The 144,179-nt window shown below is 36.0% G+C and overlaps 2 protein-coding genes and 1 pseudogene across 4 annotated transcripts; 1 reads left to right on the top strand and 2 right to left on the bottom strand.

Moving 5' to 3' along the window:
• Positions 1-7,039: 7,039 nt before the first annotated feature.
• On the bottom strand, positions 7,040-75,730 carry LOC137242804 (phospholipase A1 member A). Of its 3 annotated transcripts, none has more exons than XM_067770057.1 (5): positions 75,628-75,730; positions 67,388-67,652; positions 9,985-10,695; positions 9,762-9,930; positions 7,040-7,957 (listed from the first exon to the last, which is right to left on the bottom strand). In XM_067770057.1, exons 2-5 carry the CDS (start codon positions 67,482-67,484, stop codon positions 7,840-7,842), a joined length of 1,095 nt encoding a protein of 364 aa, XP_067626158.1. In that variant the 5' UTR covers positions 67,485-67,652; positions 75,628-75,730; the 3' UTR covers positions 7,040-7,839. The 3 variants fall into 3 exon arrangements, with proteins under 3 accessions (XP_067626158.1, XP_067626160.1, XP_067626161.1); XM_067770059.1 differs by lacking the exon at positions 75,628-75,730 and adding an exon at positions 75,438-75,617; XM_067770060.1 differs by lacking the exons at positions 67,388-67,652; positions 75,628-75,730 and adding an exon at positions 13,932-13,978.
• LOC137240164 (ubiquitin carboxyl-terminal hydrolase nonstop-like) lies at positions 61,372-62,172 on the top strand. Its single transcript, XM_067766099.1, has one exon. It carries the CDS (start codon positions 61,372-61,374, stop codon positions 62,053-62,055), a length of 684 nt encoding a protein of 227 aa, XP_067622200.1. The 3' UTR covers positions 62,056-62,172.
• A 28,742-nt stretch (positions 75,731-104,472) lies between the features above and the next one.
• LOC137241865 (inactive pancreatic lipase-related protein 1-like) lies at positions 104,473-117,486 on the bottom strand (annotated as a pseudogene).
• Positions 117,487-144,179: the final 26,693 nt, after the last annotated feature.

The following is a 144,179-nucleotide window of genomic DNA, read 5'->3' on the forward strand; positions in this document are numbered from 1 at the left end:
CGGCTCGTGTCTGTAGTGTTTGGATATTAACAAAATGTAACTTTAGAAATTTAAATCTGAGTGAGTTAACGCCACAGGCGTTAAAAGATCAGCAATTTTTTTTTAAGTACGTCTATCTCAAAAACTAGCACCAATCTGAAGAATTGATAGATAAGGGTCGAACTTAGTGTCATAAAACTTCGAAACCTTTGTCCAAAAGTTAAAAACTGACTAAATGCAAATTTTTATGAAGAGATCAAATCGTTTTTGAGTATCATGCAAAATATGGCCTTTACATTTTTTTTAAATTGTTTCCTTATTATTAAGAATTCATGAGCTCAACACCGGCTTAAAATAATTGAATGTTCAATTATTATATTTTTCAAAGAGAAACTGAAAATAATGAAAGAAACATTTACAGGCATATTGCGATGGTACCATTTCGAAAACCGCCAAGTAATCATCATCAGGCAATTAAGTAGTGTTACCAAAGGTTTCACCGAAATTGGAACCACGAATCACACGGTGAAACTGCAGTTGCCTTAACCATTAGGCTATTCTGCTTGTATTCGTTTCCTTGCTTAATTCAGTTTATCTCATTTCTACACTAACAACAGAATTGAGACATTCTGTCTCTATTAATTCGCCTGCTATGTAGATTTGTTTAATATTTTAAGAAATATTTTTCGTTATATTGGGGTATCCAACATAAATAATAAACTTTTTTTTCGTTAAAAATAAGTAGTATTTTGAGCTATTAATTTCCGATTTAACGGAATAACCAACAATATATAGTAGAACATATAATTTTTCGGTGTAAGTGCACACTTTTTCCATACTAGCTATTAGCAAAAATCTAATTTTGTTTAGTTATGATGTGCCTTTTCAAAGTTCACTCCTACTCTGTAACCCCTTATTTTGCGAAACCTCTATTTCTCCTTGTATATCTATATCACATCCCCCTGCTTCCCTCTTGACCCTCCCTCTTAGTTTTCCCCTCCTCTGCCTCTGCCTTCCCTATGCCTAAAGATCTTCCGCCCCTTTCGATTTACTTCTTATTTTGTCTGCCCGCTTCTTAACATTTCCTCTCCCTCTCACACGATAAATACTTTTCATCGAATAAAGCGGCTTCTAACCAATTTCCTTGGAAGAAGGACTTACTTGGATATTTTGAAATATTTTCAGGAAGCTCAATTCTCCACTGCTATTCTCTTCAACTCTTCCCCACCCCTCTATTATCCACTCCTACTCTTCGAGAGAAAAGTTATTCGAAAGATTTACTGACCTCTACGCATTGGCGATGACGAGTACCAAAGAAGATTTAATGACGAGCTTTACGAGCTTGACGCAGACATACCCATAGTCCATGGCTAGGCCATGTTATGCGAATGAAAGAAAGAAAAGAAAGGCTAAGAAATTACTATAATCGGAACCCGCCTATGGTAGTAGAGGAGGGCGGTGGCCCCACACCGCTAGAAGGGCCAGGTTGAAAACTATTTAAAGTCCCTTGGTGTGACCAATTGGCGCATACGGTCAAGCGGCAATTAAGTGAGTTAGTACTATCTTCAAATTTCTCCTCCTTCTCTGCCAAATTTTCTCATACCTAACTTTCCCTCCTTTTCTCCCGATTTCTCCGTTCTTTTGTAAACTCTGTCTACCTCCTTTGCTCTACATCTCTCTATACCTACTCTCTCCCTATCCATTCACCTCCATTTCACCTTCCCAGTAACCTTTTAATTCTCCCCTACCCATACAGGAGAAATGGCCCTCTGTCCCCGTCCATACTTTGCCTCTTCCTCTTCCGCACTCTCTTTCGCTTTCGAAGTTGGACAAGTGTATCAAAAAATGTTCTCTATAATTTATCTAGAAAGATTTGGTGCTCCTCTGGTCTATTTCCAAGAGAAAAAAGTATCACATCTATTAATATAGTCAATAGGATATCCGAGTACCGAAATTCCATTCAAAAATGATATACGGATGTAACTATGATCCTAAAAAGTTTCGGGGACAATTCCTGAAATAGTCAAAACTAGTCACACAGACATGACTTTGCATGAAAATCCAAATGCTTCTGATAAGTACTTAGATGACTCGCGAGTCAAACAAACCGTGTTTAGGCAACATAATAATTACTCGCGAACCATCTGTGTGTTTTAAACAAAATTGCTTAAACAAAAATGTAATGTTTGCAAGAAGAAACAGTCTGTCTGCGTGTTCGCTGTGAATCAAACGTACGAACACTTGTTCCTTTTCCTTGATTATAGCCACTTCTCTTTTTGTTATCTAGAAGCCCTTTTATCCTACTAAACTTAATTTTTCTTTTATTTATATCTTTTTTCTTTCGTTTCCCGTCTTTTTAAATTGTTTTCACTTCTTTTTCTTTCTGTTTCGATAACGTAAACCATAATTACAGTCACGATCAACCACATCGTTGTTTCCATAGTTGCTTTCACCTTCTTTGCATGGGCTTTACAAATAGCGGTCTTTTCTCTCTTCATAGAAATTTATGGAAATTTATTAAAATATTTATTTGTTGAGGAAACAACGAAAAATAAAAAAAGACTATAATTTAATAAAAAAAAAATATAAATCTAATTCAGAAAATATCAAGTTAATTAATCTGTAACTAATACTCGACTGAATTCAATAGATAGTTATAAGATAATGCTAACTAAAATTAATTAGTAAAATATGTATAATTAGGCAAATTAAAAAAAAAAAAAAAATGGTTGAGTAACTGTAACTAGAAAGCAAATATTAAAAAAAATACTTATAGAACAAAAGTCCGTTGAAGTTTCACAAAATAGTTTGCGACATTTAAAAATGTTGTGGTCGATATAAAAGCCCAAAAGTTCAATATACAAAATAAAAACCAATATTCATAAAATATGGCGAAATATAAGTACTTCGCCAAAAAAAAAAAATTATTATAAAAAAATAAACAAAAAAGGCAAAAATATAAAAATAATTTACAAAAATATAATTCAATGTGTTTTATATGTGTTTTCTAATCTCATCCCACGCAAAATTGTTGTATTCATTTTTAGTCCCAAAATATTTTCATTATATAGCTTGTATATTTCTTTATACATAAATATAAATAAAATAAATTATTTACACAACATAAATAAAATAAAAACCATAATGTATTTGCCTAGCACATGAAAGCACAAATCATATAAATAAATAAAATTTTAAATAAAAGTATTTGAAAAAACAAAAGAAAACATTAAACCAAATTCATAGAATTAAATAAATCATTATAATATGTATGTAATTGAAAACTATAACAAATATAGACCAACATTGTAAATGCGTATATTAAATTCAACAACAAAAAGAATATGTATTTGCTAATATGTATATGAATGCATTAATTATTTAAATAAATATAATAACAGCATAAACAATGTTTGAAGAGAAGAGAAAAAATTTGTTTTATTTTTCTTACTTCAAACGGTGTAGGTTATATTTAATTAAAAGTTTTCATCCGAAACTTTTAATGGTTAGTAGACTGGGTCGAAAAAAAAGTTGCCAATGTCCGCCCCTAAATTTGAAGATTATGTTGAGAGGGTTTCGGAAAAATTTTTCAATTTTTTTTTATCCTTCGAAATACAGCCGAAAATGTTTTTTCGTTGTAACTTGGTTATTTGACGTCCGATTTTTAAAATTGATATGTCATTATTTTGGCCTTGAGAAGCTTCACATTTCCATTTAATGTCCTTTTAAGCTATGAAGTCGTTTTCACATGATTAAGTCAGCTAACAAAATTTTACCCCCCCCCCCCCCCCCATGTATGTTTTTTTCTTTACCAAACGAAAGTGCTTAAAAATTCAAGAAAATTTTGCTTTGAAACCATATTACTAAAATAATAAACAAAGAAGTTATAGCACTTTCAATATTTATTGCAACTGTTATTTTACCTGATTCTTATTATACTTAGACCTGAAACTCATGATATTTTTGGAGGAAAAATTCCAGGGTTTGCACTGAAAAGTTAATAAAGATATGCCAAATATTATGAATAGGAGAAGTCAAAGTAAATAAGTGAGTCAAAGCTGTTGTTTCGTATTTATAATAATAACGCCATACGACAAAATCAACTTTTTTTCTGGGTATTGGACAAAACCCACTTTTTTGTAGAGATTGAGGCTTAAGTAAACTAAGTACTATTTCCTTTTCTCGAAATTAGCCTCCAAAAAATAGATATCGGCTTACGAAGTTCGAAATTCTACATTTCGAAATTTTATTTTTTGTTAACGCGTTCAGCAAACATACATTAGGGGGGGGGGGGGGGTAAAATTTTGTTAGCTGACTTAATCATGTGAAAACGACTTCATAGCTTAAAAGGACATTAATCGAAATGTGAAGCTTCTCAAGGGAAAAATAATGACATATCAATTTTAAAAATCGGACGTCAAATAACCAAGTTACAACGAAAAAACATTTTCCGGCTGTATTTCGAAGGATAAAAAAAATGAAAAAAATTTTTTCCAAAACCCTCAACATAATCTTCAAATTTAGGGGCCGACATTAGCAACTGTTTTTTTTTTTTTTTTTGTATGGGCACCAACCCAGTCTAATGGTTAGCCTAGAAGCTATATCAGTAAAAATTATCTAAGTTAAGTTGGGTTGAATTGACCGGTGCGTAAGTAGCCCACATTAATTAATTACACGCTATTGACAGATTCAGTCCATGGGAGTTCTTTATTGACCGGCCGATTCAACCCCGATTTACCTCCAGGGAGATTTAGGCGAAACTTCGTCGTGCACCTTTTTTAATATTTCTTATAAAAATATTTATTCGTTGACGGGATGGGGCCTACATGTTTTATACCGACTCCGAGCGGTAGCTGCAAGCCTGATGAATTTACGCGTGCGTTTGGCAGATGAGTTAAATACATACATAAACGCATGAAAATTCGAATTTAAGTCCGAAAACACGTTCGAACACATAAAAGTGGCATTTTAACAGCAGCTAAGGTATTGTTATTGACTGCTTTTAAATATACATAATTAAATTGCGGTACATTTTTGCGACTTTGTAAGTATTGTGGAGAATATTAGCAGGGCTACACATCACCAACCATACATATGTACACATACAAATCAAAGCAAGCAGTCACAGATACGAGAGTATAAAAACAGCGCAAGCTGAGGAATAATGGATCAGTTTGATTTTAACACGCTATTAGTAAAGTATGCGAGTATTGTAATTGTGAAGTATTACTCCCAAAGTAGTCTAAATAAAGACCATTTTGCCATACTGAATATTAGTGCTATTTATTCGACAATTCAGCGATTCGAACGTTAACAGAAGGTGCATAGTAATCAGGATTTTCCCCAAATTCATTACAGTATTTTTGTGAATATTTTATTTGTTATGAAGATATGCTTATATCAGTTTTTACATGTATTTCATTTTTATTAAAAATCTACCAAATGCAACCCCGCACAGTGTTGAATTTTCAAACGTATGTAAACGCGTACTATGGATGTGATTGGTTTTTTCCAGAGGGCTGAAACTGTTATTCCTTTTATAATATAAATCCTTGCAAAACTATTAATTTTGGACTTTAAATATATTTGGATCAATATAAAAATTATTTTCGGATTTTTATTTTTTGAGTCCGATCGAACTAGTTAAACTCGGACTTTTAAAAATAAAAGTCCCGAAATAAAAGTTAAATCAAGACTTTTATTTTTTAAGGCTGGACATTTTTTTAATTCGGATAAGCCTTTTCTTTGTTATCAAGCGGGACTTTTATTTCGGCCTTAAAAAATAATAGTCTTGATTTAACTTTTATTTCCGAACTTTTATTTTCTATCGGATTCAAAAAATAAAAATACAGATTTTACTTTTATATGTGGACTTTTATGGAAAAAGTTCGAAAAATAAAAAGGATGCAAGATTCGATATGTTATTGCTATAGGGATACCTGGAAACTCAAACATTTTCACCTACGACAATTTTTTGAACAGGACTTTTTCGACTCCGAAAAAAAATTATTATTTTCCGTTCCTGGTTTTTTCGCATGTTTACTACTTCCGTTCGGTTGCGATTAAGTATTCTATGGTAGCCACTGAACATCTCTTTGGTAGTAAGCCAATGTGAGAAGGCGGCGACACTCTGTTTAGGTTTTCGATACCAACTGTTACGTTACCAAAGTTAATATACTCTGTGTGCAAAGTACATCAGCATTATTCTATAAACATTAAAACAAGCAAGCATTATCTTTATTTTCGAAAAAAATGTTTTTATTCATTTGAAAACGCATCATTTTTTTATATGCAGGTTTGCTATGCTAATCTTTGTACAAACATTTGCTATACTAAAATTACAATGAAAATAAAAAATGAATAGAAGAGTTGAGAATTATGTGCAAATAGTATAGCATTCTTGCATTTGCAAAGTGGTGTAGTATTCTTTCACAAACACTAACAAATTATAAGTATCTATGTATATGTATACATTTGTATGTTGGGTATTTGCAACGACGTACTTATCTGTCAATTTCGTTAGTGTTCTGCAAATATACTACACCAGTTTGCAAATGCAAAGATGCTACACCAATTGCACAAAATCCTTAACTCCCCTAATATTTCTTACAAAGTTCAATTGATATTTATATTAAGTACTTTTATACTACTATAAGTGCGGGTGGGCAAATAGCTTTTTAAACAAAATAATTAACTTTAAAACCGGATTATAATAATATATTATTGTACAAAAGCATATTTACACAAAACCACGCAACAGATCCAAGTTATAAAGTTGTGCTCACATATAATACAATTTTAAAGCGGGAAAACATTTTTAGTACTTTTATTATTTATTTTGTATTTTTGAATTCCTGTTCTTCTTGTCACCTCGAGTTCAGAATTTTGTGTATTTGATGTAAGAAATGTTGCTACAGCAAATAAAAGTTACGCATAGTGAGCACCCTTATACTATGTCTACACGGTACACGATTTCGGTAGTATGATTTCGTAAATTACATTCCTGTCCATACGATTATGCTTCATCTTTTGCTTAATTTCAAATGACATTTGTTTTCGCTTCCCACAGCCGAATAAAAACGTTCAAGATAAAGATATGTTTTTGAAATTTGACAGCTAGTGCGGGCAGGCCATCGATTATTTTGTGCAAATTGTAATCGACCACAGGGTCGCTCAGTAAACTGCACATAATTTCGGTCCAATTTCGATGAAACTAAGAAGAATTTCTAATTTCGTTTGACAGTTTTCACATAACGAAGTTAGCTAATTTCGAGCTAATTTCGGCTGAAATTAAGAATCTTCCGAAATCAACTTAATTTTGGTGCCGTGGAGACATACTATTAATCGTTTTAAATTTTTTCTTTACATGTTTTATTTTGAAAGTTTTAATTTGCTATTCAATATTGAAAAAATAAAGTACGCTTTTTGATGTTGCGTATTTGCAAATGCATAGTCGTGTATTTTCTTAGTGTATTGTAAAAAATTTGCCACACTTCTTTGTAATGCCATGAAGCTACACCATTTGCACAAAATCCTGGACTCCCTTATTATAGTATATACATGTATATATATTTACTTATTGTTTCTTTATTCTCCCTTATATATATAATTTGTATATACATAATTTTAACAGATTTTGTATAAATATTTAAGAAAACTTACAAATATACTTAAAAACATAACTAGTACATAACCAGAATTTTTCCAAAAATTTAAAACTAAAATCACATATATGCACAAACTTTCCACAAAATAATTTTAGTTAGAGAATTTTAAATTATTTTTGAACTACTATATACATTTAAGCTATACATATATATAACATATTTACATATGCGTGCATTGTTTTTTTTTTTTGGATTATCTGCGCACGCCGTGATACTCGCCATTATTGTTTGTTGCCGATCGCCCTTTGCCTGGAAATCCTCGCGCATATGGTGGTTTAGCATTTGTGGTCACATAATAATTTCCACGGGCTCTGTATAAAAATTTTGTAGGAAAATTTAATTTTTAAATTTTCTACAAATGTGATTTAAACTTAGAATATTTCAATGCAAATTTATTGTTATTGATATAAGAGAAAATTACAAAGCAACACACGGCTAGAGCTGCGAGGATGCAAACTTTTGTGCCATAGCCATACTGGTGATGAAGCCCAAATTTGTATCATTCAACCACAGGGCGGTTCTGTTGTTAGTAGAGATATACGCTGCCGATAAACGCCGCCGCCGATATTTATCGCTTTTCGCACGCTGCCGCCGAATGTCATATATATCGGCGGCCGCATTGGGCGCGTTTCTATATTTTCTACTGTCTAGGCCGCTTTCCGATACAGTTTTGGCATATGGATGTACAGCGCCCACTTGTAAAACTGAAATTATGTAGAGTCGCCGCGGAGAGATATACGATTTTCACCCATGATATCCACTTAGATAGCTTATGACTTCGGGGGCGGCATCCTTGGCCGAATAGTTCAAGGTGTTTCTCTGGTGATTTGCATAGTTTCTTGTGGGCTATGTGGCTCGGCGGCACTGTGCGACAAAAACATGCGCCAGAAAGACACCTGGAGCTCCTTGGAAAGTGACGTCGACGGAGCATGAATTCTATGCGGTGTAATGCCCAAGAGTTGCGGTAGCAACTGGAGGTCGGAATTGCTACTGTTCGAGCTTCGAAAATTGTAGCTCTTAACAACTGACGAAAAACAATAGACTAGCATTAATGCTAATAGTTAAAACTGTGCAACGAGAATTATGCCGTGGTCTGATGGTAGCATATTCCGCCATCCACACCGAACATCCTGCGTTCACGCCCCGGCTAAAGCAACATCAAAATTTTAGAAACAAGTTTTTCAATTAGAAAAAAAATTTTCTAAGCGGTGTCGCCCCTTGGCAGTGTTTGACAAGCACTCCTAGCGTATTTCTGACATGAAAAGGTCTCAGTAAAAACTCATCTGCCTAGCAGATGCCGTTTGGAGTCGGCATAAAACAAGTAGGTCCCGTCCCGCCAATTTGTAGGAAAAATCAAGAGGGGGTTATGGCGCACTACATTTATTTTTTTTAATAGCGGCCATAAGTCGCCTTTGAGCGTGAACAGCAAAGAGACACAAGTGATTTAAAGCAATCGCGTCGCCGACGAGTGTTAGGAGTTAGCCCAGAAAAACTCCTTCGGTGGAATTACGCTTTGCACGAGACATACAGACAAAAGTGTGGCCATTTTAAATATTTGTATTTTTTTCGCAGACGCTGCCGTACCAGTCTCTAGGGACGGAGTTGGGTCCGAAAACTCAGTGAGTATACGCTGAAAATGTATGAACGATCCGCGAGAAACTTCGCCGCGATTCATTGAAATATCAGTCATGATCCTTTCATAGAATGTAGAATCGGTTCTCCAACCGGAGGGGTAGCTCGAAGGCATACTATTTTGAAGCAGTTTTCAACAAAGTCCTACAGCCGGCCAACCATCACTAGAAGTCGAATCAACTCTGGTAGTTTTCATCAGTAGACTGCATTGTAAGCTAAATATTTATGCACAACAGTGGGTGGTCTCTAATTTGTAGCAAACGATGCAACTCAAAGCCGGACTGTTTCCGGTAAAAGGACGCCTAATTGAATGACGTTTGAGTGAAGAGGTTTTTCCTTAACTACGTGGCATATAAAAACTGAATGTACATAACTAGTTGCAATAGTTACTTTCTATTTATTTATCTGATAATTTTATTATCGTGGATGATAAGAGCCCAATACCGATACCCCGTACCAATGCATATGAAGTTATTTACTTACTCATGAGTAACATGTTCGCCCATTAGAACAAATTCCGAATCCTTTGGCTCACACCAACCTATCAGATAGCTAAAGAGGTTCGGACAAGGCCCCGCATAGAAACCGCGTGTCGTCGTAATTGATTCAATGAAGTAGGGCGTTACCTTAGTGTGATCACAGGCCAGTGTTTCTATAAAGGAAAAAAATCAAGGAGGAACAAGCTTTTAATTAAAGTATTACTTACGAAACAACGTCGCCGATCCCACACACGCTGGCTGCCGCGTACCACCATTCACATAAAAGTCCGCATGGCCACTCGAATGCCATTGTCCCAATATACCAGCGCCGGTATGAAGTACATCAACAAAATTTGCATCGCTCGAATCCAAATCACGTGAATTATTTGTGCCAGCATAAAAGAATATCGTCGGATCCAAGGCAGTAATGCGACCCAATTTACCTTCATGCGGCTTCAGATAGTTTGCAACAAGACCGGCAATATGCGCACCCACACTATAACCAATGAAATGTAAATCATCGGGACGTACACCACGCGGATGACGCGCCAAATACTTCACCAGCTGTGAGATGCATAAACTACCAAAACGTGGCGCCCATTCCATTTGGCTGAGACAAGGCTCCTTTACCGCTTCAGCATAATCAACGATGATTATATTATAATCGCCAATAGTGAAATAAGCTTCACGCAAATCTGGGCTGGGACTATTGTTGCGTCCACCACCGAAGCCATGTATAATGATTTTAGTGGGATGTCGCGGATTAAAGTGCGTATAATAAAGCGCATTGTCGTCCAGTACATCGATGAATTCGGGATTTTGCTGAGTGCGACGCGTATAGAGGTAGAATTGTATTTTAGGATGCGGGCAACGATATGGCTTCTCCAAGCAAGACTCTGTGACGTAGACTTGATTGGTGTCGTTCTTGCGCTGCGCAGCTGCAAAGATGAAGATAACATGGGCGAGATTGGTTAATTAAAATGGAAAGCTGATGTTCATTGAAATAAAATAAAATCTAACCAGGGATCGAAACAGTTATTTTATTATAAAAATTGCTTATTAGTAAATATTTTTGGATTTTTTACCGACGGAAACTAAGAGTTATTCTTTGATATTTTTATTTCGCTCAGAAAATAACAGCTAGGTTTGGTTAGGTTAAGGGGGCGTGCGAGGGTATTACCCACACTTCCACTCGTATAAATTTTTGTCCATTGTGAGTGCCCTCAGTAGGTGCAGGGTGGCGGCACAGTCGTTTAACCCCATTACCTCCTAGTGGTCCTCAACGAACCACTTGCTTTCCCTGATGGACCCAAGAAGAAGTGAGACGTCCACCTTCCCAACCTCTGTCAGGCTGTCGAAGAACCGTGGGACCAGAAATCTGAGCCTTCTTCTTTGAAGCGCCGGACATAGGCATAGAATGTGGTAAATCGACCCCTCTTCCTCCTCCTCCTGACAGCTTCTGCAGAGGGAACTTGTTGGTATTCGTTACCGTCGGAGCATTGGTGCGATAGCACAATGACCTGTGATGACACCCGTAAGTGCCCCCAACTCAGATTTGTTGAGTTTGAGAAGGAAGCTGGTGTCTTTCCTATCCAAGCTAGAAGGACCTTGAGACTTCGCAGTTAACCCTTTTGGTTCATAGAAAGTCCGTTGCTCTGTTCTCATATTTCACGATTCTCCCCAGGAGATAACTCAGCGGATGTCGGACGGGTCTGTCCACCTCACTCATGCCCAAATCGAAACCTTTCCTAGGCATCTCATCAATAAGAGTTATTAATTAAGGTTTTTATTCCGCTCAGCAAATACAAATTTTTGAGTTTTCTACTTCGCTTTGAAATTAACAGCTACTATACTTTCTCTTTCGCTCCAAAGGTAAAGCACTTTTTTATGCTCAGAAGTTCATATTATACTCAGCGTGCTTTGCACACAGTTGATTGTACAGGTACAAAGCAATCGAGATAGATATAGAGTTCCATATATCAAAATCATCAGTATCGAAAAAAAATTTGATTGAGCCGTGTCCGTCGGTCCGTCTGTTCGTCTGTCCGTTAACACGATAACTTGAGTAATTATTGAGATATCTTCACCAAATTTGGTACACCAACTTATCTAGACCCAGATTAGATTGGTATTGAAAATGAGCGAAATCGGATGATAACCACGCCCACTTTTTATATATATAACATTTTTGAAAACATAAAAAACCTAATTATTTAGTAGAATGCCGAATTTTGACATGTGGACTGATATTAAGACTCTTGATAAACATTTAAAAAAAATTTTTTAAATGGGTGTGGCCCCGCCCGCTTGTGGTAAAATGAATTTTAGAAATATTATTAAACACAAATCAAAAATCGTTAAACCTATCGTAACAAAATTCGGCAGAGAGGTTGCCTTTATTCTAAGGAACGCTCTGAAGAAAAATTAACGAATTCGGTTAAGGACCACTCCTACTTTTATATAAAAGATTTTTAAAAGGGTCGGGGAGGATAAAATAAGCTATATCTTTGTAAAAAAGAGCTTTATAACAATGGTATTTTATTTCCCAAGTGGATTTATAATAATAAATAGGAAAAACTTCAAATTTAAAAAAATGGGTATGGCACCGCCCCTTTTATGACTAGGCAATTTTCTATGTCTCGGGAGCCATAAATCGAAGAAAAAATTACGGATCTTAATAAAATTGGGTACACAAATTTTCCCTATAGCAGGAAATATTTCTAGGGAAAATGGACGAGATCGGTTAAAGACTACGCCCACTTTTATATAAAAGATTTTTAGAAGGGTCGTAGACGAAAATAATAACCTATATCGTAGCGAAAAAGATCTTTGTATCAATAAAATTTTACTTTCTAAATTGAATTATAACATTAAATTGGAAAACACTTAAATTTGAAAAAATGGGTGTGGCACCGCCCCTTTTTTGTCTAAACAATTTTCAATGTTTCGGGAGCCATAACTCGAAGAAAAATTAACATATCGTAATGGAATTGTGTACACATATTTTCCTTACAGCAGAAAATATTTCTAGTAAAAATGGACGGGATCGGTTAAAGACCACGGGAACTTAGATATAAAACAAGTTTAAAAGGGTCGTAGACCAGAATAATAAGCTATAACTTAGCAAAAAATAGTTTTGAATCAATGGTATTTCACTTATCAAGTTTTACTGTAAGAGGAAATGGGGAGACAATTGTAGTATGTGTACTGGAGTTTTTGTACTTTGTACGTATTTTGTTTTTGTATTTGATCCTGGGAGTTATATTTCTTATAGTCAATAATGACGTCAATATTTGTTTGTATGTGTAAGTATTTATGTACTTGCATTTGTAAATGTTTTATTCAGGTTTATATAAAAATGTGGAAATATGTGTGGAAGTTTGTATTTTCATTTTGTTATATACTTGTATGTATGTATGTATATATGTATGAATACGTTCACGTACACTTGTTGGTTTGGTTGAGTGTTTCACTGAAAAATATGTAATTTGTTTTTGACTTTGAAAAATTGTATTTTTGAGTTCAGAATAAAATTTACTATTGAATTAAACGGTCGTAGTTTAAATCAGGGCTATTCAAAACTGAAAGTGCACCTGTATTAGTGAGAGCGCAATCGTCGCGATGATAGTGCGGGTGAATTGATTTTTCATTTAGTCTCTTAAGCGCAAAATACACGACACGAACATTTCCGCGAACATTCCGCAATCTTGTTCGCAGCTTTGGCAATACACCATACGAACTTTTGGCCGAACATTAGTTTTCTTTCAGAGAGCGATGAATACGGGCAACCATTGTGCTGCAGCAATATTGCTCGCTGTGGCAATTAAGCGTAAAAAAAAGAGAGAAGATCGCAAAAAAAGAATTTGGTGCAAAGAATGGTTTAAAAAACGAGCAGTTCTTGGACAAAGTGAGCTTATTAAAGAACTGGAATTCACGCCACAAAATGATTTTAAAAATTACGTTCGTATTTATTATTCGTTCGTATTACGTTCGGTATTGCGCCCGCAAACTACTTATTTTTTTTATAACTGTATCCTTTGTGGCATCAGGATCTACTTCTTTTAATTTTTCGATTATAGTCGCATAATCATTATTCTTTTTAATTCTATTACAATAATCTTTGTTTTTACTTGCCACAATGATGACAAAGATTTATACATTTCAAAAAATTCACTCAGAAATTTTTTATTGTCCATTTTACTTTTCCGCGCACGTCTGTTCCGTTCAGAAATTACTACGATTATGAGCTATTTCGCCATACACGCACGAACAGTTCGCGCAAATGTTCGCCAAAAATTAAAATATTTTGATTTTTGGCGAACATTTGCGTGAACTGGCAAACACCACCATACACGGCAGAAAAGGTCGCAGAAACATGACATAACGGGAATGTTCGCGGAAATGTTCGTGTCGTGTATTTGGCGCTTTACTAGCAAGCAACGAGCTAACAACCATAGTACAGGTCTACAAGTGGGATATGTAGCAGCGCGCACATACACAGCCACGCTCACCTGATAAAACGCTTGTTCTTGTTCGTTCCTTTTGTGGATTCTATTTGGCACTGTTGTACTTCTTAGGTCCAAGAAAAGTGTAGTAGCTGCTAACGAAAACTGCGTAAAATTTTTTTTGTAAAATTACAAAGAAATATTTTTATTTGCTTTCAAACGAGCACTTAATTACATCTCTCTTTAAAATCCATACGTTTTGGACAATTTTAATTAATAAATTGTTATACTTTATTACCGTGGACGATTGCTAAGACAAGACCAAAACCGTCGGGGGAGGTATTAATAGACACATTTTTGCCTCGCTTCCAATAATTCGAATACTTTTTCGCCTTTGGACTATTGATAACATGACAAAACGCGTCTTTTCATATCTCCTTCCACATTTTTGGACGGGTTATTGCAGTCGACCTCGGTTTCAAACGGTTTTTCGCGGAGAACGGGTAGAAAAACTTAGCACCCATGTTGGTATTCTTAATGCTGGAATAACTACGCGTCCTCAGATACCCCAATTCAATACTTTTGTATAATTTTCTGTAGGACCCATATAGGGCACATTTTCATACTAAATTCGTTCAAAAAAATTTACCATCACAGCAACCCATATCTGATATTCCGCTCCTTTTTTGTTTCCCTGCGTCGCTTTTACGGCAGCAACCCCGGTAATTTTGACACTTCGTTCAGTGTCAAACTCATGTTCCACGCAGGTTCCACTGGGTTCCACGCTAATTTGACACTGACCGAAGTGTCAAACTGCAGTGTGTTAGAAAGAGAAAGGAATTATTTCCTTCTCATACATATCATACTTGTAAACCTGTACTATGCTAACAACAAGCGTATGTATCGCGCATAATTTTTCATACATATTTTGATACCGATCAGCCAATACCCATCACCGATGTTGCTACGCCAAGTGCCAAGCACTGATGACCTGACATGAAACTTCTCGCTCTCTGAGAGCGCGTGAAAATGTGCATTTTTTATAACGTTGGCCATAGATGCCATCATGCTCAAAATCAAATTTGGGCATTTCAGAAAAACTTTGGAGTATTTTAGATGGTAAAGGTTTGATTTATGATTTTCACCGAAAATTTACTCAAGATTGTCAAATGGAATATCAAAAAACTCGAATTTTTGTCAGTATTACAAATCCGAAAAAAAAATAACTCTTTTTCACCCGTGGAAAATTTATCAGTGACAACACCTTTAAGCGAAGGGCTGCACACGAAACGGGTTTTGGTAGCAACTTTCGATTGGTGAAAAAGTCAGCTTCTTAGTCTTCGCATTGATGTAAATGGATACATAAAGGCCCTGTTTTTGAGGAGCCTTGCGACATTCCATTTTTGACAGCTGAGATAAATTGCAGAAATACGTATAGGTTAACGCAACATGTTTAATTAACAGCCTTTTGCGGACGACAACGCAGATACTTCACCAAGTGATATAATTTCGTAATTTCTTATAAATTTTTTGCGTTTTTTATTGTATGTGGATATAAATACGTATGTACATAAACTTTTTGTTCGCATCAAAGTGAAAAAAGGGACTAGCCACTTATTGTTATCTTATGGCCAGAGCAATAAAGCAAAGCAACGCAATTGAAATATATTATTTCATATTTTTTCACTTATCTACCACAAAATATTTCTACAGAACTTTACCTTTTTTATAAATTTTAATAAGTTTTTATCAGCTTACTTGCTGATTTATTTGAAAATAATGAAACCGAACGGATTTCTTGGAGAATTTTTTTTGGCGTATTTTAGGCAACTCTATAGCCATCTGACTTCAGACCTCATTCTTGGAAACGAATGAACTTTTGTTTACAATTTAATGAACAGACAGCTGATTTCAAGCCCCTTTCCTGGAAACAAATTGAGAGAGAATGAAAGTTTCGTATCAGGTCATCAGTGGTGCCAAGCGACGACTAACTCAATTAACGACGACAGAGCGAATCATATGCGTGTGAATTGAGAGGCACAATTGTGGTATGAAATGAATAGCGCTGGTTTAAATTATGTCGGCATCCTACAAATTTTATGTAGAAAAGTAATTTATCTGAAATGAAATATGCATTTGAAGCTGACGCTGGGTATATAATATTCGGTTACACCCGAACTTAGACACCTTTACTTGTTTTCATATGCAAATGTCTGCTTTGGTGACTTGAAAATTATTATCATTTTCAATTTTTCTAGTGCAACTGAAAAATTAGAAACTAATTATTTTGAGTCCCTGGCTAACATAAGTCGCAACCAAAATTTATTCAAATTAAAACACAAAATTTTAGTATTATACAATTTTTCTTTACACAATCACTTTCACACATTTAGTGAGTAAAAAATTTTTATATTTAAATTTGTGTGAATAAAAAAATTATTTTATTTGATTTTTTCCTTACAAATGCATTGAATTACATTTGTATGTAGCTTGCAGCCTCCGAACAATTTAGTTCAAGTTTTCGCAATCATCATCAACTGGTTCAAGTAGTGTGGCGCCAAATCCCCCAGACAGTAGTTTGGGCGCGCCAATCTTATTGTTGTTATCAAAAATTTAGCGGAAGTACCGCGGATGCACACTTGCCAAACAACATTACATCGAGCTGCTAATACATGCAACATGCCACACGCTACATGTGGCATGCCACTTTTTTTAAAAATAATATTTATATACCTACGGCTACTCTTTGGCGCATTTTATATTTATTTTATTTGACCACTTGTTTGTTAGTGTTGTATGAAAGTGTGTACAAAAAACTAGAGACCAAAATATAGATATAAAGTTTAGTTTTGTTTAAAAGCGGAAGTTTAAATGTTAAGCTCATAGTAAACTCATTTTCGGTGCGCTATGAGATGATTCCAAAGATAATGGTGAAGTAAGGAACTATCCCACTTAATATAAGAAGAACGCGAAAGGTTGGCTGAAAGCGTTCAGACAGAAGTAGCGCTAGCAAGTGTGAGCAGATTGCCATAGAGCTTCGGCATGTACCGAATGCTTAAAATGATGACTGTATAACGGACTAAAGTTCATCCATGTTCCCTGCCTCTGCAGCATAAAGTATATTCAGGGCAGCACTCGTTGTCACAAGGACTGAACTTCCATGCTGTGATGATTTCTTCATGCAAGGTAACTTAAATGGGAGCAGATATCCTAACAAGCTAATACATTAGTTTGTTCTCGACCTTACAGAGCTAGAAGTCAATGGCAAGTGGGCATACCCGGTATTTTCGCAATCGGTATTGCAAATGCTAACACAATCGTTGTGGATAGTGTTCTCCGTATAACTGCAGTTCATACTAACAAAGCCTGCTGCTGCTTGTCTCCTACGGATTTTATTCAAATATTTATGGACAAGCTAGAAGGGCCGAACTCACAACCTGAAAAATGTTGTAAGCTCACAGCCGCTGAAGGTTGGCTCGTAAGATATCAGTCAGGTTCAGCTTGCTTAACCCAAAACCGATTAATGATGGCGGATGGCCGACGGATAACAAACATTAAAAATGCGGTGGCTGTGATCCTTCCTGCAATCTGGCCGAGACCTGAGGATCTGGAAAAGTCATACAAGAAAACTCTCGGCGTTGCTCAAAAGGTAAAGCAAACTCACGCGCTATAGACGATCTTCGCTAAAAGTTAATCTCTATCCTTTGGGATAAGATATAGACTAGAAATGGTGAGTCCGCATCCATCGAACCACGTGCTTGACCTAGTCAATATAAGAAATATTAAAGTTGTTTTTTCCCATCTATCAAACCCAAAGGGGATGATTATATTGACCGAGAAGACTCGCAACGTTGAGCCATTCCAGGAATAAAAGCTTAAAACAGCACGAAACTAAGGAAAGCCAAATGGTCAAAAAGAATATTTGCTGGGAAGATATTATGGTTAATTCTCATGAATAATGATGAAGAGTCTCATGAAACGTCGCTTCATGGAAGCAATAGAGAATAAAGGATGACTGCCTTACCGAAATGATGGTTTTCGCAAATGCCAAAGTAGGTTTGCTGGAACGCTCTTTCAAGTTACAACAATATCTGCTAAACACCTTGAAATACTACCTGATAACGGATACTTAATGCACTGAACGACTCATGTTCAACTTCTTCTCATAACAGCCAGGATGGATATACTTTCCTCACGTAGATGCAGATCAGCACTATTATTAATATGAAATAGCTGTTCGCGTTTAAACGGTTAAGCGCCAATTAAGTAAGTTCGCGTCAGCTTCGGATTTAAAGGCCCCATTACTGATACTTAGCATAGACTTGACTTGGCTTGAGAACTGTCACTTACAGTTCTGTTAAATGAACATTGCATGTTACTGATTACTCAAAACTTAGCAACACTTAACTTGACTTAGAAGTCTATTGAATTTTGATCTTCTATGTAAGTTCTAAGTGACGTTTACATTTTGAGATGCCATTTGTTTGTTTCCATTTCATTTTGACATTTTGTCATACAAATTGACATTTATTGATTATGATGCCAAATTGTATGCGCTAAGTGGAGTATAGTCAAAGCTAAGTTGCCAAGTTTACGCCAAGTCAAGTCAAGTCTATGCTAAGTATCAGTAATGGGGCCTTAATACTCACATACGTTGCAGAAATTTTTGTAGATGTAACGAAATATCGGAAACAGCAAGTAGCTATCATTTCCTTTAACATAAATATATTTTCGACATCTGCACAAAAGTGAGTGATGATCTTGCTGCAATAAAGGCATGAAAGGAATCGATCTGACATTGTGGTCAACTACGCTAAGAGTAATCACAGAAAGCAGCCTTTCAAAATAAGAAGGGAGTTCGGCGTGCATTTTACGAATCTATAACCCTCATAGTATGGCATCACCATCAAACATAATTTTATTTTCTTTGTGCATTTTTTTCTTTACCGCCAACAACTTGAATTTTCTAGAGCTATTATCTAATCACATTGAAATGCAATGCTTCCCACAAAACGAAAAAGCAAGAATGACATAAACGATATTGGAATTAACGTAATAACGTGAATGTAAATTCAACTCACAACCGATCATGCCAACACGTTCGCCGATCTTGCAGTTGTTAGTCGGATGGGTGAGCTGTGTTGTTAGAGATTAGGAGCATACAAAATCAGAAAATAATAGTTTATTTACCAAAAATGAAATGCTACAATAACAAGTAAGGAAGGTTAAGTTCGGGTGTAACCGAACATTACATACTCAGTTGAGAGCTATGGTGACAACATAAGGGAAAATAACCATGTAGGAAAATGAACCGAGGGAAACCCTGGAATGTGTTTGTATGACATGTGTGTCAAATGAAAGGCATTAAAGAGTATTTTATGAGGGAGTGGGCCATAGTTCTATAGGTGGACGCCATTTAGGGATATAGCCATAAAGGTGGATCAGGTTGACCCTAGAATGCGTTTGTACGATATGGGTATCAAATGAAAGGTGTTAATGAGTATTTTAAAAGGGAGTAACCCTTAGTTCCATAGGTGGACGCCGTTTCGAGATATCGCCATAAAGGTGGACCAGGGGTGACCCTAAAATTTGTTTGTACAATATGGCTATCAAAAGAAAGGTGTTAATGAGTTTTTTAAAAGGGAGTGATGCTTAGTTCCACAGGTGGACGCCGTTTCGAGATATCGCCATAAAGGTTGACCAGGTGTGACCCTAGAATTTGTTTGTACGATATGGGTATCAAATTAAAGGTATTAATGAGGGTTTTAAAAGAGAGTGGTGGTAGTTGTATAAGTGGTCGCCTTTTTGAGATATAGCCATAAAGGTGGATCAGGTTGACTCTAGAATGTGTTTGTACGATATGGGTATCAAATGAAAGGTGTTAATGAGTATTTTAAAAGGGACTAATCCTTAGTTCCATAGATGGACGCCGTTTCGAGATACCGCCATAAAGGTGGACCAGGGGTGACCCTAGAATTTGTTTGTACAATATGGGTATCAAAAGAAAGGTGTTAACGAGAATTTTAAAAGGGAGTAATCCTTAGTTCCATAGGTGGACGCCGTTTCAAGATATCGCCATAAAGGTGGACCAGGGGTGACCCTAGAATTTGTTTGTACAATATGGGTAACAAAAGGAAGGTGTTAATGAGTATTTTAAAAGGGAGTGATGCTTAGTTCCAGAGGTGGACACCGTTTCGAGATATCGCCATAAAGGTGGACCAGGTGTGACCCTAGAATTTGTTTGTACGATATGGGTATCAAATTAAAGATATTAATGAGGGTTTTAAAAGGGAGAGGTGGTAGTTGTATAGGTGGCCGCCTTTTCGAGATATCGCCATAAAGGTGGACCAGGGGTGACTCTAGAATGCGTTTGTACGATATGGGTATCAAATGAGAGGTGTTAATGAGTATTTTAAAAGGGAGTTATCCTTAGTTCCTTAGGTGGACGCAGTTTCGAGATATCGCCATAAAGGTGGACCAGGGGTGACCCTAGAATTTGTTTGTACAATATAGGTATCAAAAGAAAGGTGTTAATGAGTATTTTAAAAGGGAGTAATCCTTAGTTCCATAGGTGGACGCCGTTTCGAGATATCGCCACAAAGGTAGACCAGGGGTGACCCTAGAATTTGCTTGTACAATATGGGCATCAAACGAATGGTGTTAATGAGTATTTTAAAAGGGAGTGGGCCTTAGTTCTATAGGTGGACGCCGTTTCGAAATATCGCCATAAAGGTGGACCAGGGGTGACTCTAGAATGTGTTTGTACGATATGGGTATCAAATTAAAGGTATTAATGAGGGTTTTAAAAGGGAGTGGTGGTTGTTGTATAGGTGGTCGCCTTTTCGAGATATCGCCATAAAGGTGGACCAGGGGTGACTCTAGAATGCGTTTGTACGATATGGGTATCAAATGAAAGGTGTTAAAGTTAGTCATAGTTCTATAGGTGGACACCATTTAGGGATATAGCCATAAAGGTGGATCAGGGTTGATTCTAGAATGCGTTTGTACGATATGGGTATCAAATGAAAGGTGTTAATGAGTATTTTAAAATGGAGTAATCCTTAGTTCCATAGGTGGACGCCGTTTCGAGATACCGCCATAAAGGTGGACCAGGGGTGAACCTAGAATTTGTTTGTACAATATGGGTATCAAAAGAAAGGCGTTAATGAGCATTTTAGAAGGGAGTAATCCTTAGTTCCATAGGTGGACGCCGTTTCGACATATCGCCATTAAGGTGGACCAGGGGTAACCCTAGAATTTGTTTGTACAATATGGGTATCAAAAGAAAGGTGTTAATAAGTATTTTAAAAGGGAGTGAGCCTTAGTTCTATAGGTGGACGCCGTTTCGAAATATCGCCATAAAGGTGGACCAGGGTGACTCTAGAATGTGTTTGTACGATATGGGTATCAAATTGAAGGTATTAATGAGGGTTTTAAAAGGGAGTGGTGGTAGTTGTATATGTGAAGGCGTTTTCCAGATCGCGACCAAAATGTGGACCAGGGTGACATAGAACATCATCTGTTGGATACCGCTAATTTATTTATATATGTAATACCTGCCAAGATTTTAAGGGTTTTTTATTTCGCCTGCGGAACTTTTTCATTTTCTTCTACTTAATATGGTAGGTGTCACAACCATTTTATAAAGTTTTTTCTAAAGTTATATTTCGTGTCAATAAACCAATCCAATTACCTCACCATGTTTCATCCCTTTTTTCGTATTTGGTATAGAATTATGGCATTTTTTTCATTTTTCGTCATTTTCGATATCGAAAAAGTGGGCGTGGTCATTGTCGGATTTCGTTCATTTTTCATACCAAAATAAAGTGAGTTCAAGTAAGTTCGTGAACTAAGTTCATTAAAGATATGTCGATTTTTGCTCAAGTTATCGTGTTAATGGCCATGCGGAAGGACAGACGAATGACTGTGTATAAAAACTGGACGTGGCATAAACCGATTTCGCCCGTTTTCACAGAAAACAGTTAACATCATAAAATCTATGCCCCTACCAAATTTCAAAAGGATTGGTTAATTTTTGTTCGACTTATGGCGTTAAAAGTATACTAGACACATTAAATGAAAAAGGGCGGAGCCACGCCCATTTTGAAATTTTCTTTTATTTTTGTATTTTGTTGCACCATGTCATTACTGGAGTTGAATGTTGACATAATTTACTTATATACTGTAAAGATATTAAATTTTTTGTTAAAATTTTACTTTAAAAAATTTTTTTTTTAAAGTGGGCGTGGTCCTTCTCCGATTTTGCTAATTTTTATTAGGCGTACATATAGTAATTTCATCATGATATCTTCAACGACTGACAAATTACAGCTTGCAAAATTTTAAATTACCTTCTTTTAAAAGTGGGCGGTGCCACGCCCATTGTCCAAAATTTTACTAATTTTCTATTCTGCGTCATAAATTCAACTCATCTACCAAGTTTCGTCGCTTTATCTGTCTTTGGTAATGAATTATCGCACTTTTTCGGTTTAACGAAATTTTCGATATGGAATAAGTGGGCGTGGTTATAGTCCGATATCGTTCATTTTAAATAGCGATCTGAGATGGGTGCTCAGGAACCTACATACCAAATTTCATCAAGTTACCTCAAAATTTACTCAAGTTATCGAGTTAACGGCCATGCGGAAGGACAGACGGACGACTGTGTATAAAAACTGGGCGTGGCATCAACCGATTTCGCCCGTTTTCACAGAAAACAGTTATCATCATAAAATCTATGCCCCTACCAAATTTCAAAAGGATTGGTTAATTTTTGTTCGACTTATGGCGTTAAAAGTATACTAGACACATTAAATGAAAAAGGGCGGAGCCACGCCCATTTTGAAATTTTCTTTTATTTTTGTATTTTGTTGCACCATGTCATTACTGAGGTTGAATGTTGACATAATTTACTTATATACTGTAAAGATATTAAATTTTTTGTTAAAATTTTACTTAAAAAAAATTTTTTTTTAAAAGTGGGCGTGGTCCTTCTCCGATTTTGCTAATTTTTATTAGGCGTACATATAGTAATAGTAGTAACGTCCCTGCCAAATTTCATCATGATATCTTCAACGACTGACAAATTACAGCTTGCAAAAATTATAAATTACCTTCTTTTAAAAGTGGGCGGTGCCACGCCCATTGTCCAAAATTTTACTAATTTTCTATTCTGCGTCATAAATTCAACTCATCTACCAAGTTTCGTCGCTTTATCTGTCTTTGGTAATGAATTATCGCACTTTTTCGGTTTTACGAAATTTTCGATATCGAAAAAGTGGGCGTGGTTATAGTCCGATATCGTTCATTTTAAATAGCGATCTGAGATGAGTGCTCATGAACCTACGTACCAAATTTCATCAAGTTACCTCAAAATTTACTCAAGTTATCGTGTTAAAGGACGGACGGACGGACGGACGGACGGACGGACGGACGGACGGACATGGCTCAATCAAATTTTTTTTCGATCCTGATTATTTTGATATATGGAAGTCTATATCTATCTCGATTCCTTTATATATGTACAACCAACCGTTATCCAATCAAACTTAATATACTCTGTGAGCTCTGCTCAACTGAGTATAAAAACGATGACATCTTAAGTGGAAAAGTAATGAACGTGATGAGCGTGTTTATTGGGTAATTGAGACAAATGTACATGGGCGCATGTACACAGATATGCATCTATTTGCATGTTTAAATATATTCTCGTGTGTCAGGAAGAAAATGCTTGCAGATTTGAACATCATTAATTCAAAAGATGTGGGTGCTCAACTTTAAATGGTACTGTACCTCCCACAGCTGCTAACAGTAGCAAACTCATAATTACCAAGTTCAGCACAGTGGGCAAGTTCTTAGATGAAACTGTGAGTTTCACGCTGTTACTATATAAAATCCCAGTCGACCAAAGGGAAGAACCGCAATAAGGTAATACGGCTTATGTTATAGATTAACTCCGTCCACTTGTCAAATACACCACCTACACTTACTGTTACTGACGAGACATAACTTATAAGCATATGAAGCCAGAAGCCAGTGTCCAGTTAGTGTGCACATCGTGAGTCTTAAGTTTTCTCTCTTCAGAAATATGAGCAATTTTTTATTTATTTATTTATTTAAGAGCCTACAGAATTTAATTCTTACAGACTAGATATAGTACGCAGTTCATGGCGTAATTAAAAGAGTGGGATGTGTCTACCAATAAGCGATTGTTTCTAAAGTTTCGAGGAATTAGATAAGTCATCACAGTGTATGTTATTATTAATGACATTACAAATAAAAAGTATTGAGAAGTATATTCTTCTATCATATAGGGACTGTAAGTCAATTAGTTTCCATTTACCAATGTAAGAAGAAAGATTACCTTGCCACGGTAACTTTCTTAGAGCAAATTTCGTGCAAACTTTTTGAACTCTTTCGATTTTGTTTGAGTGGGTTTCATAGTATGGGCGCGATATTAGAGAACAATACTCTAGTCTGCTTCGAACAAGAGATATATAAAGAGCTGCAAGGATTTCTGAAATCCATTGAATTTCTTCTTATGACGCCTATCATAGAAACAGATTTTGATACTATGAAGTCAATGTGTTGAGCAAATGTCAGCATTGAGTCGAAAACAACACCCAAATCCTTCATTTCGGTATTTCTAGTTAGAGCACAATTGTCTATATTGTAACTAAATATTATGCTGTTAGAATTCCTAGAGAAAGCGACAACACATCATTTATTGATGTTTAGTTTGAGACAATTCAAAGTGGTGCACTGAGTCGAATATTGTAGGCTTTGCACATGATCTTAGACATTTTGCAGCCCCGCGCTTTTGTCCACGCCTTACCTGCCTGATGAATCATATGCAGCTCCTGTCTATCGTCGTTTCGGCTAGTGTTGCACCCTCCTTGGCCAACTCATCGTCCTTTTCGGAGCCCTGTAAAAATGTATGGTCCGGCCTGAGCGAAGTTTTTCCAATGCCTCTTTGCATTCCAGAACACTTCTTGATAAAGTACTGTGTGATATTTTTGCCTTAATCGCCGCTTGACTATCAATATTTATATTGACGCGACTGCAGCTTAAGCATGCTTACTCCAGAATTTCTGCTGCTTTCTTCACCACTATAATTTCCGCCTGAAACACCCTGCAATAATCTGGCAGCCTGTATGATCTACTTATTTATGGATCCGTATACACATGTACAAGTATGGTCTAACATAAAATTTAAAATAATTTGATCTTGAAAGCTGCACGGCAAAGTAATAGTATTCTGAACCTGTATTACGTATTACGATACGTGATCGAAACTCCCTTTTTAAATCGAAATAGCTCTGAAACGTAGATCAGTTTGGTGACATATGTAAACTAGCTGCAATTAGGACTCGTTAGACCTATAACTTATTGTAATTTTTAAAAATAGGTCGACAATTGCAAATTTATCGCTTGAGTGAAAATGTTTTCAGTCACTTCAGACCGTAAAACGAAATGCGGTGCAAACTAACCCAAAAATAGCGAAAAATGTTGCTCCTACCTTTAATACCTACCATATATTCAACATCACTTAGACGGCCCATACATGACACAAAAACCATGCGCAAATATAAAACGACGAAATATGTGCAAATGAAAATTTTGACATACACGGCTCAAAAACACTGCGCAATATTCATTTTTAAAGTAGCGCACCAAATGAAACATGTGTTCTAATTTTATAAAAAATTATTTTGTATTATGAAATTTGTGTGAATTCCTGTTACAAGCTAGAGATGATCCTTACGCCTTCGATATTAAGATTTTTAAGCAATAATTACTGATGTTATATTATCAGGAACCACAGGTAAACTGTGTAAGATCCACCATACACGAAGAAAAAAGCATGTGCAATATTTGCAGACATGCATAAATATCAAAATCGTTTTGATTTTAGCGCAGTTCTCTGCGCAAATAGCGCAACCAGTGCACACACCGGTCAAATCCTTGTGCAAATTGGTAATTGGCACAAGGATACTTGAGCCGTGTAATTGGCATATTAGGCAAGGTGCACACGAGGCTACGCGTCATAGACGCGTATTAGATGCTGCAGGCGAAATCTGTACGGTTTGATGTCGAACACATGTACTTGAATGGAGAGCTGCACACGAGGCGTAAGCTGCATGAAAGCGACAATGCATGAAAGCTTCATGTAGCGTACAGCAATGTTGATCGCTGAGCGTACGTACGCTTGAAAAACACGAAGAACAAGATGTTTAAATTTTTTGTATGCAAATTTGTTAGAAAATGTTATTTTAGTTAATAAAAATGCGTGAAAGGTATATTACCGAAGCGAAACAGAGTATTCGACACCATAAAAGATTGGTTAGACATTGTTGAAACGATTAAAAGGCTAAAAAGTGTTGGAAACTAGAAATCACTTTTTTCTCTAGTCCAAGGTAATGTAAAGTTGCCTTTCATAATTTATAAAGGCACGGGGATGCAAACAACTTTGAATACCTATTTTCCTTTGGTTTCGGGGACGGATATACCTGAAGAAATTTAATTTCTTATTTTTTTCAATACTTGTTTGCTTTTTGTAGCGACGCTCGTAAGTAGCTTCGTGTGCAGATCTTGAGGCGTAGAGAAATCGTAGCTACATGTCATATCTTGTACGCGTCTATGAAGCTACGCCTCGTATGCATCTTGCCTTATTCTCCAACCTTTCAAAAATTTATATGGCAATTCACAATTGTCGTATTTATGTAAAATTTTAGTATTTCAGTTCTTTCCATTTCCAATTCACAATTGTCGTATTTATGTAAAATTTTAGTATTTCAGTTCTTTCCATAGTTTCCAATATAAAATTTTGTTTGAAGCATAACACCTACGGCGAATAGGAGACTTGTGATTTGCCTTATAGTTTTTAGTTGATCTCCAATGCCATTTTCCAACATATAATTCTGTAATTGATCTCAAGCATCATCCAAACAAAAAAACACAAAGGAAAGTTGGGCAAAATAATTTTTAAAAGAAACAATAAGGCGTTTTTTTCCACAATTTCAAAATTTTTTCTGCTAGCTTAGAAAAAAATGTATATAGGAAAACTAAAACAAACTAAGCGAGTTGCGTCTGCTTGGGATGATACACTGAAAGAAATGATGCTATTAAAATCAACAAATCGGTTCTGTTGTTTTTGACTTAACGGAGATTCGGTGAAATTGATCGAATTATGTTTAATTCGACGAAGTTCTTTGCCAAGCAAACAAATTAGTTTAGTCATTTCAACAGAAGAGAAATTGTCGCTCTCAAGTTAACAAAATTTTGTGAAAATGACAGATTCCTAATCAATCTAACTGATTTTTCTGTTAACACAACTGATCTTACAGGTAATTTCACCGGCGATCAACTGTCAATAGATGAGCAAATTTCAAAGAGAATTTTACGCTCACTGCGCTCTCTACTTTGTACTTATGACGATGGTGCCATTTGTTAAAAAAAACACCAAAGTAATAAAACCATCAAATCGAAAAAACACACAAAATGGGAAAACAACAAAAAACTAGTTTTTCAGTTATCAATACAAAACGAAAAAAACCTTTTTTGAATTTACTGTGCAAAAAATTATGAGATACCGGGACACGTATTTATCGGGTACAATTTTGCAACTTCTCGTCCAAGCGAAATGCAAAATTGCGCCCTCTTGTTGCAAAAGTTTTGTTTAAACGAAGAGGACTTTTCCAAAATTAGTAACATTTTGTTCAAGATTTTACGAATTTTCAATCACGTGAACGAATACAATAAGATAATAAAAAACATCCTTTTTTAATATTGATGTTTCCGACAGCATAAAAGTTTGAGTTGTTTTGGAATCGTTTCAACTTATAGTGTTACCAAAATTAAACTTGCCGAAAGTTACTCCAGTGGTGAATTACCTTCCTGTGATTTGATTCTTTACTTTTCTATAACTTACAAGTTCTCTTTTTAAAATGTTACGTAAAACATTTATACTACAAGTTTTGTTAGAAACAATCAAGTGTGGCAACTACATGCGAGAGAAGAAGTTTTATAAGCGGGGTCGCCCCCGTGTCCTGCAAGCACTCCGAGTGCATTTCTGCCATGAAATGCTCTCAGTGAAAACTCATATGCCTTGCAGATGCTGTTCGGAGTCGGCATAAAACAAGTAGGCCCCGTCCCGCCAATTTGTAAGAAAAATTAAAAAGGAGCGCGACGCAAATTGGAGAGAAGTTCGGCCTAAAATCTCTTCGGAGGTTATCGCGCATTACATTTATTTAATTATATGGCAACATAGGTACTTTCATACAAAGCTGTCGCAACAACTTTTTTTTGTTCATTTGACAACTAAAACGTTCAATTACAAATCAACGATTTGTGCGCATTTGATTCAACATCTTGTTGCGATGGATAAAATTTGACAGAAATTTCGGTTGAATTGACCCGCATTTCGGTTGATTTTACCAGTATTTTTCCTTCAGTGTACAGAATATGACAGTAGTAAGAATTCAGTAAAAGGGGGACTCATTTAACCTTATAAATGCCTTATAAAGTGTTAACATATAAATTTATCTAGTGCGTAAACGAGCTGTCAAATTTTGTATGTAAATGGATATAATACCTTATAATTGTATATGCTTTAATGAGTCCCCCTTCTATTTTTAGTACATTATGGTAAAATAACAGAAAAAACAATGTAAATATAATAGCTCGCTCATATATATAGTTTTTATTAAAATTATTTTGGAACTGTTCCACTGTACTTCGGCCAATATAAATCGACTAAATTCCACGTGAGTGAGCAAAGAAAAAGAAACAAAAAACAACAACAAAAAACTACTCAAACATACCTTCACGTAGTTTTACAAAGCACTTATAAAAACTTTCGGTGCTCTCTGCGCTTTACCGTTGCTAAATCTACCATACCCAACAAACATTGAAAAAGTATTTCTGAAGTCTTCAAATATAGTTCTCAGGTTTTATATTCAATTCATTCTCTAATTAAGTATTAAAAAAATAAAATAAATATAAGGCGCGGTAATCTCCGAAGAGATTTTAGGCCGAGCTTCTCTTCGAATTTGCGTCTCTCCCCTTTTAATTTTTCCTACAAATTGGCGGGACGGGACCTACTTGTTTTATGCTGACTCCGAACCGCATCTGCAAGGCAGATGAGTTTTCACTGTGCTTAAGCCGCCTCCAACAATATTCAGACGGCGGCAAAATTCTTCGTACACGCGTACACTACCATCGTCCCCGACAAGAGCGCAGTCAACTCAGTTTAGCACCATTAGCCGGCAACCGCGGACGCGCTCCTATTATACTGAGAGCTTTTCATGGCAGAAATACACTCGGAGTGCTTGTCAAACACTGCCGAGTGGTGACCCCGCTAAGAAACATTTTCTTATTGAAAAAACTTGTTTCTAAAATTTCGGTGCTGCTTTGACCGGGGCGTTAACCCAGGATCTTCGGTATGGTAGGGGGAGCATGCTACCATCACACCACGGCGCACAGTGTTTCGTGTAGAACAAGCTAGCTGGACAAAAACAAAGTTCTTATTCCAAGAAAAGTGTAATGATAAATGAAAGAAAACAAACAAAATAACGAGATTTTTGCTTTTTTTTGATATTTTTTCTCATATATATTGAGTAATTGAAGTAAGAAGGCAGGAGCGGCCGTAAAATGCATTGATTAATTTGCAAAATTCTTGTTGAATATTAAGCTTCATATTTCTTTTAAGTGAACACTTTTATATAATTTTTTTGATGGATTCTAAGCTCGAAGGTAAGTAAAATTCTTTAATAGTAATTCTTTCGCAATTAGAGTATTTCAATATATTTAACATTCCGTTATTAAGAAGAAAATGTATTTTTTCTCTATATTTTTAACTTTAGGGACAAAAAAGTTACATACATCCGCCGACATCCTGGCTAAATTTTACATATGTTATAGTCGCAAGTATTCTCTAGTAGTCCAAAGAAAAAACCATTGCGAATTCTTTGCACATCTATTTAAAATTTTTTTTTGTAAATTTAGTTATCTCTACATATAAAATAGGATGTATGTACGTACCAGCTCCGACGAGATATTTGAACCTTTAAAGCTGATCTACAAACGGCAAAACCAATCCCCAGGTACAGGGAATAAACACGTAGCCATAAAACACACAAAAATAAACGCGCAAGGTCAACAAGAGCACACCAAAAGCAAAAAGGCGAAGATCACTGACTTCAACCTGCCACAACCTACCGCACCAGTCACCAAGGCATAAAAACAGGTACATAAAAAGCAATCCTAATGCAGGTATAACCACACAGGAACGCTACACAAAACAACCCCATTTGGTAGCATCTACCTCAATACCTGAATGTAATATAAATACTGCGCAACTGATAACAAATCAGAACGATCAACGACACTTAAGATGGTAGCACAGCAATCATCAACTATTCACCCTGTCGGAAAATCAAAAACGCAAAGCAGTTTAGTTATAACCGTACCAAGAACGGAGTTTTTTGATATTTGGGTTCAACATTCGAATGAAACCAGATATAAAGAATTATTGAGTTTTGTTGTACTTAAGTACGATTTAAGCGAAGCAGCCGAGTATTCGATAAAATTTTAAGCTTACAAATATCGGCATATTCGTCGAAGCTGGATCTAAAGTGGAACACTTCTGGAAGACATAAGGAGCCATTTTTGAATAAAAACTCGGAGTGGCTTTCGGGTCCAGACTTCACATTTACAATAACGGTGGATTCAAAGTTGCCATCAGACCAACCAACCACTTCTTCAGGTAACCCCTGCCCCGGAAGACGAATGAAGGACTTTGTTAGCTGCAGTGAAAAACCAAACGGCTTCGAGTGGATGACCTCTTGCAATCTAAAAGTCCTGGTGAGTTACTTTATGCGGCAGAAGTATCAACGCGTATGTCCGGCAACAGAAATGTTGCTAACATTATAAAAAAATCACAGGAATCCACTCAAATATCCGGCAAAAAGTTGACATGTGAGCCAGATGCAAGATGCTTGAGCAATGTAGAAGTTTTAGCATACTACGTATATAGCAAGTCGACGATTCATGGGTACAAAACGACTCGGAAGTGGAGCATCACGGCAGGCCATAAGGTTTATCCATCATTTTATAGTCTAGGAAAAGCTAAGGAAGAATGCTATCCAAATGAAACTGATGTGGGTGAAACACGTGCCGAAATTAAAGTCCAGTCCGTATTAGATAAAAATGTTGAGCGTTTAGTTTAAACAAATCAAGAAGTTTTTGTTAGTTTATTACCCACAAACTTGGCGTATACTTTAATCAGCAAGTGGGGTTGCGATGGAAGCTCTGGCCATAGCACGTATAAGCAAAAGTTTACATGCAGTTCTGGCACTGATGAATTTTTGTTTATATTTTCCTTCGTTCCTCTTCAATTACAGGATGAAAAAGGTAACATTGTTTGGCAGAATCTTCGACCTTCTTCTACCATGTATTGTCGTGCAATTAAATTTAATTTTTCTAAAGAAACAAAAGATTTTATTGTTTTTGAAACGAACAAAGTTTTAGAGGAGATAAATGCGTTGTTGCCAACAAAAAGCATGTAGCTGGAAGAATACGAAGTTTCCGTAAATCACAATATGCTTCTAACAATGATTGACGGAAAAGTTTGCAATGCTTTGACTGAAACTTCTTCCACACAAAAGTGTTATATTTGTGGTGCCACTCCAAAAGATATGAATAATGAGTTACGGGACTTTACGCCTAACCGAGATAATCTTGATTTTGGTGTGTCTACTCTCCATGTGTGGATAAGATGTTTTGAATGCTTGCTTCATATAAGTTATCGCCTCGAAGTAAAAAAGCGGCAGCTTAGTAATGAGGCAGATAAAGAGAGTATAAAGCTACGTTCCAACGAAATCCAGAATAAATTTAAAAGTGTACTTGGATTGATAGTAGATAAACCAAAACCAGGTTTCGGCAATACCAATGACGGCAACACTGCTCGTAGGTTTTTCGAAAATTCGGCTAGTGCTGAGATTACGGGATTGGATGTAACGCTCATCAAAAGATTCGACACTCTTCTTCGCGCATTAGCATCTGGGTACAATATAAATATCCAAAGATTTGAAAAATTTGCGGTCGAGACTAAAAAACTATACATAGATCTCTATCCATGGTTTAATATGCCTGTTACAGTTCATGAAATCTTAGTGCATAGTACTGATATTATAAATTCAGCAATTTTACCTATTGGTCAACTTTTTGAGGAAGCACAGGAAGCCCGTAACAAAGATTCGAGACGATTCAGGGATGATAACACACAAAAGCAGTCGCGTGAAGCCACGAATAGAGATCTTATGAATATGTTGCTTATAACATCGGATCCTTTAGTTAACAGTTTTAGGGAGATACCTAAGAAAAAATTTAAAAGTCTGACTTCAGAAGTCTTAAATTTACTGTCCCCGATAATGTTGAGGAGTCAATAAATACCCCAGTTGTTTCAAGCTTTCACAGTAGTGTTGCTGATGCTCATGACTATTCCACAAGTGACTCATCGAATGAAAGTGATGATAGCGAATAATAACATAATTATAAAAGATAACCTACCCTATAACTTTTTGTTGGATCAGGTTTTATTTAATTTAAATCTATTGTCTTTTCTACTTTGTATTATACTTTATTTTTAAGTTTTTGTAATAAGTTATTTTCACATAATTAATTTAATTATTTATATTGTTGTTATTATTATTGTAATTCAATTTTACATTCCTGACTGGTATTATAAAATAATTTTGTAAAAATTGTAGTGCCAGGATAAATACTCAAATAAATACAAAATATGTATGTACATATGTACAGTCACTCACTTTTTGGACAATTATTACAATCTTCGCTTTCGCAAATTTATTTTAACTAATTTCCCATAAGAAAATTTGTCACGATCTATAACAAAAACTAAATTATATTTAAAAAATGTTTGAAAAATTCGACGAATTTTCATAAAAAATTTTAATTTTTTTTTCGGAATTTTTTAGAGTATTGAGATTTGTAGTCTATTCAATTTAAGTACAATAATAAAAGTAATATTCTTAAGTCCTTTAAATTTTTTTGGATCTATGTCACTTATTCACATGAGTTACTGTATATGAAATAAGCAAATGTATGCATATGAAGTAAAATTTTGGAAAAAAATAAGAAAAAAGAACATATGCCTGAAAAAAATGACGTAGTTGTAATAAATGACTGCATATGAAACGGAAAATCTCATAAAATAATTTTGTCCAGCTAGCTTGTTCTACACGAAACACTGTGCGGCGGCCGCCAACTATTACTAAGTATTATCCAGCCTAAAACTTTTCAACTTTATCTCCAACATCAACTACAGTATATTTTCGAAACTTAGAGAAATTTTGAGAAATTAATACTTTTCAAATCTATATCCACATTAGATATCGTGTTGAAATGAAGTTGGAAAATAGTGTTCTCCAAGGCGGAATGACCAGAGCCCAGATATGCTTACTGTAAATATAAAAATAGAACTTTACTTACTAACTTTATAGTTTACTTTACTAACTTTATAGTTTTGTTAACAAAGACACATCTCATACATTCTGGTAATAAGGTCGTATCTGAGCGAAGTCGTTAATCAACTCGAATCTCAAGAGGCCGGGTCGACAGTGCGTAACTGAAAAACTATTTAGTCGTCAAAAAAACTTTGAATTCTTAAGTTATTTGCCCTTTACAATTCGCATAAGACATAAATTGGTAAACCAGAATATTGACTCATGTGTATTCTATAGTGTGGTTTAACATTTTAAGTAGCTAACGAATTATGAAACTAAATTAAGTTCATATCCCTTCTATCAAAAACTTGTTTATTTCAATTACAACCTTTTTTAACCTGCCACCAGAAATACGACTTCGCTGAGCTACGACTTTTTTAACAGCATGTCTGATATACGTCCTTTTTAACAAAATTTTTAAGAATCGCCATTTCTATTTTATTTTATTTTCATTAAAAGGCTGCAGTATTAGAATATTACTTTTGCGTTCACTTAGATATTCACTCTTGAGTAGAAGTGGAGAACTATATTTTTCTCAACTCGCGAAGCAGCTGTTTTGCCATATAATAACATAAATATAGTTTAAAAAACATAACAACACACCGTAGCACGGAGGTTCGTGTCTCCGCTATTAAGCACAACTCGAGTTATTTAACCACTGAATTTTTCAATAATGGCCGCTAGATGAGTCTCTTTGCGCGCCTAGCCTAGAGTGTTACAAACATACAAGTGAAGCTAATATAAGCGTGTTAAAAAATAATGCCATTTTTGGAAAAACGCTTGAGATTTGAAAAGTATGCTAGTTATTAACTTGAACTCTAATATGACACAAACCCAAATGTTTATTGGGATGATACTGTAAGTCGCATATATAACTCGCTTTTGTGTTCGTTTAACAGTGTTGCAAGAAGCCGGTTACTCTGAGGCAGTGAGCAACAATGAATATGAACGACTACATGTTAGTTAGTATTTTTTTTTTGGTTTTATTTTGATGATATTTTCGCTAACTAACCGTTAACCGGTAATGATTGCCTTTTATAGTTTACTCCTTGTACTGCCTGGCTCCAAAGAGCAATTAGCATAGGTAATATATGTAAATAAGTTTTTAAACTGTCATCAGACCTATTGTAAAGATTGAATTTTGAGAACCCGCAAATTTAAACTGGCTAAAAAAAACAGGGTAAAAGCTATTCATAAAAACACCCTCGGCTGCATCATTTTCTTTATTTGTTATTTTTATACTCAGTTGAGCAGAGCTCACAGAGTATAATAACTTTGATTGGATAACGGTTGGTTGTACAGGTATAAAGGAAGCGAGATAGATACAGACTTCCATATATTAAAATCATCAGTATCGAAAAAAAATTTAATTGAGCCATGTCCATCCGTCCGTCCGTCCGTTAACACGATAACTTGGGTAAATTTTGATGTATCTTGATGCAATTTGTTATGTAGGTTCCTGGGCACTCATCTCAGATCGGTATTTAAAATGAACGAAATCGGACTATAACCACGCCCACTTTTTCGATATCGAAAATTTCGAAAAACACAAAAAGTGTGATAATTCATTACCAAAATAAAGCGATGAAACTTGGTAGGTGAGTTGAACTTATTTCGCAGAATAGAAAATTAGTAAAACGTTGGACAATGGGCGTGGCACCGGTAATTTAAAAGTTTTGCAAGCTGTAATTTGGCAGTCGTTGAAGATATCATGATGTAATATGGTAGGAACGTTACTCCTATTACTATATGTAAGCTTAATAAAAATTAGTAAAATCGGAGAACGACCACGCCCACTTAAAAAAAAATTTTGCTTAAAGTCAAATTTTAACAAAAAATTTAATATCTTTACAGTATATAAGTAAATTATATTAACATTCAACTCCAGGAATGATATGGTGCAACAAAATACAAAAATAAAAGAAAATTTCAAAATGGGCGTGGCTCCGCCCTTTTTCATTTAATTTGTCTAGGATACTTTTAATGCCATAAGTCGAACAAAAATTTACCAATCCTTGTGAAATATGGTAGGGGCTTAGATTCTAGGACGATAACTGTTTTCTGTGAAAAAGGGCGGAATCGGTTGAAGCCACGCCCAGTTTTTATACACAGTCGACCGTCTCTCCTAGCGCTCGGCCGTTAACACGGTAACTTGAGCAAAAATCGATATATCTTTACTAAACTCAGTTCACGTACTTATCTGAACTCACTTTGTATTGGTGTACAAAACGGCCGAAATCCGACTATGACCACGCCCACTTTTTCGATTTCGAAAATTACGAAAAATTAAAAAAATGCCATAATTCTATACCAAATACGAAAAAAGGGATGAAACATGGTAATTGGATTGGTTTATAGACGCAAAATATAACTTTAGAAAAAAAACTTTGTAAAATGGGTGTGACACTTACCATATTAAGTAGAAGAAAAAAAGTTTAGCAGGGCGAAATGAAAAGCCCTTGGAATCATAGCAAGAATACTGTTTGTGGTATTACATATATAAATAAATTATCGGTACCCGACAAATAATGTTCTGGGTCACCCTGGTCGACATTTTGGTCGATATCTCGAAAACGCCTTCACATATACAACTACGACCACTCCCTTTTAAAACCCTCATTAATACCTTTAATTTGATACCCATATCCTACAAAGACATTGTAGAGTCACCCTGGTCCACCTTATTGGCGATATCTGGAAAAGGCGTCCACATATAGAACTATGGCCCACTCCCTCTTAAAATACTCTTTAATACCTTCCATTTGATACACATGTCATACAAACACATTCTAGGGTTACCCTAGGTTCATTTTCCTACATGGTGATTTTCCCTTATTTTGTCTCCATAGCTCTCAGCTGAGTATGTAATGTTCGGTTACACCCGAACTTAGCCTTCCTTAGTTGTTTTATATTCAAACCCTCGGCGCAAACACCCTTCATACGGGCCTGGTAAATATTTAACAGTTAAACTCACATAGGTATTTGCGGGTTAAAACTAAAAGTCATTGCTGCCGCCAATAAGGTTTTTCCTCTCATTTATATTCGTACTAGCCCCTAATGTTTGAACAGTTTTTTTGTTGTTTATTATTTGCTCACTTTATTTGGGCTTGCGATTTTCATTATCATTTCTTATTCGCTTATTCGCGTTTATGTTTTTATTATATTTTCTTATTATTTTACATATTTTTTACAATGCAGTCACAGTCCAATTAAATTTGTAAGCATTTTCGCTGTTATTGAAAATAAAAGAAACTGTTACATAACAATAACAGTGACCCACAGATGAAGTTGAATGCTGATTTTGGTAACAAGGAATTTGGTATGTTATGAAATAGTTGGCATTTCCTGGTATGCAAGCGACTATCAAATTAACGGTGTATATATGGTGATATAGCGATTATTGTTGGCAATATATCGATAGCCCCATCGATAATATCGAAAGTCTGCCACTATCGCCGCCATCGATAGTTTTTTTTTTCTAATAGAATTATCTTTGATAGATTTTATTTGTTTTTATCATGCTTTGTTGCTTTTTTTTCGTTTTGTACCTCGCATGCAGAACAATGAATTCCCAAGGTTTTTCTGATTGGCTGGCAGCCATACTAGTTTATGGTTCGGGGAAAAAATTATTATAACCTAACAACCATTGCCAGTGACGTCATATATATCAGATTTTATAATAACGAGATTGTTTCAGAGTCTTTTGAATCGTTCTTTATGTGTGATAGGAGATAAATACTTCAAATTCACGCCGGAAATGTTCATAAACCCTCCGATGAGACTATATATATTATATGATCTCATAGTTCTGCCTGGGAATGTTTACTAATATACGTGGACGACGCCAAGGTTTAAAAAAAAAATGAATAATTGAATAAGCACCTGAAGGGTCGCTGGCTCGAAGTCCACTGTTAACCTGAAGAAAACTATCGAAAAATATCGACAGCATATCGATCGTCACTTCAACACTATCGCAAACTATCGATAGCATCGACTATCAATAATTTTCCAGCAATAGTATCGCACAGAATTTGGCAAAAATTAATAATAATAACAAAACTATAGGATATTTGTAAAAATTTTCAAATTAATCGCTTCAATCAAGTGAAAAACGTTTGAAACTCCTCTTTTCCAAGCAATGAGCACTCCAAGTGATATAGAGGAAATAAATAATTTCGGGCGTTTTGACTAGAGCTTCGTCGGCTTTTTATCGGTAACAGCCGATACTGACAAGTAATTTTTTTTTTATCGGCTTATTATATTGTCACGGATATTAGCATCACTAACAATGCCAAGCAGTATTTACGTCAATAATCAAATTAAGTATACACATATATAAGGCAGCCAGAGAGATGTCACACACAGATGCATTTACTTATACGCCTAAGTGTACTCGAGAGACTGTAAACTACAAACATTCACATCAATAATTCAATCATTATGTATCTACATAAACGAATAAATAATTGCGTCTACACATATGTACGTATACGAGCAGTGGAGCGGCAATGCACAAACACATGCATATATCTTATCTGAGTTGTCACAAGAGAGAGCAATAATTTGTGCACGTAGTTGTGGCTGGCGATTTTGTAGCCGAAACTAACCAGTAAGTTCTGGAATCGAAGAGCCTAGAAGTATGCAGCGTAAACTATAAAAGCGGGGCAGGCGAGTAAGAAGTAATTCAGTCTGAGTTGAGCTATCAATCAGTTTGGTTAAGCACGCGATCTGGCGGCCAATAGTAGAGTTTCATTTGAGTTATCAATCAGTTTGGTTATTAAGCCAGCAAGTAGCAAAGTATAAGTGTTATTGTGAAGTACTTTAATAAAGGCCATTTTTCCATTATTCAATATTGGAGTTATTTATTCAACAGTTTAGTGATTCGAACTTAGCAGAGGATTGCAAATAAGAGGATTTGCAAGTAAATTCGTTACAAAATATAATAAAACGAAAGAGTCACCGGTTTCTTATTGGCATTTATAGTAAAATTTTATCGTATCTGTTTCATAAAAGACCACTGAGCCAGCGATAACAAATTGGTAAAAGGTCGATCAAAGTCGATAGCTTTTCAATAAAAACTTGATAGTAGTAAATTTTTGGTAACAAAATAACTTTTCGATTAATAATTGAAAAATTTTCGACATGCAAATCGACAAATTTTTAGTAACAAGGCATTAAAACGTCGATAGAAAATCAGTATCTCATTTTTAACTTTGTAATCGATAGCACACTTATTACACTTGGATATCAAATCGATAATTGATATACAACTCGTTCATAACACAATTATAACAAACCGATATTTCATCGATTACAAAGGTATATGTATCCAAATTTTTTAGAAAAAGTTATTTGTTAAGTTATTGGCAAAGAAGTGGCGATTTCTATACATTGTGAAATACCAGGGCTTCAAATTTGCAACATGCAAAGTCGATTTGAGAAATGAGGACCAGAGCCCTTTTGTGGACTCACAAAAGCACATACCAGGGAAACCATAAGTAACTGGGAAATAAAACAATTCTGACGTCACTAGATTGACAGCTCAGGGCAAAGACAGGCGAAACGGTTTATACTTCCGGCAACGAAAGTACCAGCCCAACTCATTAATCTAAGCAGGGAGGACTTACGAACTCTCACTGGGTACTATACGGGACACTGTGGTCTACGATATCACCTAAGTAAGTTAAATCTATGCGATGCTCAAATTTGTCGTTTCTGTGAGCTGGAGGATGAAACGCCGGCTCACATTCTCTGCAGATGAGTCGCTCTGACGAGGCAGAGACTATCCCATGTAGGTGGTCTGACTCTTAATCCCTATGAGATATGGAACAAAAAGCCTGAATAGCTAGTTAGATACATTAAAAGCTTCCACACACAAAATTAGGCTGAAACAATAGATCTACACAAAGGTCGCAGTGCTTCCAGGCCTAATAATAATAATAATAATAATAATAATAATAAATTTATTTAAGATATGGGGAAGTGAAACTGTGAAAAGGGCAAGTGTATCATTTATCATTTCTCAAATATATTTGTCCTTTTCTCAATTTCATTTGCCCATTCTTAAATACATTTGGCCTTTTCTCAAATACAGTTGGAGAATGTGTTGAGAGCAATTTAAAACAAGTAAGGACGGGATTGTGTGGCGAAGGCTTCATACCTTTCATGAATGGGACTGAACAATAATCTTATCCCATTCGTAATCTCCAAATAATGCGCTGTATAAGACAAGAAATATATAGTGAACGAAGTACATACCTAAATGATTTTAAGATAAATAAAAAAAAAAAAAAAATGGCAAAAAACCCTCTTATCTGAAAGATTGGTTGTATGGGATATATATTATATATAGCTCCGATCGAAATGATTTTTACAGGAAATCTTCTATGATATATTAGAATATATATCACCAAGTATCACGTTTTTTATTGGAAACTAAGGGAGAAATGGCCAAAAATCTTCCTATCTGAACAATCGGTTGTATGGGATATATACTATATATAGCTCCGATAAAAGTGATTTTTAGAAAATCTACTATGATATATTAAAATATATATCACCGAGTTTCACGTTTATACTTTCTAACTTAAGGGAGAAATGGCCAAAAACCTTTCTATCTGAGCGATCGGTTGTATGGGATATAACTATATATAGCTCCGATCAAAGTGATTTTTTTAGGATATCTTCTATGATATATTGGAATATATATCACCGAGTTTCACGTTTATACTTTCTTTATCCTACCGGATCCGACAAATGTCTAATATAATACAAAAATTACATCCTTGTGCCAAATTTCATGAGATATCTCAAAATTTAGTCTCAAGTTTGCATTCAAAGAGACAGACGGACGGACATACGGACATGGCTATATCAACTCAGTTCGTCGCCCTGATCAATTCGGTATACTTAATGGTGAGTCTATTTTCTATATTTCTCAACGTTACAAACATCGGACCAAAGTTAATATACTGTAACGAATTTACCGCAAATCCTCTTATTTGAAACCTTCTGTTAAGTTCGAATCACTAAACTGTTGAATAAATAACTCCAATATTTAATAATGTAAAATGGCCTTTATTAAAGTACTTCACAATATATAATTCTACTATTGCCCTACAGACAGCGTGCTTAATCGAAACTGATTGATAGCTCAAATGAAACTAAACTCTCGCGCCTCTACTGTCGCCTTTTATACTGTCTGAATTCCTCGTTGCATACTTCTAGGCTTTTCCATTCAATAACTTACTAGTTAGTTATCAGCTACAAAATCGCCAGCCACAACTATGTGTTTATTGCTTCTCATATGCGGGTGAGTAAAGGCCGCATTACTGATACTTAGCATAGACTTGACTTGGCTCTGGGTCTGTTGAATTTTGATTTTCTATGTAAGTTCTAAGTGACGTTTACATTTTGAGATGCCATTTGTTTGTTTCCATTTCATTTTGACATTTTGTCATACAAATTGACATTTATTGATTATAATGCCAGATTGTATGCGCTAAGTGGAGTATAATCAAGGCCAAGTTGCCAAGTTTGCGCCAAGTCTATGCTAAGTAGCAGTAATGGGGCCTTAATACTTGCACAAATGATTGCCCTCTCTTGTGAGCACCTGAGATAAGATATATGCATATATGTGTGCGTTGCTTCTCCCTGCGTGTACGTATATATGTGTAAACATAATTATTGATGCGTTTATGTAGATACATAATGATTGACAGTACCCATTAGTGTTGTTAATATTCGTAACAATACCATTTCATGTTTATGAAAGGTATAAATATAACAGCATGACGTTAGATGTGAAATAATTTTTTTAACCTTTTGTAGACCATAGTCAAGATAAAAGTGAACATATCGGACCAAAGTGAATGGATTCTCAAATTTGTTCACTAATACTTGTTATTAACAAAAAAACAAAAAAAAAAGAAAATTTCACACAAACAAAATTATGATCTTCTGAGTAGATAATACTTCAAATGACTAAACCTGTACATGCCAAAAAAAGTTCATTACCACTATGTGTTGGCGGATATGTTAAAAGTGTGAAAATGCCGGCTTTATTACTAAAGCATTACAGCTAAAATTACAATAACAAAATAGAAATTGAATTTGCAATATCGTAAAGCCACAACACTCTGGAGTATACAATTTGTCTGCCTAACACAAAGATTTGTGAACGTTTTGAACCTTTTTCAGTTTTATGTGTTAGCCATAAAACCAAAAGTCGCTTAAACACTGGCCAAATTAAAGCCCAATAAATGCTTGTCTGAGTATTGTTTTGATTTATTGAACTAAATTTCTAAAACATGAAAATCTAATTTTACATACATACAAACATACTCAACAATATTTAGTAGATTTTATTGGTTTTTAAAAAGTTAAGGTCTGAAGTCAGTTTTTATGACGAGAAATCTTACATACAAATATATCTATGAGTATTTGTTAATAATGTTTAATCTTTTATTTTCAATATGCAGGTCTTGCCTACAAAAATGTTGCAAAAATTTTATGCATCGTTGATTTTTTACAATATTAATGAATTCGACTTAGTAATTTTATATGAAGTACATATCAAGCGCAGTTTTAATGGGCGTTACAGTAAATGAAACATATGAAATAAGAAGATTTAAGTTCACGTGAAACCAAGCATACTATACCCAGTTGTGGGTTTATAATTAAAATTCTCAAAACTCAAATTAGCTCATTTACCAAATTTAATTAGATCACATTAAAAACTCACAAAATAAAACTAGGACGACATCAATACGACTCTCCTTCATTAGCTAGGTTTCTACCCTGCAGAAAAAAATAGGAGGCAAAGTGACAGTTTCCCACTATAGGTTAATGTGAGAGCGTAGCCTCATATGTACCAACAGCGCTTAAGTCTGAGCTATTTAAGTGATATGAAAATATATGAGACTATTTCAGAACCAAATTAATTAGTCAAAAGGTCTGCAATGTGAGAAAATAGCCATTAAAAATACAGCCAGAAGACTGCACTGAAGCTAGTTTAGTTTATTAATGGGGTAGATCTGCATAAGTTTTGAACTAGTAGTATTCGCTGCAAGGAGTAGCCATTTAACGGATTTACATCAAGATCTCCCAATGATGCCCCAATAAAACTACCAAATTTGGAATGGTAGGACCACAGCGGCGGTCGCCTTGTTGTGTTGGTAGCTTGCTCTACCTGGTTCTGGGTTCAAGGCACATTCTAAGCAATATCGGAAGTTTGTAAAAAAATTTATCAAAAGTTTATGCGGGTTCGTCACTCGGCAGTGTTTTAGCAAGCACTCAGAGCGATTTTATGCCATGAAAAGCTTGTCAAGGAATATTCATCTGCCTTGCAGGTGCCGTTCGGAATGGACATGTAGTTTCCGTCCCGCTAATTTGTAGCTGAAATTTAAAGACAACAAAAATTGGAGTAGAACCTCGGTCTGATTCTTCTCGGAGGCAAATCTTCTGAAAATAATGAATTTCTTATTTAGGCCACAATAAGGTCTGATGTTAGAAGAGTTTGCTCAGTTTAACTGTTGTATAAATTGACACCAACCATTTCAAACAGAAATATTTGTCTTTTATACATGAACGTTTATAATCACAATTTTGAGATTTAGTACAGCTGGGTATAGATCAATAGCATATTAAGAAATTGGTAGAAAAGCAAAATAAACTCATGCTAAATATAATGTCCGTTTTAATTATGAAGGTATGACAGGAAATTATTGCAATAGTTCCTCGATTTAATTTGTTTATTAATGGGAAAACTATTAATAAAGCATTGCTTTAAAAATATTGTTGTAACAATTTAAAAGATATAAAATAGAGCGAAGTATTGCCACAACAAAAAAAAATGCATAATTTATCACATCAGGCTAGCATTGAAAAGACCACACCAGGGCACACATGTCTTTGTTTAATGTTGGTGCTGGCGTGGAGTTAAAAAGAATCCCACCGAATCACTCTATCGCGGCATATGTGTGGTTGTACCCATTCGGGCTGATATTGAAGTGGTGAGCCTAAGGATAGAGGCCCAGATGCCCAATGATTTCAGCCCAGTTGATTTTTTAGGATATCTATTTATTATACGCTACAACAGTGGTTGGGAAGGCGAAAAAAGATATATGTCTCAGACCCGGTGAAAATTGTTTAAAGATGCTAACTAATAGTTTACTATTTTAAATGAAGCAAACTCACTTCTAGCTAACTTAAAAAAATAAGGTATTTACTGGCAACCCCTGTAACGAACCGAAATAATACCTATACGTATTTGACATTACTTTATTTTTTTGTAATTTTCTTGTATTTTATCTTTTTTAAAATTTTATTTCAAAAAACTAACGAAATACAAGAAAAATACAATCTAGTTCATTAAAAACAAACAAGCCAGTTTGTATTTCGATATGTTTTTTTGACATTCGGCGGTTTTTTCTTTATTTTTTCTGACAAATGAAAATTTTGTTTTTAGCTTATAAATTTTGTGCATAAAAACACAACTAAAATCAACTTTTTTGCAAAAAGTAAACCATCAGGGACCGAAATCATTTTCCCATGTTATTTGCATTGTTTTATACTCAGTTGAGCAGAGCTCACAGAGTATATTAACTTTGATTGGATAACGGTTGGTTGTACAGGTATAAAGGAATCGAGATAGGTATAGACTTCCATATATCAAAATCATCAGCATCGAAAAAAAATTTGATTGAGCCATGTCGGTCCGTCCGTCTGTCCGTTAACACGATAACTTGAGTAAATTTTGAGGTATCTTGATGAAATTTTGTATGTAGATTCCTGGGCACGATATCGGACTATAACCACGCCCACTTTTTCGATAACGAAAATTTCGAAAAACCGAAAAGTGCGATAATTCATTATCAAAGATGGCTAAAGTGATGGAACTTGGTAGATGAAATTAAATTATGACGCAGAATAGAAAATTAGTAATATTTTGGACAATGGGCGTGGCACCGCCCACTTTTAAAAGAAGGTAATTTAAAAGTTTTGTAAGCTGTAACTTGGCAGTCGCTGAAGATATCATGATGTAATATGGTAGGAACGCTACTCCTATTCCTATATGTATGCTTAATAAAAATTAGTAAAATCGGAGAACGACCACGCTCACTTAAAAAAAAAATTCTTTTTTAAGTCAAATTTTAACAAAAAATTTAATATCTTTACAGTATATAAGTAAATTATGTCAACATTCAACTCCAGTAATGATATGGTGCAACAAAATTCAAAAATAAAAGAAAATTTGAAAATGGGCGTGGCTCCGCCCTTTGTAATTTAATTTGTCTAGGATACCTTTAATGCCATAAGTCGAACAAAAACTTTCCAATCCTTGTGAAATTTGGTAGGGGATTAGATTCTAGGACGATAGCTATTTTTTGTGAAAAAGGGCGAAATCGGTTGAAGCGACGCCCAGTATTTATACACAGTCGGCCGTCTGTCCATCCGCTTGGCCGTTAACACGATAACTTGAGCAAAAATCGATATATCTTTACTAAGCCTAGTTCACGTACTTATCTGAACTCATTTGGTATCGGTATAAAAAATGGCCAAAGTCCGACTATGACCACGCCCACTTTTTCGATATCGAAAATTACGAAAAATGAAAAAAATTCCAAAATTCCATACCAAATACGAAAAAAGGTATGAAACAGGGTAATTGCATTGGCTTATTGACGCAAAAAAGTTCTGCAGGGTGAAATCAAAAGCCCTTGGAATCTTGGCAGGAATACTGTTCGTGATATTACATATATAAATAAATTACCGGTACCCGACAGATGATGTTCTGGATCACCCTGGTCCACATTTTCGTCGATATCTCGAAAACGCCTATACATATACAACTACAACCACTCCCTTTTAAAGCCCTCATTGATACCTTGAATTTGATACCCATATCTTACAAAGACATTATAGAGTCACCCCTGGTCCACCTTATTGGCGATATCTGGAAAAGGCGTCCACCTACAGAACTAAGGCCCACTCCCTTTTAAAATACCGATTATCACTTTTCGTTTGATACCCGTATTGTAAAAACACATTATAGAGTCACCCCTGGTCCACCTTTATAGCGATATCTCGAAAAGGCGTCCACCTATAGAACTAAGGCACACTCCCTTTAAAAATACTCATCAACATCTTTCATTTGATAATCATATCGTACAACCAAATTCTATAGGCACCCCTGGCCCACCTTTATGGCGATATCTCGAAAAGGCGTCCACCCATAGAACTAAGGCCGACTCCCTTTTAAAATACTTATTAACACCTTTCGTTTGATACCCATATTGTACCAACGCATTCTAGAGTCACCCTTGGTCTACCTTTATGGCGATATCTCGAAAAGCCGTCTACCTATAGAACTAAATAAAATTTAGAACATAAACACAAACATTTCAAACCCACTAGTTTTGGGGGATTAGTGGTCTCGTTTTCTCATGGTAGCAATTGTTTTTGTATTTTGAATTCCGATGATTTTCCAGCTTTGAATCCAACATGGCTCAGTAAATGGTTGGCTCATCTCATCAGCTGATTTTATTTTTGTCATTGCATGGTTGATGGGATTGTCAAAAGGAGATGGCAAACTCAAAAGGAAACCAACACATTGGCAACATTTTCTTACAACATACAAAAACTTCTAAGTTTTATGTTTTCATTCAATTCCATTCGCATAACACCAACACGCAGAATTTGACAATCTGAACTAACATATTTTGTTTTTGTACAGATGAGCCAACCATATAGTTGAACCATGAAATCCAAGATAAAATAAAGTAGTGTCATATAGGTATTAGGCAAAAAACTTTATGTTCCAAAAAATTCGGAAAAGTTTTGTCTTTTCACATCGTTTGGCATGCTTCATTTTATATTTTAATTTTTATACTCAGTTGAGCAGAGCTCACAGAGTATATTAAGTTTGATTGGATAACGGTTGGTTGTACATATATAAAGGAATCGAGATAGATATAGACTTCCATATATCAAAATAATCAGGATCGAAAAAAATTTAATTGAGCCATGTCCGTCCGTCCGTCCGTTAACACGATAACTTGAGTAAATTTTGAGGTATCTTGATGAAATTTGGTACGTAGATTCCTGAGCACTCATCTCAGATCGCTATTTAAAATGAACGATATCGGACTATAACCACGCCCACTTTTTCGATATCGAAAATTTCGAAAAACCGAAAAAGTGCGATAATGCATTACAAAAGAGAGATAAAGCGACGAAACTTGGTAGATGAGTTGAACTTATGACGCAGAATAGAAAACTAGTAAAATTTTGGACAACAGGCGTGGCACCGCCCACTTTTAAAAGAAGGTAATTTAGAAGTTTTGCAAGCTGTAATTTGGCAGTCGTTGAAGATATCATGATGAACTTTGGCAGGAACGTTACTGCTATTACTATATGTGCGCTCAATAAAAATTAGCAAAATCGGAGAAGGACCACGCCTACTTTAAAAAAAAAATTTTTTTAAAGTAAAATTTTAACAAAAAATTTAATATCTTTACAGTATATAAGTAAATTATGTCAACATTCAACTCCAGTAATGATATGGTGCAACAAAATACAACAAAAGAAATAAAATTTCAAAATGGGCGTGGCTCCGCCCTTTTTCATTTAATTTGTCTAGGATACTTTTAACGCCATAATTCGAACAAAAACTAACCAATCCTTTTGAAATTTGGTATGGGCATAGATTTTATAACGTTAACTGTTTTCTGTGAAAATGGGCGAAATCGGTTGATGCCACGCCCAATTTTTATACACAGTCGTCCGTCTGTCCTTCCGCATGGCCGTTAACACGGCAACTTGAGCAAAAATCGGCATATCTTTAATGAACTTAGTTCACGTGCTTACTTGAACTCACTTTATCTTGGTATGAAAAATGAACGAAATCCGACTATGACCACGCCCACTTTTTCGATATCGAAAATTACGAAAAATGAAAAAAATGCCATAATTTTATACCAAATACGAAAAAAGGGATGAAACATGGTAAGGTAATTGGATTGTTTTATTGACGCGAAATATAACTTTAGAAAAAACTTTATAAAATGGTTGTGACACCTACCATATTAAGTAGAAGAAAATTAAAAAAGTTCTGCAGGGCGAAATAAAAAACCCTTAAAATCTTGGCAGGTACTACATATATAAATAAATTAGCGGTATCCAACAGATGATGTTCTGGGTCACCCTGGTCCACATTTTGGTCGATATCTGGAAAATGCCTTCACATATACAACTACCACCACTCACTTTTAAAACTCTCAATAATACCTTTAATTTGATACCCATATCGTACAAACTTATTCTAGAGTCACCCCTGGTCCACCTTTGTGGCGATATCTCGAAAAGGCGTCCACCTATAGAACTAAGTCCCACGCCCTTTTAAAATACTCATTAAAACCTTTCATTTGATACCCATATCGTACAAACATATTCTAAAGTCACCCCTGGTCCACCTTTATGGCGATATCTCGAAAAGGCGAACACCTATAGAACGAAGGCCACTCCCTTTTAAAAATACTCATTAACACCCTTCATTTGATACCCATATCGTACAAACAAAGTCTAGAGTTACCCCTGGTCCACCTTTATTGCGATACCTAGAAAAGGCGTACACCTATAGAACTAAGGCCCACTCCCTTTTAAAATACTCATTAACACCTTTCTTTTGATACCCATATTGTACAAACAAAAACTAGGGTCACCTCTGGTCCACCTTTATGGCGATATCTCGAAACGGCGTCCACCTATGGAACTAAGGATTACTCCCTTTTAAAATACTCATAAACACCTTTCATTTGATACCCATATCGTACAAACGCATTCTAGAGTCACCCCTGGTTCACCTTTATGGCGATATCTCGAAAAGGCGACCACCTATACAACAACCACCACTCCCTTTTAAAACCCTCATTAATACCTTTAATTTGATACCCATATCGCACAAACACATTCTAGAGTCACCCTTGGTCCACCTTTTTGGCGATATTTCGAAACGGCATCCACCTATAGAACTAAGGCCCACTCCCTTTTAAAATACTCATTAACACCTTTCTTTTGATACCCATATTGTACAAACAAAAACTAGGGTCACCTCTGGTCCACCTTTATGGCGATATCTCGAAACGGCGTCCACCTATGGAACTAAGGATTACTCCCTTTTAAAATACTCATTAACACCTTTCATTTGATACCCATATAGTACAAACGCATTCTAGAGTCACCCCTGGTCCACCTTTATGGCGATATCTCGAAAAGGCGACCACCTATATAACAACCACCACTCCCTTTTAAAGCCCTCATTAATACCTATAATTTGATACCCATATCGTACAAACACATTCTAGAGTCACCCCTGGTCCACCTTTGTGGCGATATCACGAAACGGCGTCCACCTATGGAACTAAGGATTACTCCCTTTTAAAATATTCATTAACACCTTTAATTTGATACCCATATCGTACAAACGCATTCTAGAGTCAACCCTGATCCACCTTTATGGCTATATCCCTAAATGGCGTCCACCTATAGAACTATGGCCCACTCCCTCATAAAATACTCTTTAATGCCTTTCATTTGATACACATGTCATACAAACATATTCCAGGTTTTCCCTCGGTTCATTTTCCTACATGGTTATTTTCCCTTATGTTGTCACCATAGCTCTCAACTGAGTATGTAATGTTCGGTTACACCCGAACTTAACCTTCCTTACTTGTTTTGAATTAAGTTCAGATATTAAGCATATGTCTCCTCACCTCGAAGTGATTTAAACTATGAACATTTTTCTTTCGTTTGTTTCATTAGCCATTAAGTACGCTTGTAATTCTCAACTGGTTAGTGAAAGACCTAGTTTAATATTTTTTATCACAAAGCGGGTGTTTTCATAGCAAAATAAGGTGGCTTAAAATGCAGCCAATACCTCAGAGCCGAAATCCTCCTCCCCTCCCACAGCGAAATGACGAAAGTTTTCACTCAGGGCCCAAGAGCTCGCCCCCAATTAAATACATATAAAGTTGTAATACATATAATATAAAATAACATACAGTTCAATAAAATTATATAAATAATATAATTATAAAAAAACTATTCACTCTCCGAATCAACAAAGCTTATATAGGACCATTGTATACTTTTACAAATAAAATATGTTTGTTTCCTTCTCTTTCTAACACACTGCCGTTTGACACTGAACGAAGTGTCAAAACTACTAGGGTTGCTGGCATCAGGGTCGATGCAAGGAAGTATTTATTAGCGGAAAAAGGAGAGAAATTTCAGATATTGATTGCTGTGATTGTAAATTTTTTGGGCAGATTTAGTATGAAATACATATGTGGTGCATTATATTTGACCTATTGAAAATTTTACAAAAGTCGAGGAATGGGATATCCACAGATGCGTAGTTATATCAACATTAAGAATACAAACATGGAAGTCAAGTGTTTCCATCCGTTCAAAAGTCATCCGCGAAAAACAGCAAAACAGCTACTCCACACACTACTACATAGCAGGTACTATACTATTTTGTACCAAAGTGGTACAACGCTGCCGAATGACCTCCACAAAAAAAGGAGATAGAACAAGAATTATGGTCAGATGAGCCAAGCTGTGAACGTACAGCTGATGCATATCTTACTTGTAAACCTTTGGAATGGATCGGACGTGTTTATAGGTAAGCAATTTATAATAGCCTAACTTATATTTCGCATATTATAGTGGACTAGTAGTTAGTTGACAAGTACTGCAGAGGTAACTACGTCAGACTATTTTTTAGCCATTGTCATTCAAAAGTAGTTAGCTTTTTTGCCAAAGATAATAAGCGGAAGTAAGTGCATTTTCATACTCGGCAAAGTAAACTTGATAAGTATTTTCTAATTACTTTCTCCTAAATTAGCCATTATGCAATTTCTTCAAGCACATACTTCAATTAAAAAAAAAAAATTGTCATATCCAAAAAATGTAGTGAAAAAACAGCTGACTCTGATGGCTTCGCAAAGAGCAAGTGTTACCAGACGTCTGATTAGTTATGGTTTTCATGGCTGATTTGGTGCCATTGTTCGTGATTTTGAGTTATTTATTTTTTAGGAAAACTACACTTGTTTGAAAATTCTGTAACTTGGATTTTAACCCAAATCAAGGTACTCGGAAGGCCCCCACAAGCCCATATACTCGCCGATTGGAATATTTAGCTTACATAATATTGTAACGAATTTAGTGAAATTCCGCTTATTTGCAACCTTCTACTAACGCTCGTATCACTAAACTGCTCAATAAATAACTCCAATATTCAATCATTCAAAATGGTCTTTATTTAATTACTTCACAATAACACTGATACTTCACAACCAGTAGCTTGCTTAAATCAAACTGATTACGGACTAATCAGCTTCTGCTGCTTTTATACTCTCTGCCATGTCGTTCGCATATTTCTAAGCGTTTCTTCTTCTAGAATTTAATACTTGTTTACCAGCTATAACTACAAATGCACGTTTATAGCTTCTCATATGCGCGTGTATATGTGAGTGATTGCTGATGATTGCACACTTTTGTGAGTATCTCTCCGCTGCTTATGAACATATGTGTAGACATAATGATTGATTTGTTTATGTAGATACAAGTGACTGCTTAGTATCGGCTTAGAAATGATAGTATCTCTTAGTGTTGCTAATATTTGTCACAATATAATAAGATGATCTTTGTTACTGAAGATATTTTAAGCTGGCGGTGCAACCAAGCATTAAATTTCCAAAGTGCCTACCGTGACTACAAAGTTTAGTACAAAGTGAGTCATGTAAAAAAACTATTGTCCCTAAAAAAATTTCCATATGCATTTGGCATCCGTCCACCAGCAAATCATACACATACATACATATACATGTACTCATTGTAAATGATAACATAATGCTTCATTCATAACAGATTATGAAAAATATCTCAAGCGTGCATAATTTTGTATGTCAGCGATCAATGAAGTGAAAAACTTAAAAAAAAAGAAAAAAGTAAAGTTTATACTTTGCAATAAACAGGAAAAGCTAAAATGAAATATCGCAATGACTGCATTATAACAATGTGTTACAACATTGTGACATAAAGAAAAAAACGGTTTTATAATTAATTATTGCTAAGAGTAAAAAAAAATCAGTAATCATTATATAGCGAGTTAAGGTTTTACTAGTGTAACAATGACTTTTATTTTAACTTTAAAAAATATTCAAGTTGTAAGCGATGGGAGCCTAGGTAAGAAAACACTTGAAAGATATTAACTTTTAGGAACTTACTTAGACGCCTTAAGCAATATCCTGTTATATGGTGGCAGTTATCTTTTCACCTCTAAAATAAAAATTAAAAGGTGAAAGTGGCACACAGTATAAGCATTCAAGTTGGAAAAAATAGGTCCTTATATTGCAGTCAATATTTAACATCATCCTTATTAAATTCTGTGTGCCTGAGGGTTTCCCTTTGAAAATTCAACCAACACTGTAATCAAGCGATTAATGCTATTTTTTTTTTTTTTTGTTAATTGGGAGGAATATTTTCTGAAATCCCCTGTAAGTTATTAGAAATAATCACGTTGTTTAATCAAATACCAACCAAATGCAGGCAAACATATCCGCACCACCTGAAAAGACGGGTACCGGTGCGTAAACGTAACATTTGTTGTTTATTTTAATCATCCCAGCAGAAAAAGAAGCTAACGGCAAGCAACAAAGTATAAGTTGACTTCCAGTAAATTTACATGCACTATTTTTTGTTTATCCTAAATCTAGTTAGAGGTAAATCGGCTTTTCGACTAACCAACTAGCCTAAGTCGAAATATTACTTAGCATATTACCAACTGTTATACGTTACTGCTATAATTAAAATATTCCCTACACTACATCAAATCTAACAAAAAGCCAACGACAAATGACTTTAGTTCTGGAGGCATGAAATCTGCTTTGGCCACAGAAGAAAAAACTTTTATTTTTATATGTTTTCGAAATTTCTAAGAAATTTTCAATGTTCAAAATTTTGGTGTGGACCCCTTCACCAGAAAGTCGAGTGCCGTAGATAACTCAATGAGATGACCCAGATCCTCACTTTCAGCTTCATATATGTAAATATTTGGACATAGAAATATTAAAGGCAACTGTAGAGCTGATGAGCTAGCCGGTATGGGTTTGACCGCACACATCCTTCACCAAAATGATTATGAAGATGTTTCTGTGGCTTGTTTTAAATTCAGTGAAAGCGTAAACACTATACACTCAGAGAAAAAAATCGTTCTAAAACGAACGAAACAAGTTCAAAATTAAGAACATTCGTTGACAAAAGTCTGTTAAGTACGTTTTTTCTTAACTCGTGACCGATGGGCTTGTTTTAAGAACAGTTTTTCCAAGCACACCGTTAGTATTTTATGACCAGTTTGGTATTGATGTGTGATTTCATAACAAGTTTGAGAATTATCTATGCATAAGTGAATGAAAAAATAATTGAACGAAAAATAAAAGTTAAAAAATTGCTTTAAAAAATTTTATAGTTTGACGATGATCGAACTCGCGTCACGCGATCGCAACAACAACATCATAACCGCTGAGCCACTACGACTGCTTAATAGCTTGCGCCAAATGTTGTATTTAACATTGTAGTGCACACGAATTTTACCGTTTCTTTTTATTTGAACTTAATTTAAGAACATTGATCTTAATTGAAGAACATTGTTCTCATTAATAGAACATTTGTTCATATTTTAAGACCAGCCGTTCTCTTTTCAAGAAAATGGTTGTCAGTTCAAGAACAAGGTTGTTGTTTTGAAAACAGGTCGGTAGTGTTTCAAGAACATAAAAGTAAGAACATGAAAATCTTGAATTGACTCCGGTGGTGCTGGATTTTAGAACGGCGTTTTTCTCTGAGTGTAGACAGGGCAAATATGCTCTGGTTAGCGCTTCATAGATGCGATTAATTTACGCTGGTTTGACCTTCCTATGATAAGGGACGCACTACCACTCTTTTGACTCTGAATAATGTATGATGGGTACTCACCCTGCTACGAGGATCATCGAACCTTACGATCACTGCCGCAGCTGCAAATGTATTAACGAAGAGGAAAGCGGGCAGCATATGCTGTGCCACTGCAGGTCACTTTAAAGCACGAGGTTGGCTGCTCTCGGGCAACGAGTTTTCAATGAGTTTGGTGAGGCTCGAAATAAAGACGATAGTTGAGGTTATTGACCCCACGATTCGCTGTTTCTGGTTCAGTAAGGGTTACTTACAGTTAAGGGCATCACAATAATGTTATTGGTGTCCTAATTGTTGGGCTGGAAATGCAAGTTATTGGGCCAGTGTGAACCTTGAGTCCAAAACATAATATGCAATGCGGTGTGAAAATAAAACAAAAGGGGTATTCTAGAATTCATAGAAAATATAGGAAGTTTTGAATTTTACTGTAAACAGTTTTTTGTACACGCAGCAACAAAACACATTTGTGAAATACTTTCCACGGTTTCAAAGTATTCTATATTGAAAGCCATATATAAGATTTTTCAATCTAACACAAAATTTTTAACCCATTTTTTTAACCAATAATTTTCTGTGCGTGGTAGTTTTGAAAACTTGTTGAATGTATAAAATATAAATTTTATATTTGATGTAATAATTTCGGATAAATTTAAACAACGTGACATCAGGAAAGACAAGGCGACAGGATATTTCCTGTGTAAGTGGGTCGCTCACTGGGTGTTGTATATTTGGTCTAGAAAACGGTGAATATTTTCTAGGTTTACTACGCTTCCTAGGCTGGGAGAATTGCCTTAATTTGTTTTAAAATTTTTTTTTGACAAATATTTTTTGACTTAAAATTATTTCGGTTTTTTAGTTTCAATTTCTTAGTTTCAGTGGTTGCAATGACAATGCCATGACTGTGTAGCCGGTAAATTGCTAATTTTTAGTAGTTAATTAAATGCAGTTACTGTCCAAATCTCGTTAGTCAGTCTTTTTTACGACTATAGACGTTTACGCTTAAATTTTATATGGACTGCTAACCGTCAAACTTTAAATACACCTCTGAAATTGCTGCGCATAAAATTTGCCCTACTAAATTCCAATACGCATTATACTCAGATGTAACTCAAATATGTGTCTATGTTTCACCCTCTACACTAATTCTATGTATTTATGTGTGTCCACAATTCATCGGAACTGATTCAGCTATATGATATACCCTATGGCCATCAGAGGGTTGTGTCTCCGCTTTGGCCAGATGGGTATCCTAAGCATTATCTAAGCGAGGATAAGCGTTTTTTTACGCGCATAAGTAAACGTATACGCGTGTGAAAAAAACACGGCTATTATTTCACAAAGCTGTGTGCGCAAATTTGTGAGCCACCTTGAACCTCCAAAAACTAACTGTCCAAAATAGACAACAAAGTCAAAAAAATTGTAAACGCAAACCTTAAACAAATTCTTGAGTTCGACATTCTACCTGACAACAACAAATGCAATGCAATGTGCAAAAGTTCAACGACAATAAAAAGTGAATGCTTAGTAGATATAAATAAAACTTTTAAATAAACTCAAAAGATCAAGAAAATTATTAGCTTTGATTGCAATATAAGAAAACCCATTAAATTGCGTACACATGCACACACACACATAAGTATGCAAGTTGTTATCATTTTTTATACTCAGCGTGCTTTGCACACAGAGTATATTAACTTTGATTGGATAAAGTTTGGTTGTACAGGTATATAGGAAACGAGAGAGATATAGACTTCCATATATCAAAATCATCAGTATCGAAAAAAAATTTGATTGAGGCATGTCCGTCCGTCAGTCCGTCTGTCTGTTAACACGATAACTTCAGTAAATATTGAGATATCTTCACCAAATTTGGTACACGAGCTTATCTGGACCCAGAATAGATTGGTATTGAAAATAAGCGAAGTCGGTTGATTACCACGCCCACTTTTTAAATATATAACATTTTGGAAAACAAAAAAAAACCTGGTTATTTAGTAAATAATACACCTAGAATGTTGAAATTTGACGTGTGGACTGATGACTCTTGATAAAAATTTGAAAAAAAAAATGTTTAAAATGGGCGTGGCACCACCCACTTATGATAAAATCAATTTTACAAATATAATTAATCATAAATCAAAAATGGTTAAACCTATAGTAACAAAATTCGGCAGAGGTTGCCATTACTATAAGGAATTCCTTGAAGAAAACTTAACGAAATCCGTTAAGGACCACGCCCACTTTTATATAAAAGATTTTTAAAAGAGTCTTTTATATAAAAGATTTTTAAAAGAGTCATGGACGAATAAAATAAGCTATATCTTTGCAAAAAAGAGCTTTATATCAAGGGTATTTCATTACCCAAGTGGATTTATAACAATATATAGGAAAAATTTAAATTTAACAAGTAAGGAAGGCTAAGTTCGGGTGTAACCGAACATTACATACTCAGCTGAGAGCTTTGGAGACAAAATAAGGGAAAATCGCCATTTAGAAAAATAAACCTAGGGTAACCCTAGAATGTGTTTGTATGACATGGGTTTCAAATGGAAGGTATTAAAGAGTATTTTAAAAGGGAGTGGGCCATAGTTTTATAGGTGGACGCCTTTTCGGGATATCGCCATAAAGGTGGACCAGGGGTGCCTCTAGAATGTGTTTGTACTTTATGGGGTCAAATTAAAGGTATTAATGAGGGTTTTAAAAGGGAGTGGCCCTTAGTTGTATATGTGAAGGTGTTTTCGAGATATCGACCAAAATGTGGACCAGGGTAACCCAGACCATCATCTGTCGGGTACCGCTAAATTATTTAGATATATAATACCGCGGGCATTATTCCTGCCAAGATTTCAAGGGCTTTTGATTTCGCCCTGCAGAACTTTTTCATTTTCTTCTACTTAATATGGTAGGTGTCACACCCATTTTAAAAAGTTTTTTTTAAAGTTATATTTTGCGTCAATAAATCAATCCAATTACCATGTTTCATCTCTTTTTTGATATTTGGTACAGAATTATGTCATTTTTTTTTCATTTTTCGTAATTTTCGATCCGGAAAAGTGGGCGGGGTCATCGTCGGATTTCGGCGATATTTTATACCAAGATAAAGTGACTTCAGATAAGTACGTGAGCTAAGTTTAGTTAAGATATAACGGCCGAGCGGAAGGATAGACGGTGGACTGTGTATAAAAACTGGGCGTAGCTTCAATCGATTTCGCCCATTTTCTCAGAAAATAGTTATCGTCATAGAATCTATGTCTCTACCATATTTCACCAGCATTGGTAAATTTTTGTTCGAATTATGGCATTAAAAGTATTCTAGACGAATTAAATGAAAAAGGACGGATTTACGCCCATTTTGAAATTTTCTTTTATCTTTGTATTTTGTTGCACCATATCATTACTGGAGTCGAATGTTGACATTTTATTTACTTATTACTGTAAAGATATTAAATTTTTTGTTAAAATTTGACTAAAAAAAAATTTTTTTTTTAAAAGTGGGCGTGTTCATCATCCAATTTCGCCAATTTTTATTTAGCATACATATAGTAAAAGGAGTAACGTGCCTACCAATTTCATCATGATATCTTCAACGACTGCCAAATTACAGCTTGCAAAACTTTTAAATTACCTTCTTTTAAAAGTGGGCGGTGCCACGCCCATTGTCCAAAATTTTTCTATTTTACGTCATATGGTCAACGCACCTACCAAGTTTCATCGCTTTGTCCATCTTTGGTAATAAATTATCGCACTTTTTCGGTTTTTCGAAATTTTCGATATCGAAAAAGTGGGCGTGGTTATAGTCCGATTTCGTTCATTTTAAATAGCGATCTGAGATGAGCGCCCAGGAATATACATACCCAATTTCATCAAGATACCTCAAAATTTACTCAAGTTATCGTGTTTACAGACGGACGGACGGACATGGCTAAATGAATTTCTTTATTCAACAAAGTTGATATACTCTGTGAGCTCTGCTCAGCTGAGTATAAAAAATGGGTGTGTCACCGCCCCTTTTATGACTAAGCAATTTTTAATGTTGGCGGCCACCGTGGTGTGATAGTAGCGTGCTCCGCCTACCACACCGTATGCCCTGGGTTCGCACCCCGGGCAAAGCAACATCAAAATTTTAGAAATAAGGTTTTTAAATTAGAAGAAAATTTTTCTAAGCGGGGTCGCCCCTCGGCAGTGTTTGGCAAGCGCTCCGGGTGTGTTTCTGCCATGAAAAGCTCTCAGTGAAAACTCATCTGCCTTGCAGATGCCGTTCGGAGTCGGCATAAAACATGTAGGTCCCGTCCGGCAAATTTGTAGGGAAAATCAAGAAGAGCACGACGCAAATTGGAAGAGAAGCTCGGCCTTAGATCTCTTCGGAGGTTATCGCGCCTTACATATATATATATAATTTTTAATGTTTGGAGAGCCATAACTTCAAGAAAAATTAACGGATCGTAATAAAATTGGGTACACAGATTTTCTCTATAGAACGAAGTATTTCTAGAAAAAATGAACGAGATCAGTTAGAGACAACGCCTACTTTTGTACAAAAGATTTTTAAAAGGGTCGTAGACGAAAATAATAAGCTATATCTTAGCGAAAAAGAGCTATGTGTCAATTGAATTATAATATTAAATTGGAAAACACTAAAATTTTGAAAATGGGTGTGGCACTGCCTCTTTTATAACTAAGCAATTTTCTATGTGCCGAGAGCCATAACTCGAAGAAAAATTAACATATCGTAATGAAATTGGGTACACAAATTTTCCCTATAGTAGAAAATATTTCTAGAAAAAATGGACGGGATCGTTTAAAGACCACGGCAACTTAGATATAAAACAAGTTTAAAACGGTCGTAGACTAGAACAATAACTTAACAAAAAATTGTTTTGAATTAAAATTTCACTTATCAAGTTTTATTGTAAAAGGAAATGGGGAGAATTTTTTTTTAAACGGGCGGTGCCACGTGTTATGTAGAAAAGTAATTTATCTGAAATGAAATGTTCAATTGAAGCTCGCGCTGAGTATATAATGTTCGGTTATACCCGTACTTAGACACCTTTACTTGTTTTAATTTATGTTTTGAATGTATTTTAATTAATATTTGTTAGTAAACTTGCAGTACAACCAAAAAGCTATGATAAATCTACCTTGACACTCATTTACACCGAGCAAACTTGGTGAAATAGAAAAATTAAATACAACGACTGGAGTAGCATACAAATTTATTTATTTAAAGCAAATGCATACATCGTTGAACAAAACTAACAAAGAAGTTACATGTTACAGATATCCAAAATAAATTTGAAAAGTGTTATGAAGAAGAGACAAGGAAATGTGCAAATTCATTGTCGTCAGCGCTGACTCATGCATAGTTGGTGCGCATGGGTAAATGCGAGTTTAATGATGTACTGAATTGGGCGAAAAAACGTGTTTTTCCGTTTTGTACCTTTAGATAATTTATAACTTTGAACGTGCAAATCTGATATGTTTACCTATCCAGGTGTTGCGAATAAGGACGTTTTGTTAAGGTTGTCACCTATTTAAAAAAGGGGTTCAGATATGCCGATATCGGTAGTTTAAAGTGGAAGGCTATTTCACGCTGAGTTTAAGTAGATATTTATTTAAGTCGGGTTGTCACCTAATAATCTTAAGAGCCGTGACTGCTAAATCTTCCTAATTTTATAAAAGCCGAAATTCGTCGGCACATACTTCTAACTGGAGTATAAAAGTTGGTATACTATGAAGATGGACTGGAAGTGGCATTAACAGATATCGTAACGATATTTTACTTGCATAGCAGCAATTACTGGCGTATGCTGATGACATTGATATCATCGGCCTGAACACCCACACCGTAAGTTCTGCTTACTCAAACTGGCCATAAAGATGGGTTTGATGGTGAATGAGGACAAAACGAATTAGTTGCTATCGTCGAGCGAAGAGTCAGCGCATATGCGCCTTGGCAACCCTGCTACTGTTATCAGTCTTAATTTCGAAAGAGTAAAAGAGTGCGTTTATTTTGGAACCAGCATTAACACAAACAACAACAACATCAGTTTTGAAATCCAGCGAAGAATCAATAAATGCTACTTTGGACTAGGTAGGCAATTGAAAAGTAAATTCCTTTTGGGTGGTCAAATTTTTTATGCTCAGCTGAGCAGAGCTCACAGAGTATATTAATTTTATTCGCATAACGGTACCCTCTAACGTCATAAACTAATAGAGATAGATATAGACTTCTATATATCCAAAATGATATGGGCGAAAAAAGAAATTCATTTAGCCATGTCCGTCCGTCCGTCCGTAAACACGATAACTTGAGTAAATTTTGATGAAATTTGGTATGTAATTTCCTGGGCACTCATCTCAGTTCGCTATTTAAAATGAACGAAATCGGACTATAACCACGCCCACTTTTTCGATATCGAAAATTTCGAAAAACGGATAAAGCGATAAAACTTGCTAGGTGGGTTGACCCTATTACACAGAATAGAAAATTAGAAAAATTTTGAACAACGGGCGTGGCACCGCCCACTTTTAAAAGAAGGTAATTTAAAAGTTTTGCAAGCTGTAATTTGGCAGTCGTTGAAGATATCATGATGAAATTTGGTAGGCGCGTTACTCCTAGTACTATATGTGTGCTAAATAAGAATTAGCAAAATCGGATGACGAAGACGTCCACTCTTTACAAAAAAATTTTTTAAGTCAAAATGTTTTTATACATTTAAAGCAATAAGTGTAAACCCCGCTTAAAACTCATATAAATAGACAACATTGGTTAATTCGTTGTAGTTCTATAAATAGAACAAAAAAGCAACAAACACAAGTTTCTTTGAAAACCGCCATACGAAGAATGGACTGTGAATAAAGAAAATATGCAAAGAAGGCAATTGTTATAAGGTTTACAGCAACTAAGGCATGACGTAGCTGAATGCGTTTGTAACACTTCAACCATCGTAGGAGTGTGGGTTCAAATCCCACTCCCTGGAAAAAAGGCTTTGATGTCACTCTGTTTAAACTTTTCCCAAATTATTAACTAAATTAAAAATTAAAAAAATTGCTTCAAATAAATGTTTTTATACATTTAAAGCAATAAGGGTAATCCCCGCTGAAAACTCATATAAACAAAATTTTATATCTTTACAGTATATAAGTAAATTATGCCAACATTCAACGCTAGTAATAATATAGTGCAACAAAATACAAAAATAACAGAAAATTTCAAAATGGGCGTGGCTCCGACCTTTTTCATTTAATTTGGCTAGAATACATTTAATGCCATAATTCGAACAAAAATTTACAAATCCTTTTGAAATTTGTAAGGGCATAGCTTGTATGACGAAACCTGTTTTCTGTAAAATGGGCGAAATTGGTTGAAACCACGCCCAGTTTTTATAGACAGTCGACCGTCTGTCCTTCCGTTCGGCCGTTAACACGATAACTTGAGCAAAAATCGATATATCTTTACTAAACTTAGTTCACGAACTTGTCTGAAGTCACTTTATATTGGTATTAAAAATGAGCGAAATCCGACTATGACCACGCCCACTTTTTCGATATCGAAAATTTCGAAAAATGAAAAAATGCCCAAATTCTATACCAAATACGAAAAAAGGGATGAAAAAAACATTTTAGAATGAGTGTGACACCTACCAGCAGTAGCCAACATGCGAATAATAATGCAAATTTGTATAATAACTGCCCAACGCAGTGTAACTGCATAATAGATCAAATCTTTACTGGTATGCTGCAGAGTGATGTAGTGTGTCAAGCGTGTAAAGGTGTTTCAACGACCATCGATCCATTTTGGGATATCTCATTGGATTTAGGTGAGACAGCACATGGTGGAGCAACGCCTAAAACACTAATCGATTGTTTGGAACGTTATACACGCGCTGAACATTTGGGTGAATCGGGGAAAATTAAATGTTCCACATGCAAATCATACCAGGAGTCGACGAAACAATTTAGCTTACGCACACTGCCTAGCGTGGCAAGTTTCCATTTGAAGCGTTTCGAACATTCCACATTGATTGATAAGAAAATCTCTACGTTCATCTCATTCCCCGTTGAATTCGATATGACACCGTTTATGTCGGAGAAAAATAATGCATATGGCGATTTTCGCTACTCTCTATATGCGGTGGTTAATCATGTGGGCACCATTGATACGGGTCATTATATAGCGTATGTGCGTCATCATAAGGATACTTGGGTGAAGTGTGATGATCATATTATAACGACCGCGACTTTGAAACAGGTGCTGGACAGTGAAGGCTATTTACTATTTTACCACAAAAACATTTTGGAATATGAATAGACTGGTTAAAAATAATAATAATAATATGTAATAATACCAATTAATTAATTAATTAAAAAAATAAAACAAATTACTACGCTTAGTACTACATACATATATGACAAACAAAAAACAAGTACCGCGAAAAACTACCATATTAAGTAGAAGAAAATGAAAAAGTTCTGCAGGGCGAAATCAAAAGCCCTTGGAATCATGGCAGGAATACTGTTCGTAGTATTACATATATAAATAAATTAGCGATACCCGACAGATGATGTTCTGGGTCATCCTGGTCCACATTTTGGTCGATATCTCGAAAACACCTTCACATATGCAACTGGGGGTCACTCCCTTTTAAAACCCTCATTAATACCTTTAATTTGATACCCATATCGTACAAACACATTCTTGAGTCACCCCTGGTCCACCTTTATGGCGATGTACCTAAATGGCGTCCACCTATAGACCTATGGCCCACTCCCTATTAAAATACTCTTTAATACCTTCCATTTGAAACCCATGTCATATAAACACATTCCAGTGTTGCCCTAGGTTCATTTTCTTAATGGTGATTTTCCCTTATTTTGTTTCCAAAGCTCTCATCTGAGTATGTAATATTTGGTTACACCCGAACTTAGCTTTCTTTACTTGTTTTACATAATTTTAATTGTCCGCTAGCATTTGATGAATCATTTTTTTTATGCATATGTTCGACGAAACAATATAATCGGCTGTCACAACAAATCACACCTTAAACATGTAAAAATATCGACTGATGAATGGAATATCATCCTATCTCGACTGCCGCTTCGTTATATGTCCTGTCTCAGATTCTGATTAAAGATCCCCTATTTAAGAACTTTTTCTTGAGCGCCCTACCTAATATCAAAGTATGTATATTGAATTTATGGTCACATAGGACTTTCTTCAAACGAATTCCGAGACAGGACGTTGTAAAAAAAATTTAAAAAGAGATAGGGTGATATTCCTAGCTAGGGTGATACATAAAAAGTCCTCTAGTTCCCCTGATTCGACCGCCTTTGGAAAATGTATACGCTTCTTGCAGCTCTCATAATAAGAGTGAAGATTTCTTCGGCCCTTGAGCTTAAGTTTTTTTATTCGAAATGGGAGTTGTTACCTCAGGGCTACATCCTCAGCATCTTATGTTCAGTCTGGTTAAGCGACATTTTAGCGGGTTTATAGCCCCAAAGAAATCAATATGAATCATAATTGATCTTATAAAAATAGACATGCATGGTCGTAATGTAAAATGCGAAATTTCGAAAGAGCTCGGCTGCTGAGCCCTTGTGCTTGTTTATACCTCGAAAGGCTTTTCAGATATCGGAACTTGTATACGTTACAAACGAAATATGTGCGCGTGTTGAAATGAGAGGTAGTTTATATGTGTTTCGGCATCCATAAAACTTGTCTGCGCAAAATGTAAAAAGACAAGCTCAACATTATTTATGTATAAGTCCCAGGGCATATAGGGATAGATAGGAATGAAAAAGCGGATGAACTAAATGTCAAAGATGTCGTTCTTGTAGCGAAAAAGACACTGCCCGAACGTTTTGAGGAGTTTTATCGATATTGATGGTCCTTTGCTGGATATAGATCTGATACGTTCCCGTAACAAGCACCATTAAAGTACAAACTCAACCATCTCGGGAACGATTAATATGACCACATTGAATCTACTAGGCCATTCCGACCACCACTTTCTAGATCCATGCGGAACTTGGGATAGACAGAGTCTCGGTTGCTAAAGAAACCGGAATCGTCACGGGTAGGTGAGGTTGATAATTGGGTTGAAGAAGCGATACATTGCGTTGGCAACTCTTTAAAAGGGTTGGGCTATAAAACTCCTTGAATCATTTACCCGTTGGGGGTAAGTGTCGAAGATCATGTGAAGATCTTACAACCTATACTAACAATATTACTCCTCTCTTTAAAAGGAGAGGACTGTAGAATCAAGACGGGTATTCTGACTGGACACTGCCTTCTGGTGTCACATGCCTTCATATTAGGCTTGCTTGTGCCCTGCGTTTGCGATGCTAAAACTTCAGCTATTAGGATGGATACAGCTGTTAGATCTAGAAAAAGCAAGTGGTATAGGTCCTAGAAATATCCTTGTATTTGACAAGAGGATTGAGTTATTTTATTACATGGGTCCTGGTTCTTGATAGGGGTTTTCACTTTGGTTGTTAAACAAACTTCTGGTAGCACTACGGACTCATTCAGCCTATGTGATAACCTCATGAAACCTTTCTATACATATCAGACGTAACTTTGGGACGTAAATTTGTTTTGGCCTTCCAATTTCCGAAGTAATTTTAGATAGTTTTGCCTGGTAATCGAGCTATTTCCCATTATACTATTACCGATTTGAGACGGTGGGTACAGGAGTAAAAGCTAAGAACCCTCTATGGGGATTAAAAAATTTTAATTATGTTTTACCTAATACCCAAAATGATAATGGTACTGTTGAAGATATCGATTAAACATTTTTTAGTCAGTATTTGTTACTACCATACAAAGACATATCCTAACCGTCTCTAACCGAGACCAAAGTTTAAAAGTGATGCGTTTTACTTTATTAGATTTTATTGATTTTTTTAAGATCAAACAACTATTGTAATATGAGCTTTGAGGGTCAATTTATGATATATATTTTTGACTGTGGTATTACCATTTGAAGGGGTGGGACTGAAGAAATCACTTGCAGTATTTTTTAAGGACTACCCTAATATGAATACGAAAGTATGCACTCTGAAAATGCGACCCAAAAAGTAAACAGATTTACCTTAAATATTTACATGAATGTTGTGATTAAGACAAAAGCAATATTTTATATTTGTGTTAGTATATTTTATGAGTTGGCGTTTACAAAAACAATAAAATGAAGATAGTTAAGCTAAACTTTTTTGAATCACTTTCCCTTTCTTCGATTTTGATGTGACCGCGCGAATCCCAATAAACAAATAAATAAAACGAAATACGGCTCATTTCAATGCAGTGAAGCCAAAGAAGGGCGTGAAACATTTTACCAAAAAACCGGCAAAAAATAAAAAATATTTCAGAGAAAAGCACAAACAAGTAAAGTTTCGAATGTATTCGGCTTTGCCAAAAATCGCATACCGTTCGAGAATGATATTCATACATATATTCTCTAATTTTCACTTAACCGTCTATGCCATTTAAGATATTGCATAACATAGCACATCACCCATCACTTTTTAGAGATGCCAAGTAAGTTGTTGGGCTTATATTATCTGCACTGTTAAACTTTTTTTGTTGTTCTAGCCAATCAAATGCATAAATTAACTATTATGTACATATTACTTTAGGGTGGTCTGGATAAATCAAATACACAATTTTCCAGTCTCACTCCTTCAAGCGGTAATTCTCAGATCAAAAATGTGACTTAAAAATTTTGTCCCGATTGGGGACGGTTATGAGGTATGACCCCTGTCAAAACTGAGATCGGTATATAGAGAAAAATTTAGTTAGTAAGTCAACTATATTATTGTCGATTTTGGGTTTTAAAAATTAAAAAGTTCAGTTTTAATTTTTCTTCTTTTTTCTACATAGAGCAATCATAAATTTGTCCCTGTGTGACACCGTTTAGCCGTCTCCAGTCAGGTCCAAAATGTGTATGTGCTGTTTTTGACCTAAGTTTTATCATATGAAGGGGTAAGACTGAAAAAATTTGGCAGGCCGCTTGCATGCTACGCACCCCCCGAGCCCAAAGGATACACACTGGAAGAAACTAAAGGGCTGTCAAAACACCGCTCTCAGAACTGCTACGGTTTGTCTTCTTATGTTCCAGAACACCATTTACAACGTGAGGAGAGAGCACTCCCAATGAAGGAGAGAAGTGAAATGCTGAACGAAAAGTTTCTGCTGAATACCCTGGGAATCTAAACAGATATCTCATTGAAGAGGCCTCCTAGGGACTTAAGAAGTCAAATTCGCAAGCATTATTGGGAAATACGTATATATTTGGCGCGGTGGTAGCGTGCTCCGCATACCACACCCAAGATCCTGGGTTCACTCCCCGTCAATGCAGCATCAAAATAAGAGAATCAAGTTTTTTCAATTAGGAGACAGTTCTTCTAAGCAGGGTTGCCCCTCGGCTGTGATTTGGCAAGCACTCCGAGTGTATTTCTGCTATGAAAAGCCATTTAGTGAAATCTCATATGCCTTCCAGATGCCGTTGGTAGGAAAAATTAAAGGGAGCACGACGCCAATTGGAAGAGAAGCTCGACCCAAAATCTCTTCCGAGGTTATCGCACTTTACACATTTTTTTCTACGTGTGTAAAAAAATAAACACAAGGAGGCCCTTAGAGATATCAACAAAAAGGCGTCGGACAAGTGCAAGGAATTGCTCGATGAACCTTGTTCCTAAAGTGAAATACGCTAAACTCGCAGTAGACGAAAGCAACTTCCCCGGGGATACGCGCGTCACTCTAGCTCAGATTCGATCTGGATATTGTAACAGGTTAAACTCCTGCCTATCAAAATAAACCCTGAGTTACATAATGTACGTGTCCCCACATAACGCCAACCATCTTTTCAATTCCATTGTGGAATCAACGCCTTTAACACTCCTTTCTCACTGATCCACCCCTGTTCAAACTGCAAGATTTCTTGGACTCTCGTTAGGGTATATTGAAGTTAACACGCTGGCGACACCCCACATGTTGGATTCCCACAAGCTGAAGTTTACACGTGCCGCTGTGTCAGCATAATTATTCTTCCCACAGTCCCATGGGCCACCTGTAGCTGCGTTAGCATAATTATTGTAATCAGCATTATTGCAACCCAACACCCGCTTCAAGTCCAAGTGAATTTAATCATATCGCAGTATGTCAATATTGCATAACGTTATCAAACCTATGGGAACCAAGTCAATACCTATGCACATTGCACCGAAGTCAGCATATTTCCATTTCACACTGTTGTGAAACTTTTGCATTGCACATGCCAGCCAAGTAAGACACCTGCGGGAAGTCAAGGCCACACTCACACCCAGATGTCGCATATGTCTGGCTAACTGTTGTGTTTGCAGGGCAAGTTGGCCCTTTAATTTTTTCAGTGCAAGGATTCTTGAACCTTTAAGTTTGATGACAATTTTTGAGTAGTTTCACCTATTTGATAGGGCGAAGCACTGCTACAACAACAACCACAACTGAAAAAAATCATTTATTTGATTTATAAAGACCACCCTAGTGTATAAATAAACTTCCATATAACCCGTCAATTTAAACTTAAGTTATGTTGTCTTAAAACATTTAATTACATAAATCAAATAATATCAAAATTGCAATGATTAGTTAATCAAATACTAACCGGCATAATCTGTATGACAGCTGAGCAGCAAAACTATCTGGAACAGTAAAGTTGCAAAAATGTTGGTGTTGTATTTGTAACGGCAAATATACCACATTTTATTTGTTATGAGGCCGTTTTGTGGTCTGTTTCTTTGATTACGTTAGCAAGAGCAGGCTTTGTTTTTGTTTTCGCAGGTTTCTAATTTTTAGTTTTTTTATGGGCACTTGTTTAGATTGATTTAGTGGTTTTCGTTTCCATTAAACATTACTTTCGGTTGCTTATACTTAAATATAATTTAATAAAAAGGGATTGCATTCTAGTATTTTTTAGTTAATTTTACATAAGGTTAATAAGGGCTTTTTTATACCCAGCTGTACTTGTACACAGGGTAATATAACTTTGATTGGATAACGGTCGGTTGTACAGGTATAAAGGAATCGAGGTAGATATAGACTTCAATATATCAAAAACATCAGCATCGAAAAAAATTCATTAAGCCATGTCCGTCCGACCGCCCGTCCGTTTGTCCGTGCGTTAACACGATAACTTGATGAAATATTGAGATATCTTCACCAAAATCGGTATACGTGCTAGATCCAGAATAGGTTGGCACTGAAAATGAGCGAAATCGGAAGATAACCACGCCCACTTTTTCGATATCGAAAATTTAAAAAAATGGAAAATATAAGATAATTCAAAATCGAAACCCGTCCAAAATATTACCTTGAAATTTGGCAGGGACACTATCCTTCACAAATTACAATCAAAAGCGGTTAAAGAACACGCCCACTTTTCAAAAAGGTCTATCCTAAGGAAAGTTTTCAATAACTCTATGGTATGTAACTGGCTCATTTCATTTCAAGACACCCGGTCCGCGCAGGGCATGATTTTTGCTATCGATGAAATTTTAATATGTTGTTTTCTTTGGTCAAAATAATGAAACACGTGTTTTTTTTTGCTTCAAAAAATGTTTTTTCGGATTTACGGTAATTGAGTTCCATAAAATGCAATTGGTATTTTATTCACCTATCTTTCCAACTGTCAATAACTTTGTCAAAAATTAACCGATTCTCATGATTTTTTCTTTGAAATGTTCGTTATTATATTTACTTTTGTATAACTTTGAAACTGAAAAATAATAACAAATGAATGTTTTTAATAACAAATGTGATATTTTAATTAATTTTAAGCATTTGGCATTGATCGCCTTGTATGCTGATATGTAATGCATCAATATATGGCGAAAAAAAGAGTAATATTCAAAAATTCATCTTTCGAAAAAAACGAGCACGGACAATGGATATTTACCCAAGTTGAAATACAAACTGCTCACTCGATATAGAAAAACTTTAAATAAAAAATAATAACCGTTATTTGAAATATTAATTTTTGAAAAAAAAAAATTAATAAATTTTTACTAAATACTAAAAAAATAATTTTTTTTGGAACTATATGCAATTGTTTATAAATTTATATAAAATAAAAGTAATAATGAACATTTCAAAGAAAAAATTATGCGAATCGGTAAATTTTTGACAAAGTTATTGACAGAAAAAATAGGAGAATAAAATACCGATTGCATTTTATGGAACTCAATTGCCGATAAATCCGAAAGCAATTTTTTGAGGCAAAAAAAAAAAAAACAAAAACACGTCTTTCATTATTTTGACCAAAGAACAACATATCAAAATTTCATCGAAATCAAAAATCTTGTCCTGCGCGGACCGGATGTCTTGAAATGGAATGAGCCAACTACATTTGGCTGATATTATCTAGCTCAGAAGCGTTTCAAGTGCACAGCTGGGTATGTAATGTTCGGTTCACCTGAGCTTACTTACTCGTTTATTTTACAAACGTATTTAAGTGACGGCGGAGATTTGTTAACAAGGGGCGGATATAGTAAGAAAGAGGCGGTGGTCCCAGGGGGGGGGGGGAGGCTGCGTTTCTGACTAAGAAGGTAAGGGGTGAAAAAGACGGGCCAATAACGTCACCTTGGGGTATTGGATAGTAGCAAAGAGGATACCATTTCTGGGGCTTACATGACTGCTGCTAGAAACTCCCACAGGCTGCTTAAAGAGCGAGCTGATAAGCGATTGATGAGTCTCTTCAGGCACTTAAACTCTATACAAGGTCAAACTCGGGTTTGCTTACCCGCTTATGCGTTGAAATAGGAGCGAGTACATCAGCAGTTACAGTACTGAAACCAGAAACCAACGGTTCATATTTGGAAGGCACACGAAAAAGAGGAAGAAGTGGATCAGCATCGATAGTAGCAGATTTCGTTAAATGTATAGATACTCTCTCACTGGCAGGGAGCATTATCTCGTATGTGATCTCCTTAGGAGGTGATTAGGGAGACCGATTAGCCACAAGGGGATCAGCATCCAACCACTTTTCTGGTCAGGAGAGCTTTGAGCCCGCCGTATGATTAGCACACCCACTAATTCCGATAACGCCATGTCCGGTCTCCGTATGTGTCTGATCTGGGACTATCAGTTCGTCACTTAAAAATTCACCTTGTGTTAAGAAAATTGTTTCACATAAAATGGTATTGTGAATTCTCTGTCTCTCTCTTTTACTCGCGAACTAAAGGCACAATAGTTAGCATTAGGTCAGACGTCGGCAAATAGTGGAACAATTGTGCACACTCAATTCACACATATTCTTATTCTCTTTAGTTTAGTAGTCGCTGAGCATTTGGCGCAGCAACATCGATTATGTGCGCCGATCGCAATGTGGACGAATTTGCCCATGTTTCACTATTTGCCGACCATTGTTCAACAACGATCTTCGCTTCATGCTTTCTAATAAGCGAATGAACAACACAACACCATGCATCAAGTGATTTGTGCGACTCTCACTAACACAGCTGCTTTTTCATTTTGCCGATGCCTGCACTAAGCGCCCTATCTGTTTCATGCAATCTGTTTCAACTGTTCGCCACAGATTATCAAAAATTTTGGAAAACATGCACTCTGTTTGCGATCAGTGCCATACACAATGCAATCCGTTTCAAGTGAAACAGATTGGATGAAACCGATTTCATTGTATATAGGGCGCTTTAGAAAGTAATGATTAGGTGAAGCGAATGTTCTTGTAGTTCAACATCCTTTGCCACAATGTATTAAATGCAAAAATCCATCGTCTATTAAATCGCATAGGATAAATGTGGAAATATGGCGTTTCACCAATAAAAAAGTGCTGAATGCATTCGAAATGTCATTTTTGCCCAAGGGTGCACATGTGCCCTTCTGAAAAAAAAAAACGATAAAATTTTTCATCAAAGTAATAACTTGTCGCCTCATTCTCTATTACGACACGAATGTTCATTTCGCCTAAGAACCGAATCGCTGCTGTGTTTGCACTTTTTTAAACGATGGCAACATGTCACTTCACACTTGCTTTTGCCTTCCTGTTTTACATAAAGTAAGAAATGTAAAGGCCGAACGAAAATGATAGAGAATTAAATTGCTATACGAAACCGTTTGGAGGCGAATCATTCGTCTGAGCCATCGTTCACAATATACAAGGAAGCCCTTAATTTTCTCCATGTAAATGAACTTTAACTTCACTTAAGTCAATTGGCTTAGTATTCGGGACATTTTTTTAGCTTAACTTAATCTTGTTCAATTAAATTAAAGGAAATGTGGTTCAAAATCATGATTCTATCACTAGAGGTTTGCTCGGCTGACAAATATTTTGACAATTGCATCCATTTTGCTTACCGAAAAGGATTAGTAGTACAAATAGGAAGCAAATAGTTTACAAATAACCGGTAAGTACTGAACTGCATAATTCCTCAGAGGTAATTTTTTAATTTTATGATGAATTTGGTAACTATGATCTATTAGTGTGGCTGAACATAGGAAATTTTATGAAAAGTACGGCCACCAAGAAATGGTGCACTCTTGTAAACCTATGAACAAACGAAACTTGAACCAACTCAGAATTCATCGCTAAAAACTCAACTAGTAATTCGATTAAGGTAAAAATGTCATTAGCAAATAATGGATATGCCATAACGAAATGTACTCATTGAGCATGTTAACTTATTCATTCCGTATGTTCGGAACATTCATCTCCATTTAAGAATTTGTGAAATCGGTTTATTTCTGGAATATTATGAATATGTGAACCGGTCTATGAAAAGGTGGCTTATGACTTAAAATAAACAAAAAACAGCTGTTTCTCGCAAAAAACAGCTGTTAACAGCTGCTTCTCGCTATTTCTTTTTTGAGTCATAAGCCACCTTTTCGTAAACCGGGTCACATATACTTATTTGATATATTCGGATCTCGTGAGCTAGTATCAAACGAACGTGTTCCGAATATTCTAAATTATTGGTTTATCCGGATTACTTCCATGAATACTTAACGGAAAAGAGCTTTCCGAAATTTCAGAATAAAAAGTGAATACTCCCTGTGTAGCAGGACCGGACAAAAGCTGAACTCTTCTTCTTCAAGGCCGGATTATAAAGTTCTAAGACAATAAGGCATTTTCTTTTATGTATCACCCCATTTCGATTGCCTGTTCAGAATCGTCCTCTTTCAAAATATTTTTAAAAAACTTCCCATTTCAGGATTTGTCACAAGATTAGAATTAGAATTAGATTGAAGAATGCCTTATCTCAGAATGCTTTTCATTGACTCCCTCGTATGTCAAAATGCATTGAACTTTAGAGCTGCAAAAGTATCGATATAAATATCGATATATCGATACCAGGTTCGTGGTGCGATTATCGAAGTTTTTTTCTAAATATCGGGTACTTTATTCCCATTTCTTATTTCTTTTTCTAGCGGCAGAATTTCCAGCGTCTAAAACATTGGTAAGACAAATAAAACATGAATAAATAAAATTACATACATTCAAGCCTGTTCTGGATTCCGATTCCGATCAATTTTTTCGGAATCGAAATGGATTGGTGTTCTCAATTTCGATTCCGACCAAAAATTATCGGTTTGAAAAGTATTGCCTCTGAGCAGTCGGAATGAAAATTAATTGGCAGATTATACACAAATGTTGCGATATTTGTCTTTCAAATAATTTTTTTTAAATTCTTCATTTTATTTGGAAGAGTTGTGTGTATTTTTTGTTTAAATTTGAGTTAAATTGGCATAATAAATCTTTCTTTAAAAACTTCTATCAAGAAATCTATTAGGCAAACAAATCGATGCTGATCGAAATGAAGTCGACCTGTTCTGAATTCCGATCCAGCGCATTTTTACGATTCGCACGCACAATAGCACGTATTCTTGCGTCTGCGCATCAAAAACCATATCTGCAGGCATTTTTTAATTAAAATAAATTTTTATGATACTTAAACCAAAACACATAAACAAAAACAGCTGATTAAACTGGTTACCGAATCGGAATGAAAACGATTCGAAATCGACTTCGAATCGATTTTTTACAATCGGAATTGAGAACACCAAATAGAAACCGAGTCGAAATCAATGTCGTTTTACTTTTCATTCCGAGTCGGAATTCAGAACAGGCCTGATTATGTCCGATTTGTGTATTTTAGATGAATACCCAACAAGTTGGTGGCTCTGAATATTGAAAAATTCTTACAAAAGTTCAATGTGAAAGTTACGTTATTATTTTTCATATTATATATTATAGTATATTCGTATATGTAGATATACACGCAACAGAAGACATCATTGTGTTTGAAGACGAAAATTGTGTTGCCAAAAAGCTACGAAGTACAAAGTCAAGCATTTGGACCCATTTTGACACAATCAGTAATACTATTGCAAAAAATGTTATACAACTAGTGGTAATAAGTCCAATTTGTTTCACCATCTAGAACGATCGCATACAACTGCAAATTTAGATTCACATAGCTCGCCAAATAAGATTAATTTTTATATGAAAAAACATATGAAGATCCATCATCACGTAAAAGGCTTTTGCCAGTACCCTACTGGGGTTTAGCCACCGCAGACGTTCGACCTTTTCCCATAGTGGATGACAAAGGGTGTCGTAACTTTGTATATACCCTAGCTTCGCTGTATAAGCTACCATCGCGAACAACTTTGCAGAATGTGTTTAATGATCGTTTCGAAGTTATGAAGACAATATTACATATATATATATATGCATGCATATATTATATTTACATAAATGTCTGATATATACCTGATATTGCTTTTAAATTGAGTAAGCGCTTTTCACTATAACAAAAAATTCGATATATATCGCGATATATCGATACCCTCCCTCTTAAATATTGAAAATATCGAGTATGCCGAATATCGATACTTTTGCAGCTCTATTGAATTTATGCTCAGATAGGGAGTTTTTGAAACTAATTTTGAGATATTGTATTTTTGAATAAAACTCTAACGTAAGGCGTTCTTCAAAAAAATTCTGAAAGAATGGCCAAACCAACAAATCTCTTTATCAATTCACTGATTCAAGGTTCGATTCGAGCTCAAGGCCAGAATAATAATTTTTTTTCTAATGATAATTATTGTTATTTTTTAATTTTTCTAAATTTGAAAAATTGTATTTTGTTTTTGGAATAGTAAGTAAAATTTTCCAGTCAAACAAATCACCGCTGTATAGCTGAATGGTTAGCGCAGCATGCCTAAAGCGTACTGATGATGAAGGCTTAGCACCCTTCGAAATGGATCTATATGCGCAGCTATGGAAGGTTGTCTGAAAAAATGTCTACTTACTATTCCAAATTTAACCAAATTGATCCAATTTTGAAATTTGAACTTTGAATCATTTATCAATAGGCCGATAAAAACAAAAACAATTGTTTATCAATTCACGAAATATTTAGTAGAAAATTAGTTATTTCCCTAAAAACCTGTTAGCATTTACAAATTAATTATCGCTACTAACATACTACTAAAGGTACTTTTCTACTACAATTTTCGCTGAAGGGTATTGAATTATTCCCCATTTTCCTTAACCCGTCCAGATTTTTAAATTTGGGGAGTGTTAAAGCTCTGTTATAACTAGAGAACAAACCGCTAGTAATTGAATCATGGTTTAAAATAGTTATTGTTAAAACACTTTGATTCTTCAATTAGACTTTTTTTAGTTGAAGTTATCTTCACCGAAGTTAATTTTTTTGAGTAACTCTCGCAAATCAATGTCTTCACGTATTCGCTGTATTATATTACGCACTAGGTTATCGTATAACATAAAAAGACTCCTACTAACCACGGATAAGAGACAATTTCGCGTTTCACAATCAGTACATGCAATTAAACCACTTAACTTATTGTTTTCTTGTTCTTTGCCAGTATTTATTAAAGCTTTCTTTCGCAATGCCACTGGATTTAATGGTCAATGGAACAGGGTTAATTGAATCGATGAATCAATGGCACAATAACGATCACTTTAAAGATTGCAACTAAATAAACTCCTACATTTGTAGGCACAAAATTCAAAAGTTACTTAAACTAAAAAACAAATGTAGCCGATACTAAACAACAGACATTTGCCTTTACATGGCGCTTTGTTACACTTTTTTCATGACTTTATTTGTACATAACAATTTCAACAATAGCAAACAAGCTGAGTTGCACATTTACTCAAATATATTTGTATGTATGTAGCACGTCACAGATAAGAAAAATATTATGCAAGAGAAGTCAAGTTACCACTTTGTTGGCGTTATCTTTGTGAGTAAATTTCCCGGCATTTAAACTTGAAATATTTATGGTTTTTTCACGCTGCTAGGTCAAGGTACGCTTATCACTTGTTTTCCTATTGTCTAGGGCTTAGATACATTAGCATAACATTGAATTAGAAATGTTATACCAGCATATGATTTTGCATTTATATCAATATATGAAACGTTTGTGTGTATGTATGTGTTATATTATGAAAACAAAAACATATGTCGTAAATAATTTTGCGCATGCGTGCCCGGTTGCAGTTTTAGCACTCACTGCAGTTAGCTACTACTTGCTTGCCTTGGTCTGTCCAGATAAGCCAGCTGCTGTTATAAAATTTTTGGTCATTGGTCTCATACAAATTCCGGCTTAAGTGGGTTTTGCAAGTAGTTTGCGGAATTTTTTAAACAAAAAATATTAACTAGACCCACTTTACAGAAAACTTGCGCTGATTTTGACTTGAATATTTGATAATCACACAAAACTACTTTTTTGTTTCTTTTCCTTAATTTATTTTTATAATCTTTTAAACACTGCGGATATGCATTCATCAACTCATTCGCTTTATTTATTTGTGTGTTATTTTTTGCATTCACTTTCGTATTTATGAAATTTTCTTACTTCACACATTCACTCTCGCTTTTTAAATATGTTGGCAGCTTGTCTTTCTGCTTAGCGTGCAGCATTTCTTGCAGCCGTCGCGTTGGCGCACTCAAAACAATCTGATTTCTGTTGTTTAACTTTTGCTTTCATTTACTCTGCGTGCAGCGCTCAATAGATTTTTTTAGTGGATTGTAAGTTTTTCGTATCGGCCGAAAGATTTCGTTTTTATGAGTTTTTTTTTTCTTGCGAAAACTTTCAAAAGCGCTTTTTTGGACACCAATACTTCCACAGAGCTTACAGCTAATGATTAACTTGGCGCGCATGCTCAAAAGGGGTTGAAGTTTGGCATTTGCGTGTAGTGTAGATTGCATGGTAGGCAATAGTGAAACAAAAATGAAAAACTTAAGAAACGAACTTGATTTTGGGGAGTATGCATACCTGAAGCTCACCCTTTGATTTCATTGACCTACTTAATATTTAATTCCAAAGGGGTGTGCCATATATATAGTTTTTACACACAATCCTTTATTGTTACAATATTATTAGCGCATCTTTTTTTTAATTAACTGTAATAGCTATAGTATTGAGGCTTATAAAATATTCAAGTACATTTATTTTTCCTTTCAATTTAGCTCATTAACTGATTTTTCACTGGTTTTTAGCTAAATGCCAACAATAGGTCCTTTGGCGAATGGTGCAGTTGGTTCAGTTTGAAGGAAGTAGGATCCCGATGCGCTGAAAGATAATGTAAAATTTGGGAAATAATGAATATTTGCAAGGTATAATGCAGGGTTGCGTGATTCTAAATCTTTTGATTTAAAATCCAACTTCAAATCAAAGATACTTTTTATTTTTTATTTCATTCGGCATCAAAAAAAAAAAAAAATTGTTTTATTTGTCATTTGATTCTTTAGGCGAATCGAAGATAATTTTTATTTTTTATTTTGGTTTTGAGCATGCGGAAATGATTATGGAGCGCCAATTAATGATTATTGTAGAAGCTGCGGCAATGAAAAGAGCCTGAAACTGTTAGGAATCTACTCTGTGAATGTCCAGCGCTCGGCAGAAGAAGGCAACGTTTTATGGGCAAGATGTTTCTCGTAGATCTGACTGATATAGCTGAGGTCAACACACGATGCTTAGTTAGCTTCACAAACTCAAAGAAGTGGTTTGATTAGTAGAGTAGGAACAAATCCGTGTGGTTTCACAATGGGTCTATAAAGGCCTAAGTGTGCCGTTCCAATGTGTACGGCAGTCACTTGAACCTAACCTAACCTATTTTGGTTTTGAGCCAAATCAAAGATATTTTTCACACCTTTCATGCAGAGTGATACATTAAGTATGGTCCGAGTCTCAAAATTGTAAGTCCTTAAAGGAGAAAAAATAGGCCCACCGATAGAAATACGGACACGGCCATTTGAAGTGATTTGGCTATGTTCGTCTGCCTGTTCGAACGCAAATTATTCTCTCAATTTTGAGATATCTTGATGAAATTCGGGGGTTTTTCCCCTTTTCTTAAATTTTCTCGGCGTCTTATCCTATCTGTGAAGTTTTACAGTTGTAGGTCAATGGTTCAATGAGAACTTACATAAAAATCAATCCCAAAATTCCCTCCGTTTCGTACGATTTTTCTAAATATCTCATCCCGCGCGCCCCTAGCGAATCTTTTTGTATCGTGTTATTGGCTGTCATCGACCGCTGAATTAAGTTTGAAATTTCAAGGCCCCTGCTCATCGAGAAGTTACTTAAAAACTGGTTTAGAAAATTTTCAAATTCTTATCTAATTATTTCGATCCATGCACCATTTAACGTATTTTTTCCCCTTTGTTGCATTGTCACAGTGCTCTACCCTATGTGTAAAGTTTCACGTGTGTAGCTCAATGAGAAGTTACTTAAAAATCAATTGCAAGATTTGTATGAAAAGCGGACAAATATTCAACCGAGCTAATATAAAGGAAGTAAAAATACATTTTATTTTTGGATTCGTGATTCATTCAAATAAAAATCACGCAACGCTGATATCATTTCGTACTTGTGTATAATCTGAAATATCAGACATGATTAAAGATATAAAGATCCATCAAGCCACATATCGATAGATCGACCTCGTTGTGGTAGACGGATGGCATACCAACGGTGTTTTAAATGTGCGTACGATTCGAGGTACCAACATCTGAATACATGAGCAGTTGCAGCATATCTGTAGAGTACCTCATTACGACGTCGATGAACAAAGCATGGAGCATGCAATAAAGAATACCGCATTACGACGGAAAATGTACGCTCTCTTAATAATGCAGTAGGATTTTCGACTAACGACGGAACATTTTAAAATAGGCGTGAATTGGCATATAAAACGGAGACCTGGTTGCCCATGTCTAGAAAATGCTTACACTTCTGAGGGAACACTTTTTGGGAATTGTACGCAGGCCACAACTCGATGGTGGACTATCCGCACAGATATGTATGTATTGAAATAAGACTGCAAACCATCCTGCAGGTGCGATCTGCCTCCTTATTATTGTGTATGAGGTCTTGTTGAAGGATTTTGAGGGAATGGTTTAAAGCCCACCGTGGAGCAACTAATTGAATATTTTTACAGTGTGATTTTAGACACGGTAAGCCTACCACAGACCAGGTTTCACTATGTGACAAATTGACAAAAAAAAAACCTTGAAAAGATATAACACATCTCACACCGAAGATGCTGTGATTAAATTCCAAAATAGCAACATAAAAATACTTTCAAAAAAGGTTTTCTAAGCGTCGCCGTCCCATGGCAGTTGTTTAGACAGCACTGCGAGTGTATTTCTGCATGGAAAAACTTCTCAGCAATTCAGAAACATACTTTTGCTGAATTGCAATGTTATATTGACGGCTTGCAAACCTTTAAAATTTTCTCAAATAATTGTGAACAGTGTTATACCCATTTAACAAAATTAAAAAAAAATTATATTTTTGGTTATAAAATTGGTCCACTCGCTAAGTTTCACCACTTTTTAATTCTTTGAAATTTTCGATATAGAAAAAGTCGACGTGGTTATGGTTAGATTTTTTCCATTTCTAATACCAATATATCTAAGCTTGTGTACTAAATTTGGAAAAGATAGCTATATGTTTTTTCAGGTTATCATCTTACAAACGGACGGAAGGATAGACTTATGGCTGTGTATAAAAAGTAGGCATAGCTTCAACCGATTTTGCCCATTTTTACAAGAAACAATTACTGCCGCAACAATTTTATTGACCAAATTTTGTAAGGATTGTCCGATTTTTGTTCGATCATTGCATTTATAGTCTTAAAGAGAATTTGGCTGGGTCCCTTCCATTTAAAAATGGTCCACGATATCACATCTGAGGTTAAATATCAGTATAAATTAGAAATATACTGATATGATACTGCATTTTTTTTCAACATTAGATTTAGAGAAATGTTTTTCAGTGGATGTCATCGTCAACGCATTTGGTCACTAGTAAACAACAACAACACGTATCAGTCTAAGCAACGCTACTGTCTGTGTAGCTTTTAGGGCTCTCGTTATGCTAATCATTGATAATCTGCATGCCTGCCAAGTTTTTTGGTAATCATACTTTTTGTTTGGCTGTCCACCAAACAAGGACCCCATAGTAAAGTATGGATTTGACAATTGCCGTAAGAAAGTTTGGGTGATAGGCCCCACGTGCAACCTAGCTTCTTCTTGCATGCATACAATATCGCGTAGGCTTTCTTCGCTCTCTCTGTCACAGACAACTTACCATATAGGATGAGTCCTAAAGGGAGCTAGTTTCCAAAGGGAGCTAGTTTCTAAAGGTAGCTAGTTTCTCCCACATCACCCGCCGCACTATACTCATTTGACGAGGTTACCGTCGTCGAGGTCCTTCAAGCGGTGAATAGACTGCAAGAAGCACTCAAACTAGCTCTCACTTATAACACGCCAACATTTGCGAAACTATTTAATACATGCTTGGCTGAGGGGCATTTCATACAATATGGAAACGACAAAAGCTGGTACTGCTGCTAAAGCCTGGTAAAAATTCGGCGAAACCATCTAGCTACAGGCCCATTTGCCTGCTCGACTCCGCCGGTAAAGTTCTTGAGCGAGTCCTCTACAATTGACTCGAAAAAGAAATCGAAGATGTTGGGGGTATTTCGGATAAACAGTTTGAGTTTCGGAAAGGAATATCTACCATCCAAGCTGCGAACATAGCGAAGAAAGTGGCCCAGGAAGCCATAAGTGGCACTTGATGGCTCGAAGGCTCTAAGGAATATTGCCTTATCATTATTTTATATGTGAAAAATGCCTTCAACACTGCCAATTGGAAAAAAATTCTAGACACGCTGGACCAGACAGGCATATCCCTTTACCTGCGTAGGATCATACACAGCTGCTTTGAAGGTAGAGTGCTGGAATATGAAAGGCTGATGGGATAGAAAAGCTTCACGTCACAGGCGGTGTTCCTCAAGGCTACGTGCTCGGTCCACTGCTTTGGAACATTATGTACGACGGAGTATTGCGCCTCAAAGTACCGAATGGGGTAAAAATTATCGGCTTCGCGGACAATATCGCATTGGTAGTCACGGCCAAGCACCTAGGCAAAATATGCGCCAAATCTAATACAAGAATAGCGATGGTTCAATCGGGACTGCAGCTGGCGGAACAAAAAACAGGGGCTGTACTCATATCAAGCAGGAAAAGGGTGGCCGCCATGACATCGACACGCTGCCTGCAATAAAATACTTGGGGGTTGTGATAGACAGGAGGTTGTCATTCAAAACCCACTTAGAATATACCAATGAAAAGGTAGCAAAAACCGTAGCAGCGTTATCTAGGATAATGATAAATTCAAGAGGACCAAAGCAACGACGGTGTCAACTTCTGGCTGGCGTTGTAAAAAGCCAAATACTCTACGGGGCTCCTGTTTGGCATAAGGCCACGGAGTATAAATCATACTTCCGCGGGGTAAAGTCGACCTACCGCCTGTGTGCACTACGCGTCTGCAGCGCCTTTAAAACTGTCTGACGACGCAGCACTATTCATCGCAGGAATGTGTCATATAGACATATTACCAAAAGAAGCAGCGACGATTGATCAGGATCAAAGCTCACGTGATGGAGCACGAGAGCTAAGCGTGCAGAACTGGCAGCTCAGGTGGAATGCCTCAACAAATGGACGCTGGACACACCGATGTATCCCAGATATTAATATATGGATATCTAGAAAGCACGGCGAGGTAGATTTCTACCTCACGCAGTTTCTGAGTGATCACGGATGCTTTAGGGAATATTAGCACCGATTCAGTCACGAGCCTAACAGTCTGGAAAGGCTCCAGCGCAGCAACGAACATAGAGCAGTCGAATTTTTGGGCGGAGAACAAACTGCAAAGGTGGAGGGGATCGAGCTGAGCACGTATTGGATGCAAGGCCTTCGTAAAATTAGCGGCGTCAGAATGATTAAATAAGAAAATACCGGAATATATGTAGGTAATGCAATAGTAAACCAGGCGACGGATTGGAGACTAGGCCTCTTCAACCGCTCGAATACTGCTCCAGGTTAAGGAATAAAGCACGGATTGGAGACATGGCTTCTTCAACCGTCTGACCAAAAGCAGTCAACATACACGCAACGACAAACCTACGGATTGGAGACAAGGCCTCTCCAACTGTAGAAAGAACGAGTAGGAGTGCAAACGTCTCACATGTAATCAGGGTTTATACACGTATTGGAGACAAGGCCTCTCCAACCGGTGGAAGTACGAGAAAAGCCGCCGTTACATATTGTGGGGAAAAAGAAAAAAAAACCTATTAAAATTAAATGAAAACAAGTAAGGAAGGCTAAGTTCGGGTGTAACCGAACATTACATACTCAGCTGAGAGCTATGGAGACACCATGTAGGAAAATTAACCTAGGGTAACCCTGCAATGTGTTTGTATGACATGTGTATCAAATGGAAGGTATTAAAGAATATTTTAAGAGGGAGTGGGCCATAGTTCTATAGGTGGACGCCATTTAAGGATATTGCCATAAAGGTGGGCCAGGCCTGACTCTAGAATTTGTTTGTACGACATGGGTATCAAATGAAAGGTGTTAATGAGTATTTTAAACGCGCGCGGGCCTTAGTTCTATAGGTGGACGCCTTTTCGAGATATCGCCATAAAGGTGGACCAGGGGTGACTCTAGAATTTGTTTATACGATATGGGTATCAAATGAAAGGTGCTAATGAGTATTTTAAACGCGCGCGGGCCTTAGTTCTATAGGTGGACGCCTTTTCGAGATATCGCCATAAAGGTGGACCAGGGGTGACTCTACAATTTGTTTGTACGATATGGGTATCAAATGAAAGGTGTTAATGAGTATTTTAAAAGGGAGTAGGCCTTAGTTCTATAGGTGGACGGCTTTTCGATATATCGCCATAAAGGTGGACCAGGGTTGACACTAGAATGCGATTGTACAATATGGGTATCAAACGAAAGGTGATATTGAGTATTTTAAAAGGGAGTGGGCCTTAGTTCTATAGGTGGACGCCTTTTCCCGATATCGCCATAAAGATGAAACAGGGGTGACTTTATAATGTGTTTGTACGATACGGGTATCAAATTAAAGGTATTAATGAGGTTTTTAAAAGGTAGTGGTGATAGCTTTATATGTGAAGGCGTTTTCGAAGTATCGACCAAAATGTGGACCAGAGTGACCCAGAACATCATCTGTCGGGTACCGCTAATTTATTTATATATGTAATACCACGAACAGTATTCCAGCCATGATTCCAAGGGCTCCTGATTTCGCCCTGCAGAACTTTTTCATTTTCTGCTACTTAATATGGTAGGTGCCACACCCATTTTACAAAGTTTTTTCTAAAGTTATATTTTGCGCCAATAAACCAATCCGAATACCATGTTTCAACCCTTTTTTCGTATTTGGTATAGAACTATAGCATTATTTTAATTTTTCATAATTTTCGAAATCGAAAAAGTGGGCGTGGTCATAGACGGATTTCGGCCATTTTTTATACCAATACAAAGTGAGTTTAGATAAGTACGTGAACTGAGTTTAGTAAAGATATATCGATTTTTGCTCAAGTTATCGTGTTAACGGCCGAGCGGAAGGACAGAACGTCGACTGCGTATAAAAACTGGGCGTGACTTCAACCGATTTCGCCCTTTTTCATAGAAAATAGTTATCGTCCTAGAATCTAAGCCCCTACCAAATTTCACAAGGATTGGTAAATTTTTGTTCGACTTATAGCATTAAAAGTTTCCTAGACAAATTAAACGAAAAAGGGCGGAGCCACGCCCATTTTGAAATTTTCTTTCTTTTTGTATTTTGTTGCACCATATCATTACTGGAGTTGAATGTTGACATAATTTACTTATATCTGTACAGATATTAAATTTTTTGTTAAAATTTGACTTTAAAAAATTTTTTTTTTGTTAAATGGGCGTGGTCGTTCTCCCATTTTGCTAATTTTTATTAAGCATACATATAGTAATAGGAGTAACGTTCCTGCCAAATTGCATCATGATATCTTCAACGACTGCCAAATTACAGCTTGCAAAACTTTTAAATTACCTTCGTTTAAAAGTGGGCGGCGGCAACAAACAACTAATGCACCAAAACAACAAACGCACAAAGAAGGTCAATCGACTAAATATACAGATTTTTACCTGCCCCAGTCAGCCACACAAATCGATCAGTAAAAACCACCTTCGGTTCTGAATGAACACACAGCACATACACATAACTAAATATACACAGGCATCAATTTTGATAATACCTGCTCATTACCTAGGAACTATAAATACAGGACAAACAACAACAACAGATCATAACGAAAATCGACACTGATGATGACACCATGCCGAAACCGGTTTCTCTCAAAACCAACTTTGACAAGGGATGACGGAAAATCGTTCCAATATACATCATTTATCTACCCTGCCGGAAAATCAACAAAACAAAATAAGTCAAATAGAAATAAATGTATGAGTTTAGTTGAAGGCAGTAAAGGGATTAACAACTTAATTTATCACACAGTCAATGAATATAATCAAAGCTTTTTATTAAATCGCAATCATCAGCATTCCTTTGTAAATAATATAATAAATATATCGCCATTTCGACTCTGCATAAATTTAAAATGTTTTGACGTGAGCTGGGTTATTTATGCAAAAAACTCTGTAATGGGACTTTCAGCCTAGAGAGGGCGATGTTCCACTCAGCAGTCATATATGAAATACTCCGAAATTGCTAATTATTTATTGCTGAAATTATTATTTAGATAAATATCCTCATGGAATAGAAAATCAAAATATTTTAATAGAAATATATCTGATGTTTGCGAGTGTAACCTCTCTGTACTCTTGATTTAGAAGCATTACATACTTTTATAACAACACTTTTTTGCAAAGTTAGTACTTCATCTATAAATAAAAAAGCAGGACTTTCCTTAGATAAATCTATAAATAACGGTGACGAAGAACCGGGAAGGATTGTTGCCACAGCACAAAGAGTTCCGTCCACAACGCCCGGTGCTCCAGTATCTACTTCACTTGTTAAAACGTATCCATATATATCATTACCGTCATAACCACGACACCTGCTCTTTTCTGGTATTATTTCGAGAGTAGACCAGATTGTATTACTAAGTTGTGAATACCATCCACCAACCTGCATGTTCTTGCCCATTTTTAATACAGTACTGCAAAGTTATATTATTCCTACTGAATCTTTCTCAAAGGGGGACGACACTTTAATTAAACCTACATATACACCTTTCCCTTCCGCGTCATCTTCACAAATAGAAACACTCCTTTGGTGAACTTGCCTTTGCACGATTTGAGATATACTGTGTGCACCAGCTTTAACTGCGATCCTCTTTTCTTTTTTTTTCATCAGGCATTATAAAGACGTAACCCCGAGATCCAAAGTGATCAATGATCCAACGCAAGCATATTCTTCGTCTATGTATATTGCCACCACAAATGATGTACCCACCATATTCAGAGAACTGCTAACCCCACCGCGAAATTCCGCATTCGTGTAGGTGAAAGGGAAGCTAAGTGCGACCAACATGAGCGCGAAATTATTACGTTAATCCATTTTAGATTGTGACTTTTACAAACGCTTGTTAAATATTAAATAAATCAAGTTGAGCTTTGTGGGCGCTATTTATACATGGTGCAGTGAAATAACTCCCAAATACAATAACTCCCAACAAAAAAATGAAATAACTCCCAAATATTTTTCATACAAATTGGGACTTATTTCATAATTTTTGCTGGTAATTATTTCGTAATGAAATAACTCCCAAATGAAATAATCCCCAATAAAATTTCTTTGGGAGTTATTTCATAATTTTTTGAGATTGGGACTTACTTCATTGTTTGTAATTCAGGCATTGGGAGTTATTTCATTTTTGTTGGGAGTTATTTCATTTTCTTAAAAATACAATTTTATCAAACTTTGACGTTCTTCTAACAGCTTCTATGGGTCGGCTATACATTAAGGGACCAATTGGTTTTAATCATAAACCAAAGGGGTTTGGACTTTGAAATTTTGCACATAGGTTCTCAGGGAGTCCCCCAACGAGAATCAGTAAGTAATTATTATTTGTTATTAACAATTTACTAGTAATTAGTAGTTAAATTTACCATTGTATAACTATCACTTTTTATCTACATACGAACACTTTCACAAGAATTTTATACATAAGTACACTTTATAATCTATATATTAATACGCTAACAAAATTTCCATACAATCAATTGACAGGCTGTTTCGTATACTTAGCATACGTAAAATCATATAAAAGTTATATGAATCGATTCGTATTGATCAGCCGCAGTGCATAGGCCTATTTGTTTATAATTAATAGAAAACGTTTTTTGTAATTTCGAAAATCTGTGCAACTATCGAAATTGCCATCTGTAGGACGCATTATGTTCACAAACCCCCCTGAGTACATAGTTCCAAATTCTCAATTGTTCCGTTGCTCAAATGTTTCATCTCTACATATGTATATATTTGTACATGTCAAACGGTGAGAGAACTACTGCTTCGCTCATTTTCTGTTGAAATAAAATATTGTTTCCCATTGTTTCCAATTACCTATATTGGTTTGTACCAAAATCTTTAAAAAATTGTTCTAAAATAATTGTTAGCGCACAAAAAAACTTTAAAGAGAAGTAATAACTTAACCGGCCTATTTTTTTGGACACATTTTACTTACACGTAAAAGCATAGGTCTTTATTTAACAGATTCTTTGTTTTTTATTTTAGGTGCTTTAAAAAAAAATAAATCAGAAATAATGAGTCAACTTTTGTTCAAACTCACTAAATTTATTTATTTATAACAATTAATTGCAAATTTGACCCAAATGTTTTTTGCATTTCCAGATTTTATGCTCATTTTAGATATAGCACGTCTTATAGTGAACAAAAAATAAATAAATTTGCTACAAAGATATTACATTAAAATTTGTATATTGTCTTTTATGCTAATTTATTTTGATATTTCTTATTTTATTTTATTATATTATCTTTTATTTCAACTTAGTTTATTATTATTTAAATACAAGTTGATTGAATCGGAAAATTTCACGATGTATATTAAACGAAAAAAATGACCCAAAAACGTTTTCGATTTTAGGTCAAAATATTGCATAGGCAGTATATTACCCACTATCTATATATTAATACGCTAACAGAATTTCCATACAATCAATTGACAGGCTGTTTCGTATACTTAGCATACGTAAAATCATATAAAAGTTATATGAATCGATTCGTATTGATCAGCCGCAGTGCATAGGCCTATTTGTTTATAATTAATAGAAAACGTTTTTTGTAAATTCGAAAATCTGTGCAACTATCGAAATTGCCATCTGTAGGACGCATTATGTTCACAAACCCCCCTGAGTACATAGCTCCAAATTCTCAATTGTTCCGTTGCTCAAATGTTTCATCTCTACATATGTATATATTTGTACACGTCAAACGGTGAGAGAACTACTGCTTTGCTCATTTTCTGTTGAAATAAAATATTGTTTCCCATTGTTTCCAATTACCTATATTGGTTTGTACCAAAATCTTTAAAAAATTGTTCTAAAATAATTGTTAGCGCACAAAAAAACTTTAAAGAGAAGTAATAACTTAACCGGCCTATTTTTTTGGACACATTTTACTTACACGTAAAAGCATAGGTCTTTATTTAACAGATTCTTTGTTTTTTATTTTAGGTGCTTTAAAAAAAAATAAATCAGAAATAATGAATCAACTTTTGTTCAAACTCACTAAATTTATTTATTTATAACAATTAATTGCAAATTTGACCCAAATGTTTTTTGCATTTCCAGATTTTATGCTCATTTTAGATATAGCACGTCTTATAGTGAACAAAAAATAAATAAATTTGCTACAAAGATATTACATTAAAATTTGTATATTGTCTTTTATGCTAATTTATTTTGATATTTCTTATTTTATTTTAGTATATTATCTTTTATTTCAACTTAGTTTATTATTATTTAAATACAAGTTGATTGAATCGGAAAATTTCACGATGTATATTAAACGAAAAAAACGACCCAAAAACGTTTTCGATTTTAGGTCGAAATATTGCATAGGCAGTATATTATCCACTATCTATATATTAATACGCTAACAAAATTTCCATACAATCAATTGACAGGCTGTTTCGCATACTTAGCATACGTAAAATCATATAAAAGTTATATGAATCGATTCGTATTGATCAGCCGCAGTGCATAGGCCTATTTGTTTATAATTAATAGAAAACGTTTTTTGTAAATTCGAAAATCTGTGCAACTATCGAAATTGCCATCTGTAGGACGCATTATGTTCACAAACCCCCCTGAGTACATAGCTCCAAATTCTCAATTGTTCCGTTGCTCAAATGTTTCATCTCTACATATGTATATATTTGTACACGTCAAACGATGAGAGAACTACTGCTTCGCTCATTTTCTGTTGAAATAAAATATTGTTTCCCATTGTTTCCAATTACCTATATTGGTTTGTACCAAAATCTTTAAAAATTGTTCTAAAATAATTGTTAGCGCACAAAAAAACTTTAAAGAGAAGTAATAACTTAACCGGCCTATTTTTTTGGACACATTTTACTTACACGTAAAAGCATAGGTCTTTATTTAACAGATTCTTTGTTTTTTATTTTAGGTGCTTTAAAAAAAATAAATCAGAAATAATGAGTCAACTTTTGTTCAAACTCACTAAATTTATTTATTTATAACAATTAATTGCAAATTTGACCCAAATGTTTTTTGCATTTCCAGATTTTATGCTCATTTTAGATATAGCACGTCTTATAGTGAACAAAAAATAAATAAATTTGCTACAAAGATATTACATTAAAATTTGTATATTGTCTTTTATGCTAATTTATTTTGATATTTCTTATTTTATTTTATTATATTATCTTTTATTTCAACTTAGTTTATTATTATTTAAATACAAGTTGATTGAATCGGAAAATTTCACGATGTATATTAAACGAAAAAAACGACCCAAAAACGTTTTCGATTTTAGGTCGAAATATTGCATAGGCAGTATATTACCCACTATCTATATATTAATACGCTAACAAAATTTCCATACAATCAATTGACAGGATGTTTCGCATACTTAGCATACGTAAAATCATATAAAAATGCGTCTCTTATTTGCTGTGATATGTGCGCTAAATGTTCCAGCAAATGCTTTGGCGCTGTGGAATGATTTTAAAAATTCACTTTCTGAAGATTTCCTGAGAGAAAGCGGTGAAACAATTTCATTTGATCGTGCACTATTAGAAATCGAAGATGTGTATTACCAGTGCCCACAGCAAATCCTGCTGTAACAAGCATAGATGTTCCTCAACCTGAAAATGAGCTAATTTTATTTGAAGACTATTACTCACGAGCAAACAACGAGCAACGTACAATAATAGACCGCGCTATCCAGGAAATACAGTCTCATGATACTGGTTCTAATGTGTTCTGCGTTACTGCTCATGCAGTTTGCGGTAAAACTTTTATGCAAACTGCTTTAATTCACAGGTTGAATTCACTTAATCTTCCATGCATTGCGACTGCTTTTAGTGGCATAGCATCAACTCTTTTGATTGGTGGAAGAACAGTGCACAATGTGTTTAAATTACCCATTCCTGTTGTCGAAAATTCTGTACCGAATATCACCCCAAACAGTGCTCAAGGAAGATATATAAATTCAGCTGCGCTGATAATAATTGACGAAATTTCCATGTGCCCACTTTTAATTTTGAAAGCTATAGATAGACTACTGCATGATTTGTGTTCCGATTAAAATGATAAATGCAAGCTGTTTGCTGGGAAAACAATACTTTTTTGTGGCGATTTTAGACAAATTCTACCCGTTGTTTCTGATGGATCACGTGCTGTTTTGGTTGAAAACTGTATTATTAATTGGAATGAATTTGTTTCTTTTCATCATGAAATATTAAACCAAAACATGAGAGCATTACCACACGAGCTGCAGTTTGTAGAATTTTTAAAGCAAATTGGTGATGGTCAAACACCTTTATATCCACAGTTTGGAGATAATGTCATTGAAATACCACAGCAATTAGTGGGAAATGAAGATAACCTAATTACTTATGTATTTGGAAATATTGAAGAAAATTTATTGTCAGATCAAGTTGTGTGTTCTGTAATTTTAGCAGCAACGAATGAGGACTGCTCCCTGGTTAATAATGACATACTTAATCGCATACCTGGTTCATTCAAAACATATAATAGTTTTGATAAAATTATTTGCGACGATGAAAGAGAAGTCAGTAATTATCCCACTGAGTTTCTGAATGCGGACTTCCACCGCATAAGCTTTCACTGAAGCTTAATTGCGTCGTACTGCTCATTCGAAACCTTAATACAAAGGATGCCTTAGTGAACGGGACACGAATGGGGGTTAAGTGCCTTCACAACAACGCCATTGATTGTGAAGTTTTAACCGGATGTTCAAAAGGCAAACGAATTCTTATTCCGCGCATCAAATTCACTTATTCAGGAACCATATTACCCTTTAATTTCCAACGGACCCAGATTCCAGTAATACCATCTTTCGCAAAGACCATAAATAAGTCGCAAGGTCAAACGTTTGAAAAAGTTGGAATTTTGTTGAGGCGACCTGTATTTACACATGGGTAATTATACGTAGCTGCAAGTAGAGTCAGGTCCTTTGACAGTCTAAAGCTTTATGTAAGCGAACATAATAATCAAGGTCACTTAGCTGGCGATGAAAGGGTATTCACGAAAAATATTGTTTTCCCCGAAGTTATAAATCCAAACTGCTAAATGTAAGCAATGCGAATCCATGAATTTAAATTCGCGTTAACTGAGAAAAGTTTTAAAAAAAACATTTGCATGTAGACGAAGTAATGTGTCTAAGTATAGATTTATGGCGTCTCTCCTTTACTCTTTTTCCCTTTTATTCTTGCGAAATGGGCAGTACTCGAGGTTAGTTAAAATCAAGATATTCTTCAATACTGTGTAAAATTATATTTTAAATTTTTCATATTGCAGTTATATATGGTATGGTGATAAGTGTATATATGCACTTAAAAATTTTATTTAATTACATTTGGTCTATTCACGAAAGCGTGATTCTCAGGTTATTTGCTTATGTGCTTATATTTTTCGCAAATAATTTTTAAACAAATAAATTGATAATTATGCTGACGAAAAGACACCAGTAATGTTAAATATGTATATATTTGTTGTTGTGTTAAGTTTTTAATTTATTTATATTTACTTATTTTATTATTTGTGAGTTACATGTTACACTTTATTTTATCTGGAATATTTTATTTAAAATTTTTGTCAAATATATATATATATATATATATTATATTTATATGTAGTTTATATGGGTGATATAGGCCTACTGGGGAACCGAGCACCAAAAACTAACTTCGGTAACGCGCCAACTGCGTACCTCCCGGGTAGTGTGGAAAAAGCAAATTTTCAATTCAATTTCAAGGCATTTCACCATATTTCAATGTCAATTTCATTTGATTTTACATATTTTTTATATTTTGTTTAAGGAATTCCATACCAAAATGTAATTATTACATTTGAAATATAATTTAAGGAAATACAATCAAAAAGTATAACGTCTTAGGTCAAAACCAAATTTTTAATGGAAACTTTAAGTAGGTTAGACCAGTTGGTTTTAAAAATAAAATAAAATAAAATATCAGAAAACATCTCAATATTACTATCTGCAAATTAGACATCCCCACATTGGAATTCTCACATTAAATATCCGAACATTAAAATCTTCATATTCCCACAATGATAACATTAAATCGCGGAAAAAATTTAAGTGCATTTATTGCGTTTTGATATGGAAGTGCTTATTCCCTTCATTTAATTTTTTTGCACTTTAAGTACTTTATTTTTTTGCTTTTATTTTAAATTTGTTTAGAAAACTCTGCTTTCTTTTCCATTACATACTTTTTTTATATTTTTATTTTATTTTTTATGAAGGTATCCTCTATTCTATTTGAAATTTTCGTTTTAATGAGAACTTTAAGTAAGATAGATCAGTTTGCTATATTTCCACTCACTGCTCAACTATTAACACATTATTGCACTACCCCAACACAGTTGAAAAAAATACAAGTTGGTCGAATTTCGACCACGGCGATACTAGTGTTTATAAAACCACAATCAACTATTTTCATTTGTTTAAATTTGCGTATTATTGTAAAATTTAATGATTTATTTATTTACTTTCCACGTACACAAGCATACAGCCATTTTATCTAATTCACTGCTTGCTTGGTGGTACCAGATGCTTTAAATTGTTCCAACGAATGAAACATTTTTAAATAGTACCAACGAGGAAAATAGATCTTTTTCATTCAACTCTATTTATTTATATTACAAAACAATAGAAAATTTGGAATAAAAAATCGCGCGATGCACAGTAATTCTGCGTAGTACACCCTTCTGCGTACAAGGACATCACCGTGGCGGTAGCCACGGTTATACCACACACCCGGACTTGGCGTAGCTCAGGGTTATTTTTTATAAGCGCGACCGAAGGCCGCCTATGAAGAAAGGTGTTCTACGCAGACTTGTTCCTTTTATTTTTTACTTTTAATAAATTATGCTAATTTCATAAAAAAATGATATTTTTTAAATAAATTACGTTTACTTCGACGACACTATTCAAGTTTTCTTGTAATTGTAATTTTTACATATTTACATAATAGTTTGCTGTATTTTTCACATCTCATTGTAACTGATTATATAGTGTGACGAATATGAGTGAGAAGCAAGGCACAACCACATCCATATATCTGAGATACTCCTGAAAGTATGCAATGAGAGAAGCTATAAAATCGTTCAATTGTAGTTACAGCAGAGAAATTTGAAATCTGATGGCAACTAGTAGATTCTGGAAATGGAAGCGCCAAGAAGATGCGAACGAGGAAATCAGAGAGTATAAAAGGCCGCAAATGTAGAGGCGCTGGAATTCAGTTTCATTTGAGCTATCAACCGGTTTGGTTATTAAGCAAGCTATTCGTTGCAAAGTTTGAGTGTTATTGTGAAGTACTTTAACAAAGGCCATTTTGCTTTATTAAATATTGGAGTTATTTATTCAACAGTTTAGTGATTCGAATTTAGCAGAGGGTTGCAAATAAGAGGATTTGCAAGTAAATTCGTTACAATTGGTGTCAGAAGAGGAATTGTTGAATAAATTCCAGAGGACAACAAGGACATGACAAAGTTCAGTGAATTGAAGGTCCAGCAACTAAAGAAGGAGTTGGACAGCCGTGGATTGAATACAACCGGCAATAAACTCGAACTTCAGGCACGACTACGAGAGGCAATGGAATTAGAGGGAATTAGCGTGGAAGAGTATGTCTTTCATCTTGATGGCGAGGAGACAACAAAAATTGAAGAGAAAAACGAAACATCGCAGACAGTTACCAGCATAGACTTGAACATGATATTGGCTGCAATATCTGCACAAACATCGACAGTAGCATCAATGTCGTCGCAATTGGCATCCCAACTGGAAGCGCATGAGGCACGTATAACAGAAATATCAGCACAAATATCCACAAATATGTCATCACAACTGGAAGCGCAAGAGGCACCTATAACAGAAATGTCATCACAAATATCCACAAATATGTCATCACAACTGGAAGAGCAGAAAACATATATGGCATCCCAACTGGAAGAGAAAAAGACATATATGACATCTCAGTTGGCTGAGCAGTTGAAAGCACAGGAGGCCCGCATATCCTCGCAGCTGAAGGCACAGGAGATAAGGGTAACATCGAAGCTGGAGGCCCAGGATACAAAAATTTTACAGTTTGAGGAAAAATCGAGGCCGAGGTGGATGCTTTGAGAGGACGTATCGAGCAGTTGCAACTAAATCGCCCAGCAGTTTCAACGAGTAATCCAAAGGTAAAAACACCATCCTTTGACGGTTCTGTTCCATTCCAGGTATAAAGTTTGAGAAGACCGCAGCAGTGAACAACTGGAATGCGGAAGATAAAGTTCCTGCACTGTTCGTGGCATTGAAGGGGCCAGCAACCGAAATCCTACAGACGATTCCCGAAGGAGAGCGGAACAACTATGAATCATTGATGGCTGCTGTAGAACGACGTTATGGAAGCCAGCATAGAAAACCGATATTCCAAATTGAGTTGCAAAACCGCTAACAAAAAGCAAATGAGACATTGCAGGAGTTTGCTTCAGATATTGAAAGATTGGCTCATCTTGCAAATGCGGACGCACCCGTGGAATACACTGAAAGGGTAAAAATCCAGAGCTTCATAAATGGCATACGAGATGTGCAAACGAAGCGGGCTACATATGCGAATCCAAAGCCAACATTCGCAGAAACGGTGTCACAAGCTCTGATTCCGGAAACAGGATCGGTTCTGTGTAAGCCAGTTTTCAAAGCACGCCGTTTGGCAGTAGAAAGGCCAGAGTTGAGAGAGTTATCAAATGCTTCAAATGCGGGAAGCCCGGTCACATTGCACGTCATTGCGATCTTGGTCCTAATAACTCCAACAATGTGGGTGGCCGTAAACGCAAAGTTGTAGGAGATGAGCAAGAGCGCGTCAGATGTAAAGAACGAAAAATTTACCCAGCTGTTGAATGTCCTGTGATATCTGTGTCCCAAATTGGAAGAAAATCGAGCAGTCTTGCCGTCGAAGGAAAGCTGGATGGCAAGGACCGTGTACTGACTGTAGATGCGGGCGCATCTCATTCCTTAATCCTATCTGACTTGGTCAACAGGAGACTAAAACTGTTACCTGGAGCAAGTTTGCGTACGGTCACTGGCGAGTATAATCAAGTCGAGGGAGAAGTAATATGTGAAGTCTTAATTGGGAAGGTCATGGTTCTGCACAAATCCATTGTGGCGGAGATTGTTGATGAAGTCATATTGGGAGTGGACTTCTTAGTTGACAATGACATCAAGATCGATATGCAGAGAAGGGTTATGCGTTATAAGAACCAGGATGTACCACTTGTCTTTAGTTTGGAGGAAGGGTTCAGCAGTAATCGAGTACTGGTGGAGAAGACTCGACAAAGACCACGGAAGTCAACGGTAAAGGTTTATGGATCGAATGGGCCAAATAAAGTGAAATCAAAAGTACCTGCGAAAGAAACACTGGCATTGACAAAACCTAAAAGACGAAGGAAAACGAAGCAATGAATTTCCGAGAAAGAATGCGAGGATAGTTTCAAGCCGGAGCGCACAACTCTTGTGAAACGTGGGAACGATACTTATTATGCGAAGCCAATCCGTCAAGCGCAAGCTCTACGAAGTAGTTCATTGGACAAACAACAGAGTGTGAGGGAACGGTCCAGGGTAATGAGTAGTAAGATCAGACATTGGCATGACAAGAACTTTAATTTGGAGGGTTTCTTGTAGGGAGATTTGGTACTGCTATACAACCCTCACCGGCGGAAATGTGTTCCATCCAAATTTCGGTGCAGTTGAGAAGGCCCGTACAGAGTTGTGAAGAGGATCAGTGATGTCATCTACCGCATACAAGCAATTGGGAAACCACGAAATAGAAGAGTGGTACATTTGGCGATGCTAGCAGCGTTTAGATCGGGAGATTTGTCTGATCGGGACGATCAGACTTAGGTGGAGGGCAGTGTGACGAATATCAGAGATACTAAATGATACTCACATCCCTAGTCTGATTCTAAGTAAATAAAGTCACAACAACAATAAAGCAGACAGTCACTTGTATCTACATAAATGAATCAATCACACATATGTAGGTACACGCAGCTGAGAAGCAAGGCACAACCACATCCATATATCTGAGATACTCCTGAAAGTATGCAATGAGAGAAGCTATAAAATCGTGCAATTGTAGTTACAGCAGAAAAATTTGAGATCTGATGGCAACTAGCAGATTCTGGAAATGGAAGAGCCTAGAAGAAGCGAACGAGGAAATCAGAGAGTATAAAAGGCCGCAAATGTAGAGGCGCTGGAATTCAGTTTCATTTGAGCTATCAATCAGTTTGGTTATTAATCAAGCTATTCGTTGCAAAGTTTGAGTGTTATTGTGAAGTACTTTAATAAAGGCCATTTTGCATTATTAAATATTGGAGTTATTTATTCAATAGTTTAGTGATTCGAACTTAGCAGAGGGTTGCAAAGAAGAGGATTTGCAAGTAAATTCGTTACAATTGTATAAAGATACCATTTCAAATTTTGATTTGGGATTTATTTAATTTTTTTTGGACCTATTTCATTTGGGAGTTATTTCATATTTTTTTGGGACTTATGGTTTCATTATGAAATAACTGGCAAATATTGGGAGTTATTTCATTTCCTTCTTTGGGAGTTATTTCATTTATTAAAGTTGGGAGTTATTTCATTCTTATTGGGACTTATTTCATTGGGAGTTATTTCATGGGAGTTATTTCATTTGGGAGTTATTTCACTGCACCTTTATACATTAGTGGACTCTGGGAATAAAAAATAAGTAGAAACTTCTAGATATCAGGAAATGGGCCCAAAGAAAATATTTGGCTATTTTCAAAAGAAAATTTCCTTGTGACTTATTCATATATTTGCACAGCTCAATTGTGTTATTGAATTGAGAAAAGCTATGTGATAAAATGTTTGTATTTTTAATGAATAAACGCAGAAAAGTACACAAGATAGACTAATTAGTTTTATCAGTTTCTAAAATGCTATTTGTCTATTTTATACCGCTACAATACCAGAGTTATGAGTAGTGCACCAAGTTTTGAGCAGAAACATTGCTGGAAGTTAGGTGGGCTTACATAAACAAGGTCCTGTGTTAAGTGTTATTAAGACGTTAATTCGTTGATACCTAAGCGCTTGTTCTTCCTTCCCATATTCGTAAAGTTCATTGATTTCTATAGCAATTTCACACAGAAGGTTAATGAATCAATTAGCCAAGTTGTCTAAATTAAAACCCTTAAAAACACTGTGAGAAAACGCAATATTCCATACAAAATACAAATTCTTAATTACGTCATTATGGCTTTATTGAGTGCCTACAGAAGTCAAAAATCTAGAGGTTTTTTGGGAGTTATTTTTACATTAGTAGACTATGTGAATAAAAAACAAGCTGAAATTTTTAGATATCGCGAAATAGGCACAAAGATATCACGAAATAGGCACAAAGATATTTTGCTGTTTCATTTCCTTGTGATTTGTTTATATATTTGCTTAGCTTAATTGCGCTATTGAATTGAGAAATGCTGTGTGATACAATGTTTGTATTTTTAATGAATAAACACAGAAAAGTACAACTGGTACACTGATTAGTTTTATCTTTTTCCAAACTGCTAATTTGTTTATTTTATACCGCCCAATACCAGAGTTGGAAGCAGTGCACCAAGGTTTGGCAACAACATTGCTCGAATTTAAGTGGGCTGACATAATCAAGCTCCTGTGTTAAGTGTTAATGGGACCTTAACTGGTTGGGACTTAAAAGTCTGTTCATCCTTGCCAGGGGCGTAGCGACAGGGGTGGGGGATGTTGGTGGTTTAAACCCCCCTTGCCTCAGGATCATTTGATTTTTTAGGTCGTTACAATTCAAATATTTGATGTTTTTATGTCTATGGTAATAAATTTCTTTATAATTCTGCTACGTATTTACTTTGTTGGTGATATTATATTTTTAATATGCAAGCATATGTATGTACCAAGTGAAAACTTGCATTTTAATCATATTCTGTTTCATAATAATTCTGCAATTTATTAAATATACCAACGTACATGTTAACTTTTACTATAATTTCATATAGAAGTTTCCTTGTAAATTTGCCTAACGACCATCTACATACATATCAGAGAACAGCAAAAATCGAACACAACAACGTTCGATTACATTCGGCAACATGATGGTGTTCAATGAACCAACTTGCTTAAACGAACATAATCGACATTGATTTAAATTCAACCAACTTATTGCATGCGTGAATATAATCAATTCAGGCGTTTGCTCCTTTGCCTCAACCGCGATTGCATTCATCGGAATGAAAAGGCAAATATGAGAACTTCATGCGTCTGAATATTTGCATGATTCTTCTGCCCTTACGTCACGGCGACAAGCTACATATAAACATACATATAAACCTTGCTTACGATTCTGTTTGTTTGCCGAACTAAACGATACTAATTCTCGTACTTTGATTTTATTCTCCACATTTAAATAATGTTAAATTTACAGCATTTTTTCGAAGTACACATTTCCTATTTTGAAAATAATGCAAATTTGACATTATTTTCCATGTGGAAAACACATTATTATAATGTAATATCTTCATTTTTTTTCATGCCAAAACCACATTTCAAAAATGTAAAATTCAAATAATTTGATAAATAAAAAATAATGTGTTTTTCACATTTTAAAAATAATGTATTTATTCAAATAATTTGATAAATGAAAAATAATGTGTTTTTCACATTTTAAAATGTAAAAAACACCTTAGTGTTTTTTCCGTTTAGATATGACTTTTTTAAATAAAATTTTATTCTATTCGATCAGTTTCATTCTTTTGAATTTTATATACGTATACGTTAGATCTCATGCATAGGCTCAAAAAGCATGAATTCTACTTATTCCTGAAGGAGGTACTTCGGTTTTTTTTATCAATTTATCTATGATTAATATTACAGGAATGCGATTCTGTGGCTTTTCCTAATGTTCACATGTTGTTGAAAATCTTGTGTACGCTTCCAGTAACAACGGCAACGAACGAGAGATCTTTTTCAACTCTTAGGCTGATTAAAAACTATTTGAGAAACACGATGAGTGAAAATCGATTGAATGACTGTGCATCACTAAGCATCCACCGTGATCAAATTGTTTCCGTTGATGAAGTTTTAAATGAAATGGCAAAGAAAAGCCGACGCATGCGCTTGAGTTTTTAATGTAACCTTTTTCATAACATATTCTAAATACACGTACTTTAATGTTAAAGCTAAAGACAACATTTTTATTTTATTTATTTAACTGAAAAAAAAAAAAAATTTTCACACAGAAGGTTAATGCAAAATTAGCCAAGTTTTCTACATTAAAACCCTTAATAAACCCAATGTTGAAGAACCTTGAACATTTTTTCTCATTTACAAGATAATAATAATTAACAGATTCCTAAATACAGTCTACTATTAGAAACTATATTTTAGCGATTGAGCGACCTATTCAAACAAAGATAAGACACTCACACACACACACACATGTAGCAAAAGGAACCTCTGTAAATAATTATGTATAGAACAACAAATTATAAAAAAACTAGGATAAGAAAAGTGTATATAAAGTAAGATATTTTTGTAAATAAATCACAATTCTTTGAACCCTCAAACCAAGCACTTCTTATTTTAATACAAACTGCTTCCCCCCACCAGAGGTAAGAGGCATTTGTTTAAGATTTGAGAACGCAATAGCTTCTCATTACAAACATTGTTTTGCTTCTTTAAAGTAATCTTTGGTTCCTCCCACTAGCGGTAAGGGCCAAAAATTTACTTTTGATATTTGGCAATTTACGACTGCCTTATATTTGAGATCCTTACAAAATCTCAAGCTTGCTTAACACCCCATGTTCCATACCAAATAACAATTCTTAATTATCTCATTATGGCTTTATTGAGTGCCTAATGGAGTCAAAAATCTAGGCGTTTTTTGGGCGTTATTTTTATATTAGTGGACTGTGTGAAAAAAAAACAAGTAAAAACTTCTTGATATCAGGAAATAGGCACAAAGAAAATATTTGGCTGTTTTCAAAATAAAATTGCCTTCTGACTTGTTTATACATTTGCACAGCTTAATTGTGCTATTGAATTAAGAAAATCTATGTGATATAATCTTTGTGTTTTTAATGAATACACACAGAAAGTACAAAAGGTACACTAATTAGTTTTATCTGTTTCCAGTCTGCTAATTTGTCTATTTTATACCGCCACAATACCAGAGTTGGGAGCGGAGTACCAAGTTTTGAGCAGCAACATTGCTCGAATTTAAGTGGGCTGACATAATCAAAATCCTGCGTCAAGTGTTAATGAGACGGTAATTGGTTGGGACAAACAGAAAGTTAATGAAACAATTAGCTAAGTTTTCTATATTAAAGCCCGTAATAAACCCAATGTACAAATCGACCTTCTCGGAGGAACGGAAATTGTCGGCCATGCAGATGATATTGTCGTAGTAGCAGTGGCTAAGAAACTAGATCTGCTCCAAGCATTATGTAGCGACGCCGTGGGAAGAATAAAGGAATGGCTGACGAACATGGGGCTTCATATAGCTACCAATAAGACAGAAGTAGTTTTGGTGAGCTTAAAGCGGACTGTGGAGGAGTTAGTCTTAACCATAGGAGATTACCAAATAAATTCAGAGCCTTTCTTGAAATATCTAGGAGTAAACATTCACTCAAATCTAACTTTTAAGGAGCACTTCAGGGCGGTGGGGGAGAAAGTTTCTACAGTTAGTGGAACCCAAACGCGAATAATGCCCAATATCGGCGGTCCAGCCGAAGCTACCCGTCAGCTATTATCCAACGTATCCAGGTCGATAATATTATATGCACCACTATGGCAGGTATATGACCATTTTACCACCAAAATTTAAGGTAATGCCACATACTCTGAAATTGGGCTCTAAAACGGCCCACATATAAATATGTAACTATCCATACGACAGCGGTATGCAATGCTGCGTGAGCATGCGATCTATAAGTAAATAACGCAACAACAACAACAAGAGGGATCACCTGTCAACCAACGTGACGTCGTACGATAAGCAGAAGTAAGAAGTATATTGTAAAGTTAGAAATTAAGATGCTGTGATTGAATAAAGAACAACGACTTCCAGTCGTCCAAGAAATTTATTTTTGTAGTCTCTCACAAGAGAAACTAATAACTGGCGCCCAACGGCCCAGTCGCGTAAATTTTCCGCAAAGTAGTCAAAGGCCCTCAAGTAGTGTCTCGCAATCCGTGTGTAAACTCGCGATCCCTTAGAAATAAGTGGCCCTAACAATAGCGCCCCAACGCAACAGGCCCGTCGAGAGGGGGGGGGGGGGAGCTGAGGGGTCATCAAACCCGGGCACGGGCTTTGGAGGGGGCCGGGAATCTCAGAATGCTATTCAAGCTTTTTGCTTACAGAAAATAAACAAACCACACTTTTAATCACTTTTCGTAGATAGCAACATTTCAAATTTCAACAAATTTTATAAATCTCTTGACGTGTCTGCATATTGTTGGTTTTTGCGTCGGCTTTGTAGCATAAAATTGAAATCGTTTTCTATTGCAGCAGAAAAATTTGGTATGAAACGACGATCACGAGACTGATTTCAAAAACAACACCTTTTTGGTGATAGTTGATTCGGTTATTGCATGAAACATTTGAAGAACACCTTTTTTTGTGGCAATTTGGATACATGGATGAGGCTTCAATACGAGCAAATGCCGTTCAATTTGTCAGCAAATATAATCCAGACGTTTCCGAGAGTTTACGAGATGAAATGATCCACTTGAAGCACATCTACTCAGCAAATTTTAACGAAAATCTGTCACCATTTGAATTGCTGAATGCTATCTGTGCTCTAAATCTAGTTACACTTTTTCTTAACATTGGTGTTGCTCTACGGTTTTTTGTACCATACCTGTTACAGTAGCTAGTGCTGAACGTTCCTTCAGTGTTCTTGCAAGGATAAAGAACTTGCACCGATCGTCTTCAACTCAAGGACGCCTTATTGGACTTGGCATGCTCTGTATTGAAGCACAAATAGCAAGACAGTTGGATTTTTACACTATCATAGATAATTTCGCAGCTGTTAAGGCCAGGAAAGCCCACTTGTGTTAATTAAACTCTTTTAATATACCAAATTACTACCAAAAAATATTTGTATTGCAATTTAAAGAAATTTATTTCATACAATTAATGCAATATTTAAATAAAACTCTATAAGTAATAAACTGTACTTATTTTTTCATTAGTTTTCACACCTCTATTCAACGATATTTAAAGTGTAATATTTGTCGCAATCAATATAATGATTTCTTTTCTACAAATATATTTATACTTTATGAAGAATATGTATATTTCTATGTAAACATATTTACTCATATGTTGATCTGTATGAATGTGTAGATAAATTAAAGTTCGTAACTATATATTCATTGAATATAATATACATGTATATACAAATGCATATAAATATGTAAAAGATGGTAATTTTGATTTTGAAAATTTGATAAAATTTAGTATGTGGACCTGTATTTTTTTTTTTGCCCCCGGGCCCGGATTTTCTCTCGGCTGCCCTGCTTATTACCATTGCAAAACTTCTTTTATAAATAAAAAAGCAGGACTTTCCTTAGATAAATCTATAAATAACGATGACGAAGAACCGGAAATAGTTGTTGCCACAGCGCAAAGAGTTCCGTCCACAACACCCGGCGCTCCAGTATCTACTTTACTTGTTAAAACATATCCCCTAATTTTTGTTGTTCTTCCATTATGGTAATAACCATGACACTTGCTCTTTTCTGGTATTATTTCGGAAGTAGAAAAGATTTTATTACTACGTTGTGAATACCATCCACTAACTTGCATTTGCATGCCTTTTCGTAATTCAGTACTGCAAAGTTGTATTGTTCCTACTGAATTTTCTTCAAAGGGGGACGACACTTCAATTAAACCTATATATATACCCTTCCGTTCCGCGTCATGTACACTAATAGCAGCTCTCCTTCGGTGAACTTGCCCTTGCAACATTTGAAATATACTGTATGTACCAGCTTTAACTGCGATCCTCTTTCTCTCTTTTTTCCGCAGGCATTCTAAAGATGTAACCACGAGTTTCAAGGTGATCAATGATCCAACACAAGCATATTCTTCGTCTATGTATATTGCCACCACAAATGATGTATCCACTGTATTCTGAGAACTGATAACCCCACCGCGAAATACCGCATTCGTGTAGGTGAAAGGGAAGCTAAGCGCGATCAATATGAGCGCGAAATTATTTTGTAAATACATGTTAGATTATGACTTTTTAAATATTAAATAAATGGAGATAAGTTTTGTGGGCGCTATTTATACATCAGTGGACTGTGTAAATAAAAAACAAGTAGAAACTTCTAGATATCAGGAAATAGGCACAAAAAAAATATTTGGCTGTTTTCAAAAGAAAATTTCCTCGTGGCTTGTTTATATATTTGCACAGCTTAATTGTGCTATTGAATTGAGAAAGGCTATGTGATATAATGTTTGTATTTTTTAATGAATAAACACAGAGAAGTACAAGAGGTACACTAATTAGTTTTGTCTGTTTCCAAATTGCTAGTTTGTCTATTTTATACCGCCACAATACCAGAGTTGGGAGAAGAGCTCCAAGTTTTGGGCAGCAACATTGCTCGAACATTGCTAACATAATCAAGATCCTCTGTCAAGTGTTCATGAGACGTTAATTGGTTGGGATAAAACGTCTGTTCATCTTTCCCGTATTTGTAAAGTTCTTTGATTTCTATAGCAATTTCACACAGAAGGTTAATGAAACAATTAGCCAAGTTTTCTATATTAAAACCCTTGATAAGCCCAATTTTCCATACAAAATACAAATTCTTAATTATCTCATTATGGCTTTATTGATTGCCTAATGGAGTCAAAAATCAACTTTTTTTGGGCTTTATTTATACAATAGTGGACTGTGAACGTATTATTAGTGAGCGTCTGCAGCAGACCCTGGAAAGCCCAGGTGGCTTTTCAAATAATCGGTATGGATTTCGAAAATCGAGATCCACGATAGATGCAGCACAAAGAGTCGTCAATATAACCCGCGGAGGCCAAAGTAAAAGGAATCTGTGGACTGATAACTTTGGATATTAGAATGCCTTTAACACCGCGAACTGGATGCTGGTAATGACAGCACTATGCAAATTTGGCACACCTGCTTACCTGCACAAAATAATTGATAGCTATTTAAGTGACAGGGTACTCTTTTTTGATACGGATGAGGGGCCAAGAAAGCACAACATCACGGGCGGTGTCCCTCAGAGATCTGTTCCCTGATGGGCCTAGGCCCAGCGCTATGGAATGCGATGTATGGCGGTGTGCTACAAATCGACCTTCCCGGAGGCATGGAAATTGTCGGCTATGCAGATGATATTGTCGTAGTAGCAGTGTCCAAGGGACTAGATCTGCTGCAAGCATTATGTAATGACGCCGTGAGAAGAATAAGGCAATGGCTGACGAACATAGGGCTGGATATGGCTCGAAATAAGGCAGAAGTTGTTTTGGTTAGCTCAATCAGACTATGGATGAGTTAGCCCTAACCATAGGAGATTATCAAATAATTCAAAACCTTTCTGGAAATATTTTGGAGTAAACATTCACTCAAAACTAACTTTTAAGGAACACTTCAGGGCGGCGGCCTGTCAGCTATTATCCAACTTATCCAGCCGATAATATTATATGCAGCACCAGTATGGCAGGGATCTAAAATGGTCCCACCAATATATACTAGCAGCCTATCGTATTACTGCTATACGAATAGCATGTGCTTATCGGACGGTGTCCGATGACGCGACTAATGTCTTATCCAGGAAAATCCCAGTAGATCTACTCTCAGGTGAAATGGCCGATCTGTATGGCATTGGTATCAGCCGACCATCTGCAGATGCTAAGAAAAGCGCAAGGTCACGAACAATAGTTAGATGGCAAGAACGGTATGTAACGAATTTAGTGCAATTCCTCTTATTTGCAACCTTCTACTAACGTTCGAATCACTAAACTGTTGAATAAATAACTCCACTATTCAATAATGCAAAATAGCTTTTATTAAAATAATTCACAATAAACACTTATCTTCGCAACTGATTGATAGCTTGCTTAAATCAAACTGATTGTCGTGCATCCACTGTCGCTGCTTTTATACTGTGCGGTTTCCTCGTTGACATATTTCTAGGCGCTTCTATTTCCAGAACTTACTAGTTAGTTATCAGCTATAAAATTACTCAGCTGTATTTACAGATGCACGATTTTATAACTTCTCTCATTGCATACTTTCGGGAGTATCTCAGATACATGCATATGGTTTGTGCGCTGCTTCTCCGCTTCGTGTACGTACATATGTGTAGACATAATGATTGATTCATTTATGTAGATACAAGTGACTGTCTGCTTTATCATCAGACTAGTGATGTGAGTATCACTTAGTGTCGCTAATATTCATCACAGATGGGAAGAATCGATAAAAGGGCGCTGGACCTTCATGCTAATTCAGAATATAGCGGAATGGTACGACCACATACGGAATGAATTACACTCTGAATCCAAATATATAGTGCACTGCTCCAACCACTTTGCCTTAAGTAATGAGTCGCTAACAACCCGCATTTCCGATCAATTTCGGAGTAATCGATCACAATATAGGTACGATAAATGAAATTTTTAAATTCAAATTTTCATGAATACCCATTGTTTCGTGGGGCACATCTGCATATAGTTGGCATTGATTTCTCATAAACTCCAACCATTCGCTACATTGATAAGACCAAAAGCCTCGTCCACTAACTATGGATTCAGCATAATAGAGAGGAGCGCGAAAATGATTACAGTTACGAAGACCTTGCAAAATATTTGTACCATATTAGAATTATACGCAAAAGCACTTAAGAGCAACTTACGCCCATCTTCCACATAGTTGCAGCCAGCTTCAAAAAATTGGTTCAAATTCGGATAGAAGTCCACATGGCCACTACGATCTATTGTAGAATAGAAAAATGGTTAAGTATGAATGACATCAACAAATTCCGCATCCGTGTCATCCAACATTTCAGTACGATTTTGTGTAGCAAATGCAGGACCAGCGGGATCCAAACCTAAAACAAAGAGATGTTTTAAAACAAAAAGAAGTGTGTGCGGTGCACACCCAGGGGAAGTTTACTTCTTTAATTTAGCATTTCGCCGTCTATCACGAGAGCCCCGTTATTATCTTTCGGCATATCGGTCCCTAAACGTAACCAACAAAATTAATAGGTAATTGTATTTCTCACAAAATATCACAACCGTAATAAATTCCATTACAAAGACAAATCAAATGCAATTATGTTGTAAGCGACGTTTCGCATTAAATGATTAAAAAAACATATATTAAAGATAAAAAAAGAAATTATATGAAAAAAAAAAGAAAATTATATATTAAAAAAAACAAATTAGAAAAAGTAGCCAGCCTTGAACCTGCGACCTTTGTGTGTTCATTCGCGCGCTTTCCACATGTGCCATACACACCTTTCAAATTTAATGTCAAATGCCGTACTTAAGATTGTCTATGGTGCTTTTGCTATATGAATGTGATGTGTTCGTAAAATTCCACACACACATATACATACAAAGCATCACTAGATGCTATATGAGTGTGGTGATGTTGAATTATAAACTCTGAAATAATAATGGTGATTTTATACTCTGAAAATCGGTTTGTTGACAGATATCGGTAATTCTGAAGTGTAACCTTCTTTAAATTAAACTGAGGAATATTTTTAAACTTTTAATTTTATTATTATTAATCAAATTTCTACAAAAGATACAAGTGGCTTATGATAACTAAAATATGAAACATATGTCTTAGTTTCGATTTGATCAATGTTGCTTTGAAACACGGCGTGAATTGCTGTTTTTGATCGTGTTGTAGATTCAGTGCGACTGCTGCAAAGCTTTAAATTAAATTTGGTGGCGAGAAATTCAATTAATGAGATCGATGTATCCGAGGCAAAATTTTCATTGAAATCTCCACTTAAAATCATCGGCATTTTGTGGTATATTTTATTAAACCCTCGTGGATGAATTCAATAATTTTAGTTATTGCTTTATTGGGAGAAATATAAATTGCTACAATTACAATTGTTTTTTTGCTACCCAATGTACTCTCACAAGCCCATATTTCTCCCACCTTAGAAATCTGAACGGACATTGATTCCAATTGGTTTGCGTTGAGTGTTGTTTGTGGAGTAACAACACTACCCCGGTCATGTGTGTTATGGTAGATTGCAACCCCACCAGCTCTTGTATATGGTATTTTAAATTGGATTACTTTATCGAAATTGGGAATGTCTAAAAACGTGTCATTATCAATCCACGTCTCGGAAAGAATTAGAAAATCCGACGATGGTGCTATTCTGTCTAGTTAAATATCTTGTAAATGGGCGCGTAAGCTTTGGCAATTAAAAGTGAATAATGACAATCCATTTCTCGCATTTATAAAATCATATTATACATTTTCAATTGTTTCAAGTCGATTCAAGTTAAGCCTTTCAAATTCAGCTCGCAACTCAATTGTGGATACTGTTGGTCTCCGGCCGTGATAAGATGTTCTATCATTTTTTTTTGAGACAAGATGAAGCCCTTGGATCGATGTTACTCGTGATAATGCGACGTATAGTAGCTGTTGAGTATGTGATTTATCATACTGGTAGACGATCTCACCAAATGTACCGCCTTGTGACTTATAAATCGTTATCGCACACGCAGAGACCAGAGGAAAATGGTTTCGCTTTATAAGAACTGTTTTATTGCGTGTTAATAGTTTAGAGGAAGTTCTTCGGGCTATTGGCACTGCCAGTTGTGAAATATTGTACTTATGTATTAACGCCGCTGCTTTTCTTCTGATTTTTTCACTAGTTTTAGCAGAATCAGTGAAATGCAGACATAAACGACCAATCTCCCCATTGTCATTATATTCTATAAAAATTTAGTTTCCGGTAGCGCCAGTAGCTAACCCATCTGACACGTCAATATTAGTTGTTAGGATGTATGGTTTATTGATAACTAACGTAATTTCATAAGGCAAACCTCCTGTATCGATAACGGACATTTTGTGTAATTTTTGCCTCATAGAAGTTTGCTGTTCAACACCTTGGCAACCAATGTATACATCTGTTGCTTCGGAAATGAAAATTTCGATTATTATTGTAATTAGCAACTGAATGATTATCGAAGAACAATCGTATACCATTTGGGCAAATTGTGTCAGCCTCCTCTTCGGAGTAAAATCGTGACTCCATTAATTCCAACTCTTCCTCGTCTAACAGCTGGCCATCACGAATTTTTGTTAATATTGTTGAAAAAGTTCGATTGCTCTGTCGCATCACTTCATTTAGTTCAAAAAATTTTAGCCCCCGCCATAGTGTTGGACCTGCTAGTTGGTTCTTGATTTGCTTATAAATCGGTGTAGCACGAACAGGTGGTAGCTGACGTAGATCGCCAATTAAAATAAGATCCAAACCTCCAAAGTTTGTTTGAAAATTACCAGTGATCTGTTTTAGTCTAGAATCAACTTGGGACAACAGCTCGGCCCCTATCATATTAATTTCGTCGATAATCAATACTCGAACGTATTTAAACAGGGATCTATATTGTTGTGCTACTTCAATTGATAGTGGAAGCAACTTTGAAATACTTATCTTTAGTGCAGTGTGTATCGTTGTCCCATCAATAGTAATAGCAGCTTTTCCAGTTGAAGCACAAGTTATATAAGCATTGCAAAATCCATCGCTTTCTGAATTTCCATCAAGAGTTTAATCACAAAAGTTTTTCCGCACCCGGCACTTCCCGTGAAGAAGATTTGCAACATAGATGGATTTTGTAATTGCAGATTGTGAATGACATGCATCAAAAATTCCTTTTGTTTTTGGTTTGACATCCTCATGAGTTTATAAAATTCTTCATTTGGCATCATATTTTCTTTTCGTTTGGCAATAGCTCCCAGTTTATTTAATGTCGCTAAGCGCAAATCACTGTTTACGATCGAATTTGGATTATCATACAATGTTTGGAATGGGTTGCACTCTGGAAATCTGGTAGCAACTTCACGGATTTCATCGCTTTCGTTCCCTTGGTCATCTTGACGACAAAGTTGTCGACAAATCCCTATGGTCTTGTTTATGTCTAAATCTGACTCAAACTCTCTACGACGTTCCAAAATATGATTTTCATTTTCATCGTAGATCCCAATAAATTTAATTTCGTCAAGAATTTCAGCTTCATCATTGCAAAATGGGATGTATAAAGTCACCATTTCTCGTTTATATTCATTAAAATCTGAAGCTATATCATAATTTCTATAACGAATGATACGACGTTGCTTCCGACGAATATACACTCCTCTTGAACTTTTGGTATATTCAGAAACGAATTCCGCAAGTGTCAACCCCTCCATATCTTCTGGGCGTTGCTCATATATATCAAACCAATTTTCTTTCCAAACGTTTTGTCTAAGCTTTGGCGATTCGGTGGGCGAATAGTTTTTTTGCTATTATATTATTTAAGTGGACTGTGTGTTATTTTAGAGAGGGAGGTTGCTATGCACCTGTTACACCTTGTATTTATTCATTGCGGCGAGCACTGCGGGGCTCCAAGGTATTGGCTGCGGGTTGAGCCACCTTGTTTTGCTTTGAAAAACCCAACTTTGGGATAAAAAACTTAAACTATGTCTTTAGAATATTTCACTAACCAGTTGAGAATTACAAGCACACTCAATGGCTAATGAAACAACCGAACGAAAAATGTTCATAGTTTAAGTCACTTAAACATGCTCGCCCGCCTAGACGGCTTAGTCGTCTAGTGAAATTTCAATACGAGCCAGTTATCCGGCTCGAAGGACCAGTTTAAGGGGTGGCAATCCAGATTTACCTTTCCTTTTTTGTTGGATTTGGCTGCTGCGGATGCGGCGGTGATGGCGATGATGTGGTGGTGATTTTGTTTTGCTTTGAAAAACCCCTATTACACCTTGTATTTATTCATTGGGGGCGAGCACTGGGGGCTCCAAGGTATTGGCTACGGGATGAGCCACCTTGTTTTGCTTTGAAAAACCCCACTTTGGGATAAAAAAACTTAAACTATGTCTTTAGAATATTTCACTAACCAGTTGAGAATTACAAGCACACTCAATGGCTAATGAAACAACCGAACGAAAAATGTTCATAGCTTAAGTCACTTAAACATACTCGCCCGCCTAGACGGCTTAGTCGTCTAGTGAAATTTCCATACGAGCCAGTTATCCGGCTCGAAGGACCAGTTTAAGGGGTGGCAATCCAGATTTGCCTTTCCTTTTTTGTTGGATTTGGCTGCTGCGGTGATGGCGATGATGTGGTGGTGATGGCAATCGGGTTAGTCACGGTGGCGGTGGCAATGTGTAGTCTTTAATTGGACAACAAATGTGGCCCACAAGGGTGAAACAAACGCGCGATATATCGTGAAACGCACAACTAAATAGCGATGCCGCACGGGGAAACATATGATATTCTGAACGAAACTTTCGATATAGAAAAGACACTTGTATTTTCTCTTGGATACAAGAGTTTATTTTAAAAGTAAATTCACAAATTTGTTGAGTCACACACTCGTGATGGTTAAAAGAATTCGAATTAAGTAATAAAATATAAAAAGAAATGTCAAAAACAAATATATATATATATATATATATATATATATATGTACATACGTACATGTCACTGTCAACTCATCAGTTTGGGCTGCCAGAGGGGCGAAATATGTTCAAGCATTCATTTACAATTCCATAAGTGCTAATCCTAGTTTAACATGAGTGTTACGTATAATGGTTATACGTATTCTAAGTAATTCATGAATAGCTCAAATATAATATAAAAGTATAAAATATGTAATGAAGTACATATTTCCACGTATAATAATTCATAAATATACGTTTAAATTCAAAATAGGTTTAAATTCAATAGAACATATGCAATAATACATATTGAAGCGTGTAATAATTAAAAATTGGTTATAAATTCACTGTTCTTAAAATAAAGGGTTGGTTGTTGACGACTACGACAGTCGCTCAAACACGTTTGTCGAACTTTCGTCGGTACTCGTTTCATTCAAATCTTTTTGTATTCGTCTAATACGCTGTCGTTCAATAGGCAATACGGTGGGGATATAACTACGGATACTGAACTTTTGGATATCGGTTCACGAAGTAGGTACCACGCTGCTTCTTGACTTGTTAATTTAACAGTGTTAAGCATATTGACACTCATTTTCCGTGTTATTTCAACTAGATCGAACTCAGGATCATCATTCATTATTTCAAGAATTTGTTACTGTAAGTTGCTAATTCCTCTACTGGTTTTATTAACGTATTCAACCACGTACGCAGCACAAGAGCATTCTTCGATGATGAACTGTAAATCTGCATTTGATTGTAATATATTGAAAATGAAAGGATTGAAAGCGTTGTGCCATTTTTCACTCGGCTGTCGTTTTAAAAATACCTTCGGTCTGACAATGCCAGCTTGAAGAATGGAAAAGTAATCTTCGTCTGATGAAACTTGATTTTCTTCGTAAAATGATTTAATACTTTCGTAATCGTTGTTCTCGAGGTTAACTTGTAATTGTTTATATCGCCGAGCATAACTAGCATATTCTGGATGATTTTTCTGCATTGGTTTCAATATCGTCGTGAACTTACACGGCATAAATGGAGCATCAAATCGACATTTCTGAGGCTGGTTAGCGTTTGTTGTTTTGTAACAGGTAAAAGTATGCTTGTGAGTTTGCACGCGAATATATCCAGAAGCTTCGACTGAATAAACTGATATCAATTGATCTATCATAGCTATAGCATTTTGTTTACCTGTGCCAAGCGCATCCGATGGCGCATTATTCAACCACAATAAAATATGTGCATGGGGGCTACCCCTATGTTGGAACTCAATTCGTTTAAAATAGTCGACTACATGAAAAGTTCCAAATGGGCTATTTTTCTTCAACTGAAGAATATTCAAAATAATATTGACTATTTTATTGAAATATATTGCACAAGTCACAGCATCTTCATTTACAAGCGTAGTTTTTGATATGTAATCCAATGACTCAGCCTCCTCCGTTGATATTTCTTGTCCATTATTCTTTAATTTATATAGTACTTGTTTAAAATTTTTCCATCCAATTTCATTGGCACTCAACGTGAGAAACATCGTAGGTCTGCCTAACTGTCGAATCATTGCGAAAAGGTCCCGTTTGCGTTCTTTCCAATACCAAAGAGAATTTGGTATTGATCGCAAGAAAGCTAAATAACTTTCTATACAATTATTTATATACTCCTCTGATTCAATTTGCTGTCGTGTAATATTGGTGTTTCTTCCTACATGCTTGAAAGCAATAGTGAGTGAATCACGAACTCTTAACCTCATAATTTTCATAGCAACGTACAATAAATGATACGGAGTAACTCCCCGTCTGTCAGATCTCCTTAATTCACTAGTCGCTATTGTAAATTGTGTAGCGTTTACTCCCTCTCTGAATTTACGGAAATTACCTAAGTAAATCGATGGAAAGGAGAGTTCTTCAGCGTGTTCATAAAAATTATGCTTTTCGGAAGATTATTCTGCACAGGTGCAATTCGTAAACACTCATCATCATTCCACATCAGAGTTTGTTGCTGCGCAGTTAGACTTTCTTCGAGTGGAATATTTTCACTTATTTCTTCTCTATTGATTTCAATAATACTATCTTCATTGAAAAAGCTTTCATCGATTTTAATATCGCACATAACATATAGTGGTGTTTGCGTCAAATATCGAAGCCATAAACGAAGTGTTCTTTTATTTACCAATCCCGATAAAAAGCTTGATTTGTGAATTTTCTTCCTCTTGATATGAACATTAATGCAATGGTCATCATCTATATTTCGAGGTAAATGACTTACCATATTATTCACGTCGACGGGTACATTAATTATTTGCCCATAAACTCCGTATTGCCCATGAACGTGTCGCAACCGCCTTATTTGCATGGAGAGACGAGTCTCTCGGTAATTAAATCTAGAGGTAGTAAAAACTCTTGTTTTTTTTGGATATTTAAAACCGTTACATTTAGACATCGTTGGAATAACTTATTTTTGGATAGCCATGTAACACGTATTGCACAGTAAAATATTCTCAGTGGCGTTATAATTTTCAATAATTTCACTTAAAAGTTGTTCATGTTCTGCGCGTGGTGGTTTTAAATCCAACTTGAACCACAATCGATCACACACGGAGCATACATATCCAAACGGATTGTCCAAAAACTTTTTTTGAAACTCTCTGTGGGCAACTGTGTTTCGGTGAAAATGTGAGTATGGAATATGACTATGTATGTATATCCGCTTGTGGATCAGCAGAAATGTGAGTTATAAATTAAGGTTTTAAGACCAATGAACGAAACGATGTTTACATACATATATATGTCGCTCATTTATTTTAAGCAGTGGCACTTTTCAAAATACATATGTACATATATGTAGCTTTTTAGAAGAGCCATTTCAGCTGTCAACAGGTATTTAATTTTTATCTTAACCATTACCAAAAATTGTTTACATAACAAAGATCATGATTCATTGGGCACAATTTCTCGCAATTAGTTCAAAAATCGTAATTTTAGAGTTAGGACACAATTGAATTAAACGAGCGATACATATGTACATATACATATCTATGTAAAAGTATTTGAGTACTCACAAGGATAAACTACATCATTATGTCCAATGGGAGCTTGTTCTTGCACAGGTGATATATCCACTACAACAAATATAAAATAAAAAAGATTTGACTATTGATTACGAAATACATATCGCTCGTTCCAAAGTAAAGAGATGTATTTAAAAATTTTAATTTTTTGGGAAAACGAGTTCAAACTTTTATTTTTTTTTCATAGAGCTCTTTTACAAAAAAAAAAAAAAAATTCAAAGGCATCCACGGATGCAATTTTCGTACTTTTGATCATTTTGCAATTTAGAGAACAATCTCATCAGTCAGTTATTTATGTTTATCATAAAAACCCGAAAAACGAAAATTTTGATTTATACATCTTTACTTTGGAACGGACGATATGCACTTGTGTGAAAAGGTACTTACGACCACCGTGTTCACTGTTTAGCACATTCATTAATGTCCTCCGGCGTGCACGACATTCACGTGTGAGTTCAATTGAAGTTTTTGGAGTTTTCCTAGTTAGCATTCGCCGTTGGTCACGAGCCCCGTTCGTATTTCGCGGCATATCGATACCTAAACGCAATATGGTGTAATCAACAAAATTATGAAAACCTGGAAACAGTAAGCACAGCGCGCCCGATCTCTATGATGACGTTTTACTCCGACTTCGCTGAATTCAATAAACTGAATAGAATATTACATAGTACATATAATTTCAAATCACAAAATATCCAACATTTTGCTTATAAATAACGGCACATATGTACATATGTACATATATATTTCACACATTTGTATTTACATATGTATGTAAGTATGGTAAATTAGCTTTTAAACTCTCTGGCACAGGAGTGTGGTTTTTATTTCTCAAATAAAATAATGGTGATTTTATACATAAAAAAAAAAAATTAGAAACTGTAGACAGCGTCGAACCAACTACCTTTGCGTGCTCATTTGCACGCTTATCACATGAGCCATATTGACGTTTCAATTTTCATGTCAACTGCCGTACTAAAGATTGTCTATGGTTCTTTTGCTATATGAGTGTGGTGTGGTTGTCGCTTCACAATAACATTACAGTTTTTTTATACTCAGTTGAGCAGAGCTCACAGAGTATATTAAGTTTGATTGGATAACGGTTGGTTGTACATATATAAAGGAATCGAGATAGATATAGACTTCCATATATCAAAATAATCAGGATCGAAAAAAAATTTGATTGAGCCATGTCCGTCCGTCCGTCCGTCCGTCCGTCCGTTAACACGATAACTTGAGTAAATTTTGAGGTAACTTGATGAAATTTGGTACGTAGGTTCCTGAGCACTCATCTCAGATCGCTATTTAAAATGAACGATATCGGACTATAACCACGCCCACTTTTTCGATATCGAAAATTTCGTAAAACCGAAAAAGTGCGATAATTCATTACCAAAGACAGATAAAGCGACGAAACTTGGTAGATGAGTTGAATTTATGACGAAGAATAGAAAATTAGTAAAATTTTGGACAATGGGCGTGGCACCGCCCACTTTTAAAAGAAGGTAATTTATAATTTTTGCAAGCTGTAATTTGTCAGTCGTTGAAGATATCATGATGAAATTTGGCAGGGACGTTACTCCTATTACTATATGTACGCCTAATAAAAATTAGCAAAATTGGAGAAGGACCACGCCCACTTTTAAAAAAAAATTTTTTTTAAAGTAAAATTTTAACAAAAAATTTAATATCTTTACAGTATATAAGTAAATTATGTCAACATTCAACTCCAGTAATGACAAGGTGCAACAAAATACAAAAATAAAAGAAAATTTCAAAATGGGCGTGGCTCCGCCCTTTTTCATTTAATTTGTCTAGGATACTTTTAACGCCATAAGTCGAACAAAAATTAACCAATACTTTTGAAATTTGGTAGGGGCATAGATTTTATGATGTTAACTGTTTTCTGTGAAAACGGGCGAAATCGGTTGATGCCACGCCCAGTTTTTATACACAGTCGTCCGTCTGTCCTTCCGCATGGCCGTTAACACGATAACTTGAGTAAATTTTGAGGTAACTTGATGAAATTTGGTATGTAGGTTCCTGAGCACTCATCTGAGATTACTGTTTAAAATGAACAATATCGGACTATAACCACGCCCACTTTTGCGATATCGAAAATTTCGTAAAACCGAAAAAGTGCGATAATTCATTACCAAAGAAAGATAAAGCGACGAAACTTGGTAGATGAGTTGAATTTATGACGCAGAATAGAAAATTAGTAAAATTTTGGACAATGGGCGTGGCACCGCCCACTTTTAAAAGAAGATAATTTAAAAAAAAATTGGATTGGTTTATTGACACGAAATATAACTTTAGAAAAAACTTTATAAAATGGTTGTGACACCTACCATATTAAATAGAAGAAAATGAAAAAGTTCCGCAGGGCGAAATAAAAAACCCTTAAAATCTTGGCAGGTATTACATATATAAATAAATTAGCGGTATCCAACAGATGATATTCTGTGTCACCCTGGTCCACATTTTGGTCGCGATCTGGAAAACGCCTTCACATATACAACTACCACCACTCCCTTTTAAAACTCTCATTAATACCTTTAATTTGATACCCATATCGTACAAACACATTCTAGAGTCACCCTGGTCCACCTTTATGGCGATATTTCGAAACGGCGTCCACCTATAGAACTAACTACTCATTAACACCTTTCTTTTGATACCCATATTGTACAAACAAATTCTATGGTCACCCCTGGTCCACCTTTATGGCGATATCTCGAAACGGCGTCCACCTATGGAACTAAGGATTACTCCCTTTTAAATTAACACCTTTCTTTTGATACCCATATTGTACAAACAAATTCTAGGGTCACCTCTGGTCCACCTTTATGGCGGTATCTCGAAACGGCGTCCACCTATGGAACTAAGGATTACTCCCTTTTAAAATACTCATTAACACCTTTCATTTGATACCCATATCGTACAAACGCATTCTAGAGTCAACCCTGATCCACCTTTATGGCTATATCCCTAAATGGCGTCCACCTATAGAACTATGGCCCACTCCCTCATAAAATACTCTTTAACACCTTTCATTTGATACCCATATCGTACAAACGCATTCTAGAGTCACCCTGGTCCACCTTTATGGCGATATCTCGAAAAGGCGACCACCTATACAACAACCACCACTCCCGTTTAAAACCCTCATTAATACCTTTAATTTGATACCCATATCGTACAAACACATTCTAGAGTCACCCATGGTCCACCTTTATGGCGATATTTCGAAACGGCGTCCACCTATAGAACTAAGGCCCACTCCCTTTTAAAATACTCATTAACACCATTCGTTTGATGCCCATATTGTACAAACAAATTCTAGGGTCACCCCTGGTCCACCTTTGTAGCGATATATCGAAACGGCGTCCACCTATGGAACTAAGGATTACTCCCTTTTAAAATACTCATTAACACCTTTCTTTTGATACCCATATTGTACAAACAAATTCTAGGGTCACCCCTGGTCCACCTTTATGGCGATATCTCGAAACTGCGTCCACCTACGGAACTAAGGATAACTCCCTTTTAAAATACTCACTAACACCTTTCATTTGATACCCATATCGTACAAACGCATTCTAGAGTCACCCCTGGTCCACCTTTATGGCGATATCTCGAAAAGGCGACCACCTATACAACTACCACCTCTCCCTTTTAAAACCCTCATTAATACCTTTATTTTGATACCCATATCGTACAAACATATTCTAGGGTCACACCTGGTCCACCTTTATGGCGATATCTCGAAACGGTGTCCACCTCTGGAACTAAGCATCACTCCCTTTTCAAATACTCATTAACACCTTTCTTTTGATACCCATATTGTACAAACAAATTCTAGGGTCACCCTGGTCCACCTTTATGGCGATATCTCGAAACGGCGTCCACCTATGGAACTAAGGATTACTCCCTTTTAAAATAACCATTAACATCTTTCGTTTGATAGCCATATTGTACAAACAAATTCTAGGGTCACCCCTGGTCCACCTTTATGGCGGTATCTTGAAACGGCGTCCACCTATGGAACTAAGGATTACTCCCTTTCAAAATACTCATCAACACCTTTCATTTGATACCCATATCGTACAAACGCATTCTAGAGTCAACCTGATCCACCTTTATGGCTATATCCCTAAATGGCGTCCACCTATAGAACTATGGCCCACTCCTTCATAAAATACTCTTTAATGCCTTTCATTTGATACACATGTCATACAAACACATTCCAGGGTTTCCCTCGGTTCATTTTCCTACATGGTTATTTTCCCTTATGTTGTCACCATAGCTCTCAACTGAGTATGTAATGTTCGGTTACACCCGAACTTAACCTTCCTTACTTGTTTTCATTACAGTTTTTCTCAAATGCATGCAGCTATAGAAGTAAACTTCAAAAATGTTAGGAAAAACGAAAAAATAAAACAAGAAAGCATACAGTTATTTGTTACTACTTACACGCCTGATAAGCGACGTAATTGGTTTTTAGCGTAATTTGCCGTTAATCTACTACTGCTACTTGTGCACCAAAACTAAATCCAATCAAATGAATATCCTCATCAATGTAGATTTCAGTCTCTATTAATTATCAATTTGCTGCGCCAGACAACGTCCCACCACACGCGCATTCTGCACTGACCATGGATAATAACATGGGAAGCTTACTAATTTACCGTAATCCACTGATATGACATGCACTTGTCGTTCACGCAGCAAAACTGGATGCACTTCGAAATTAGGCGAGTCATGTTGATGGCCATGAAAGCCATGTATAAGAATCTTTAAAGGCCAACGTGGGTGAAAAGCCATAAATGGAGGTAAGAGATATAACAGAGGAAGAATAAATAAAAATACGGTTTTAATTTCAAAGTTACCGACGTGAACTTGGATTGAATGTTTTGGTAGAGGACCATGACTATATAAATAATAAAAACAAAGATCTTCATGAATAATAAAGATGTATGGTTTGAAGAACTGGTACTGGGTCGGTGGAAGTCGATAGAAGATGAGATGGCTATTGGAGTGTTCGAGATGATGAGTTAGGAGAGGCAGATTGATGAAGACTGCGTCTCACTTGGTGGTGCCAATATGTGGCAGTTACCACAAAACAAGCATAGCTGATGTGACTGTTAGGTCTTATTTATCATAAAAAATTTTTCTCGTGCTGCCTTTTTTCAAAGTAGCTAATCATTTAAACTAAGCCCTACGTGCAGAACGGCAAGTTAATTTCTTTTGCTCAGACTTAATCTGTTATACCTAAGTGTTTGAAATCATATATTTTAGACGCATTATTTCAATAAACTAAAAGAATACCTTGCTGTTCTGGAAGTGGACCTAACGTGATTCAATTAATTTTAAAATTTGTTAAAATAACCTATCATTACAATTAACGATACTTGCGTGATTATAAAAAGGGAGTACGAAATTGAGATAAGAATGGAGAAAGTGCATGTGGAAAATAGAAAGGACAGGAAGCAAGAGAAGGGAGCGAGATGAAGAAAAACAGACTGAGGTTGAGGTAGGAAAATGAGAAAGGAGGAGAGAAAAATCGAAAAGAAGATACGAAGGAAACACGGTTGCCACTCCATGTTTTCATTTGGGACCAAAATTCATCGAAAGAAAGGATCAAATCTCAGAAAAAAGGACAAAATTTTTGTTTTATTTCTTTGTGATACAAACAATTCACGAAAGTGTCGTAGTCGTTGTTAAATATAAAATTTCAGGATAGTGCCATGGTTTCCTATACAAAATATTAATAAACCTAGTGAAAGGGAGGCTTAATTCAAACTGCACAAACAAAAAGACTACTTTGAGGTATTATATTTTCAAATTTCTATGCCTTCACTAACTATACGTTTTGAACGTAGTTTTGCTGGCAAAGCTCTTAGTTTCAGCATTATGTTGTTAAATGGAAAGAAATAAAATATATAGCGCAGTTAGGTTTTAGTAAGGCTAAAAAATTTGCGTTTTGTAGCCCAACTATGAGCAAACTCAATAAATCATAAATGATGCTTACTTTTTCCCCTGCACGTTGAAATTTCATACCAAAGCCTAGATTTAGTAAGTGTGGTTTTTGAAAAACTTACATTTACTGAATCCAGCCCCAGGCTTCAAATTAAAAATCAAACGTCTTAAAAGTTCCAACTGTGCATTAACGGAATCAACGGAATTAAGTAGGTCCTAGAAATTAGTTAACAGCGTTGTTATTGAAGTTTATGTGGTTCTGTACCTACGAGAATAAAACACAAAACACCTCTTTCCAAATCAAATCTTTTCTACATTTGCTTCAAAATCTGAATATAAAAGTAAATTTGTTCAATCGCGATTCGTTATTCATTTATAAAGTTACCGCTTTCAAGAAGTATTCCTGCCTTACTTACAGCTAAACTATTTCTTATGCCAAGCTATTTAGTTTTCAAGTGTTCGGCGTGCCTTAATACCACAATACTCCTGGAACACCAAAATACTCCTGAAATTTTTAAATAGGATTTCTTTGTAAAAACTTTTGAAGTAGTACCAAACATAAAACCAACTAGTTTCATTATTTTACTTAGTTTTCAATTCAAATTTTAACTCGACGGCCATCGTAATGGCTCCATCAGTGGAAGGTCCTGCCAAATTTCTTAGACGCACACGTGCATTTGAGAAAAATTTTTTTTAGCTCAACTAGTGAAAAAAATCTATCACGAAAAGTGTTTGATAACCGATCGAAATATCTGGATAGTAAAACAAGATTTTTTTCTGATAAGTCCGTGTGCCCTTAGAATCACTTTGCTTATTAATGCCTCGCCTAAAATATCTCCTATGAAATGTCATTGGTGTGCTACATTTTATTGACTGAGCAATTTGTGTGGTAAGATTATATGGAAATCTAAAAGAGGTAAATTGAAAATTATATGTGGGTTAATGAAAGTGTGCCAAATGTTGTGGGCAGAGTTGTGAATTTTAACCTCAGTGAAAAAGGAAGAACAGTACCAAAATCGTGGCTACTGCCTAAAAAGGACCAAAATTGATAAAAAGGGACCAGTGGACTAAATGGCGTTGGAAAGAACCATTTTCGGTCCAAATGGACCAAAAGTGCCAACCGTGCTTATATCTCTTATTTTCCTTTTTCGCTTTTTCTACCTAAAGCTGTTCATATAACTCCATTTTCTATCTCCCTCGCCTTCTTAACTACCGCCTCTTAATAGAAATCTCGCTTACACATTTCTGTGGAAATTTGAAAAAACAACCTATTTCGAGTTAGGATAATGGCGATACATAGACCTTTATCTGAAAAGCTAGCCACAATTCACCATTGTAACTTCCTATATTTTGTAGCAGCTATTTGCCGCTAGAGCTTTGAGTAAGTAACACAGGGAGGGAGATCTGTAACGGATTTCTGTAATGAAGCCAGAATATCACTTTTATCCTAACTCGAATTAGGTTGTTTTTTCAAATTGCCACAAATTTGTTACCCATATTGTAAAAACACAAATGAACCCTGGTTCATATTTGGGTCTATATCTAGAAGATAGGCTTACCACTTACCATCTATAATTTATAATTTGTATTGTTACACAGAGTCTTTGAGAGGCAGTGGCTGCTTAAGCGCCGAGATCTAAAACTTCTCAGCTACAGAGAAACTCGTAAGATAGAACTGTTTTCTTCATGGCAAAGAGCGAGTCCGAAACATCGATTATTCTCGAGTGAGTGTTATAATCCTCACACAAATATAGAAAAGATTCGTTTAGTTGGAAATTGTTTCTGCATTGTTTAAGAATTATAGGTTTATAATGCCTTGAAACTCGGCATGGAACATTCAAGTTTACTTCGTTCAAAAGAAATGGGCTTGAAACCGATGCATTTAATAGTTTAGCCATAAAAGTGGGTGCACAACAAGCGACGCGACACGTAGCGACACGTTCCATAAAATATTCGCGGCATTTTTGCCTAATAGGTCAACTTGGTCGTGTCGTGTCGTCCGACTGTCGCTATGTGTGCATGGTTCCATAAGAATACATATAATACATAAAATTTCTGCAAAACATTGCTTCCCAAAGAAAAAAAGTCAAGGCGCACCGCAAATTATTATCTTTTTTATTTGAATGAGATTGTCCTGGTTCTCTTTATGGAAAGATAAGAGAGAGAATATACTAAATTGTAATTCTGAAGCATAAGTAAACCAAACAACGTAAGAACCCACACAACATTTCATCAAACTCGGTCCAGTCACAAATACTCGCACAGAAGAACTATACCTATTAAGATAGATCGGCTCTTGGTCCACTTCCCGAAATGAAAAGTTTATTAAATATGTATCATCTTTGTCAAAGCGGTACCCCCTGTATCGAATTTTAAGAGAATTATTCCATAAATTGCATTATTTTTAATAGTTCGATCCCTGGTCCACTTTCGGGAAAAAAGATTTTCTCAAATAACGAGCAAGTCACGGAAGAGGGGTACGGAATTTCAAGCGAATCATATCGTACAGAATAGGTCGGCCCAGAGTATACTTCCCGACATTTGGTGTGAAAAAAAAAACTATTCCTTTTGCCGTTCTAAGGGCAAATTAAAGAACTGGTATATTTGCGCGTTATTCGGTGGTGTGGTATTTAGGCGTGGTGTTCCGACCCCATACCGACTTTCACATTTACATACGTACATATATGTATATATAGAGAGATAATGACAAAATTATATAACCTGCACAACTTAGTGGCTCTAAAAAAAATATTTTATAAGCTAACTTCCCAAATACTCACTAATAACTGCAAAAATTAGACAAAAACGAGCCAGGTAATTTATTTCACAACTCATATTTTGGATATTGACAATAGACAAATGTTTCACACTTTGTAATTACAGTTAATTTTATGCTTTTAATAATGTTAATTTTACCCACATAACAAACAAAAGGAAGAGTTCTAAATAATAACAAAATAGACACGTAATTAAATGCTCTTATCAAAATTCGTATGAGAATTCTAGGTCATTGAGAAAAATTGTGTGACATAAGACACCAATGAATTATTACGTATTTACTTACTTATGTATGTATGTATGCACAAAACATATTTATGTATTTATAATGTCTTCAAATTCTAAAATTTATAAGTTCATATTTGCACAAGTGCTCAACAGTTTTCCGGTATGTTAGGTAAGAAGTACACGAGGCGTAGCGTCATGAGGGACGCGTACAAGTTACGCCCTTTAGCTAAGCTTCTGCATAAGCGTCGCTATAAAAAGAAAACATTTGGTAACACAAAAATAATAACGAATTTATTACGGAATGACGGAATAGCCACCGAGCTGTTCAAACACGGAGGCGAAGAGTTGGTAAAGATCATACATCAACTCATAATTATGCAAAATATGGTGGGATGAGCGCATGCCTTCAGATTGGTACTTAAATATACTCTGCCCAACCCACAAGATAGGCGATCCCGCAAACTGCCCCAATTACAGCTGAGTCAGCCTGTTAAATAGCGCGTATAAGGTACCGTATCGCGTATTGTGTGAAAAACTAAAGCTTTTATAAATCTTCTATCAATCAGATCTTCACGATGCGCCAGAACCTGGAGAAGACTCGCGATAAAAGAATAGACAGTCAACCTCTTTTCGTCGACTTCAAAGCAGCATTGGAGAGCGCGAAAAATAGCTTCTTGTATGTTGCAATCTGAGTTTAGGTTCCCTGCAAAGGTAATACGGCTCTGTCGAATGACGTTTAGCAACACCACCAGCTCTGTAAAGATTTGTAAGGACCCCTCCGAGCCATTCGAAGCGGGTTAGGGGATCAGAATATACCCGCAGTAGGTATGCCTGTCGTAAGAGGCGACTAAAATACCAGATTCAAGTGGCTATGTAGCGCAACCCTCCAGGTTGCCAGCGCAATATATAGCTTCTCCAAACCGAGTTGTCCACCTCACCTATCCGCGGCGAATCCTGTTTCACTAACTGAAGAGGCTCAGGCAACCCCAAGCTCCTCATGGAACTTGGGGGTGGGGAGGGAATGAATGGCCTTAAGGTTTAATGTGGCCACATAAATCGTTCCCGAGATGGTCGGGCTAGCACCTTAATGGTGCTGTGGTACCGGAGCGTACCGGATCTGTATCCGGCAAAGGATCATAACATCGACAATACTCCCCAAAGCCTTCGGGGAGCAACCTTATTGCTACAACAACAACAGCCCTTCGAAGCCAAGCGAGACTTCAGACGAGGAAACTTCCTTCCGTGGGAAGCACCTATCGGAGCCATTCGAAACCAAATGAGGCTTCGGACAAAGCGAATCACTTTCGTGTGATTTCTTTCACATAATGCTGGAGAAGATAGTTCTAGTCAACAGCGGAACCAAGCCATAACGGTACAATCTATTATAAGAGCGTTAAATTACTGACCTATGCAAATAAAATTGGTATTTTTGGCCTGAACAACCGCGCTGTGAGCTCTGCCTTCTCCGAATTGGATGAAGAAGAAAAAAGTGGGTCTTGCGTTAAACGGGGACTAGACGACGTACTTGCTGTCATTCAAGAAAGAATCGGCGCGTTTGCACTTTGGCAGCAAATATTGACGGATATAAATTCGACACTATGAAGGATTTCGTCCATTTGCCAATAAATGCCACTTTGGACTAAGTGGGCAATTGAAAAGTAGTATCTCTCGACAACAACAACAACGAACGAAAATCACGCTCTACAAGTCGCTCATCCCATATGTCCTGATGTATGACTTGGAATCATGGACGATGTCGAGAGAAGATGAGATGGCTCTTGAAGTATTCGAGAAAAAACTTCTCCGGAATATTTATAATTTTGTCCGTGATGCCGCCGACGGGTATCAAACGAGGTATAATTATGAGCTGTATGGGCTTAACGGAGATATGACAAGAGTGCAGCGAACAAAAACCCAAATCGGTGTCGGTTATCGGGAGACAGCGATAGATGGCGAGATTTGTTACGAAGTGGCCAAAATCGACTAGGTGGTTAAGCGCCAATTGATGATGATAATGATATTTATCATAGAAATATAAAGGAATGTCAAATATGCATACAAAAGAATGTGCGCAAACTTCTTCCTCTTTCCATGCCACATTTTGCGATTTGCATTCTGTACGCTTAGCTACATGAAGCTTTCATGTTTTGTAGCTTTCAAGCAGCTGACGCCCCGCATGCAGTACTCTATTTAAATACCTGTGTTCGACATCAAAGCGTGTAGATTTCGTATACGCGTCTATGAAGCTACGCCTCGTGTGCATTGTACGTTACTTGCAGCTTTTGTGTTTATACTCAGTTGAGCAGAGCTCACAGAGTATATTAAGTTTGATTGGATAAGGGTTGGTTGTACATATATAAAGGAATCGAGATAGATATAGACTTCCATATATCAAAATAATCAGGATCGAAAAAAAATTTGATTGAGCCATGTCCGTCCGTCCGTCCGTCCGTCCGTCCGTCCGTTAACACGATAACTTGAGTAAATTTTGAGGTATCTTGATGAAATTTGGTATGTAGGTTCCTGAGCACTCATCTCAGATCGCTATTTAAAATTAACGATATCGGACTATAACCACGCCCACTTTTTCGATATCGAAAATTTCGAAAAACCGAAAAAGTGCGATAACTCATTACAAAAGACAGATAAAGCGACGAAACTTGGTAGATGGGTTGATGTTATGACGCAGAATAGAAAATTAGTAAGATTTTGGACAATGGGCGTGGCACCACCCACTTTTACAAGAAGGTAATTTAAAAGTTTTGCAAGCTGTAATTTGGCAGCCGTTGAAGATATCATGATGAAATTTGGCAGGAACGTTACTACTATTACTCTATATGTGCTAAATAAAAATTAGCAAAATTGGATGAAGAACACGCCCACTTTTTAAAAAAAAAATTTTTTAAATTCAAATTTTAACAAAAAATGTAATATCTTTACTGTATATAAGTAAATTAAGTCAAAATTCAACTCCAGTAATGATATGATGCAACAAAATACAAAAATAAAAGAAAATTTTAAAATGGGCGTGGCTCCGCCCATTTTCATTTAGTTTGTCTAGAATACTTTTATTGCCATAAGTCGAACAAAAATTTACCAATCCTTCTCAAATTTGGTAGGAGCATAGATTCTATGACGGTAACTGTTCTCTGTGAAAATGGGCGAAATCGGTGGAAGCCATGCCCAGTTTTTATACACAGTCCACCGTCTGTCCTTCCGCTCGGCCATTAACACAATAACTTGAGCAAAATCCGATATATCTTTACTAAACTTAGCCCACGTACTTATCTGAGATCACTTTTTCTTGGTATAAAAAATGGGCGAAATCTGACCATAACCACGCCCACTTTATCGATATCGAAAATTACGAAAAATGAAAAAAATGCCATAATTCTATACCAAATACGAAAAAAGTGATGAAACATAGTAACTGGATTGGTTTATTGACGCAAAATATAACTTTGGAAAAAACATATTAAGTAGAAGAAAATGAAAAAGTTCTACAAGGCGAAATCAACAGCCCTTGGAATCTTGGCAGGAATACTGTTAGTGGTATTGCATATATAAATAAATTAGCAGTACCCGACAGATGATTTTCTGGATCACCTGGTCCACATTTTGATCGATATCGCGAGAACGCCTTCACATATACATCTAAGGGCCACTCGCTTTTAAAACCCTCATTAATACCTTTAATTTGATATCCATATCGTACAAAAACATACCAGAGTCACCCCTGTCCCACCCTAATGGCGATATCTCGAAAAGGCGTCCACCTATAGACCTAATGCCCCCTCCCTCTTAAAATGCTCAGTAACACCTTTCGTTTGATACCCATATCGTACAAACATTCTAGAGTCACCCCTGGCCCACCCTAATGGCGATATCTCGAAAAGGCGTCCACCTATAGACCTAGTGTCCACTGCCTCTTAAAATGCTCAGTAACACCTTTCGTTTGATACCCATATCGTACAAACATTCTAGAGTCACCCCTGGCCCACCCTAATGGCGATATCTCGAAAAGGCGTCCACCTATAGACCTAATGCCCACTCCCTCTTAAAATGCTCAGTAACAGCTTTCGTTTGATACCCATATCGTACAAACATTCTAGAGTCACACCTGGCCCACCCTAATGGCGATATTTCGAAAAGGCGTCCACCTATAGAACTAAGGATTACTCCCTTTTAAAATACTCATTACCACCTTTCATTTGATACCCATATCGTACAAACACATTCTAGAGTCACCCTGGCCCACCCTAATGGCGATATCTCGAAAAGGCGTCCACCTATAGACCTAATGCCCACTCGCTCTTAAAATGCTCAGTAACACCTTTCGTTTGATACCCATATCGTACAAACATTCTAGAGTCACACCTGGCCCACCCTAATGGCGATATCTCGAAAAGGCGTCCACCTATAGAACTAAGGATTACTCCCTTTTAAAATACTCATTACCACCTTTCATTTGATACCCATATCGTACAAACACATTCTAGAGTCACCCTGGCCCACCCTAATGGCGATATCTCGAAAAGGCGTCCACCTATAGACCTAATGCCCACTCCCTCTTAAAATGCTCAGTAACACCTTTCGTTTGATACCCATACCGTACAAACATTCTAGAGTCACCCTTGGTCCAGCTTTATGGCGATATCTCGAAAAGGCGTCCACCTATAGAACTAAGGATTACTCCCTTTTAAAATACTCTTTACCACCTTTCATTTGATACCCATATTGTACAAACACATTCTAGAGTCACCCTGGCCCACCCTAATGGCGATATCTCGAAAAGGCGTCCACCTATAGACCTAATGCCCACTCCCTCTTAAAATGCTCAGTAACACCTTTCGTTTGATACCCATATCGTACAAACATTCTAGAGTCACCCTTGGTCCACCTTTATGGCGATGTCTCGAAAAGGCGTCCACCTATAGAACTAAGGATTACTCCCTTTTAAAATACTCCTTACCACCTTTCATTTGATACCCATATCGTACAAACACATTCTAGAGTCACCCCTGGCCCACCCTAATGGCGATATCTCGAAAAGGCGTCCACCTATAGACCTAATGCCCACTCCCTCTTAAAATGCTCAGTAACACCTTTCGTTTGATACCCATATCGTACAAACATTCTAGAGTCACCCCTGGCCCACCCTAATGGCGATATCTCGAAAGGGCGTCCACCTATAGACCTAATGCCCACTCCCTCTTAAAATGCTCAGTAACACCTTTCGTTTGATGCACATATCGTACAAACACATTCTAGAGTCACCCCTGGCCCACCCTAATGACGATATCTCGAAAAGGCGTCCACCTATAGACCTCATGCCCACTCCCTCTTAAAATGCTCAGTAACACCTTTCGTTTGATACCCATACCGTACAAACATTCTAGAGTCACCCCTGGCCCACCCTAATGGCGATATCTCGAAAAGGCGTCCACCTATAGACCTAATGCCCACTCCCTCTTAAAATGCTCAGTAACACCTTTCGTTTGATTCCCATATCGTACAAACACATTCTAGAGACACCCCTGGTCCACCTTTATGGCGATATCTCGAAACGGCGTCCACCTATGGAACTAAGGATCACTCCTTTTCAAAATACTCATTAACAGCTTTGATTTGATACCCATATCGTACAAACACATTATAGAATCACCCCTGGTCCACCTTAATGGGGACATCTCGAAAAGGCGTCCACCGATAGACCTAAGGCCCACTCCCTCTTAAAATGCTCAGTAACACCTTTCATTTGATACCCATATCGTACAAACAAATTCTAGAGTCAGCCCTGGTCTACCTTTATGGCGATATCCCTAAATGGCGTTCATCCATAGAACTATGGCCTACTCTCTCTTAAAATACTCTTTAATACCTTTCATTTGATACACATGTTATACAACCACATTCCAGGGTTACCCCAGATTGATTTTCCTTATTTTGTCTCCATAGCTCTCAACTGAGTATGTTATGTTCGGTTACACCCGAACTTAGCCTTCCTTACTTGTTTTTGTTTGAAATTCACCAAATTATTGGTAACCCAGTGGCGTAGCGAGGGGGTCGAGAAAGGGGGGCATCTTGCACCGGGCGTCAAGCAAAGCAGAACTCCCTGGATAATTTGTGTTTTTATTATAACTGATTTCTGCAAAATATTGATTTCTGGAAACAATTTTCTATACCAAAAAATGCACGCGTATATCCGGAACACCAGAATACAAGCAGTTAGCGTTATCGTCTATGGGCTAGAGAATGTAATAGACCACTTAGAACAATTAGCAGAGGACACTTACACCACAAGTGATACCAGAAGCGAAGCTACAATGCTGTTGCAAAATATACCAAATTTTAGTTTCGTAACATTAGTTCATTTCTGGTGTAAAATTTTAAGGAGGTTTGACCGTGTGCAGCTCAGGTTACAAAATCTGGGGATGAATTTTAGAGAAGCGTATCATGATCTTAAATGATTAGCGACTGAACTATCCGAAATTCGAGACACCCTCTGTGAAAAAGCAATAGAAAAGCGAAGTCTGTGAAAAATTGGATATTGCAAAAGGCCCCGTAAGATGCCCGGAGAATCTGCTAGAGATGTTGGTCGTTCCGCATAGTGTGACATTTCCGCAGAATGAAAAGTGTTTTCGATCGTCTCCAACAAGAAATACGTAAACGATTTACACGACTAAATGACCATCATTTTATATTTGGATTTCTCTTAGACGTTGGAAATGTGTTAAACAAGGATAATAACTACTTAAAAAGAAATTGTAAGCACTTGGGTGAATTTTATAATACAGATTTCGATGGAACAGATATTTTTATAGAAATATGTGACTGCAAAATATTACTTCGCAGTAAAAAAGAAATTGAACTTAAAACTTCGTTAGAATTACTTGCTTTTATAATCTCGTATGGAGAAGATGTTTTCCAAACTTGCGAGTGGCACTTCAAATACTTTTGACTATCTCAGTATCAATTGTTAGCTGCGAAATTAAAACTGATTTTAACATTTTTACGATCGACGACGGGGCAGAGTCTCCTAAGTGACCTAATATTATTAAGTGTGGCAAAAGAAAATTGTGAAATGATAAATTTTGATGATTTCATTGATATAATTGGTTCCTCAAAGGCAATGAAATTTGCACATAGATATTAGTTTTACTAATCATATTATTATTAAATATGTATTTGAGTCTACTTTTAGATGATATCTTGAGCCTACGAATTTATTGGTTTATAATTTTTATACTCAGCTAAGCAGGGCTCATAGGGCATATTAATTTTGTTCGCATAACGGTACCCCGTAACGGCATAAACTAATCGAGATATATATAGACTTCTATATATCAAAATGATCTGGGCGAAGAAAGAAATTCATTTAGCCCGTCCGTCCGTCCGTCTGTCCGTAAACACGGTAACTTGAGTAAGTTTTGAGGTATCTTAATAAAATTTAGAATGACAGTTCCTGAGCAATCATCCCAGATTGCTATTTAAAATGAACGAAATGGGACCATAACTACGCCCACTTTTTCGATATCGAAAATTTCGAAAAACCGAAAAAGTGCGATAATTCATTACCAAAGACGGATAGAGCGATGAAACTTGGTAGGTGGGTTGACCTTATGACACAGAATAGAAAATTAGTTAAATTTTGGACAATGGGCGTGGCACCGCCCACTTTTAAAAGAAGGTAATTTAAAAGTTTTGCAAGTTGAAATTTGGCAGTCGTTGAAGATATCATGATGAAATTTGGCAGAAACGTTACTTCTATTACTATATGTGTTCTAATAAAAATTGGCAAAATTGGATGACCAACACGCCCACTTTCAAAAAAGAAAATTTTAAGCCAAATTTTAACAAAAAACTGAATGATTTTAAAGTATATAAGTAAATTATGTCAACATTCAACTCCAGTAATGATATGGTGCAAAAAAATACAAAATGAAAGAAAATTTCAAAATGGGCCTGGCCTTTTTCATTTAATTTATCTAGAATAATTTTAATGTCATAAATCGAACAAAATGTTAGCAATCCTTGTGAAATTTGGTAAGGGTTAGCTTCTACGACGATATCTGTTTTCTGTGAAAATGGGCGAAATCGGGTGCAGCCACGCCCAGTTTTTATACGCAGTCGACCATCCGTCCTTCCGCTCGGCCATTAACACGACAACTTGAGTAAAAATCGATATATCTTTACTAAACTTAGCTCACATACTTACCTGAACTCACTTTATCTTGGTGTTAAAAATGGGTGAAATCCGACTATGACGACTTTTTCGATATCGAAAATTTCGAAAAATTAAAAAATGCCATAATTCTATACCAAATACGAAAAGAGGGATGAAACATGGTTATTGGATAGGGGTTTTTACGCAAAGTATAACTTTAGAAAAAACTTCGTAAAATGGGTGTGTCACCTACCTGCCTACCTTAAGTAGAAGAAAATGAAAAAGTTCTGCAGAGCTAAATTAAAAGCCCTTAGAATAATGGGAGAAACAATATCGTGGTATTACATATATAAATAAATTAGCAGTACCCGACAGATAATGTTCTGGGTCACCCTGGTCCACATTTTGGTCGATATCTCGAAAATGCCTTCACATATACAACTAATGGCCACTCCCTTTTAAAACCCTCATTAATACCTTTAATTTGATACCCATATCGTACAAACACATTTTAGAGTCACCCCTGGTCCACGTTTATGGCGATATCTCGAAAAAAAAGGCGTCCACATATAGAACTATGGCCCACTTCCTTTTAAAATACTCTTTAAAACCTTCCATTTGATACCCATGTCATACAAATATATTCCAGGGTTACCCTAGGTTCATTTTCTCCCATGGTGATTTTCCCTTATTTTGTCTCCTAAGCTCTCAGCTGAGTATGTCGAACATTACATCCGAACTTAGCTTTCATTACTTTTTGAAAATATAAAAGTATGTTTTATTTAATAAATGTTTTCATACATTTAAAGCAATAAGGGCAATACCCGCTTAAACTCATATAAAGGTATATTGTTTTGGTAATTTTGCCCCGGGCGCACCTTTCTTTTGATACCCATGTCGTACAAATACATTCTAGAGTCACCCCTGGTCCAAATTTATATGGCGAAATCTCGAAAAGGCATCCACCTATAGAACAAAGACCCACTCCCTTTTAAAACACTCATTACCACCTTTCATTTGACACCCATATCGTACAAATATATTTTATAATCACCCCTGGTCCACCTTTATGGCGATATCTCGAAACGTCGTCCACCTATAGAACTATGGCCCACACCCTTTTAAAACATTCTTTAGTACCTTCCATTCGATACCCATGTCATACAAATACATTCCAGGATTACCATAGGTTCATTTTCTCACATGGTGATTTTCCCTTATTTTGTCTCCAAAGCTCTCAGCTGAGTATGTAATGTTCGCTTACACCCGAACTTAGGCTTCTTTACATGTTGAAATTATAAAAGTATATTGTTTTGGTAATTATACCCCGAGCCCAAGAAAACCTAACTGCGCCACTGTGGTAACCCACGTATGTTCGTAAGTATTTACAAATTAAGACTGGCTTTTCAGCTTTTTCAGTTTTCATGAGATACCATATTATTTAATTTTAATATCAGCTACCGACCAGTTAGTGTACGGTAGCGTTTCGACTAAATGGTTTCGGCTTACACAGACTAGAACTTTGAATACGTATTCTAAAGATGCCGCTCTACCCTTTGAGCTTCGTTTCCGATAAGCTGCATAAGATAGCTGTTGTCAAAATTTCAACAGCAAAATGCATCAGCTTTATGTCTGTAATCAAGGACTCATTTTCCGCTGCGTGTGGATCCATTTTTGTAAACGAAGTGTTTAAAATTGTGTTATCTTCTTTTTATTTTCCTCCTTTTGTGTCGCTGTTTATGTGCCCTAAAGTGTGTGTGAAGTCTATGTGAAACCCTAGATATTTTCCGTAAATCCTTCTTAATAGCAACACTCAACAACTTGGTGCTAATGTATGAGATATTAAATGGGACGTTGTATTGTTCTCTAATTAAGATATTTTTGCGGATTACAATATAAGTTTGATTTGGTCTTCTATACCAATCAAATAGCGACTTTTCTATTTCTCTAAACTTTGTAAATTTATTTCTATTGTTTATTGGTGAATCGAAAACCCATATCGCCGGTTTTACATTTAAAGTTGGCAGACCTAATTTTAAGTCTCCTAAAGACCCGAACACATTCGACTTTTGCGTCGTTTTAGCGCTGGCGTCAAGGAAAACTTAAATTTCGATTTATTGTCATTCAAAACATGTACATAAATAATAAATGTTTCAATTCAAAAAAGAAAATATTTTTGTCAACTTATAATTGAGGAAATAGAAATAAATGTATGACTTTGCTTGAAGTCAGTAAAGAAAGTAACGACTTAATTTTTCACACATTCAATGAATATAATAAAAGCTTTTAGATAATACAATAAAAATATTGCCATTTCGAATGCTGAATGGAATTTCACCCTATCTCAGCCACCATTTCGAAAACGCGCAACCTCTGCATAATTTTAAAATGATTTGACGTGAGCTGGGACATTTATACAAAAAATTCTGTAATGGGGCTTTCAGCCGAGAGAGGGCGATGTTCCACTCGGCAGTCATATATGTAATACCGATATTGTTACAATAATATGTGCGCAATGAGTTTTTATTTCACGAAGTATTTTGATTGTAGCAGTTTAAGTTTTTCAATGAAAAATTATTATTTAGATACATTTCCTCATAGAAAAGAAAAACGAAAACATTTTAATAGAAATATATCAGCACTCTGATGTTTGCGGATGTACCCTCTATGTACTATTAATTTAGAAGTATTACATACTTTTATGACAGCATTTGATTTATAACTATATCAACGTTCAAATTGTTTTTTTTTAAATTATTTGTTTTAGGTTTGAAGTATATAAATTTACTAGCTTTACCCGGCATGACCCAATTTTCAAAGTTAATATATACGCCGGCATTCCAGGTGGTTCTAAAGAGTTTAGAAATTCAATTAGATAATTTCCAATTTGACCTTCATCTTTAACTGTGTCGATCGATTTATATTTCGTCACTTCACCAGGAATTTGGTTTTGAATGCGATCATTGCTTTTGTAGGATTTTGTGAGCTCGAGGCCTTGCTTTGAATAAATTTTCAAGGTTGTTTTTGTTAAAATCATCATTTTTGGAAGCTAAGATTGCTCGTTCCCATAGCCAAAAATAATTTAAAATTCTTAATTCTGAAATATGAAAAACCGTCGTCTTGATCGAAGGAACCTATAGCCAAATTTGGTGATGATTGATATGTGGGAAATACGTTTCCATAGCGAACACATACGTAGAATTTGATTTTTATAGAAGATATAGATAGACTGAAGCTACACATTTTTTTAACGGCGGCAGATTACTAAACGTCCAAAAGGAATAACAGCCAAACTCAAAAATGCAGTCAAACTTTAGGTGTTGAAATAATCTAAGTTTGTACGGCAGCCATAGTTCTAAAAAATCCCATTTGTCACGCACACGTTGCTTTGGTTCCCGATGGTGGCCCTAGCTAGCTCAGTACATTTTTGGCAGGCCGTGGTTCTCAACCCGCCATCTTGGAACCGGACGCACACATATATTTATTTTCTTCCGTTCAACCTCTTCGGATTCACTTACCCACCGCACCACAGGAATCCCACCCAAACTTGGACCGCTCGCATCATGTAACCTATTCTGCGGTCACGCTAATGCCATGCTCCATACTCCTACTTACCCCCTCATCATTCCATCCTTACATCTCGCCACAAAAGAATTTAGCAAGCCATATTACTTCTCTTTTCACTTCAATAACGCATTTTTAATAAACATAATCTTAAAATCTATACACGAATGAAATAAAATCTTATACAAAAAGAATCAACCTTCGTTTAAATTCAATAATATTTTGACTCTAGAATTTGTTTGTACGATATGGGTATCAAATGAAAGGTGTTAATGAGTATTATAGAAGGGAGTGATCCTTATTTCCATAGGTGGACGCCGTTTCGTGATATCGCCATAAAGTGGACCAGGGGTGACTCTAGAATGCGTTTGTACACTATGGGTGTCAAACGAAAGGTATTAATGAGTGTTTTAAGAGGGCGTGGGCCTTAGTTCTATATGTGGACGCCTTTTCGAGATATCGCCATAAAGGTGGACCAGGGGTGACTCTAGAATTTGTTTGTACTATATGGGTATCAAATGAAAGGTGTTAATGAGTACTTTAAAAAGGAGTGGGCCTTAGTTCTATATGTGGACGCCTTTTCGAGATATCTCCATAAACGTGGACCAGGGGTGACTCTAGAATGTGTTTGTACGATATGGGTATCAAATTAAAGGTATTATGAGGGTTTTAAAAGGGAGTGGCCCTTAGTTGTATATGTGAAGGCGTTTTCGAGATATCGACCAAAATGGGGACCAGGGTGATCCAGAACTTCATCTGTCGGGTACCGCTAATTTATTTATATATGTAATACCACGAACAGTATTCCTTCCAAAATTCCAAGGGCTTTTGATTTCGTCCTGCAAAACTTTTTCATTTTCTTCTACTTAATATGGTAGGTGTCACACCCATTTTACCAAGTTTTTTTTTTAAAGTTATATTTTGCGTCAATAGACCAATACAATTACCATGTTTCATCCCTTTTTTCGTATTTGGTATATAATTATGGCATTTTTTTCACTTTTTGTAATTTTCGATATCGAAAAAGGTCATAATCGGATTTCGGCCATTTTTTACACCAATACAAAGTGAGTTCAGATAAGTACGTGAACTGAGTTTAGTAAAGATATATCGATTTTTGCTCAAGTTATCGTGTTAAAGGCCGAGCGGAAGGACAGACGGTCGACTGTGTATAAAAACTGGGCGCGGCTTCAACCGATTTTTCACAGAAAACAGTAATCGTCCTAGAATCTAAGCCTCTACCAAATTTCACAAGGATTGGTAAATTTTTGTTCGACTTATGACATTAAAAGTATCCTGGACAAATTAAATGAAAAAGGGCGGAGCCACGCCCATTTTGAAATTTTCTTTTATTTTTGTATTTTGTTGCACCATATCATTACTGGAGTTGAATGTTGGCATAATTTACTTATATAGTGTAAAGATATTAACTTTTCTTTTAAAATTTAAATTAAAAAAAAAAAATTTTTTTAAAAGTGGGCGTGGTCGTTCTCCGATTTTGCTAATTTTTAGTAAGCAGACATATAGTAATAAGAGTAACGTTCCTGCCAAATTTCATCATGATATCTTCAACGACTGCCAAATAACAGCTTGCAAAACTTCTAAATTACCTTCTTTTAAAAGTGGGCGGTGCCACGCCCATTGTCCAAAATTTTACCATTTTTCTATTCTGCGTCATAAGTTCAACTAACTTACCAAGTTTCATCGCTTAATCCGTATTGGGTAATGAATTATCGCACTTTTTCGATTTTTCCAAATTTTCGATATCGAAAAAGTGCGCGTGGTTATTGTCCGATATCGTCCATTTTAAATAGCGATCTGAGATGAGTGCCCAGGAACCTACATACCAAATTTCATCAAGATACCTCAAAATTTACTCAAGTTATCGTGTTAACGGGCAGACGTACGGACGGACGGACGGACATGGCTCGATCGAATTTTTTTTCGATACTGATGATTTTGATATATGGAAGTCTATATCTATCTCGATTCCTTTATACCTGTACAACCAACCGTTATCCAATCAAAGTTAATATACTCTCTGAGCTCTGCTCAACTGAGTATAAAAAGAGTTTTAAAACACACCCTAATGCCTGCCTAAAAGAGCTCTTTTACGTGGATATTGGGGGCTTACTGGTGCCGGGTTTATACCCTTTCTGCAAAAAAAAGTAAAACAAAAAAGAAAACAGCATAATCAATTGTTTTGGTATATTTTCGCGACTAATAGACGCCTTAAAATTTTATACAATTTTGATCTATTATGAACATTACGTTTAAGACTAAAACGGTTAAGATTTATAGTGACTCGGATATATGTCCATGCACATCAATGTAAAATTCAAATTTTATACAATTTAAAATTTGGGATTAAAAAAAAACAATTCTTAGACTACCCTGACTCGTTTGTTAATTCCTATTTACCATAAAAAGCTTTATGGTGAATTTTTTTGGCAACTGCTATAACGAGGTAGGTCGCTCCAACGTTAAGGCAAGTGGCTAGGTGAATAAACAAATCCAATTCTACTTTTCCGAGATGCAATAAAAGGATTTATTGGTGATGAAATTGCAATATCAAAAAATGTGATGGGATGCAATTACGATTTGCTTGATGAAAATGTTGTATGGTTTTGATAAATCGGAGATCGAATGTGTATCGGATTTGTAGACAATGATACCGAATTTGTATAAAATGACGTCGAATATGTAGAAATATTACGGACTTTGTTTAAAAATGGTGATGAATTTATAAAAATTTTTGATACTCGTAAAAATTTGATGTTGAAGTTGCAAAAAAAATTGTTGCATTCGAAAAAATTGGTATCGGATTTTTAGGAATTCGTGATTTGTAAAAATTCGTGATTTGTAAAAAATGTGATTCCCTGGCGCTTTAAAAAGGCTTCACTGGCCACCTCCGGTTCCCACTACGAGAATGAAATCTCAATTAGCGCCAATTACATTTTTTTATTAAGGTTCCCAAAGCCGATTTGGCGTTCACGCGCCTTATGTCACACATACGTTAATATTATATTGCCCACATACCTACACGCAATATAAAATGACTGTATCCACAAAAATTTATTATTTTAATAAAAAAAAAAATCAAAAAGATAGTAATTTTAGAATTTAGGAATACGCAAGAAAACAATGATTGAGTGGGAATCTTCACTCATGAAAATCCGTGCTTGCGGATTTATCGAGGAAGCTGGTGACCGAAGTCGAAAATGAGGTCGCGTGAACCCCAAACGGTGCGAAAGTCTATATAATTAAAAAAAAATCCTTATAATTTAAAAACTCACCCGGTGAACAAATATTCCACATCCTTATGTAGCAAAGAAATCCTGTCCTGGTGGTTGGGTTTTGTGTTGCCCTTCTCTTTTAAAATTATCGACCGAAACCGCGCTTAGAGTTGAAGGCACTTTTCCTTATATCAAAACTTAAAAATTATTGTTATCGGCACTACACTGATCCTTTCTGGATCTTCGCGCACAGGGAATTCTAAAACTTCATCACACACAAAAATCAAAATGTATTTTCCTTTTATAAAGCGGAGCGCGCACTTTAGCCCGATATGCTGCTATATTTTACTTTACTTTTGTTCTCCTCCAGTTACCCCTTTTATACTATCCAAACTGCTGAAAAGAACCGTTTCCATTTGCCGTTTCCCACGGTCCTTCTTTTGTCTATCGCAATCATGGCCACCCTATATCTATCACTGTCCTTATTCTCACCATAAGCATGCCCATCTGGCAATCTTCCAAATAAAGCTTTTTCGTCATTGTGAATTTATGTGAATTCACAATGGTGTTTTTGGTAATTTTCATTTGACATTTCTCGTGTTTACATTTTTTTGATAAACACACTTTCCTAATTTTGTTACGTATAAATGCTGATGTGCTACCAAAAAAATATCGAGAGATGTTTCACATGACGCGTATTAATCTCGAGAACAATGCCCCGAAGGCGAAAAATGAAAATTGTATCTCTGTCCGGAGATATTTGCTATTGAAGTTGGTGATTTCCATGTGATTGTTGTTATGTTGTGTATCCACCAAAAAAAAAAAAAAAACTGTGGACATAAGTGTTTCGCATGGATATAGTTTTGGTCTCCAAACATGTGTTTGACCCACCCAGGGTGCTTTGTTGTAAGCGCGGCCGAAGGCCACCAACGCAGAAACGTGTTCTGTGCAAACATGCTGTGGATACCACCCCCGGTCCAGCAAATGACTATAACGTGTACGGATGAATGGGACAAGGAACAACTAAGAAAGTCTCAGCTAGAAGATACAGATCTGTCACATGTTATGCAAGGGCTCGAACGAAACGAAAGACCAAGTAGAGAGGAGATGTCAGCAGAGAGTCCCATTGCGAAGTCATATTGGGCACAGTGGAACAGTTTAGAATTGATATCCGGTTGCTCGCATCGAGTATGAGAGAGTGAGGATGGTCAATGCAAGAAGAAACTGATAGTTGTTCCCAGAAAGAGGATTCCTGACATGCTCAGCGAGCTGCACAATGGTCCAAGTGGAGGGCATCTTGGAATCATCGGCGGTGGCGTGGGAAAAACATCGCAAATCGGCGGCGGCGGCGTATATCTCTAGTTGCAGCTCCCGATGCTAGCGGGTACGATCCTGAGGCTGGCTGAGGGACTCTGCCAAATAACTAGGAGGAATTTTGTATAGGAAACTACCCTGGAGGGAAAACGTTCAGGAGATGGGGACTAAGATGAACGGACGAAGATGGAGACTAGCCGGATATTACCATGCGGCTCTACACTGCTGTGGTTAGACCAATCCTTCTATACAGGACGAGCCGTAGACGAGAAGTGCCGTAGTCTGCGTAGTGAGCGCTCTGCGCATCACCCTTTCGGAGGCGCTGGATACTCTTTTTAATGTGTTGCAAATAGACTTAATGGCCAAGCCATGTACGGCATTTCCTGTTCTACGGCTGCGAGAGTTATCCGGCAGGAGAGACAATGTGGTTGGCCATGCAACCATCCTTAAGAATCTGGATTCGCCTTCCCTCAGTCTGGTATGGGTGCCTGGACACTCGGAAATACCGGGCAACGAGATGGCTAACGAACTTGAAAGAGGGGGCACATCCGTTCCGCTTTCCCACGTGATATCACAATGGTACCGGTGGCCAATCTAACCTAACCTAACCTACATCATCTCCTGATGGGAAGTGTGTGTTAAGTAGTGCCTCAAGGGACTCTTCACTACTGTGTGACCATTCCCCACCGATCTTTTTTATCAGTGCCTGGGCAGCATCTCCCTTTGATACGAATTTCCTCAGTCTCGCTTGAGCATTCTATTTCCGCACAGAATTTTTTGCTATGTTGCTTTCACCTTTAAATATCCACAATAGATCTCTATATTTGTCTCAGCACTCTTCGTTTTCTGCAACTTCTGCCAACTAAATAATCTCGTTTACCTTCCCTCTAAGAAGAATCAACTCCACCATGGTGGCCTTAATTTCCCTTTGAATCTTCTCAGAGCTGTTGCCCTCCTCCAACTCCTCAACGGTGGTAACCTCTTTTGTATGCCCAAGTCTTCCTGATATACGTTTCTGAAATTTGTTCATTTGTACCATTCCGTTGACTTAGGATTTATAAAGCTTGTCAGGTTGAGCCAATCGCTGCCTTTTGCCTCTCGGGACACTGTCTCTCTGGCCCATGCCAAGCGATCGCTCTAGTCATTGCTTAGGTTAACTTTAGTACTTTGTCCGGACTGGTAGACTGCTCCTCTACCGAGCGCACTGACTGCATACTATCATCGCTATCCGCGTCCTTCCTCCCGGGATTGCGACTCCAAGGCTTTCTGCATCTCATCCTTACTTACTTTAGAAGTTTTTGAGTTAATCGTGGTCGTAAGACCACCTGACCAACAAGGCGGGCTCAGCGGTCTAATGTAAAAGTGGGGATAAAAGCCGCCCGATAAAACAGCGCCCCTTGCTGTGATAAGGCCACCATTATTTTCCGAAGAGGTCCGGTATGGGAAAGGCTTCGTTCCGAAAATACCCCCTGGCTGCAATTCTTCCAATAGAGACCGTGCCTAGCACCCTGGATTAGGAGGTTAGAGAGATGTTAATTTCACCTTGTTTAATTTTATAAAAAGCGATAAGTACATATTTCAAAGAGGTTTAGGAGAAGAGTATTAATTTTTTGTCAACTCATAATTGGTGAAATAGGAATAAAATTATGAGTTTGGTTGAAGCCAGTAAAGAAAGTAACAACTTAATTTATCACACATTCATTGAATATAACCAAAGGTTTTAATGAAATTGCAATCATCAACATTTCTTTGTACATAATACAATAAAAATATCGCCACCGCGTCACCTCTGCATAAACTTAAAATATTTTGACGTGAGCTGGGCCATTTATACAAAAAATTCAGTAATGGGGTTTTCAGTCGAGAGAGGGCGATCTTCCACTCAGCTGTCATATATGTAATTCTCCGATATTTCTACAATAATATGTGCGCAATGAGTTTTTATTTCACGAAGTATTTTTATTGTAGCAGTTTAAGTTTTACAACGAAAAAATATTATTTAGATACATTTCCTCATGGAAAAGAAAAACGAAAAAATTTTAATAGAAATATATCAACACTCTGATGTTTCCGAGTGTATCCTCTCTGTACTATTGATTTAGAAGTATTCATACTTTATGACAGCATTTGATTTATAACAGCACTTGTTCCCATTCCATAACTCTTTCTATATATAAAAAAGCAGGACTTCCCTGAGATAAATCTATAAATAACGATGACGAAGAACCGGAAAGAGTTGTTGCCACAGCACAAAGAGTTTCGGCCACAACGCCCGGTGCTCCAGTATCTACTTCACTTGTTAAAACATATCCATATATATCATTACCGTCATAACCACGACACTTGCTCTTTCCTGGTATTATTTCGGAAGTAGAACGGATTTCATTACTATGTTGTAAATACCATCCACTAACTTCCATTGTATTGCCCTTTCGTAATCTTTTACTGCAAAGTTGTATTGTTCCTACTGAATCATCATCAAAGGCGGGCGACACTTCAATTAGAACTATATATATACCCTTCTCTTCCGGTTTATGTACACAAACAGATTTACTCACTAGGTGCTCTTCCCCTTGCACCTTTTCAGATATACTGTTTACACCAGCTTTAACTGTGATCCTTGTTGCCCCTTCTTTCCTCAGGCATTCTAAAGATGTAACCACGTATTTTGAAGTGATCAATGATCCAACACAAGCATATTCTTCGTCTATGTATATTGCCACCACAAAGGATGTGTCCACTGTATTCAGAGAACTGCTAGAGCTGCTACCCCGAACGCGAAATTCCGCATTCGTGTAGGTCAAAGGGAAGCTAAGCGCGACCAACATGACCGCGAAATTATTACGTAAATACATTTTAGATTATGACTTTTACAGACGCTTTTTAAATATTAAATAAATCAAGTTGAGTTTTGTGGGCGCTATTTATACATTTGTGGACTGTGTTAATAAAAAACAAGTATAAACTTCTAAATATCAGAAATGGGCACAAAGAAAATATTTGGTTGTTTTGAAAAGCAAATTTCCGTATGATTTGTTTATATATTTGCACAGCTTAATTGCGCTATCGAATTGATAAAGGCTATGTGATATAATGTTTGTATTTTTAATGAATAAACACAGAAAAGTTCAAGAGGTACACTAATTAGTTCTATCTGTCTGTCTTTTTAATGAGTAAGCACAGAAAAGTTCACAAGGTACACTAATTAGTGTTATCTGTTACCAAACTGCTAATTTGTATATTTTATACCGCCACAATACCAGAGTTGGGAGAAGTGCTCCAAGTTTCGGGCAGCAACATTGCTCCAAGTTTCGGGCAGCAACATTGCTCCAAGTTTTGAGCAGCAACATTGCCCGAAGTTAAGTGGGCTGATATAATCAAGACCCTGTGTTAAGTGTTAATGAGACGTTAATTGGTTGGGACTCAAACGCCTGCTAATATTTCCCATATTCGTAAAATTCTTTGATTTCTATAGCAATTTCACAAAGAAAGTTAGTAAAACAATTAGCCAAGTTTTCTGCATTAAAGCCCTTAATAAACCCAATGTTCCATATAAAATACAAATTCTTAATTATCTCATTACGGCTTTATTGAGTACCTAATGGAATCAAAAATCAGAAGATTTTATGGGCGCTATTTATACATTAGGGGACTGTGTGATAAAAAAGAAGTAGAAACTTCTAGACATCAGGAAATAGACACAAAGAAAATATTTGGCTATTTCATTTCCTTATGATTTGTTTGTATATTTGCACAGCTTACTTGTGCTATTGAATTGAGAGAGGCTATGAATAAACACAGAAAAGTAACACAAGGTACACTAATTAATAGTTTTTCTGAAACATATGTTGTTGATAACTTATTGAACGCGAATCTTGCCTAGGTAAACACCCTTATTAGTAACTTGTCTAGGACATTGGATCTAATTTTTATTAGTGATAACATGACTTTTTCACTCTCCGAATGTCTTGATCCTCTATCTTGTACTGGTTACATCATGTTCCACTAGTTCTGCAATTAGAATTTTGAGTTTAAAAAAATTCGATTAGATATGAACTCAGGAAACTATAATTTTAGAAACTGACTTTGATGCTATCAACGCCAAAATAAGCATACTTGATTGGGATAGTATATTCTTTGGCGTTGGTGTCAGTGAGTGTTTTCATATTTTCTAAGGTAAAGTCAACCAAATTTATTGACTATTTGATCCCTCGAATGCGGAAAAATTCCTTGGTATACGAAGGAGTTAAAAAAACTTAGGAATTTACGAAACAAATTCTTTAAAAAGCACAAACTGTCTAACTCCCCTGCTTTTAAGGAAAGATATGTATATTACTCAAAGCAATTTAAATCCCTAAGAAATCGGCCCCATAAAAAATATGTTGAGAAATTTGAAAGCGACATTAAGTCGAATCCGAAATCTTTCTGGCGCTACGTTAGAGCTAAAAAGTCATGCTCTAGCATCCCATCTCATGTTTTTTATAATGAAACCTCTGCATACTCTCTTACTGATGCCGCCAATCTTTTTGCAGATTTCTTTAGCTCAAACTTCGAGTGTGATGCTGTTTTGCCTGATGTGGTTGAGCATGCTGATGTTGATACTTTGGGTGAACTTTGCGTATCACTTGATGATGTTATTCAGGGAATTTCAGTGTTAAAGTCCTCAAAACAATCTGATGTGGATGAACTGTGTTAATTTAATCTAAAAAATACTGTTGCAATTACTTATCCGGTTTTATTAATTTTCAATAAATCTCTAAAGCGGGGAGATTTTATTAATGCCTGGAAAGTAACTTCCATTACTCCAAATTTCAAGAGTGGCAATAAGAGCAATATTTCCGACTACCGCCCAATATCAAAACTTTCCACAATATCGAAACTTTTCGAGATTATAATTAAGGAAAAGATATCGTTTGCGGTAAAAAGTATTATTGCACCCAACCAGCATGGTTTCATATCCTGTAGGTCGACTGTGACTCATCTTGCTCTTTTTACTGAATATTTTCTCTCTATCTTTAATAATAAGAGCACAAGTAGATACCATCTACACTGATTTTTCTAAGGCCTTCGATAAAGTTAGCCATAAATTACTACTTTTAAAACTTGCTGAACTGGGATTTCACTCCAATATTCTATCATGGGTGAAGTCTTACCTGGCGGATCAGAGTTGTGCTGTTGTGGTCGATGGTGTCAGTTCTCATTCTTTTACCGCGACCTCTGGTGTTCCTCAAGGAAGTGTCCTAGGACCTCCCCTATTCGTAATTTTTATACTCAGCTGAGCAGAGCTCACATAGTATAATAACTTTGTTCGAATAACAGTAATCCGTAACGGCATATACTAATCGAGATAGATATAGACTTCTATATATCAAAATGATGTGGACGAAAAAAGAAATTCATTTAGGCATGTCCGTCCGTCTGTCCGTCCGTCCGTAAACACGATAACTTGAGTAAATTTTTAGGTATCTTGATGAAATTAGGTATGCAGAGAATTAGTAAAATTTTGGACAATGGGCGTGGCACCGCCCACTTTTAAAAGCAGGTAATTTAAAAGTTTTGCAAGCTGTAATTTGGCAGTCGTTGAAGATATTTTATTTATTTATTTATTTATTATTTAAAGTAGACGACAAACTATGGTCGACTGCATAATATAAAAGATATATAAATATGCAACTCAAAAGATAAAATTTAAGATATATCGAGATTTCAACAATGTTATATTACAAACAAAGAAATATTAATGAACATTACTCTTTAATTTCAGAATATAATAATAATAAGAAATATGAGCAGAAATAAGAACTTATGCCGAAATCTTATACTGACGGAATGCATCAGATTCCGCTCAGCATAATTTCGGAATGCAGTGAATTCCAATCTTCTTGTTGGAATGCAACAAGATTCCAATCAGCATGTCATGGGAATCCGGCAGTGCTAAGAGTAGTGTAATGAGGATACGCCACCACAAGGCATAAAAAAGTAACATGACCTGTGTTGTTGGAATGCACCGAATTCCAATCAGCTCGATGCCTGACCCATAAGATTATACTGCCGGAATGCATACGATTCCGGTCAGTGACTCATGAAAAAGCATGTTTTTTACGTTGTTGGAATGCACCAGATTCCAATCAACACAGTACTGTCTTGTTCCTTCTTAATGATACATGTTGATAAATGTTCCTCCATCATTAAGCGAGATAGTTCCTGCCTTTTATGGAAGGAATAAAATGCCGGCAAATTAAATTATCTTG

This window comes from Eurosta solidaginis, chromosome 2 (assembly GCF_040869045.1).
Source record: "Eurosta solidaginis isolate ZX-2024a chromosome 2, ASM4086904v1, whole genome shotgun sequence".
Classification (NCBI taxonomy): Eukaryota; Metazoa; Arthropoda; class Insecta; order Diptera; family Tephritidae; genus Eurosta; species Eurosta solidaginis.

Bases quoted from the DNA above. Each gene is read 5' to 3' on its own strand.
- LOC137240164 (XM_067766099.1), top strand. From the start codon at position 61,372: ATGAGTGTGACACCTACCAGCAGTAGCCAACATGCGAATAATAATGCA.
- LOC137242804 (XM_067770057.1), bottom strand. From the start codon at position 67,484: ATGTGGTATATTTGCCGTTACAAATACAACACCAACATTTTTGCAACT. The intron at 9,931-9,984 runs GTAAGTAATACT...TTTCCTTTATAG, and splicing joins GGGATCGGCGACGTTGTTTC to AAACACTGGCCTGTGATCAC. The intron at 7,958-9,761 runs GTAAGTAAATAA...ATTTTTATACAG, and splicing joins GGCGAACATGTTACTCATGA to AGCCCGTGGAAATTATTATG.